Below are 118472 nucleotides of genomic sequence, written 5' to 3' on the forward strand. Positions count from 1 at the left end.
CCAGGAGTGCTTACCATTTGTGATGACAAAATCCCCTTCTTTTCCGGCAGGAGTGTCTGAGCAGGTTCCATTGGCCCTGAAATTCTCCACCTTTTCCAAGTGCCCACCTGCTATATGGCAGGTGCTTCAAATCCAGGATCCCACGTAATGTTCACGTTGTCGTACGGCGCTCAGCAGGGAGGGCTGCCTCTTTAGCCCCCGGCGCCGTCTGCACCTCCCACTGCAGTGACCTCCCAATCCCATTAGGCCCAGGAGTTGCCCCTTCCTTTCGATGCCAGGTCACAGCCCAAACCTGTGGGTCTCTGATGCCGCCATATTTCTGCACCTGCCTGAACGCGGGGACACTGGCGGACGTTGCTTCTTAGTGGCTAGGACTTATTTCTAGTATTATTCTGATCCCAGACTCTGTCCTTCTCCCCTCTGGAAATTGCTTTCTTTTCATGACATCTCAGAGAATTTGCAGCTCCATAGGAAACGGAATAGAAAACCAGTCAAAATTGCTGTTCTGTGTGTTTTACTCCTGGAGGATTTATTATTCAATTTGGATGTGTATGTGTGTGTGTCTGTGTGTGTGTGTGTGTGTGTGTGTGTGTGTGTGTGTGTGTCTGTCGGCATGGAGGGAAGGGTGGTGATTTCCCCAGCTGGGTGCAGCTCACGCAAAGCTCCCAGGATTCCAGTCACACGGCGACTCCTTTCCACTTCGGCAGCCTCTCTTCTTTCAAACCCCCTATTTTCATTCATTTCATCCCACTGAAATCTAGACCTTGCTCACAAGTGGCCAAAGTAAACTCCAGGTGACTAAAATGGTCGTTTCCATACAGTTGGTAATTGGCTCTCCCAGGGCAGGGAGAGGAGGGCCAGCCCCGGGAATACCGAGCAGGGCTTCAAAGAGCAAGACCCTCATTTCTCTGGAAATCCTTGCAGATGGCGGCTATGAAACACCTACCTCTTCACTGTGGCCCACTGCAATGCAACAAGAGCCAGCACCCCTTCCTTCCTGCCCCAGGGCGAGACTTCTCTCGGCTTCATCCACGACCCAGAAGGACATCTCACAGTAATGTCCCATTTCAGACTTTCCCCTGCAACCCAAGATACACCCTCTGCATGTCTGGCTGCTGCCACCACCCAGCTTCATCACCATCACCTCCCACAGAAGGAACCCCCACTTCCCAAAGGCCCGAAGTGCCCTGGCTCGGGGCACTTAACACTCCAGGGCTCGCTGCTGGAGCCCCACCGCCTCGTCCCATGTTGTCTTATTCTGTGGGACTTAGGGGACGTCTCACCACCTTCCTCATGTGACAGTGGCTCCTAGACCATCACTCTAGGTGTGGGTGTGTCCTGCTTTTCCTAGCGTTCCCGCTACTAACACAGGCCCTTCCGGAGAGCAGAGGCTCCGTGGAGGTCTGCGGAATAAACAAGCCAGTGGGCAGGGGGCTTATTGACGCAGATGAACCTTCTACTTTCTTAAAATACCCATGCAAATCCAACTCAACAGAGATAGTTCGTTTTATTTACAGAATGACAGACAAGACAGGGAAGCAAGAATTGGAACAACAATGACTCTTATTTTTCTATTTCTTCTCCCATCTATATCACTGCTAAGTACTTCCACATTTCCAGAGCAGTTCTGATTCCAATTCCCTGTTATCTTGTACACGGTCACAAAACGAACTGGGAGATTTCCCAACCTCTCTTACAAAACAGCAAAACTCTTGTTCTTGAACTGAATTAGTGCAAATACCTGTGGGATTAACGTCATACACAAAGTTAGACACTGAAGCTTGTTTAGTCTTCTATTCAAAGAACCAACATTTGAAAAATTCCTAAAGAAAACAGACATGGAAGTCCATGTCAACATACACAACAGGAACCCAAAATGCTGCACACCGGCTTCCCCCAACTCGCCCGGCTCTCACTGCTTAGAAGGCTGACCGCTCCCTCTTCAAACTCAGAGAGAAGGATCAGCCCCCCTTCCTGCCCCACGGGAGAAGCTGCTGGACGTGGGACTGGCTGCTGCACTGGCTCAGGCTCCCTCTTCCTCATCGCTCACACTCCCTGCAGACACGGATGGGAAGAACCTGGGATCCATGCTATTGCTCCTGAGCAGATGCTGCAGGACCTGCCACTTGCTGGTCTCCGCGTAGGCCCGGGGACCCCACAGGAACTCGTAGCGGGCAGGGTCGCTGTGGGGCACCTGCCGGTACTTCAGGTAACCCGTCTGCACCCACACTTCGGTGAGCAGCTCCCTCCCGCCACAAAACCCCAGGGTGTCTAGCATTCCCCACACCTCCTCCTCAGGGACGCGGTCACCGAACAGGGTGACCATGGTCAGGACCAGCAAAGGGAGACCGGCCTCGGGCGTGCACTGCCAGTCGCTCAGCACTGCATCCCAGGTGAGGCCCAGGGTGGGGACCAGGACGTAGGTGCGCTCGCGGGGGTCCACCTCCTCCACGTCCAAGCCAAACGCCAGCAGCAGGCACTCGCAAGCATGGCTGTAGACCACGGGGAAGTGGTCCCGATGCTCCCGGACGACCGTACTCAGCATCTCCGCCTCAGAGGTCGGCTCCCCGGTACGAAACTTGACGAGCAGGAACCCCACCAGGTCAGCCATCAGCACAACAAGTGCCTCGCGGGGCAAGGGCTCGGCATAGGCGGAGAAGGAGGGGGCGCCAGGGGAGGCGGAGGACGAGGGGGATGCGGCCTCCTCCCCCGCAGCCCCCAGCAGCGGCGCCTCCACAGGACCCTGGGCCGGGACTGGGGCCTCAAGGTCGGCCTCAGGCTGGCGGAGCTCACTCATCTCGACCGGAGGCCTGATCACTGGGGTCGGGCCGCCCACGGGAGTGTGGGCAGGGGACCTCGTACCTGGGGAAGAGAGGGGATGTGAGCGGCCTCGGCGGAGAAAGGCACCCTGGGCAGCCCTGACAAAGGCCACTTACAGGTCTCGTCTCAAGGGCTGCCCTCGGGCCTCACAGGGGCGCTCCTCCCGGGTGGCCTGTCCCCTGCCAACCTGAAGAAGGAAGTGAGGGGGCTCCTCAGGGTGCAGCCAGCACGGCCCCAGGTTCTGGGGCTGACAGGGTGGTGGGGTGACTTGGGTGTTGTGGGGTCCCCTCTGTTCTGGGAGGGGGAGCCCCTGGGTACACACTCAGGGCACGCACCTCCCCTTGGCTCCTGGCGCTGCCTGGGCCTCCTCTGCTCTGTGCCCTGAGGACACGGTCCTCAGACCTGGGCCTTCGCCTCCCGGTTCCTGGAGCCCCTGTAAGAGGAATGGAGGGCGCACCTCTTGTGTACACTGTGGCACAGCTCTGGGCCTCGGTGCTGGTAGGAGGATTGGGCCGGACTCTGTGAGGTCCCCCCAGTGCTGAGTTCTGGGGTGGGTGGTCCCCTCGGGGTCGCTCGTCGTGCTCACTGTTCCCCTTAAGGGCCTGGACCCTCCCCTTTGCAGGCCGGAGGGGAAACTCAGAACAGGACCCCGAATCTGAACAGAAAGCAGTGAGGGGGCCCCACAGGTGGCCGCACCTGCCCAGGGCCTCCCGAGGGTCCTAGGAAGGGGAGATGCTGGGTCCTCACCTCCTCCTCACATCCTGCCTGGCCTCCCAGCGCTGACCACAGGGGCAGGTTTCTGTTGAGGCCCCTGTTCCAGGGCTGGGGGTCTGCTCAGTCCTCCCTCGGGGTCCTGGGAGTCCACCCTCTGCGGACCTGAAGGCTCACCCCTCACACCAAACACCTGACCTCCTGAGGACCCCGACCCAGAGGTCAGGAAACATCTCATCTGCTGACCGCGCTCTGGCGCCTCCAAGGCCCCCGCGGAAGGGCAAAGGATACCTCCCTGTGTCGGGGTCTAACGTCCTCAGTCCTTCCTTCCTCGCGTGCAGGCTGGACTCTGGGCAGGACCTGGGATTGTCCCGTCTGCCAGTGTGAGTCCCTGCTCCTTATACCAGGTCTCCAGTCTCTCCGAGACCCTGACGTCAGGACGTCAGGACAGGCCTACCGTGCTCATCCCACCCCGGGGCCTCCCACGGCCACCTGCAAGGGCGGTGATATGGTGGGTCCCTTTTGTCCTCCCTCAGGGTCCCCTCAGTCCTGCCTAAGGGCCGTAACCTTACTCCACCAGGGACCTGACATTTTACCCTCTGCCCTCATGAGACCCCGCCCCTTATCCCAGGTCCCCAGCTTCTCTGAGACCCAGAAGTCAGGAAGTGCTGATGTGCTCATCCCATCCTATGACCTCAAGGGGCCAACTCTGTTCTGGGGTCCACGTTTTCCTCAGTCCTCCCTCAGGGCCCTCACCTTGACTCCACGCAGGACCTGGGATTCTAGCCATAGCACACCTGAGAGCGGACGCTTATACCTGTTCCGAAGCCTCTCTGAGACCCGGATACATAAGTGAGGACTCGCTGCCAAGTGCTCATTCCGCCCCAGGGCCTCCCAGGGCTGAAGGCAGGGAAGGGTATAAGGGTGAGGGTCTGACAGAGACTGTGGAGCGGGTATAAGGGGCGAGGTCTCAGGCGGGCACAGGAGAGAATCCAGGTCCTGCGTGGAGCCAAGGTGAGAGCCCTAAGGGAGGACTGAAGGGAGCCTGAACCCCAGAACAGAGTTGGCCCTGGGAGGCCATAGGGCGGGATGAACAAGTGCAGCACTTCCTGACATCCGGGTCTCAGAGACGCTGGGGAGGGGGAGCACGGGGCGGGGTCTCAGAGAGGCTGGGGAGGCAGTATAAGGGTCGGGGTGTCTCGTGGGCACGGGAGAGAATCCCAGGTCCTTCGTTGAGTCAAGGTGAGGGCCCTGAGGGAGGACTGAGGGGAGCCTGGACCCCAGAACACAGTTGGCCCAGGGAGGCCATAGGGCGGAATGAGCACATGCAGCACTTCCTGACATCCGGGTCTCAGAGACGCTGGGGAGGGGAGCACGGGGCGGGGTCTCAGAGAGGCTGGGGAGGCAGTATAAGGGTCGGGGTGTCTCGTGGGCACGGGAGAGAATCCCAGGTCCTCCGTGGAGTCAAGGTGAGGGCCCTGAGGGAGGACTGAGGGGAGCCTGGACCCCAGAACAGAGTTGGCCCTGGGAGGCCAAAGGGCGGAATGAGCACGTGCAGCACTTCCTGACATCCGGGTCTCAGAGACGCTGCGGATGGGGAGCACGGGGCGGGGGCTCAGAGAGGCTGGGAGGCAGTATAAGGGTCAGGGTGTCTCGTGGGCACGGGAGAGAATTCCAGCTCTTTCGTTGAGTCAAGGTGAGTGCCCTGAGGGAGGACTGAGGGGAGCCTGGACCCCAGAACAAAGTTGGCCCCTTGAGGTCATAGGACGGGATGAGCACATCAGCACTTCCTGACATCCGGGTCTCAGAGACGCTGGGGAGGGGAGCACGGGGCGGGGTCTCAGAGAGGCTGGGGAGGGGGTATAAGGGGCGGGGTGTCTGGTGGGCACGGGAGAGAATCCCCGGTCTTCCATGGAGTCAAGGTGAGGGCCCTGAGGGAGGACTGAGGGGAGCCTGGACCCCAGAACAGAGCTGGCCCTGGGAGGCCATAGGGCGGAATGAGCACGTGCAGCACTTCCTGACATCCGGGTCTCAGAGACGCTGGGGAGGGGAGTACAGGGCGGGGTCTCAGAGAGGCTGGGAAGGGGGTATAAGGGGCGGGATCCTAGGCGGGCACAGGAGAGAATCCCAGTTCCTATGTGGAGTCCGGGTGAGAGCACTGAGTGTGGACTGAGGGGAACCTGGATCCCAGGACCGAGTTGGCCCTTCCAGCCATAGGGCGGGATGAACAGGTGCAGCACTTCCTGACATCCGGGTCTCAGACACCCTGGAGAGGGGGAGCACGGGGCGGCGTCTCAGAGAGGCTGCAGAGGGGGTATAAGGGGCGGGGTGTCTGGTGGGCACTGCGGAGAATCCCAGGTCCTGTGTGGAGTCAAGGTGAGGGCCCTGAGGGAGCACTGAGGGCAGCCTGCAGCCCAGAACTGAGTTGGCCCTGGGAGGCCGTCACGTGCAGCACTTCCTGACATCCGGGTCTCAGAGACCCTGGGGAGGGGAGTACGGGGCAGGGTCTCAGAGAGGCTGGGGAGGGGGTATAAGGGGTGGGTCCCAGGCGGGCACAGGAGAGAATCCAGGTTCTGTGTGGAGCCAAGGTGAGAGCCCTAAGGGAGGACTGAGGGGAGCCTGGACCCCAGAACAGAGTTGGCCCTGGGAGGCCATAGGGCGGAATGAGCACGTGCAGCACTTCCTGACATCCGGGTCTCAGAGACGCTGGGGAGGGGAGTATGGGGCGGGGTCTCAGAGAGGCTAGGGAGGGGGTATAAGGGGCGGGGTGTCTGGTGAGCACCGGAGAGAATCCCAGGTCCTCCGTGGAGTCAAGGTGAGGGCCCTGAGGGAAGACTTAACAGAGCCTGGACCGCAGAACAGAGTTGGTCCTGGGAGGCCATAGGGCGGGATGAGCACGTAGAGCAGTTCCTGACATCCGGGTCTCAGAGGCGCTGGGGTGGGGGAGCACGGGGCGGGGTCTCAGAGAGGCTGGGTAGGCAGTATAAAGGTTGGGGTGTCTGATGGGTACGGGAGAGAATCCCAGGTCTGCGTGGAGTCAAGGTGAGGGCCCTGAGGGAAGACTGAGGGGAGCCTGGACCCCAGAACAGAGCTGGCCCTGGGAGGCCATAGGGCGGGATGAGCACGTGCAGTACTTCCTGACATCCGGGTCTCAGAGACGCTGGGGAGGGGAGCACGGGGCGGGGTCTCAGAGAGGCTAGGGAGGGGGTATAAGGGGCGGGTCCCAGGCGGGCACAGGAGAGAATCCAGGTCCTGTGTGGAGCCAAGGTGAGAGCCCTAAGGGAGGACTGAGGGGAGCCTGAACCCCAGAACAGAGTTGGCCCTGGGAGGCCGTCACGTGCAGCACTTCCTGACATCAGGGTGTCAGAGAAGCTGGGGACCTGGGATAAGGGGCGGGGTCTCATGAGGGCAGAGGGTAAAATGTCAGGTCCCTGGTGGACTAAGGTTAGGGCCCTTAGGCAGGACTGAGGGGACCCTGAGGGAGGACAAAAGGGACCCACCAGGTCACCGCCCTTGCAGGTGGCCGTGGGAGGCCCCGGGGTGGGATGAGCACGGTAGGCCTGTCCTGACGTCCTGACGTCAGGGTCTCGGAGAGACTGGAGACCTGGTATAAGGAGCAGGGACTCACACTGGCAGACGGGACAATCCCAGGTCCTGCCCAGAGTCCAGCCTGCACGCGAGGAAGGAAGGACTGAGGACGTTAGACCCCAACACAGGGAGGGATCCTTTGCCCTTCCGCGGGGGCCTTGGAGGCGCCAGAGCACGGTCAGCAGATGAGATGTTTCCTGACCTCTGGGTCGGGGTCCTCAGGAGGTCAGGTGTTTGGTGTGAGGGGTGAGCCTTCAGGTCCACAGAGGGTTGACTCCGAGGACCCCGAGGGAGGACTGAGCAGACCCCCAGCCCTGGAACAGGGGCCTCAACAGAAACCTGCCCCTGTGGTCAGCGCTGGGAGGCCAGGCAGGATGTGAGGAGGAGGTGAGGACCCAGCATCTCCCCATCCTAGGACCCTCGGGAGGCCCTGGGCAGGTGCGGCCACCTGTGGGGCCCCCTCACTGCTTTCTGTTCAGATTCGGGGTCCTGTTCTGAGTTTCCCCTCCGGCCTGCAAAGGGGAGGGTCCAGGCCCTTAAGGGAACAGTGAGCACGACGAGCGACCCCGAGGGGACCACCCACCCCAGAACTCAGCACTGGGGGGACCTCACAGAGTCCGGCCCAATCCTCCTACCAGCACCGAGGCCCAGAGCTGTGCCACAGTGTACACAAGAGGTGCGCCCTCCATTCCTCTTACAGGGGCTCCAGGAACCGGGAGGCGAAGGCCCAGGTCTGAGGACCGTGTCCTCAGGGCACAGAGCAGAGGAGGCCCAGGCAGCGCCAGGAGCCAAGGGGAGGTGCGTGCCCTGAGTGTGTACCCAGGGGCTCCCCCTCCCAGAACAGAGGGGACCCCACAACACCCAAGTCACCCCACCACCCTGTCAGCCCCAGAACCTGGGGCCGTGCTGGCTGCACCCTGAGGAGCCCCCTCACTTCCTTCTTCAGGTTGGCAGGGGACAGGCCACCCGGGAGGAGCGCCCCTGTGAGGCCCGAGGGCAGCCCTTGAGACGAGACCTGTAAGTGGCCTTTGTCAGGGCTGCCCAGGGTGCCTTTCTCCGCCGAGGCCGCTCACACCCCCTCTCTTCCCCAGGTATGAGGTTCACGCCTGTCACCCGTGCCCACACTCCCGTGGGCGGCCCGACCCCAGTGATCAGGCCCCTGGTCGAGATGAGTGAGCTCCGCCAGCCTGAGGCCGACCTTGAGGCCCCAGTCCCGGCCCAGGGTCCGGTGGAGGCGCCGCTGCTGGGGGCTGCGGGGGAGGAGGCCGCATCCCCCTCGTCCTCCGCCTCCCCTGGCGCCCCTTCCCTCTCCACCTATGCCGAGCCCTTGCCCCGCGAGGCACTTGTTGTGCTGATGGCTGACCTGGTGGGGTTCCTGCTCGTCAAGTTTCGTACCGGGGAGCCGACCTCCGAGGCGGAGATGCTGAGTACGGTCGTCCGGGAGCATCGGGACCACTTCCCCGTGGTCTTCCGCCTCGTTTGCGAGTGCCTGTATCTGGTGTTTGGCGTGGACGTGGAGGAGGTGGACCCCCGCGAGCGCACCTACGTCCTGGTCCCCACCCTGGGCCTCACCTGGGATGCAGTGCTGAGCGACTGGCAGTGCACGCCCGAGGCCGGTCTCCCTTTGCTGGTCCTGACCATGGTCACCCTGTTCGGTGACCGCGTCCCTGAGGAGGAGGTGTGGGGAATGCTAGACACCCTGGGGTTTTGTGGCGGGAGGGAGCTGCTCACCGAAGTGTGGGTGCAGACGGGTTACCTGAAGTACCAGCAGGTGCCCCACAGCGACCCTGCCCGCTACGAGTTCCTGTGGGGTCCCCGGGCCTACGCGGAGACCAGCAAGTGGCAGGTCCTGCAGCATCTGCTCAGGAGCAATAGCATGGATCCCAGGTTCTTCCCATCCGTGTCTGCAGGGAGTGTGAGCGATGAGGAAGAGGGAGCCTGAGCCAGTGCAGCAGCCAGTCCCACGTCCAGCAGCTTCTCCCGTGGGGCAGGAAGGGGGGCTGATCCTTCTCTCTGAGTTTGAAGAGGGAGCGGTCAGCCTTCTAAGCAGTGAGAGCCGGGCGAGTTGGGGGAAGCCGGTGTGCAGCATTTTGGGTTCCTGTTGTGTATGTTGACATGGACTTCCATGTCTGTTTTCTTTAGGAATTTTTCACATATTGTCTCATTTAAAAGAAGGCTTAATAAGCTTCAGTATCTAAGTTTGGAAATGACATTAATCACACATGTATTTGCACTAATTCAGTTCAAAGACAAGAGTTTTGCAATTGTGTAAAACAAATTGTAAGATTCCCATATTATTTTGTGGTGGTGAACAAGATAACATGGCATTGGAATAGGAGTTTACTTGGAAATGTGAAAGTAATTAGCAGTACAACTGAAGGCCACCACGTTGTTCCTCGGGACACCCCGTCGTCCGCTCAGTGGTGGGTCCCCTGCTGTGGGACTTTCCTGTTCCAGCCATAGGGCAGGGCCAGGCCCCGAGCATGTGGGCCAGAGGGGGAGTGGCTGACCTGGGGGAGCGGGCATTGCCGGCACCCACCTTCCTGGCGAGACACCACCCGCAGGGCCCTCAGGAAGGGAGGCAGTGGGGGGATGGAGGGCCGCCGGGTGGGGTGTAGCGGAGGCACCTTTTTGAGGACCCTGGGGGGGGCCGTGACCCCCGGACTCTGGTGGCTGTTACACGTTCCTCTCTGTGTTATCATGCCCTCTGTTCAATGGTTTCAGTCAATGTTTCTGTTTAATAAATTTCCCTGAACGTTTCATCTGAGTCTGGCCTCTGCTGTGGGCAATGGAGGGAAAGGGCTGCTGCGGGTGAGGGCGGGGGTCCAGAGTCCGATTCCTGCTCAGCACCCATGGGACACCTCTCCGGGGAGAGGGTAAGGTAGGCACTTTGCAGACCCAGAGATGGTGAGCGCTTTTTTCCATTTCATAGGTGAATTGTAAAGTTTTAGCAAAAACTGATAATTGCCTAAAAAGGCAGTAGAGAAGTTAAAATGTAAATGAAAACCTTGATTATCTCAGCAGGAAAAAGGGAACATAGGAGCAACAATAGATGGACAGACACTGCTATGGACTGAATATTTGTAAACCTCTCCCCCTCATTCACCTGTTAAACTCTAACCCCCAAAGGGATGGCATTTGGAGGTGGGGCCCTGGGAAGTGATTAGCCCATGAGGGGGGAGCCCTCATGAATGAGATTACCTCCCTTATAAAAGAGGCCCCAGACGGCTGCCTCATCCTCTTGTGCCATGTGAGAAGATGGCTAGTTGATACAACTAGACAAGAAATCAGTCCATGTGAAGAAGAGCTTTATTACTATTATTTATTACTCAGCCGTACAAAGGAACGAAATTGGGTCATTTGTAGAGATGTGGATGGATCTAGAGACTGTCATACAGAGTGAAGGAAGTCAGAAAGAGAGAAACAAATATCGTGTATTAATGCACATATGTGGAACCTAGATAAATGGTACAGATGAACCGGTTTGCAGGGCAGAAATAGAGACACAGACGTAGAGCACAAACATATGGGCACCAAGGTGAGAAAATGGTGGGGGCGGGCGGGGGGGGTGATGAATTGGGAGATTGGGATTGACATATGTACCCTAATATGTATAAAAGGGATAACAAATAACCTGTTGTATAAAAAAATTAAATTAAAAAAAGAGAAAGAAAAAAGAATAACTTGATGACATTATGAATCACAGTAGACACCCACCTGTAAAGACAGATTGACCAATGTGCCCCCATGGGCTCTGCATCGCCAAGTTCGCTCCCCCAACTCCGCAGCCTCGCAGGAGGCCTTCCTATTGGTGGAAGGCCAATGGGCGTGTCTTTCGCTTCCGGAGGCGCCAAGCCTTGGGACCTCAGGCCCTCAGTGCGCATGGCTACTGCTGCTTCCGTAGCAGAGCGCCTCCTCACGTGCTCTTCTGATCCAACCAGTTTCTCGGTAAAGAGACGTCTAGAACTTTCTCCCTCATCCTCCTGGGGCTTCCGGGAGCACCCGGAAGCCCACGTGGCGTTCGCACAGAGTGCCTGGGACAGTCGGCGGCACAGTTCCTGGCTGCTCTGCTGAGACGAGCTCTTCAGCCCCTCGTGAGCGGGACGCCGGAGCCATCCACAGAGTCAGAGCGAGTCAGGAGACAGGCGGGGGCTTTGCCGGGGGCTGGACTCCGCAGGTACCGGGGGCCCCGGGAAGGAATGGAGGTCGGGGGAGGGCTACGGGCTGCTCGGTTGGGAGTGGGGGAGCGGCGGCGGAGGGTAGCGGGCTGAAGGGGGGCTGAGGGAAGGGTCCCCCAGTGAGCGGGTCAGAGGGGAGGACTGCTGGCTTCCGGGGTGGCTGGTGGGGGGCGTTCTGGAGTCGGGGTGCAGAGGGTGGGGCTGATGGCTAAGCGTGGGGGGGGCCTGAGCGGAGGGCTTCCTGCTGGTCGGGTGGGGCCGGCCTTGGGGGCCAGAGGAGAGGACGACTGGCTGCGGGGGTGGGGAGGATCGGACGGGCGGGCCCCACCCCCGGGGCCGAGACGGGAGGGGAGGGCTAACGGCTGCTGCGTGTGGCGGGAGGAAGGCTGAGGCGGGGGTCGATGGGGAGGACTCCCGGGCGTGGGTGCGGTAGGCGTTAGGGGAGCTCCCGCCGGGGCAGGGCGGGGCGTGGAGTGGGGGGGAGGACGCTCGTGGCAGTTAGGGGGCTCCGGCTCCCGGGTGGGCGGGGGCAAGACGGGTGGGCTCTGCGTCTGGGGTACGAGAAGCGAGAGCCCCTGGCGCTGAGTGTGCTCGGGGGAGGACAAAACAGTATTTCCTCAGGCAAGTCTGAAAGTTCCAGACCTGGTTAGCCTCCAAAAGATTTCACTTTGAGCATGTTTGTTCACTTTGCAAATTAAGTATTGAGGTTCTATGGCCACAGGTATTTGGGCCCTTGAAGCTAATAGGTAGCCAGCCCTGACAGCTTCTAGGCCCTGGACAGGCTAGTCAAAGAACTAAAATCTTAAACGCACCACCACCATTAGCTGTCCATTCTGTGCAGTGACAGCTTTAGTGCCCTATCCCTGCATGGGTTGCAATGTCAAATCAGGGAGTCTCCTACAGGTTGTTGCAAATGTCAGTGCTCACTCCAGAAGCCTTCTGGGTGCAGTGTCTTTGTTGCCACTAACCACAGACTAGGGACGTATCTAACTAACCTGGAGAATACTAGAGGCTAATTTGAAAAGAAGTCATGGGAATTCTTGAAATTTAAAACTTCTGTTGCCTGAATTAAGAAAATATTCTGGTTCCCTAGTGGCTCAGTGGTTAATAATCTGCCTCCCAATGCAGGGGACACGGGTTCAATCCCTGGTCCAGGAAGATCCCACATGCTGCGGAGCAAGTAAGCTACCGTGTGCCATAACTACTGAGCCTGCACGCCACAACTACTTAAGCCTGCGTACTCTAGGGTCTGCACACCACAACTACTGAGGCCTGCATGCTCTAGGGCCCGCGTGCCATAACTACTGAGCCCGCGTGTTGCTACTACTGAAGCCTGAGCGCCTAGAGCCCGCGCTTCACAAGAGAAGCCACTGCAAGGAGAAGCCCGCGCACCGCAAGGAAGAGTAGCTCCGCTAGTGGCAACTAGAGGAAGTGCAGCGCAGCAATGAAGACCCAATGCAGCCAAAAATAAATAAAATAAAATAAAATATTCCAATAGAAGGAATGATACCATTGATGACTAAATTAGATAGCTGAAAGTTAACACTGAGTAACTCTCCCGGAAGACAAAGAAGTGGAAACCGTGAGGAAAAGAGCACTAACAGGATTTCCCAAAAGAGAAACAAAGGAAAAAGGAATACAACTTCTTCCCTTGGGATGTGGAGAGCTCCCTGTACTGCGTGTCTCCGCTCCTCCCGCCCCCACGCCTCTCCAGCTGCAGTGCTCCATCGGATCTTGCCTTCCTCCTTGAGTGTTCTCAATGGGAAAAAACTGTTCCAGAGCGTTATAACCTGGCTGAATCCATCGCCGCCCAGAGCAGCTCCCCAGAGCTGCCTCGGCCAGCCCACGTTAACTCTGGTTGGGACATCCGGACTGCTTGTGATCCGCCCCCATTTGGACGGTATGTGTACCGCTCACACGTGTTCCCTGCAGGAATCGAGGAGAAACACCTTCTGTTCCCCAGCATACTGTGGGGAAAGCACTTCCTGAGCCGTTCAGGCTTGTGAGGGGCTGCAGCAGGCTTAGCAGCATCCCCATCACTTCTCAGAGCCTTCCCCCCTCGGCCAGTCAAGAGGCCGCGCTGTCTGGACCACTGCCCTCTGCTGGTGGGAGGTCCTAGTGCGGTCACAGACTTGGAATCTAGCCCCCTGTCTCTGTGAGCCTGACAGTTCTCTCCTCTAGGCTTTTAAGGGTATTTGAAACAGTAAAGACAGTCCGATATACAGGTAATTTTCCTTAAATGCTTAGGAGTGTTTGATTAGTTTTGTAGCCAGTGTTTAAAGGTTTGGGGAAAGTTACTTTGTCAAATCCAGAACTAACAAGGGAATATTCATTCAGAGGAATCTTGGCCATTTGTCTTTCTAAAGTTATTATTATTATCTGGTTGCTTTAAAGTTCATAAGATTGATTTAAAGGGCATTAAACAGAGTACAAATAGCAGTGACTATTTCTATGTCTTCCCCCTTTCCCCTGAACCTTACGTACAACCATAGGCGGCCTCTGACGTGGTCTAGGGCATCCTGATCTCCAGTCAGTCTCTGTCTCCATTTTCCCAGCATCCTGCCATGCATAGCCATCCCATGTCCCCTAGATTTCTTGTGCACCACGGTGATGGCAGATTCATTACAGCTTTAAGATTCTGCCAAAGTGCCACTAATTAATTAAGAATTTATTAATATGGTCCCTCGAATCATTGGCCTCTGACCAAGCCTCTCCCCTAGAGTGCTCGCTTAAAGAATGAGGACCCTGTAACTCTATTCACTGTTGCCTGCGTTTGTCCACCTCACAAACCACTCACAGGGGCGTAAACATTGATCCAAGTCCTCAGATTCCCCTTTAATTTCTCTGTCCATTCCTCAGTCACAGGGAGATCCCCAAGGTCAAAATCTTTATGCCTTGTTCCTACCGCTGGAGCCTGGGCATCCAAGCATGTTGGCAGTTGCCTCTCCAAAGCTCCTGCCTCCTCTGTGACCATCTGACATTTAGCACTGGCACACTAGGTGTGTGTGGAAGTTGTGGCTGACACTCAAACAGTTAGACTTGGTCCCGTATGAGTTTTCTATGGCTGCTCTAACAAATTACCACAATGTGGGTGGTATAAAACAACAGAAATTTCTTCTATCACAGTTCTGGAGGCCAGAAATTCAAAATTATTATCACTGAGCTGAATCCAAGGTTGACAGGGCTGAGCTACCTCTGGAGGCTCTAGAGTAGAATTCTTCTTTGCCTCTTCCAGCTTCTGTTGGCTGCCAGCATTCCTTGGCTTGTGTCTGCATCACTTCAAGGTCAGCATCTTCCAATCTCTTTGTGCTGCTTCACATCACCTTCTCCTCTTCTGTATGTGTGTGTGTGTGTGTGTGAGAGAGAGAGACAGAGAGAGAGACAGAGAGAGAGCGACAGAGACAGAGACAGAGAGAGAGACAGAGAGAGAGACAGAGAGAGAGAGAGAGAGATCTCCTCTGCTTCTGTCTTATAAGGACAGTTGTGATTGGATTTAAGGCCCATCCTGATAACCCAGGATAAACTCCCCATCTCAAAATGCTCCCTTCCCCTGATATCTTCTGTTGGAAACTTCCTGCAGATAATTGTGTAAAAAATCCACACAGTAAAACAAAGTCTTGGCTTTCTGGTTGAAAAATTATTCTTGACCTTTATATACCCATCCCCCAACCTGGGAGCTAATAGCTCCTGGCCCCAAGTTTGAAGGGAAAGGGTGATGCTTACAGCCGTCAGCCACTGACAGTCCTCCATAGGAATAGTCTTAAACTTTTCATATGCTTCATAGTGTCACACTTGCAAGACAAACAGCCTTCTCTCTTATTAATATAGACTTTGTCTCATGACATAATCTCAATGTCATAACATGCCATTCTTGACATAAGTTATGCAGGGGTAAAGATGGAGAAGAATAGAGCACATGAAGGGGATGCAGAGTCACACTCTGTCATCTTCAGCTCCGTGTGTAATATTGTGTCCAAAGTTTGCATGTGTACACACCAAACGATAACAGCGTTTACCTTTGAGGAAGAGAGCGAGGTTCAGGAAGGGGGTCAAAGATGGACTTTTGCTTTTCACTCAATTGTATCACCTAATATTGTAAGCACTGAATAAATGTTTTGTTTGTCTAAGTAAAAAAATAAAACAAATATATGTGACTTACCAATCAAGAGGGAAAACAAGACACAAACAATACTTACAGAATGATCCCATTTAAATAAAATAAACCAAATTATATATATATATATATATTTATATATATATTTATATGTATGAATGTTAAAGGAATAGGCAGCTCTCCGGAAGGATGTTCACTGAGAGGTTGACAGTGTTCATCTCTGTGGAGGTAAAGGGGACAGAGGTGGGAGTGTGACTCTCAGTGTTTCTTCTCTATACTTCCCACTGTTTGAATTCTTTACAATGAAAATACAGTCAGGTAGTATGGTGGGCGATTTTATGTGCCAACTTGGCTGGGCTGTACTGCCCAGTTGCTTGGTTACACATGTCTCTAGATGTTGCTGTGAAGGTATTTTTAGATGTGATTGACATTTGAATCAGTGGCTATAAATAAAGCTGATTATTTTCCATAATCTGAGTGCACTGCATCCAAAGAGTTGAAGGTCTTAAGAGAAAACACTGAAGTCCCTCAAAGAGGAAGAAATTCTGCCTGCAGACTGCGTTCGGACTCAAGCTGTAACATTAACTCTTCCCTGGGTCTCCAGTCTACCTGCCTGCCCTGAAGAAGTCAGGTATCTATATATCTAAACTGTTTCAAACACGTACATTAGAGCTGAAAAGGCCTGGCTTGGAATTCCAGCTTCACCACTTCTAACTGTGTCCTTAACCAATTAAATTCAGCTTTATAGATTTCTACTCACTCATTGGTATAAACAAGGGAAATAATCATTTGCATTACTATGAAAATCAAACGATACTGTGCCTGGTACATTGAGCATTATCACAACTCAGCCAATGCCATTTATTGTGATTAAAAATGTTTTTCATTTTATGCTAAGAAAGCAGTAGGAAGAATTGAAGGGTTTTGAGCATGGAAGTAACATAATATGATTTGTTTTTTAAAAATAATTCTGGCTGCTATATGAGGAATGCATAAGAAGGAGGCAAAGTGGATACAAGATCAATTTAGGAGGCTATTGGACTAGTATAGGGGATATATGGTCATAACTTGGACTACATGGTGGTAGAAGAGATGAGAACAGGTGGTAAAATTTGAGAACCATTGAAGGTGTCTTGATTTTATTGATTTGACTTCTGCTTATGGGTACGACAGGGTAGTTTTTGGCAGACAAACGCTCCTATAGAGAACAACAGGAAAATCCCATTAAAACATGACATGTGTCCCCACCACAAAAAATAAATGAAAATTATGTGATGTGACAGACATGTTAGCTAACCCTAAGGTGGTAACACATTGCAACATATGAATGTATGAAGTCAACACATTGTACGCCTTAAACTTACACAGTTATACATCAATTATATCTCATTTTAAATGAATTTTTAAAAATAACAATAATGTAGAATAGTTGCGTGAGGGTGGACCGGGACTGACTATAAGTGAGGAGGGTCGGGGGCTCTGTACCTAAAGCTTACCTTCATGGTGGGTTTGTTACCGAGCCCAAGCCCGTACTATTCGGCACGTGACAGGCCAATAAATGGAGACACAAGGCGCTGAGGCAAGGAACAGCGACTTTATTCAGAAGGCCAGCAGACTGAGAAGATCGCACATTCATATCCCAAAGAACCATTTTACCCAGGTTAGAATTCAGGCTCCTTTTATACTAAAAGGGGACGGGGTGTGGCTGGCTGTTGCAGACCTCTCGGTGCTGGCCAGACCTCAGAGAGGACGTGATAGTCCCTTGTTCTCGCAGGTGTCCAGGTAGGTCAGGTCACAAAGTTCCTGTAAACCTTCAATAAGACAAATTTTATTTTCTGTTCTATAAGTTTTTATGTCTATATGAATGAAAGTGTTATGGCTTTAAAGGTTAAGCCTGGGAGGCGGAGCCTTGAGAAAAGACTATTGTATATTTCAGGCTATAGGCAATGTTCTTTTACTGATTGAAGAGACAAAGGTTCAGAGCCAGCATGACTAAGCACAGAGATTAGAGCTAAAGGAATAGATCGAATATGGAGTTAGGTTTGTTCTTCTCTGTTATAGATTCATGGGCGTTTGGTTTTCTACTATTCCTTGGACTGTTAATGTACACGATACATTATCTTTCTTTTGTATATATGCAATATTTAATAATAATAACATTCTAAATAGCAAAAACAATTTTTAAAAATATGACGAAAAAGATCAGTTTGAACCACTGGAGACCTCCTGAAGTGATCAGAACTTAAAGGGCCACCGTGCAGGAGAAGGAGAACCATGGGAAGGTACACTGGTATTTTGCAGCTGCTTCTCCTCTGGGGACATTTGCCAATTCTAGGGCAGTGAAGGAGGCTGAGAATTCAGGCTTCATCCAGGTAGATGGATATATCTGGGGACCAAAAAACCAGCACAGCTTTCAGTGGTCTCACGGGCCTGGAGACACAAAATTGGAGATTTAAGGAGCCAAGATTGCAATGACGAAGAAGAGATAGAGGACTGAGTCAGAAGCTAAGGAGCTAAGCAGAAAGCCTTTCTAAGACAGAGAAGAGTTTTGTCTCATGTTAAGAAAAAGAAATAAAAGGTATTCATTATTAGAAAAGAAAACTGCTGTTATCTGAAGACAACATTTTCTGTGTAGAAAAATCTCATAGAATCTACCAAGAAAAAGCTGCTAGAAGTAATAAGTGAGTTTAGCAAGGTTGCAGGATACAGGAGGGAGGGACTTCAAAAGGGTATGAGAAGGGCTTCCCGGGTGGCACAGTGGTTGAGAGTCCGCCTGCCGATGCAGGGGACACGGGTTCGTGCCCGGGTCCGGGAAGATCCCACATGCCGCGGAGCGGCTGGGCCCGTGAGCCATGGCCGCTGAGCCTGCGCGTCCGGAGCCTGTGCTCCGCAACGGGAGAGGTGGCGGCGGTGAGGGGCCCGCATACCGCAAGAAAGAAAAAAAAAAGGGTATGAGAAAGCTTTATCAAACTGTACACTTTAAATATGTGCATTTTAATTATACCTGAGTAAAGTCATTTAAATAAAGATTAAGTGAAAAAGGAGATGGCTGACAGGTAGAGACAGAGAAAGGCAATGCCTGAAGGCCCTGAAGAGGTTGGAAAATGACCACAGCGGGGATGCTTGAATCACTGATTATCAAGGTGGGGGCAGTTACAGGAGATGACAAAGCCTGGAAAGTGACAGCAGAAGTGGGTGGCTGAGGTAGAGGTCACTTTTGTGCCCACTGCGTACTCTGTTCTTTTTGCCTGAGCACAACCTCCCTCACTCTTTGCCTGGCCAACTCCTACTCATCCTTCAGGTCTCAGCATCCATGTCCCTTCACCAAGGGCACCTCAAGTGGCGCTCCTGCCTCATCTAACTTAAGTTCCTAACACACTCTTGTAGCAGTCTCGCAGTACTTGCCTTTCTCAAGCACTTAACATAATGATTACATGTGTATTTGTGCAATTCCTCCCGCAGTTCAAAGCTCCATGATGACAGGAACCATGAGTGGTTTCGCTGTCCACTGCACCTCTAGCACCTGGGGCAATGCATGACAGAGCACAGCTATATACATACTTATTGAATACATATTTATTAAATACGTAACAGGATGTTAAATGGAATGTTGCCCATCTCCTCAGGGTTTTAGCCCAAACCTGAGGACAGGAGGTGCCAAGTCCCTGCACGGTCTCCGTTCTCAACAGAAATACATCGAAATGCTTGTTATATAAATCAGCCTCAGATGGCCTCTGTGTATTGGCCCCTCACTTTTCTATTTCTTCATTGCGGGCTGAGATTCATTAGCTCAAAATCCCACTGGTGCCAAACTCCAGTTTTTACACATTAAATTATTTTTAAAATAGCCCAAGCCAGCAGATTATTAGTCAATTAGGGCCTGCCTGCCTTGCAATTCCCAGGACACCTTACCCCACATCCGCTGGTCATTGATAAGACGCCAAGCCACTGCTGCCCTTCAGAATTCTCTGGCCTGGAGACCCCCCGCCGTGCTGCTGAGTGCCGTAACAGTTACCCTACCCTCCTCTCCTTCTGGGTGGCGCTTCCTTAGCCCACCCATAAGCCTCTGGATGGTCTCACGCTACGGAGCACACGCAACGCAATAAAGCTTGTTGCGTGCGAGCAGCTCCCAAATCCCTCAAACAAACCCCCTACAGCGCTGAATTTCCTAAAATACGGCAAAGCCACTCCCGCAAGCACCACCCCATCAATGCTAGTTAAGAGAAGATAAAATATTTCGAAGGTAATTTTTAAAGGAAATTTTTAGGAGGAAAGAGTGTTTTGGCTTTTCTCCTACCTTCACCATGAAAGAAGAGGAGTACTCTCTAGCCTCAAATGAAATGTGTCAGTTCAGGTCCGCCAGGAAGCCAATATGGAGTTAGAAAGTGCAAAAGATTTATTGAGAAAGATAAAGGGGGGTAGGCAGGAAGAGCCTTCAGACCACAGTGAATGTAAGACACCTGTGGAAGGAGGGAGATGGAAGAAGGGCTGGAAGGGAGCGCCTTAGACGATGGTGCCGCTTTGAGAAAGTCTTGGCCAGCCCACTGGGAGCTCTGGTGCAAAGACGGCCCATTGAGGAGTCCCACATTGAGCAGAAATAATTCTAGTAGCCCTGCTGTGCTAAGTCGTAGACTGGGTGCTGCCTGGGAGTAGCATGACCTCTGTGCAAATGCTGCAGTGGATCCTGAAAGCATTGCATCTGGGTACTGTCAGCTGACTGCACTCCTGTCTTAAAGTGACATCTAAGTGGTGAACTTCCATAGCTGCCCCGGTCCACCCCTTGTGCCACACAGATCCACTATTCCATAGACATATGTTCAGGGAGCAGTTTCTCTGTGGTTCCCATGTGCCTGTCTTCTTGAGTGTCCACTTAGAAGAGAGAGATTGGTGGGACACAGTACAACGCCATTGATGCAGTTGGTCTTGCAGCTGTGACAGCTGCTCATTACCTCCCTCCTCCACTGCCCCTTCTAGGTCTCCCTCACCCTCTGCTCTCACCTCCGCAGTCTTGGCCACTTTCCTTCATCCCTGAGGTCTGAGCCCCTGGTATCCATGCCCTTCTCAGGGCAGAATCGCTGCACTTGGCCATTCACAGGCACAACTGGGCCAATGAGCACCAAGAGTCACCTAAGCACATCATCTGTGTTCCGCACATATTCCAGCTGTAAGAGCAGTTCTCCCTCTTCCTTGATTAAGCGTTGGTTACTGCTGAAATGGCGACTCTTCCTGCCTGCTGGTCTCTGGACACAGGGGACAAAAAAATGCCGGGCAGCAGTCATATCTATAAGCACCACAGGACTCCGGCTGTGTCTCCTGGTGAGAGTGCACTGTCTTTAGGGACCAGAATATCCTCTCCTGCAAAGTCCAGAGCTAAGGAGATGTGACACACAATGTCCACCTGAGTAGGTCACTAGGGAAGATGGAAAGGGGGGCCACTCTGGCTTCCACCCCTCGGATCCCAGTCCCACGTATTCTTCCTATTGGGGACACAGTGCCACATGGAGGCCTCAGATGCAGTGCATATACTGCGTTCTGGAGGATGGCACCCCATCACTGCAGTGCTTCAGCTGCACCTTCAGCAGGACACTGTGGCATGCTACAAAGCTAGCAGCTTCTGGGTGATGGAATGTGTGATACCAGAGGATCCATGCTCATGCGCCCGCCCAGACACATCCTTCAGTCTGAAGTATATCCCCTGACAGTATACCATCTTGCACGGGATGCCAGGCCTGCATTTTCGGTCCCAGCGGCAACAGGGCTGACCAGCAGTGCCCACCCTCCAGCTCTCTGTGCCTCCACTCTGTTTCCCACTCACTGAGCTGCCCGTTCTGCCACCACAACGAAACAGGCCCTCTCCTTTGCCAAGGACTTCCTGGCCAGAGGCATTGCCGCCACCATCTCCAAGGTGGCTGTGGCCCCGATGGAGTGGGCAAAACTGCTGTGCAGGTACAATACACCAGCAAGCAGATCGCAGCCGACGAGCAGGACAAGGGCATCGTGGACTGCACCGTGCGCAGCCCCAAGGAGCAGGGTGTGCTGTCCTTCTGGACGGACAGCCTGCGTCATATACTACTTCCCACTCAAGTCCTCAACTCCGCCTTCAGGGATAAGTACAAGCAGATCTTCCTGGGGGCCTTGGACAAGCACACGCAGCTCTGGAAGTATTTTGCTGGCAATCTGGCCTCTGGTGGGGTGGCCAGAGCCACCTCCCTCTTGCTTCGTGTACCCCCTGGATTTCACCAGAACCCACCTGGCGGCTGACTTCGGGAAATCTGACATTGAGTTCAAAGGATTAGGAGACTGGTGAAGATCACCAGGTCTGATGGCATCCGGGGCCTATGCCAGGGCTTCAGCCTCTCCGTGCGGAGCATCGTCATCTACCAGCCCACCTACTCCGGCAAAGTCATGCTCCTTGACTCCAAGAACGTGACAGTGGTGGCCAGCACGGTCTCCTGCCCCTTCAACACCAAGTGGCAGCAGATGATGATGCAGTCAGGGCACAAAGGAGCCAACATCACGTACAGGGGGCCTCTTCAAAGACGAAAGGGGCAAAGCCTTCTTCAAGGGCGCCTGTCCAACGTCCTCTGCCTCATGGGTGGTGCCTTCATGCTGGTCCCGTACGATGACCTGAAGGAGGTCATCTAGGCCCCACCCCGCTGGACACACAGACCCAAGAGAACCACATAGAATACTTAACTTTTATGGACCATTGACCTTCGAGAAATTTCACCATGTTTGTGGAGAGCTGGAGGTGGCTCTGGCGAAAGGCTCATTGTGATCACGACCATTGGCACCCTGTGTCCATGTATTGATTAGGGAGGGAGTGGAATCGTGATGTCTTCATGGGTCCACAGGTGAGGCCGCTCCTACCAGACCTAGGCTTCAGGTGGTCATAGGAGCAGCTTCTATTTAAGTATTTGTCTTAAAAACCACGCCTCCCATTTGTACTTAGCTTTGGCACGACCACATATTTGCAGTAATGTTCAATGTTGGGCATTCTGCTGCAAAACGATAAAACCAGGACACACACAAAAGAAAACCAGAAAACACCCTTTGTCCCTCCACCCTAACCCACGTAGGGGTTTAGATCTTCCCTCCCCCTTGTCTTTCAGGGACGTCCCTAGGTGTGGCTAGAGTGTAACTGCCATCCATTTTCAACTTGTATCCAAAGACCAAGCAAATCCGTCCAAAAGCCAGGCTTAGACCTTTTCCTCCTCCCTCATCTGGCTGTATGGGATCATGTGGCCATAGTGTGAGCTGAGGGAGGAGCTCTGGCATGACTGTGATGCGTAACATGAGGGCCTGTGCTCACAAACCTTCCTCACACCTCTGTCCCTGCCCAGCCTGCATTCCAGATGCACCACTGCCATCCTACAGTGAGTTGCCATCTGCTTTTGACTTGGCAGGACCCAGCTCATGATGAGAAGTTCCAGACACAGAGTCAGTTGGTGTCCCATAGTCAAGCATCTGTCTCTACCGGGGCCCAGAAACACACCAGAGGCTATTTCTAGAAAGACATAGAATCTCTGATGCTGATGGCATGACCCTCCTCCAGAACCCCAGGGGACTGAGTAGCAATTCTCTTACAGGGGCTGGCCTTGAACTTGACACTGCATCCTTGCCCATTACTGATACCTCTGACACCACGGGGTCTGTCGTATAAGATGGTCCACGCGGCTACTTGCACCACAGCCTGGACCTGCTGCAGGTTCCTCTCCCGCACCCCACCTCTGCCGCAGGCGCCTCTCCTGCACCCCAGCTCTGCTGAAGCTTCCTCTCCTGCAGCCCAGCTCTCAGCCTTCTGTGTCACCTGATATATGGACCGCAGCAATGATCCTGGGGCCTGCCAGGTGTGCTCCTTTCTTCTTTGTGCTGGAGGATCCAAGACGCAATGATTTGTCTTGTGCTTTGGAGGGGGCATCCTGGCATGCCTCGGATTACTGGACTCCTAAACACTTCACTGAAATGGCAGGTCCCTGAACCTTCATAGGGTTTAGCTCCCATGCTCTCGAGAGGCCATGTGTCTTAGAGAGGCCTCTTACTCTTCCTGTCCAATCAGTATGATGGTGTCAGTGTAACTGATCTGACTGATGTTCTATGGGCTGTCTTGATGATCCACATCTCTTTGTACTATGTTATAAGAGAGTACAGATATGACATAGGGCAGGAGAGTTAACGTGGTAGTGGACCAAATTGTAAATAAAGATGTCCACATAATTGTGAACTGCTTCTTATCCTCTTTCTTTGATTGGTTGGAATAGAAAGGAATGCACTCATCAAATCAACGGCCACGTAACATGGACCTAAGGCCTTATTCATCTGCTTGAGCGATTCTGCCACGTCCAGCAACAGCATCCACAACTGGAATTGATAGTTGGTGAAGCCTGGGGTATACAGTCACTCTATGGAATTCATCCAATTTCTGCAGTGAACAGACTGGCAAAGTAAATGGAGATATGATGGGGACCACCACCCCTACATCTTTCAGAGCAGCTCTAATCTCTGCCATGCTTCCTGTGATATTGTCTGTAATTGACTCTCTTGGTTGTGTGTGGGGGGTGGGGGGGCAGTTCCATAGACTTGCACATAATTTCCACCAACGTAACCTGACAGACAGACAGACCCCCACCCCAAAATTTACTTTGGATGTGGAGACCAATGACACCACACACACACACACACACACACACCAAGAAGTCAAGAAATGGTTCATTACTTACAGAATCAAGGGTTCTCAAGAGAGCAGTTGTAAAGTGACTTGTGCGAGCAAAGGATAGAGAGTGGCCTGGGATCTTACCATGTGAGGGGGCGGGGCCGAGGGGAGAGTTCTCACATGTGGTCAGGGGCATACATGGTTCTAATCTCCCTCTGGTGCCAAAGGAAGGAGCACCCAGGCTTTCTTACCAGCTTGCCCAGATATCGGGCACAAGGGGAAGACTGAGGGCTCGCTGAAAAGGAAAGGCCCGATTCTACCGAGAATAAGGGATGGGGGCGGTACTCTTCCCTGAACTGCTGGTGCTATGGGAAATGGGGGCTCTTAGGACTTGAAATATAAACCTCAAAATTACCTGTGCTGTGCCTGGCCTTAATTCAGGGAGAGGTTTTGCTAGAAAGAATAAAAATCAAATAAGGCTGAAAGGCAGAACCTGACTGTGGAAAGGGAGACAACGAGAGCCACAGTCATGTCACCCAGAGTGTAACAGTTGAGTTTTAGTTAAATGACACAGAGGGTCTGTCAGGCATGAATAGTAATGCTAGATGTCTACATAGAATAGCGGTGTTGGTGAACCATCATTAGCATCTGGGAAGCAGGAGGTTAGATGACAAATAGGACAGGTTAAGAGGCACCCCTCCCTCACTTTTGGACAGACTGCCAGAGCTATCAGTATGGGTCCACCAGGCTCACCAAGGCCTTAGGGGTAATAACTACCCACGAACTGGGAGCAATACGTAATGTGATGAAAGCAGCACAGGTCCCAGACTTAAGAAGCCTATAGCTCTGCAACTCGGTAACCTGGACAATCCCCTCAGTCCTCTTCTACTCACTTTCGACCACAGAACAAGGAAAGGCTCCATGAACTCTGAGCTAGGAAAAGGCTCCACTGCTCTGCAGGAGGTCCCTGCCCACCCCATTCCCCTCCTTCCCCCACCTCTTAGGAACAAGCCCCTTCCCCACGGAGCCCCAGCGCCCAGAGCAGCATCTCCGCCCGAGGTCCCTCGTGGTTGGAGGGTCGAGCCGCCCTCCCCGCGTGTCCACAGCTCCTGGCCCCGGCCAGCTCTGAAGGCCAGCGCCCAAAGACCACCGACACCAGGGCACCCCGCCAAACAGCCCCTTTGGCTCCTTGCGGGCACCCAGCTCCCTTCCTCTCTCCCGCCTCCGCCGGAACTGCGGCGAGGGTGCACACGTGGCCGGGGGGGTGGGGGCTGCTTCAGCCGCAAGGCCGGCGAGACCACCCACGTCCTCCAGGCCGACGGGGGAAGGGCAGCAGGAGGCCAGGGTGCCCGAGACGGGCGGCCCGGCCCAATTGTGATCCTCGCGCGCCATCTAGCGGCAGGATCGGGCACGACGGCGGGAGAAGCGACGCCGAGGCCTCTCGCGCCCCCGGTAGCCATTTCGCTGTGTGGACGGTCCTGTTTCCCGATAGGCACCGGACACAAGCTCGGGGCTGCAGGAAATGGCGGCGCGCGCAGGCGCACACTCGCCGAACGCAAACGCGCACCCTCCCGGGGCACGCACGCGCAGGACCACAGGGCACGGTCTCAGGGTCAGGGAGGCTTCTCCTGGATCACTAGGGCCCCCACCCCTGGCCGATGCCCTGTTCAGGTGGCACGGAGGGCCCCGGGGGTCCAGAGCCAGCCTCTGGGCAGGAAGGGGTCATCCCCGGGCCCCATCTACAGCCTCCCACTCACAGGACACCCCCCCCCCCCCCCCCCCCCCCCCCGCCTCCTGCCTGCTCCCAGGACACAGGAGTGATGCAGGGAGTGGGACAGGGAGGGGGCGCCCCTGCCCCTCGGGGGGCCGCCCCGCCCGGGACTTAAAGTGGAGGACAGCTCTCCCTGCCTTTCTGTGCCCCCACCCAGGGCCTGAGGGCTCTGCAACTCCTGCTGGGCGGCCCTCCTTCCCTCGGCCACCCCATAGCCCCAGGTCCCCAAACGTCCCTCAGCGCCTAGACCAGGGCGGGCCGCTGCGGGACGGCAGGGGCAGACGATCTCAGGCAGGTGGGCAAACAACCCCCACCCCGGAATCCTGCACTGCGTTCCTGGCAGGGGCCTCTGACCTCACGCCAGGTCCCTTCTGTGGCCGGCTGGTCCTTGGGAGGGCACACGTGACGTCTCTGAACTCTCTGGGTGCCCCGAGCCCCCACAGAGCTGCCAGAGATCCTGGAGCTTCCGGTCCTGCCTGCCGTCCCTCCCCCTCCCCCTGACACCGAACCCACTGGTTCCCGGGGACTCCCCGAGTTTCCCGGGGACCCAACCAGCCATGGCCTGTGCCCACAAGGCCCTGCCGCCCGGCTCCATCCAGCCGAGGAGACCACATGGACCCTCTTGGACCCTGCCCGGACCGTACCTCCGTGCCGACTCGGGGTGCCAGGCCACTGCTGCTGCCCCCAACCCTGACCCCACCACAGCAGCCCCTTCACTCCATTGCCCACAGCAGAGGCCAAACTCAGATGAAACGTTCAGGGAAATTTATTAAACAGAAACATTGACTGAAACCATTGAACAGAGGGCATAACAACACACAGAGGAACTTCTAACGGCCACCGGAGCTCACGGGTCCCGGCCCCACCCAGGGTCCTCAAAAAGGTGCCTCTGCTACACCCCACCCGGCGGCCCTCCATCTCCCTACAGTCTCCCTTCCTGAGGGCCCCGCGGGTGGCCTCTCGCCAGGAAGATGGGCGCCGGCAATGCCCGCTCCCCCCAGGGCAGACCCTCCATTTCTGGCCCACATGCCCGGGGCCTGGCCCTGCCCTACGGCGGGCACAGGACAGTCCCACAGCAGGGCGTGCGCCACCAAGCCGGGGACGTGGAGTCCCGAGGAACAACGGGGTGGCCCAGCAGAACACAAGCCCTGGGGGGCCTCCCGCAGACCTCCTGCAGCCCCGGTCAAGGTCTTCCTTCGAAGGTCGCAGGTGGGCTCCCAGGTCCTGGGGTGGGCGCTGGCTGTGACCTCGTCCATCCCGTCCTTCCCGCCGGCTCCTGGGACTGGGCTCGGGGTCTCCACGCCGCGCAGGGCTTGGGGGAACCGCTCAGAGGAGAACACATGCACATTTCCACAACAACAGGCAGCGCTGGGCCTGAATCTATGCCCAGAAAGCACACGTTGAGCTCACGACGCTGGCCCACAGAGACCAGAGCCTTGGCTGGCACGTGGCGCACCTCAGGGCTCTGCGGGGGGACGATGGCTAGGGTGTGTGTGTTGGGGGGAGGGGAGCGGGGGCTGGGGGGTTCCTTGACACCTGGGTCCCTCTGGGGCCTACAGGGACACATTTGGGCTTGCCAGTACAGGGAGCAACCTGCCCCAGGGGATGATGAATAGGGGACCCTCTCAGGAGGGAGGCCCAGGCACCTGGAGTGGCCCCTAACGACTCCCAGGCCAGTGTGGGTGGCAGCCATCTGCAGGTGCCCCTCACCCAGGCCGGGGCTGGCCACTCAGGGCTGCTCCCAGGTGGCAGGCTTTGGGGCTGGCCTTGGCATTGGCAGCTGTGAGCTGTGGTTCTCCAGGCCAGTCCCACGTCTCCAGTGGCCATGCACAAACCTAGGGAGAACTAAACACTCCTTCCTCCCGCCAACTCATTCTCTTGGACCCTGCCCGGACCCCCTCCCCCTCCCGCCCCTCCCCCTCCCCCTCCTCTCCAAGTCTCCCTCCTCCGTCTCCTCCTCCCTCCTCCTCCTCCCTCCTCCGACTCCTCCTCCTCCCTTGGAACAAACGCTTCCCTGCACCCCCACTCACACCAAAGCCAGTTGTGGGGTACTGGGCAACCAGGGACTCAGCGCCCTGCCTGCCAAGCTGACCTGACGCTCTCGCGTGGGATCGTCTCCTCAGTGTCTGCTGTCCTTGCCCCTACTGCCCTTTCAGGCTGCAGGGGCAGGAGACTTGCTCCTGCCCTCACCTGCGCAGAGGCTCCAGGGTGCTGCCTTCCCGGGGCTCCCCTCGAGCGCTGTAGATGATCGTGAAGTTGGACCCTGCGGTGTCCCTCCGGGGCATCTCCTCTCTGCCCCACAGCCCTTCCTCGCCAGCGCCGGCTCCTCCTGGCAGGGGCGGCCCCGGGGGAGGCGCCTCTAGGCCCCGCGTGGCCTGGGGGCCCGTCACACCCTTAGCTCAGAGCCCCCAGGGTGGGCGTTTGAGGGTGGCCAGAAGACAGGGCTGACGCCAGAGCCCCCGACTATACCTTTGTCAGCCTCTGCTGTGCTGGGGTCTGTGTCTGAGGCTCGGGTACGCGTCGTGCTGCGTATGGTGGCTTCCCGCTTGTGCCGCCGGTGCCTCCCTGAGCTGATTTCGGCTTGCTTGGTGGAGTCCCTAACAGCTGGTGGACGCTGCGGGGGCTGGGGCGGGGCCTCGGCCTGGCTGCCCTGCCCCTGTGCCCCAGTCAAGGCCCCCACTGTTTCTGTGGGCTGCCCCTTCCCCTCGTTGCAATATCTGTGTTGCCTGCTAGGGGAGGGGGTGCCTGGATACCTTGAGCCTATGCTTCCTGGGGCCTGGGGTGGCTCCAGGCCCCAGCCCGCATCTCGTTTCCCGGCTCTTCTGCTGCAGGCTGAGGCGCCTGCTTTGCCGGGGGCTGGTCCTCGGCCCTAGGACACGCGGCCTGGCTGTGGCCTTCCTCCCCAGTCTCGCAGCAGCGTGGCACCTGCCTGCGCTTCAGTGACAGGGTAGCCCCTTCCTGGACGGTCTGAGTGCTGCTGTCATGGAACTGCCCTGCCCGCACCATGACCGGACGGACCGGGACACTGGTTTCTGCCACTACCTGGGTGCCAGAGGCCCTGTGGCCCCCTCCTACCTGCCTCTGCTTCTCCCTGGTCACTGCCGCGGCGGTCTGCCACTCCTCCACGTCTCGAACGAGCTGCATCAACTCCAGGAAGGTGGGCGCACAGCCTCGCTGATCCAAGATCATGAGCTTGTCCCGGAGGCCGGTGCTCACGTGGGCCTGGGCTAGGATGTATTTCAGGCGAATCATGTCTGCGCTTCTCACTGGCAAGGGGCTGTGCCGCACAGCGTTCTGCAGCACGGGCTCTAGCCGCAGCAAGAAGGCAGAGACTTTCTCTCCGGGCTTCTGCAAGGTCTGGAGCAGCTGAAAGCGTGCGGTTCTATAGTTCTCTTTATTCCCGAAGATCTGCTTCAGGGCGTCCAGGCACTGCGCCACGGTCATGGAGCCACTGTTGGCCCGGAGCATCCGCACGATGGACGGGGCGGGGCCGCGCAAGCTCTCCAGCAAACGCCGCTGCTTCTCTACCTCAGACACCCGCCACATCTGCATCATCTGAGTCACCTGCTCCAGCCAGGCTTCAAAGTTCTCTTCGCCCGGGCCTGGGGAAGTGCTTCCCGAAAACACCTTCAGTTTTCGGTACCACATGCTTTCTCGCAGAGGCTGCGGGTCTGGCGGCCTGACTTGGGCCAAGCCTTTTGGCTGTCCCTCCTCGGGGTGAGGGCTATACCCCAGGGTTTTGACCACATCTACCATTCTCCGGCCCTCAGCTTGCAGGAAGTGGTTCAGTCTGTTGATAAGTTCATCATCTGGGCTACGGGGCTTCACCACCACTTACCCAGGCACCTCCCTTTCCTGGGATCTGACTCGGCACCGTAGCATAATTGACCTGGGCGGCCAATCCAATGAGAACTGCCTTAGAGCTGTCTTCCCTTCTGAACATTCTGCCCAGCACCCTGTAGGCACACAGGGGCTGTAAGCCCGCCTTCAGGGTCTCTTTAATTTCCTCTTCACTACACTCCACAGGGACGCCCACGATCAGCAGGGCCTTCCTGGGGTCCAGGTCCATGCCCTTGCACCAATCCTCCAACAGATTCACAGGCATTGCTCCCACTATCTATGGACTGATCTAACACTAGGGGCAGTAGTCAGCTCACAGAGTTTGAGCGGGACTCAGGGAATTCTGAGCCAACGCCGAGTATGGAGGCAGAATCGCTCCGGGTTTGCACAGCCTATAATGCAAATGGGGTGACAGCATCGTTCACGCGCACCCTCCCACCCCGACTAAAAGCCCACGCACTACCCCCACTTCTGGTCACAGAGATCCAGGCCCTGCTTTTCAGGGCTTCCCCAGTCATTTGCTGGAGAGGTGTCTTTAGGCCAAGCGCCCCTCCCTGCTGACCTCGGCTTGCCGTGCACTCCTCCTCAAAGTCCAAGGACTCCTCTGTGTGTACTGCAGGTGCCTGTGGTGAAAAGGTCAGCGTCAGGAGGAGGGGCCTGACAAAGCCCGCTAAACGGGAGAGGACAGCAGGCTGTCCCACTCCCTGCCTCAGGGCTGTTCAGGCCCAGGGCACCTGGTACCCACTTCTCTGGGGCAAAGGTTGGAGGACGGAGATGTGAGTTCCCTCCTTTCTCAGAGAATGTCTGACAAATGAGAAAGATGGTTGGAGCTCTCTCTGCACAAGGCAATGAAACTGGTGGGTGTGGAGAACGTGTGACAAGCTGCAGTGTTGCCGTGGATACTGAGAACGGCGGGGACCATGGGTTTCCATCGCAGAGGGGTGCTATGTGGTAAAGGTTAAGGAGTAACAGGGGATGTCACTGGCCTCCAACCAAAGAAGTGTCCTGTTGTCGCTGGAGGGGAGGGGACATGGGGGTGGGCGGCAAGGATCACGTGCTGAAAAACAGTAGCCTACCGTTTCAAACTGTGTGGAAGCTAGAATCAGGGACAGAAAACGGACCCAAAAAGGGTCTACAGTGCCACACTGCTGAAACAGACAACCCTCACCCTAGGTGTGACCCCACCCTGTAGACCCTGGAAACCCTGGCAGGCAACCCCACCTCTCCGGCTTTTTGCCAGGAAGTTACAGAAGCCTCTCCCGACATACGTCTACGTCACAGCCGTTCACCATGCTGACTAGGGACCCACCGGCAGTGCAGATACGGGGATTCCACCCACACGCAACACTAGGCCTGCCCTCTAGCTCTGCCCAGAGGCAGCTCCCGGTGCTGGGGAGGTGGTACTGCCTCACTGCATCTGTCCAAGGCGAGGCAGAGGTGCTTTGCTACGGTTCCACCCCACACGGCCCTGCTCAGGCTGTGCCAATTCTGAGCCTACAGAGGCACTCTGGTACAGGGATACAGGAAACTGCTCAGGGGGCGGGGGGTGGTGGTGTGATGAACTGGGCCATTGGGATTGACATGTATACGCTGATGTGTATAAAATGGATGACTAATAAGAACCTGCTGTAAAAAAATAAAATAAAATTCAAAAATTCAAAAAACAAAAGAAAAGAAACTTCTCAACTGGTATACAGTGCTAGTAGGGGAGGGATCCTACAGTATGATTATTGCCCCGCCCTCCAATCCACCCCCTCCCTCAAACTCTGCCCCCACTGACGCACGACGGAGGACTTAAGCCCCACCCCTGACGCCAAGCCTCCCCTCACGGAAGTTTGATCCCTGTCCCCCCTCCAAGTCCCACCCCCACCCAAGCGCCACCCCCACCTAAGCCCAGCCCCTGACGCCAAGCCCCACGCTTAGGGAAGTCCGATCCCTGTCCCCACCGAGCCCCACCCCTTCCCATGTCCCATCCCCCACTCAAGTCCGATCCCTAACAAAGCCCTGCCCCCACCCAAGCCAAATCCCTGCCCCCACTCAAGCCATGTCCCCCCCCTTCCCAAGCATCATCCCTGTCCCAAGCCCTGGCCTCACTCAAGTCCAACTACTGTCCCCAAGCCTCCCGCCCTCATTCCCCTGTTGTCCCCACCCACACCTAAGCCCTCCTCCCTAAGTCCCCACGACCCCTCACCCGCTACCTCAAACGTCCCTCATTCCAGAGCAGGAATACACGTGGTCAGTGGAAGTTGGTGGAGACCAGGGGAGGAAGGGCTGAAGCCACCTTCCCTCTAGGATAAGGCCCAGAGCCACTAGTCCTGACCGCAATGGCTGTGAGCAGGGTTAGGTGTGGAATAGGTTCCCCTGCAATTCCTAGGCTGGTCGCGGTGCCTGGAAATGGCACGGAATGGATGCGGTGCCAATGCCTGGTGCAGTGGGATCCCATTTTCAGGGGAAACCTGTAGCCACCAACCCCTGGGACGCCAAGGGAGATGGCAAGGGTCATTGTGCAGAACCCCACGCGGTCTGGATGGCTCTCTGTACCCGGGCCCCGACCAGTACCTGCTGGAGGTGCCTACAGGCCGAAGCGCCTGTACACCACGACCACCACGCGTCCGGAACCACGGCTCGCGTGGTGCACACTGGGCCGGAAGCCCGTGGAAAGGGGCTGTCGGGCTACAAACTCCCCGCCCCCCCGCCCCTGCTCCCCGCCCCCCCGCCCCCGCCCCCCGCTTCCCGCCCAGCAGAGCTGCACACGGCCCACTCGCGGCTGCGCCCTAGCAGCGTGGCGCCCACCATTTCCCCTCGGAAGGGGGAGACCTTTCCCCGCCCTGCGCCAGTGTGCGCAACTAGGCGGACGGAGTTCGAATTAAACTGGGGCACCTTAAACTGCAGAGCTGGACAGAATCCAGCCTTGGACTGTGAGCGGGGTTAGGTGTGGAATAGGGTCCCCTGCAATTCCTAGGCTGGTCCCTGGAAGGAGGCCGCCAGACCCACCACGTGCCACGCCAGGCCCAGCAGCCATCTTGGCTCTTGTTTAGCATGTCTGTTCCCCATTGAGCGGGAGCTGTGGCGTGACAGTCACCAGTCGCTCTCCCTATTTGAATATAACAAGAGGTCAGCGCAGGGCCGGGTGCAAAAGTAAAAGCCCGGTGGGTGCTTACTAAATGAAATCCTGATCGTTTTTTTTTTTTTAATTGTTCTGTTTTCTAGAGGCGGACAGCAGAAATACAGCTGCTTCCGGGAAAAATGCAAGGGCAGGACAATTTTTCGTATTCACCAAGAGACCGAAAACTTTCAAAGGATTACATTCTCCCATTATTCCCTTGACTTCACAGCCTAGTACTACCCACCTAGTACTGCCCACCTAGTACCCAAACTGCTTCCCGCCCTTTTCCAAAGAAAATTTCTTCCACAGAAGGAAGACTGGAATATTTTCCCTGGGGCCCGCGGGACTCTTAACTCGCTGTTCCAGAGAACGGCGTGGGGGGAGCTCAGGTTATCGCACTGGAAGTCTGCAAATCTGGTAGATCTTGGTAAAAATGAAAGTTCTGATTCAGGAGGACCGGGGTGGGACTGAGGTTCTGCGTTTCTCGAAAGCTAGGTGACTCCATGCTGTAGATCCCTGACTACGCTTGGAGTACCAAGGCTCTGAAGCCTGTGGTCACTTTTCGGACCAGAAGTTGTGGTCATCTGGTGACAGAATAGATTTCTTTTGCTTTATTCGGGACACAGAAGAAGAGGCTTTTCGATAACGTTTTAATAAAATATTAAAAGCAGACAAAAATGTTAAATTAAAGATTACCTTTAAGTCCAGATATTTCCTATATCAGAGAAGGAGAACACAGACCTGAACATGCCTTACTTAATTAGAACGTACTATTGAGAGGCTGTTAAATCATTCTCCTTCCATGCCAAGAAAAAGGGGTTGCCTGCTGGTGTCAGAAAATAATGGACTCCAAGTGGGACATTTTACTTGAGGGATCTCATAACACTAGCCCACTGTGGCTCCATGAATCCCCCACTCAGCCACGTAGCATTACAGGTATGAGAAGGTGTCATAAAGGGTGATACCATGGGAAGCGGGGTTCTGACCGTCATGCTGGAAAACAGTGGAGGTTAAGAAATATGTTTGAAAACATATAACATTATATTAGTTTCAGGTGTGTTTGTATATGTTGCAAAATGATCACCATGATAAGTCTAGCAAACATCACCACACATAGTTTTTTTTTTCTTATCAGGAGAATTTTAAACGTCTACTCTCTCAGCCAATTTCAAATGTACAGTACAGTATTATTAACTACAGTCTCCAGGCTGTGCATTACATCCCCAGGACTTATCTATTTTTTGTTTTTGTGTGTATGTATGTGTATATAATGTTTCCTACCCTGATGGTATTACCAAATTAGATTATAAAAGTCTTTCAAGGAGCTCCATTATTATTGGTTTAGAGATACTTAAGTGCTTTTATAAATTGAATCCTCAAAATTCTCAGGAATTAGTGACAGTGAATTTGTTCTCACAAAACTTTATTTTAGCAGTAATTGTTTCATATGTAGTATGTCAGTCTTAAAGATAGTTTCCAAGATCTTTTGCTCACTTAAAACCTTACACTTATACTAAATTAACTATGCAGGATGTGTTTTTGTTAAATAAAAGACTAAAGTAAAATGACTAGTTGTTCCAGAATGAAAAAGATGGAAGTGTAGGACAAAACCTGAATGGATATGGTTCTCAGAGGAGATTTTATCTCTTGTGGTCAAAGCTGGCTAAGGTTCAGTGGGTTTGTTTATAAGATTTAAAAAAATGAGCTATAATATCAAATAGTACACTGATGCAAAACTAGAATTTGATTTTCTCTGTTAAAATGGAAACATTTCCTTAGATTATTGGTCTGCTCTTCATAAGAGGTAGTAGAAGATTTTTCTTTACTTTTTGAGTAATCTGCCTAGAAAGCAAAGATTCTTTCTTTCTTCTTCTTTTTTTTTATTCAAGACCCATTTATTCTCTAGTTCTGCCCACATGGAGACAGCCTCCTTGAAAAGGCGCTAAATCCTTCCATTCACTTTAACACCTTGTGCTGAAAACACGTGTTCCAAGGTTTCAACTACGAGATCCACATTCTTAAAGCACTGATTCTTAAACCTCATCTAGATTTCTCCCCTTGGATGGGGGGAGATGACCCAAACACAGAGAAGAACAGCTCAGGACCGCGGGCTCTGCTCGCCCAGAAGACCTTGCAGCTCCCCTGACCACCCGGCTGGAGCCAGGATTAGGGCCCTGAGATGAGGGGCGCCTGCTGGGCTGCTGCCACCACAGATGGGCCACGCTGCCGTTGGGCGCCTTCTTGCCCCGCCGCCCGTCCTCTTCACTAGGCTGGCTGTCACCTCTAGTTTCCCTGGAGTCTGGGGGTTCCAGACAGTCTCTGCTCACACTTCTGCATCACGCCTGCTGCCTCAGCACTGCTGATCCACACCAAGGGGGAAAAGCACACAGAACTGCTTTCAGCACACCAACGTTCCACACAAAAGTTATTCGATAAGCCTGCAGGTTCTTTTTCATCAGAGGACACTCCCAAGGCCATGACTTCCCCCGGCTCCCCACTGCCCTTGCCAGCAGACTGGACGTGCGTGGTCGCCGTGCTGAGTCAGGCACCCCCCCTTGGCTCCACTCCGGCGCACTCTCCTGGAGAGCTGAGGACAGTGCCCTGGGCTCATCGGCAGGATCTGTCCCGAAGCCAGTCCTAGAGTGACAAGAGCCACACCTGCAGGTCTATTCCACCGACCAGCCGCACAGGACCGAGCTGGGCCCTCGGACCCGGGTCTGGATTGTGTTGGCTGCTCGTTCTTGCCTAGGTTCACAGGCCAACAGCCAGTGTCCTTTTTTTCCTGCTCATCACCGCACCAGCGGCTCACTGCTACCTGCTGCCGTCACACGCCTGGCAACCTCATGTTCCGGGGCCAGCCAAGAACTGAGACCCCAGCAGGCCCCTAGTTCCCAGCAGGCCAACTCCCCACTAAACTGCCCCTGCCTAGCCGTGTTCTCGAGGCTGCAGAGCCGGGAGAGTGCAGAGAACATCGCAAGCCCGGACGCCCCCAGCCCCGGACCCACGATGCTCCGATGCTCCGGCAGAACCGCTGGAACCTCGCCGCAGCCCCGCCCCCCAACACAGGCGACCTCTGCGCCCGCTTGTCCCGCGGCCCCGGGGCGCACCTCTGGCCAAAGAGTCTTTCTTATCAGAATAATTTTCTTTGCTTTATGTTGACTTTATCATGGCCTTCAACCAAGTCTTGTCACTTTTGAAAGAACTAAGGTTCTTTATAATTGCATTACTGCCAAAGATTTACTTTTAAAATATTTTGTCACTTTGGTTAAATAGACAAGTAGTGTTTCTTACTGACACATGATCTTATTTAACCAAGTGTTCAAACCTTCTGACAACTTTTTTATCTTACTTTCCCCACGCTCAAATCCTAAGCGATATATTCTTTTTTTTTCCTCTTCTTTATTTTTCGCTGCACCCGGTGGCTTGTGAGATCTTATTTCCCTGACCAGGGATTGAACCCTGGCCCTCGGCAGGGAGAGTGCTGAGTCCTAACCACTGGAACGGCAGCGAATTCCCCTGAGTGGTATATTCCTGATCTCAAAGCTTATTTGAGTTTTCCCAGATAGAGCCTGGAAAATCACAAAGTATCTCTTCCCTTGTAAAAACAGAGGTGCCAGAAATAATTAGGTTTATTTGATATATTGAGTTTCATGGGAGGCTTTGTCATATCATAAGAGATGCCTAACCTTCTCTAGGTTACGTTTGTGTGAGCGAAATGTCATTAATATAAATGTTTCAGAAACCGTATTAATTTCCTGGCGGTTTGTCAATGCCCTCAGTGTTCGTGATACGTCCTGGTATTGCTTTGCCTGATATTAAAGAGTGTAGTGTTATCAATCATAATTGTAGTTATCTTTTAAAATGTTGCATGCCACAGAAACAACAAAATTTCCTTGTCAATTGCATTATTTTTGCGATGAACCCTCATCAGATCTTTAACCATGAGCATTTAAAATCTTTTGTCATGCACTAAGGCTTCCCTGAAAGAGCTTGCAATCAGCTACAGGCCAGAATGCTTCACCTGCAAGAAAAAGGGATTGTCTCAGACCCCCATGGAAAGGACTACGCCACATGCTCTGAGGCACGAGCTTCTGATGCCATTACTTAAATAACTTTGAAATCCTGTCACTGGACTAAGCCAGAATTCCCAGAACTCTAGTGAAGAAGCTGATGGGTTCATGAGACTGAGCGGAACAAGAATTCATGACATAGGACTTAATGAACTCATGAAAGATGATTACGGGTTTTGTTTGGAATGTTGCCAATGCTTTCATGCTCTATATTCTGGATATAAGGAACCCTTTCTCATTTCTCTTAAGCTATCCATAACTGATAACAATTTAGTAGACTATACTTTCATAAATGGACACAAACCATTTATTTTTTCCTCCCTGCCCAATCCCTCTAGAATTTGGAAATTATTTTTGAGCGCTCTTATTTTCATGGTCATACAGTTATATGCCTATAGGTTCAATAAGAACCTGCCTTTCTTATTAACAGGACATAATTGGAAACACTGGTTATATAACCAAGGCTTTGACTGGAATGTCATATCTGTAAATGATGTTCATAGAATCACATGTGACCTGACAATTCTAAGGAACTCGGGTTGAGTTTATGAAGCCAAGTCTTAGAAAACTCCCTTGGGAACCTGGTACCTGGCTTACAGAGTTCCCAGCCTTATAGGTGAGTAAGGAAGGTCTCTCCTTGGCAAGTCCAGGAAACTCAGGTGGCTTTGGGTACCTTGAGAAGAGAGGAATTCCCCAATATGTATATATAGGAAGCACGGGTGATATCTGGTGGTGAGTTCTTGTCTGGCCTACCAGCCTCGAGAGGCTTTAACAGTCCAATCTGAAATTCTTTATAAAAACTTCAGCAAAGCGAACTTCAAAAGGCCTGTATGGCCAATGACCATCCTTGCTGCACCTGTGCAAATAATCAGGTCAAATCTAGTAAGGCCAGAGTTAGTTTGCAATCGAGAATAACCTTATTTGAGACGATCTTTGATCAAAAGGAGGGCGACCATTGAGAGAAATTTTGCATTTCATTAGAAAATACTATGAGATGTGGGCTATGACATTCTGGTCCTGTTCATTGTCTCTGAGCTATTTTGCCCCTCTTTGTAGAACGTCATGGTTTTGTTACCATGTAAGAATTTGTAAATTGGACTGAATCCTGCAATCTTGCGCACACTGTCCACACTTAAGAAATTTTCAGTTATTCCAATTTCTTTCAATATCTGCCTACAACCCTCCAAACTAACATTTCTGATTTTCCTCTCTCCCTCCTGATTTGGCCCCACAGACCTAAAAGCTGACTGCCTAGATCCTTATGAAGACTCTAAGTTGTCTTTAAGCATAGATGAATTGAAAAAAAAAAGCTTGTTAATCAAAGTTTGGTTCAGCTCCTCTCCTTCCTCCAGGCCCCTGAACTTTGGCCCACCCCCAGCCTGAGTCAGCAGACAGCGCCTCCTGAGAATAGACTGGCCTCTCTGATCTCTATGCGATCATGCCACCATTTCATCCCACTTCCCCACATCCAATTCTAACCTTGCTTACTCTTCAAAAAAGAAAAACTTTTTTCCTAACTTTTCAGATGCTCGCAGAATTTACTAGCACAGCATTCTCCCTATTGCAGAAGTCCCCCTCCCTCTGTTGCAGAAGTCCCTTTCCCCTCTTTCAACGATTCTTCTGAATAAAAGTCTCTCCTTAGTGAGTCTGTATTTGTTTTTTATTTGACAATACTTAACAGACAATAAAACACATCCATTTTAAGTGTACATATGATGAGTTTTGACAAATGTATACATTCGTATATACTCACCATCCCAATCAAGGTTTAGAATGTTTCCATCCCTCCATCGAAGGGTGCACACTGTATGATTCCATTTATGTAAAACTCTTTATATAAAACTTTTTACGTAAAATGCTTTAAAATACAAAGTAATGCACAGTAGCAGAAAGCAGATAGGTGGCTGCAGGATAGAAGGATTACAAAGAAGCAGGAGGAAAGTCTTGAGAGTGATGTATATATTCACTATTTTAATGGGGTGATGAGTCCACAGATACATACATGTGTCAAAACTAATTTTAAAAAGTGAACACTTTTTTTTTTTTTTTGTGGTACGCGGGCCTCTCACTGCTGCGGCCTCTCCCGCTGTGGAGCACAGGCTCTGGACGCGCGGGCTCAGTGGCCATGGCTCACAGGCCCAGCCGCTCCGCGGCATGTGGGATCCTCCCGGACTGGGGCACGAACCCGTGTCCCCTGCATCGGCAGGCGGACTCTCAGTCACTGTGCCACCAGGGAAGCCCAGTGAACAATTTTAATGTGTGCAGTTTCTTGTGTGTTAAATATATCTCAATAAAACTGTTAAAAATATGAGTGTGCAGACAATCTTCACTAGAATGGCCTGTAGCAATGTCTCACAGCCAGAGGACTTAAGAAAGAGACCCACACATTCCCAAGCAGAGAGTTAGACGCAGAAAGCACCCAGAGGAGGAGGTCACGCTGATTACGTTATGAAGAGTGCAGCAGACAGGAGTTCCTGGGCAGTGGGGGGTGGGATGGGGAGGGAACACGGGCAGCATTCATGAGCAGGGCTCAGTGTTCAGAGGATGTTCAAAAGGAAAGGAATCCTGCAGATGGCATTAGATAACGGGCCTGGCACACAAAGTGCTCCTTGGGCGACAGCACTGTGCAGAAGGTGTTCAGAGACAGAGTGTACAGTGAGGAAGGGCTGGAGCAGGGATTCTTCATGGGACAGATGGCATGGTGGGAAACACTCACAGGTAGAGTGCATGCTCCGGAAGCCATTCACAGGCAGGACATGCGGTACAGAAGAAGGTTGGGTGGAGACAGCATTAACAGGGAAGCCCATCAGAAAAGCAGTGCCACTCCTTCCCTAGCAGGAAGGGTTGAGAACAAGGAATCAGTGGCTTACACAAGCAGTAGAAGGCTGGAGCAGTGAAGGTCAGGGAGACTCTGCTGCTGGTACACGAGGAAAAAGCCCCCAGCAATTCCACCCGCAGGACTGTCATGGATAATTCGCAGGAGGTTTCCCAGAAGGCACCGGGAAAAAAGCCAGGTGTACCCTCTTTTTGACACCCCATATTTTTCTTACAAATGATAACAACAGTGACACCATGCTTCTGCTTAGCATGATGCAACCATACCTCATATACACGAATATGCCTTTGCCTTCTTCAAGAAGGGGGGACGTCAAAAGTCCCAGTAGATACACTCTCATTCTCTGGGGGATGTCTGTTCCTTCTCTAGTTCTGTCATAATTCCACTTTGACATACTGTAATCTACAGGTTAAATTATATGATTAAACACCACCCACACAATTTAAACGCGAGATTTGGAAACGGGAGAAAGAAAAGTAACGGGGCAGATTTAAATATATAATAGCAAAGCAGGACGAAGTATGCATAGCTTCCGTAGCTGTTATTTTTGCAACTGGCCATGAGGTCATAGTATTTGTAACTTCCTTTTCCACTAGCATTTCAGTTCCCTATGACCTCGTCTAGCTGGCTGTGGTCGTCTACCAGGCAGTAAGATACAAACCTTTATTCCTAACCAATCTGATCCCTTAGTGGTCCTGCCTGCATGAGTCATCACAGTCATCCGTTACCTTACGTTATTGGACGTGGGAACACTAAGAGACACCCCCAGAAGACTCTCCTCCGGGGTTTGCTATGTGGTCCTTGCAGCGACCCTTTTCCCCTCGATTGTCAGGAGCGCTCAGCCAGCAGGTAAATAACACCCTTCTTGTTGATTCAGTGGCAAGAGGGGCCCCAAATGGCCACGTAGTGATCCCAACTTTGAATTCAATGTAACCAGTGTTGGGTCCCCTGGTGGAAGCTTTCCTCCCTTGGGAAGTTCATGGGAAAAGGATATTGTGCAGAGAAACATCACAAGAGAAATGGAGCGTGTGGAAATTCACAGGCGGAATACATTCATAAGCAGAGTCCCCCAGAGGACCCCACGTGGGGGTGTATGGGTTGGGGGCCCTCACAGGTGTGGACCTATAAAGGGGAAGGAGGAATAGGGGAGGCTGGGTACTGGGGATCGACCGGCTTGGTGGGAACCTGGTCTGCTAAGCCATTTTTCAAAATAACTCTACCCTATTTTTTTTCTAGGTCTTTGTGTCACATGCTATCACCAACAGAGACTCCAGGTCCTGGTTAGGAGCTACTGTTATAGTTCTTGCCTTTGAAGTGGTAAAACCTCTTCTTCCTTTCCCAAATGTACTCGTAGCCAAGATGGTGGCTGAGGTTGGGGTGAGAAAGTAGCTAGAGGGACACTAGTTCAATACCTACTGAATACTGGGTCCCAACGCCCCTGCTCAGTTGTAGAGGGATTTCTCTGCCATGTCTTCTATCTTTGGACTGACTTCCTGACCACCCTTTTTGGCCCCAGGCTGGATCAAGACATCGATGACATGCAAATTATATTTTCGGAAACAAAACCTGGAAGCATGGATCACGTGATAGGCAGAATGACTGTTCCACAGGATTCTGACCGCTTGGGCACCAGCCTTAATGAGCAAGGTGAAAGTCCTGCCTGTCGGTACACATCTGGAGGAATGGGTTCGGACGTGCGGTTGGGGGCACCTCTGAGGGTTAAGAGATGCATACGCAGAATTCCTGCCAGAGTTGATGGGATCAGGGGTGTTTAAATGGGAGAAGAGTTGACAGAGGAAGAACCCAACAAGTGTATTTACCGATTTTAGGGGCTGGCATATAAAAGAGGGATTACAGATTACCAGTGGGTGATAGTTAAAGGGAACAGGTTGTAAGTCAGCTGAGGAATGCATTTCCCCAGACAGAATGGGCTTTTAAGGGACTGAGCTCTTGGTCACTGCAAGAGTTCAATAAGGACTGTCGACAATGAAAGGAAGGATGGGCCCGAAAGAATAAAATCTCCTTCATTCGATCTGACAGGCCTAGAATTGCACACTCGCTGTGCAGGCATAGTTTCTAGATAATGCTGTTGTTTTCTCTTTAGATTTGATACTTCTTAAAAGTATTTGCTTCTGTAGAGAAAACTTTGATACTCCTTAAAGTATTTATTTGCTTTTGTAAAGAGAGTGGCTTCAGGTAATAGGAGAAAATAAATCACACAGCCAAATACACCAAGTTATTACACCTATAAAAGGAAACCTTAACATTTACACATGAAATATCTTACCATTTATTATAATTGTGTACATTAATGAGTTAAGCAAGTATGATTAAAAATTCTAGGCAAATAAAAAGAAGCGAAAGAATTCTGTGCCATTTAAACATGAAAGAGACTTTTTCAGATTGGAGTCAATATCTTGCATGTTGGTTCTAAAACTCTCTTAAAGGCAGAGTGTATCTAGAAGGCAGGGAAGCCAGCCTATCTTGCACCTCTTGATCCTGCCAAGACTCAGGGGTGCTGCCTCCCACCCAAAGGCACGACCTTTCTTTCCCTTTCACTCATTCATTCAGCACCTACGTGTCAGTCCCTACCGTCTTGAGGAAAACCAGCTCATGTTTTGTGCGAGTACATGGCCAGTTTTCCGCTCCACAGCAAATCTGACGCACATCTATGGAAATAAATGGAACATTCCTCTCTGATCATTTGGCAGGAAGAAGAAGTCCACCAGCCAACGTGCACAGGGCTCAGAAACTGGAGAGAGATGGAGAGGCACTTTCTAATTAAACCAAGAGAAAACGCCCTCATTTGTCATCATAAAAACTGTCAGGTTGTCCTTTCGAGGAACTTACACAGCGATGCTGGTCCCAAAGGCAGAGGGGCCCAGTCGAACCTGAGCAGAGCATCAGCTGACTGCATGAATGGGCCTGCATCTGTCCAGCTGGCCGACAGGTATCCCTGTTCCAAGTACCTGGGGTCTCAGTAGTTGCCACTAGCATGGGACAGAGTCTGGACTGGAAAATGGGAGGTCACTGAGGGCCCTGTGCCCAGATCCGCTAGCCTACTGGAGCTTCCCCTGGGTTGACAAGCTCGTCTTTGGGAAGGTCTGTGAGTCAGATCTGTTCCCAGCTGAGAGTATTTCAGTTCAGAAGTGTTTTCATGGAAAAGGGAGGTGAGAGGGCCAGTTTGGCCCTTCTGGTATTTTATGGGGACCCAGGATGCCCAGAGGAGGGGTGCAATTCCCCACCTTCCCCTCTTTGTAAAAGTGTGCGTCCGGGTGTCACCTCCACACAGTGCTTCACATATACTCAGCATTACTGTTACTGGAGAGGGCATGGGTGCTAGGGAGCGTTACACGGGTGCGCTGTGCACAACGCAATGACCGCCTCCCCGAGCCTCAACGTCCTCACTTGCAAACTGCGGAGAAGAACACCCTCTGTACACGATTAGCATGGGGATTAATGCCACCACCTTGTGATAATGCCTGGTACGCAGTAAGGCCTCAAGAGATGTTAGCTGATTTTCTCCCTTCATAATCCTGCTGGAGTCTATAGACCCTACAACTTGCTTTAGGGGATTTCTGTGTAAAGTTTAGGGATCGGACACTGAGGGCAAAGGTATTAATCAGCAAGGTTCAGACACAGATGCCCCTTTGGTCAGTAGCCTCTTAAGAATCACATCCTATAGAATTTAAACCTAACGTGTAAACTTTCTAATACACGTCCACATGCCTGCAGCACAAAACGCAACTACACTGAAAGGTAGGTAGGTAGGAGGTCATTAAAATCTGCTATATAACTCAATCAAAAGCAACTAACTAGTTGTAAACGTATACGGAAAGTTTAAAAAATATATATGGCAAATAGACAAGCTGAACTTTAGCCTATGTCAATCCCTAGCATTCAGCGTCTGCAATTTACCCACCAGGGATCGTCAACAGTCTTTAACCCCTCAGAAGCTTCAGGAGGTCTGCTTCTTCTGTCAAGTTCCAAAGGTACACTCAGAGCTGTGAACCAGAATGTGATTTGCTCTCTGTCCCAAGAGTCAGGATGCACCGCACCCCACGCTCTTGTCCGTGACTATCGTACCAGGCCACCTAAACGCATCAGGAAGCCGACCAGTCTGAGGGAAGCCAAAATGGAATTACTGTTCAATCCTCTTTGCTTGAGCCGGAAGTAACATAATGGATGGGAAGTGCTTTCTAAGCTCTAAAAAGCCACACACACAAGCAATTATCATAACATCATTAAGATATGCTACTGGATGTAAGCAAGTTCAACTTAAGAAGAGCAAAAACGTGAAGCAATCACATGGAGGAGAGAGGAAGTGAGGGAAGAGGAGTCAGCAACTTGGGGCTCGTGGGGACAGTCAAACTTGTCCAGGAGTTATCAGCTTCTTCTTAGCCTGGAGGAGCTAAAAGGAAATAGAAGTATCCATGAGACTGGAAACACACAGCCGATCCAGTGAGCAGTCAGAAGCCCCTGGCGAGGGGGACTGCTCCAGGCACCGGGAGGGACAGGCCAGGTCAATGTCTTCTGGAGAAAAGGCGGAACAGCTTGTGGCTGGTGGAGGGCCCGGTTGGTACCGATCCCCACTGCCTTCAAGGGAGATATTCTGCTCTGTGCTTCTGGCTGAGGAGGGTCACTGGGCCCCGTGAAGCTCAGACACCGGGGTCGATCCCACGGGCTTTCAGCATGCAAACCTGACTTCAGGCAGAGTTCACAATGTGGCCCAGAGGCCGCCCAGGCGCCGGGACAGCACCATCATCTCCCACACACGCCTGCGTATCCTGGCCTTTACCTGCTGCTGCTACCCAGCTGTGCATCTGTTTCACTGAATACCTCGGCTGAGGCCTGATCTGATGCTATATGAGCAATGCTGGAGGCGACTCGAGGGAATGTGGTAGAGAGCCCCGGACCTGAATCTGAAGTCCTGGGTTGAGGTCCTGACTCTGCCATCTACAAGCCAGGCGTTTCCCCGTGTCCTTTTCCTTTCTAGGTCTTTACTTCCTTGTTCCCAAATGAGGCTAACAACACAGGCCTGGCCAGCATTTCAGGGCAGCTAGGGGGCTTAGCTGAGGTGCTGCATGGAAGGTGCTTCTTGACAGGAAGAGACAATGACTCCTGCAACTTGGAAATGTCCACGGGGAGGGTCTTTATCTGCGCCACCTAAGACTTCAAAGTATCACAAGGCATAGGGACACAAGGACTCGGGGTCCCCTGAACATAAAGGCTAAGAGAGATAGCATTGTCCCAGGTCAAGACTCAGGGAGAGACCAGAGCCCATTTCTGCCCTCTAGTAAGTTCCCAGCACCCACCTAGAAGAGCTTCTCATAGCATTTCCCACAGTGGATGGTGTCGCGGTGAATGAAGATCTGATCCAGAAGCTCACCCATCGGTTTACTGCAGATCCCACACTGGAAGAGAGAACAAGCTAGAGGTCGGCACACAAGCGAAGCAACATAAGCGAGTGGAGCGGGCAGGCTCCAAGCTGATCGCACATCCTGGACTTCGAAGCAGACGATTTAAAAATGGCTAACAGAGACAAAACCCAAACCCAAACAAAAAGAACCTAACAGGCAGAATGATCACACAGCGGTTAGGAGCCCACGTTTCAGAATTGGGCCTGGGTTTGAGCCCTAAATCCACTACTTATTAGCCAGGTGGGCTTGGGTAAGTTACGGAGGCTCCCTGAGCCTCCATTTCCTCAGCTACAGGAGGGCTTTAATTGTGACATTGAAAGTCCAAAAGAAGGTGACATGAAGGCCCACTGAAAGGTAAAGCTATTTCAGCAGTCCAGCCGCTCCGGCGTCTCTCCAGCGAACGTCTAAAGGATGAGAACAGTCAGTCATCTGCAGCAGACCCTCCTGGTACGAGGAGTCAGAGCAGGGTGGCCTGCAGACAGTCTCAACTAAGAGGAGACCAAGAGTCCCCATGTTTCTGAGACTCCAGCTGTCTCCAGGCCCAGCCTGGCTAAGGCTGCTGGCTTCCAGCTGAGAGCAGCGGAGAGCGGCCGCAAGGGTCCCCAAGTCCCTCTGCGGGTTCTCACCAAGCACCTCTCTAGTGGCTCTTTCTTCCGTTTTTCAGTTCCTGTCTCCTGGCCATTTATTTTTTGAATTTTATTTTATGTACATTTTTATACAACAGGCTCTTATTAGTCATCCGTTTTATACACTTCGGTGTATACATGTCAATCCCAATCTCCCAATTCATCACACGACCACCCCCCACTGCTTTCCCCGCTTGGGATCCATACGTTTGTGCTCTACATCTGTGTCTCTATTTCTGCCCTGCACACTGGTTCATCTGTACCATTTTTCTAGGTTCCACATATATGCGTTAATATACGATATTTGTTTTTCTCTTTCTGACTTACTTCACTCTGTATGACAGTCTCTAGATTCATCCACGTCTCTACAAATGACCCAATTTCGTTCCTTTTGACGGCTGAGTAATATTCCATTGTATCTATGTACCACTTTTTCTTTATCCATTCGTCTGTCAATGGGCATTTAGGTTGCTTCCATGACCTGGCTATTATAAATAGAGCTGCAATGAACACAGGGGTGCATGTGTCTTTTTGAATTATGGTTTTCTCTGGGTATATGCCCAGTAGTGGGATTGCTGGGTCATATGGTAATTCTATTTTTAGTTTTTTAAGGAACCTCCATACTGGTCTCCATAGTGGCTCTATCAATTTACATCGTCACCAATAGTGGAAGAGGGTTCCCTTTTCTCCACACCCTCTCCAGCATTTATTGTTTATAGATTTTTTTTTTCTCGGTACGTGGGCCTCTCACTGCTGTGGCCTCTCCCGCTGCAGAGCACAGGTTCTGGACGTGCAGGCTCAGCGGCCATGGCTCACGGGCCCAGCCGCTCCGCGGCATGTGGGATCTTCCCGGACTGGGGCACGAACCCGTGTCCCCTGCACTGGCAGGCGGACTCTCAACCACTGCGCCACCAGGGAAGCCCTGTTTATAGATTTTTTATGATGGCCATTCTGACTGGTGTGAGATGATACCTCATTGTAGTTTTGATTTGCATTTCTGTAATAATTAGTGATGTTGAGCAGCTTTTCATGGGCTTCTTGGCCATCTGTATGTCTTCTTTGGAGAAATGTCTATTTAGGTCTTCTGCCCATTTTTGGATTGGGTTGTTTGTTTTTCTCAATATTGAGCTGCATGAGCTGTTTATATATTTTGGAGATTAATCCTTCGTCCGTTGATTCGTTTGCAAATATTTTCTCCCATTCTGAGGGTTGTCTTTTCGTCTTGTTTGTAGTTTCCTTTGCTTTGCAAAAGCTTTTAAGTTTCATTAGGTCCCATTTGTTTATTTTTGTTTTTACTTCCATTTCTCTAGGAGGCGGCTCAAAAAAGATCTTGCTGTGATTTATGTCAAAGAGTGTTCTTCCTATGTTTTCCTCTAAGAGTTTTATAGTGTCTGGTCTTACATTTAGGTCTCTAATCCATTTTGAGTCTATTTTTGTGTATGGTGTTAGGGAGTGTTCTAATTTCATTCTTTTACATGTAGCTGTCCAGTTTTCCCAGCACCACTTACTTAAGAGACTGTCTTTTCTCCATTGTATATCCTTGCCTCCTTTGTCATAGATTAGCTGACCATAGGTGCATAGGTTTATCTCTGGGCCTTCTATCCTGTTCTATTAATCCGTATTTCTGTTTCTGTGCCAGTACCATACTGTCTTGATTACTGTAGCTTTGTAGCACAGTAGGAAGTCAGGGAGTCTGATTCCTCCAGCTCCGTTTTTTTCCCTCAAGACTGCTTTGGCTATTCGGGGTCTTTTGTGTCTCCATACAAATTTTAAGATTTTTTGTTCTAGTTCTGTAAAAAATGCCATTGGTAATTTGATAGGAATTGCATTGAATCTGTAGATTGCTTTGGGTAATATAGTCATCTTCACAATATTAATTCTTCCAATCCAAGGACACGGTATATTTCTCCATTTGTTTGTGTCATCTTTGGTTTCTTTCATCAGTGTCTTACAGTTTTCTGCATACAGGTCTTTTGTCTCCCTAGGAAGGTATATTCCTAGGTATTTTATTCTTTTTGTTGCAATGGTAAATGGGAGTGTTTCCTTCATTTCTCTTTCAGATTTTTCATCATTAGTGTATAGGAATGCAAGAGATTTCTGTGCATTAATTTTGTCTCCTGCAACTTTACCAAATTCATTGATTAGCTCTAGCAGTTTTCTGGTGGCATCTTTAGGATTCTCTATGTATAGTATCATGTCATCTGTGAACAGTGACAGTTTTACTTCTTCTTTTCCGATTTGGATTCGTTTTATTTCTTTTTCTTCTCTGACTGCCATGGCTAGGACTTCCAAAACTATGTTGAATAATAGTGGCGAGAGTGGACATCCTTGTCTTGTTCCTGATCTCAAGAGGAAATGCTTTCAGTTTTTCACCATTGAGAAAAATGTTTGCTGTGGGTTTGTCATATATGGCCTTTATTATGTTGAGGTAGGTTCCCCCTCTATGCTCACTTTCTGGAGAGTTTCTTATCATAAATGGGTGTTGAATTTTGTCAAAAGCTTTTTCTGCATCTATTGAGATGATCATATGGTTTTTCTTCTTCAATTTGTTGATATGGTGTATCACTTTGGTTGATTTGTGTATACTGAACAATCCTTGCATCCCTGGGATAAATCCCACTTGATCATGGTGTATGATCCTTTTAGTCTGTTGTTGGATTCTGTTTGCTAGTATTTTGTTGAGGATTTTTGCATCTATATTCATCAGTGATATTGGTCTGTAATTTTTTTTTGGAGTATCTTTGTCTTGTTTTGGTATCAGGGTGATGGTGGCCTCATAGAATGAGTTTGGGAGTTTTCTTTCACCTGCAATTTTTTGGAAGAGTTTGAGAAAGATGGGTGTCAGCTCTTCTCTAATTGTTTGATAGAATTCACCTGTGAAGCCATCTGGTCCTGGGCTTTTGTTTGTTGGAAGATTTTTAATCACAGTTTCATTACTTGTGAGTGGTCTGTTCATATTTCCTATTTCTTCCTGGTTCAGCCTTGGAAGGTTATACCTTTCTAAGAATTTGTCCATTTCTTCCAGGTTGTCCATTTTATTGGCATATAGTTGTCTGTAGTAATCTCTTATAATCCTTTGTATTTCTGCAGTGTTGGTTGTGATTTCTCCTTCTTCATTTCTAATTTTATTGATTTGAGTCCTCTCCCTCTTTTTCTTGATGAGTCTGGCTAATGGTTTAATAATTTTGTTTATCTTCTCAAAGAACCAGCTTTTACTTTTATCAATCTTTGCTAATGTTTTCTTTGTTTCTATTTCATTTATTTCTGCTCTGATCTTTATGATTTCTCTCTTTCTACCAACTTTGGGTTTTGTTTGTTCTCCTTTCCCTAGTTCCTTTAGGTGTAACATTAGATTGTTTATTTGAGATTTTTCTTGTTTCTTGAGGGAGGCTTGTATAGCTATAAACTTCCCTCTTAGAACTGCTTTTGCTGCATCCCATAGGTTTTGGACCATCGTGTTTTCATTGTCATTTGTCTCTAGGTATTTTTTGATTTCCTCTTTGACTTCTTTAGTGATCTCTTGGTTATTTAGTAATGTATTGTTTAGCCTCCATGTGTTTGTGCTTTTTACGTTGTTTTCCCTGTAACTGATTTCTAATCACATAGCGTTGTGGTCAGAAAACATGCTTGATATGATTTCAGTTTTCTTAAATTTACTGAGGCTTGATTTGTGACCCAACATGTGATCTACCCTGGAGAATGTTCCATGTGCACTTGAGAAGAAAGTGTAATCTGCGGTTTTTGGATGGAATGTCTTATAAATATCAATTAAATCTATCTGGTCTGTTGTGTCATTTAAAGCTTGTGTTTCCTTATTAATTTTCTGTTTGGATGATCTGTCCACTGATGTTAAGTGAGGTGTTAAAGCCCCCACTATTATGGTGTTACTGTCGATTTCCTCTTTTAGAGCTGTTAGCAGTTGCCTTATGTATGGAGGTGCTATGTTGGGTGCATATATATTTATAATTGTTATATCTTCTTCTTGGATTGATCCCTTGATCATTATGTCGTGTCCTTCTTTGTCTCTTGTAACATTCTTTATTTTAAAGTCTATTTTATCTGATATGAGTATTGCTACTCCAGCTTTCTTTTGATTTCCACTTGCATAGAATATCTTTTTCCATCCCCTCACTTTCAGTCTGAATGTGTCCCTAGGTCTGAAGTGGGTCTCTTGTAGACAGCATATATCTGGGTCTTGTTTTTGTATCCATTCAGCAAGCCCGTGTCTTTTGGCTGGAACATTTAATCCATTCACATTTAAGGTAGTTATCGATATGTACGTTCCTATTACCATTTTCTTAATTGTTTTGGGTTTGTTTTTGTAGGTCCTTTTCTTTCTTGTGTTTCCCACTTAGAGAAGTTCCTTTAGCATTTGTTGTAGAGCTGGTTTGGTGGTGCTGAATTCTCTTAGCTTTTGCTTGTCTGTAAAGCTTTTGATTTCTCCATCGAATCTGATGATATTGCCGGGCAGAGTAATCTTGGTTGTAGGTTCTTCCCTTTCATCACTTTAAGTATATCATGCCACTCCCTTCTGGCTTGTAGAGTTTCTGCTGAGAAATCAGCTGTTAACCTTGTGGGAGTTCCTCTGTATGCTATTTGTCGTTTTTCCCTTGCTGCTTTCAATAATTCTTCTTTGTCTTTTTCTCGGCATGTTTCTCATTGGGTTTATCCTGTATGGGACTCTCTGCATTTCCTGGACTTGGGTGGCTATTTCCTTTCCCATGTTAGGGAATTTTTTTTTTCTGCTTTAAAATACACTCTTTATTTTTTTCAATTATAAAAATAATACATTATCTAAACAGATAGCTTAGGAAGCACAAAAATCCACCCAGGTAAACGACAACAAAAGCCCCTCCATCCCACCAGCCCGAGATAAGCGCTGCTGGTGTCTGTGACGAAGGCGCACCTGAGGCCGTGCACCGTGTACAGATGATGCCTTTTAAGTCCGGGCAGAAGACAGAAGAACTCACACTAGAAGGAAGCTGCATGCAGTAAGGCTCCAAAGTTTCTGCACGTAGAATGGTGGCCTTAAAGTCTCCTCCCCTTGACCATTTTTGATGCTGCAGAGCCCCACCCACCTGGGGACACAGGAAGAGCTCGTCCCGGCTTCCTGGGGACAAGGCTGGCCTCTGCTCCTCTCAGCCAGACGCCCATGTCCATGGTGACATGAGATGCCCCAGGGCTCCACGGGGCATAGCGAGGACCTGCGGGTAGGGACCCCGAGACTGTGGGTGCGACTGTGCATTCCAGAGCGGGCACCAGGAGACAGGGCTGGAGTCCCAGTTCTGCCGCCCACTGCCCTTGGACCAGGCAGTCTCTTGGGCCTCAGTTTCCTTGTCTATAAAATGGGAATAACGCCTACCTCATGGGCTCCTGAAGGGACTAAATAAAACATGAGAAGCAGGTCACAGCACTGGTACATCTCAAGGGTCAATAAATGTCCAGTACCCATCACTCCTTCCCATTAACCTGCTTTGTGTCAACCCTGTGGCTCTCATTTTTTAAAAAACCGTCCCTCTGAGCGCTGACCAAAGCCCGGGGGGGTAAAGGCGAGGTTTATCATATCCAGAGCCAACCCAAGTCTAGATCCAGCCAGGCCTGCCAGATGACGAGAACCCGTGAGCCTGGGGCCTGGACCCTGGACCAGAGAAGAGCAGCCCGGTGAGGACTCTGCCAGGGCCACGTTCATGCTGCAGAGCAGACAGGGCCCAACAAAGGACGGGCCTATGCGGAGGGGCCCCGTGGGGGGCATCGAGGCCACCCGGCAGACCTCGGGGGAAGGAAGCCCTTTCAGCGGCCAAGCTGGAACCCTCCCTGCAAAACAATGAATCCCCCATCATTGTTTTGCCCTTAATCACATTTTTAAACACTTAACGTATGAACATCTGTTCCCTGACGTTTCATCTTTGTGCGTCTGTCATCCTCAAGATGAAAGTCTGGAACCTTCTGCACTAATTTTAAAGTCGGGCTGGATGTTTAGTAATGAACAAAGCTGCTTAAATTTCCCTCTAATTCTGTCTAAGTCTTCATGAAGTTTATCATAAGTAGGGTCATCATAAGGGAATTTCTGAATCATTCCAATCAACGATTCTAAGACCTTCATCTCTTTGCTGTCTTTCTCAGTGGCCCAGCCGTTTAGGAGACATCTCCACGCAAAAGCAAAACCTTGGTAGCACCCGATCTCAGATCCGATTTTAGCTCCATGTAACATGCCATACTGTCTTCCTTCAATCATACCCAAAATACTTCCTTCTTCATAGCCTTCCTGATAACCTTCCCCATGAAACTGGGCTTTCCATCACATCTCAGGAGACTAGCAAGGAGAAACGTCATCAGATGATCACAAAATGTACCGTGACTGTGGCTCTAACTTTGAAGGCCCAGCTGTGTAATTGGCACCATCATAACCTCTCATCCGCCATCACGATGGCGTCGAACATGTCCTGACTCCCGGCCATGGTGGCAGCCAGCCCACCCCCAACCCCCACCCCCTCAAGCTCCGGCACCACGCACTGCGGCCGCAGACCCACGAGCCTCGGGCACGGACGTCGGGAAGTTTTTGACTATAATTTCTTCAAGTATTTTCTCCGGCCCTTTCTCTCTCTCTTGTCCTTTTGGGACCCCTATAATGCGAATGTTGTTGCGTTTAGTGTTGTCCCAGAGGTCTCTTAGGCTGTCTTCATTTCTTTTCATTCTTTTTTCTTTATTTTCTTCCGTGGCAGTGAATTCCACCATTCTGTCTTCCAGGTCACTTATCCATTCTTCTGCCTCAGTTATTCTGCTATTGATTCCTTCTAGTGTAGTTTTCATTTCCGTTACTGTAATGTTCATCTCTGTTTGTTTGTCCTTTAATTCTTCTAGGTCTTTGTTAAACATTTCTTGCATCTTCTTGATCTTTGCCTCCATTCTTTTTCCGAGGTCCTGGATCATCTTCCCTATCATTATTCTGAATTCTTTTTCTGGAAGGTTGCCTATCTCCACTTCATTCAGTTGCTTTTCTGGGGTTTTATCTTGTTCCTTCATCTGGTACATAGCCCTCAGCCTTTTCATCTTGTCTGTCTTTCCGTGAATGTGGTTTCTGTCCCACAGGCTGCAGGACTGTAGTTCTTCTTGCTTCTGCTGTCTGCCCTCTGGTGGATGAGGCTATCCTCCTGGCCATTTTTTCACTGTAAATTTATCAGCCCTCTGTGATTCTAGTTACTGTAGACCAGGACTTGAACCTCAACTTAGCCAGCTAATGGTGCTGATCCATTTAGGGGGTCACCTCTGGGAACACAGGAAAAAAATCAACAATCTGGGCTTGCAACATTCCTCACACTGCGGAGAACAGGGACCCTAAAAGGTTGTTGTGATGCTGTGGCCATAAATGTCTGCTCTTTCTTCCTAAATATAACAAAACAAACTAGTATTCCATTTTATTTATTTATTTTAGTATTTATTTATTTTAATGTTCATTTATTTATTTATTTTGGCTGCACCAGGTCTTAGTTGTGGCACGCAGGATCTTTAGTTGCGGCATGCGGACTCTTAGTTGTGGCATGCGGACTCTTAGCTAAGGCATGCATGAGGGATCTAGTTCCCTGACCAGGGATTGAACTGGGGCCCCCTGCATTGGGAGCGCGGAGGCTTACCCACTGGACCAGCAGGGAAGTCCCCTACAAACTAGTATTTTAAAATGTTATGTCAATCTAACAAAGGTAAGATAAACCTACAGTTAAGGATAGTGACAGATTAGTTTATACAAATGAACTTGAGCAATGGAATGGCATATCCTGGGAGGCTGCAGGGTGTAGCTGAGACAACACTGGCTCTGATATCGGAACCGGGATTTCCACCCTCGGTTCTGAGCAGCTGTGTGATCTTACGAAAATAATATCCTCTTCACCTCTGTGCTCATGGACCCCAGGGGTGGCTCTCAGGCACCCTGCCCACATTCCAAGAATTCCCCAAGAATATCAGGCCTATTTTGCCACAACTCCAAGTTCCCCAGCCCTGTGTGAGCTCCAATCAGGCAAGTTTAAAATAAAATCCCTGCCGTTCTGTGCCTCCTCCTCCCAGGCCTGCCAGCCTCCTGCCTGCCTCTTCATCCCTATTCCCTCTGTACGCACGATGGAGACCTGTTTAGCCACCTGGAAAATACCCTTGGACGCCTCTTCACCTCTGACTCTGGACCCACCTCCCTCACAAAGCCTTCCTGGGACCCCAACCCACTCCAACTGCACCCTTAACCCAACACTTGGCTCTGTGAGACCAAATGTGCCCACAGTTGCTTAGGTCTGAGACTCCCGTAATTTTGCTCTCTGTTTAACGGGGTGCCCTGTAATTAATGTATATAACCAAAAATTGACAAAATATTCTAGATCTCTAGAACTTACTTATCTTGGGTACCTGACACGTTGTACCCTTTGACCATCACCTCCCCATTTCCCCCTCCCCAGCCCCTGGCAACCACCCTTCTACTCTCTTCTATGGGTTTGGCTGTTTTAGATTCCTCACATAAGTGGTACTAGGTAGTATTTGTCCTTCTGTGTCTGGCTTCCTTCACTTAGCACAGTGTCCTCCACGTTCATCCATGTTGTTGCAAATGGCAGGATTTCCTTCTTTCTTTAAAGGCTGAATAATATCCCCTTTTGTGTATATACCACATTTTATTTTTTTAATGTATTTTTGGCTGCGTCGGGTCTTCGTTGCTGCGCATGGGCTTTCTCTAGTTGTGCAGGTGGGGGCTGCTCTTCATTGCAGTGCATGGGCTTCTCATTGCAGTGGCTTATCTTGTCGCGGAGCACAGGCCCTAGGTGCACGGGCTTCAGTAGTTGTGGCACGTGGGCTCAGTAGTTGTGGCTCGTGGGGCTCTAGGGCACAGGCTCAGTAGTTGTGGTGCACGGGCTTAGTGGTTCCGTGGCATGTGGGACCTTCCCGGACCAGGGCTCGAACCCGTGTCCCCTGCATTGGCAGGCGGATTCTTAACCACTGTGCCACCAGGGAAGTCCCTATATACCACATTTTCTTCAGCCATTCATCAGGCAACGCACAATCAGGTTGCTTCCATGTTTTGGCTATTGTTAACAATGCTGCAATGAACAGAGAATACAGACACCTCTTTGAGATCCTGATTTCAATTCCTTTGTGTATATACACAGAAGTGGGATTGCTGGATCATCTGGTAGCTCTATTTCTAATTTTTTGCCTGGCTTTGGTGTCAGGATAATGCTAACTTCATAAAATGAGTTTGGAAGTGTTCTTTCTTCCATTTCTGGAAGGGTATAAAAAGGATTGGTATTAATTTTTCTTTAAATGTTTGGTAGACTTGCCTGTGAAGACCCAGCCTTGAGTTTTTCTTTGTTGAGAGGTGTTTGGTTACTGAGTCAATCTTCTTATTTATTATTCGTCTGTTCAAGCTTCCAATTTCTTCTTGGTTCTGTCTTGGTAGGTTGTATGTTTCTAAGGATTTATCCACCTCTTCTAGGGTGTCCAATTTATTGGTATGTAATTGTTCATAATAGTTTCTAATAAGTTTTCATGTAAGTCCAGGAATCAGGGAAACAGAATGTTCTTTGCCAAACGACATGTCACAGTCTCTCCCTGCAGCACTCCTGAGTCAATTCTGGATCCACGCAGATGGAAGAGCTTCCCACCACGTGGCCTCTTGTTCCCTTCCTCCAATGTTCTGGGCCCCTCTCTACCTCGGCCACTGCTCTGGCCAGACTCCATGTGGACAAGCAGCCTCAGCATTGCCTGGAAACTTGTTAGAGAGGCCAATTCTCAGGTCCCACCCAGACGTACTGAGTTAGATACTGGGCTGGGGCCCAGCACTCTGTGTCTTAACAAGCCCTTCAGGGGCTGGTCAAGTGTGAGATGCACACTCCAGAGTGAGAACTGCTGCTCTAGATCTCGTTACAACCCCACTGCTTGACTTCCATGTCCTCCGGCTTATTTGGCTGGCCTCTGCCACCGCTGGAGCCTCCATTACTGGACCAGCTCGCCGCCTCACTGTTACTGTTCCGTTGCACACAGACCAAACCCTGCCAACTCACCTGGCATAATCTCCGCCCCAGTAAATGCAACTGCCCCTGCTTCACCCTTGTGGCTGAGCCTGGCTAGGGAACAACACAGTACATGCTGACCGGTCTCCATAGGAACGAACGAGCCCTCCCTTCAAGCGGGCTCTGCACAGCCCATCCACCCTCCCTGTCTCTGAGACAACATTTCACAGACTCCCCTTTCTTCTCGAGTGTCCAACACCCCTTGCCCACCCTCACTCATAGATGATCATGTTTTCTAATCGACTGAGAAAACAGAAGCAAGTACTGAAGTTCTTCATTCTTCCACCAGCCAACTTGGGAACCTCTCTGTATGTGACGCAGAGATTTGGCCTTTCCTATTCCTGCCATGTGTCAACTGGTACCCATCTTTCTCTCCTACAGACGTACATCATGATCACCATCAACATCTCTTTCTCCTGTGTCATCAGTGTCTGCTCACTACTGTATCGCTCCCATCTGCACCAACCCATGCCTGGCACCTCTGCCCCACTGTCTGCTTGCACTGCTCCCTTACAAAGCCAACCCATCAGGAGAGTCTTCCAGGCTCACTCTGTCCATTTCCACATGAGCCCACTCCAGTCAACCTTCTATCCCCCTCACTCCAGCAAAACTGCTCCAACTGAGGTCACAGATGACCACCATGCTGCAAAATTCAAGGTCAGTTCTCAGGCTTCATCCCATTTGATCTCTCGGCAACCACTGACAGGGTGACCAATGCAGTCTTCGGAGAAACTGTGTCACTTGGGGCATTGCACTCTGTGTTACTTCTCACCCTCCTCTGTGGACCCCCTCCTCTTCCCAACCTCTAAATGCTAGAAAGCCACAAGGCTCAGCGTCAGCCCCCCTCTCCACCCACTCACACCTTAGGTGATTTCATCAGGTCAGGGACAGCTCAGGGAAAAAGCATGCCCTGCGGACTCCCAGCTCCAGCCTTACCCTGGAACACAAACTCACATATCCAAACGACCATGTGAGCTCCTCACATAGCTCTCACTGAGGCATCTTCAATTTCACTCATCTCTGCCTTCCCTCTGCTCAAACCTGCTCCCCTCTAGTCCTTCCCTTCTCGGTAAAAGGTGCCACCATCCTTTCAGCTAATGGCCTGGGCCCCAAACTTTGCAATCTCCTTTGACTCCTCTCATTTTCTCATAGCCACAACCTACCAGCTCTATTTTCAAACAGTATCCCCGATCCAGGCACCATCCTGACATGTCCCCTGCCAACTCCCTAATCAAGTGACTGCTTTCTCTAGCTTGATCTACTGCAGCAGTTTCCTAACTGATCTCCCTTTTCCCATTCCTGCCCCTCTACATTCGCTCCTTCACCTAGCAGTCAGAGGGATCCTTTGAAAAGCATGAGTCAGACCCTGTCTCTCCACGACCCAAACCATCCAGTAGGTTCCAACTGCGTTCAGAATAAAACCCAAAGTCTCTCTGTGTCCTGAAAGGCCTGCATGATCCAGTTCTTAGCCATCCTTTAGACTTTATCTCCTACCACTCACCCCTCACTCATGTCATTCCAGCCACGCGAGCTAAACTACTCCATGCTGCTGCCCCAGGGCCTATGTACTTGTTGGCTGTCTGCTGGGAATAGTCTTTCCCCAGAAGAATGCTTTTGTTTCCCTCAAAGTATTAAGCACATAGTACTCCTTTTGACTTGGGAGCCCATTCAGCTCCCAGTTCTGCACAGCCTTTGAGATGGAGCACATTCATACAGAGACAAAGCCTTCTCCACACTCTCTGCACCCATAAAGGCTCCCCAGCTCTGGATGACGTTCTCAGCAACACCACCTGTCTTCCTTACCTTAAAGCAATAGTCATGGCAGCAAAGGCCGAGATGTTCCAAGGTAATCTTTGGACAGTCTCCGATCTCCTGGTTGCAGTAAGTACAGACCCCTCCACTTGTTCTGGGAAATGAAAAACAAGAATCCGCGGTCAGGCTGGTACGCAGACTATTGCTGTGACGCAGCCAGGTCCTGTGGTCTGACGTAGCCAGGCTTAGGCTGCTGCCAGGATTCCCAGCCTGCCATCTTTTCCTGTGCTGTGAACTGGCCACATAGCCTTGGGCCAGACTGGACCGCAGCCCACTGTAGACCGTCACACTGTTTCCAGAAACCAGTCCTGTGTCTTCACCCTACTCTCTATCGTATGTTTGGACACCACGATCTGATTCTTATTCCAGGCAGCTTGCTTGCTTCTGTCCCTCTGCCTAGCATATCTGCTTGGGGGGCTGTTCCCACCTAGAATAGGAAGACATACGTCTTCTCCTACAGGAGACACGTCTCTGTATGCTCCACCTGGCCCCTTGTCTTGATGGCCCTTCTCTTCATGCCTGGGAGCACTGAGTCCTACCTGGAGTACCACAGAGGCAGCATGGGTCCAAGGACTATCACAAAATCAGTGCGGCTGTAGAGCCTGCTGGGATCTCATACTGAAGTCCTAGACACCGACTTGTAGATTGAGTATCTCCCCAGTTCCAGGATCCCTGACTTTGTTCCTCAAGTCACCCCCTGGTTTTCCTCCTCAGACAGAACCTGTCAAAAGTCCCTGCCTGCCTTGCTGCTGGTCCAGGGCTCGGGCTCTTGACAGTGTTGCCCTCGTCACAGCCCTGTTCCTCCCTCCTATTTTGCGACCACCAGTCCCAGCCCACAGTTAGTCAGATGGCAGAGTGGAAACACCCCTTACCTGGGAGTACTCAGGGCCCTGGGGTTTAGCCCTAGCTCTGCCACTAACTCACTGTTTTTGCCCTTTGGTCTTAGCTGGATTCAAAGGCTTTCATTGCCACAAGTGTGACAGCCTGATGAGGGAAGCAGTGCCCTATGCTGTGGTGTGACACATCCCATCTGGAAGTGGACCAGAAGTAGCAAAGCGGCAGACAAAAGCAAATGGACTTTCAGCGTGTAAATCTCCCTCACCTGCTTCTCCTTCTGGAGACCTGTGAGCTCCCTGGTAACACAGCAGACTTACCTCTCAGAGTATGGAGTACTGTCATGTGGGAGTTTCTTCTCCATGTTGTGTGAGTCCTCAATGCTGCTGACGCTGCAGGGAGTGTGATGGGAGAGAGGAGAGCAGTCATGAGTGGAGAATGCTTTTCTGATTAACACATGACTCTGCATGACCAGCCATCATCTGTTATGCCAAATGAACTTGGTGCCAACGAGGCATAATTCTCTGGGGGCAAAGAAGACCTGCTGTGGTGAGGAGATGAGAAGGGGGTGGCTAGGGTTCTGGAGAACTGTCAGTTTCACGGACCAGTGGGAAAGGACCATGGCTTTTCTCCCCACATACGGCCCTCGGTTATAATGTGACAATCGCCAGGGGCCCACTCACTGCAGGAATCAACTAAGAATGGGAACAAAAAAAACAAGGAAACATTCCAACATAATACTGTGCTGGGTTACACAGTGGAATTAGGGGTGATTTTTAATTTGTTTTTCTCCTTTTCGCATCTTCATTTTTCAATAATATGACTTTTTATAATAAAAAATAATGATCAAAAAAACTATTTCCAGGGAAGGGCAACTAGCTACAAGCTCTGGGATATGGCTTAGTGAAGCTGTCATGCTAACAGGAGCTGTGTGATGACCTTCTGAGGTTAAGTGACCTGCCTAAGGTCATGCTTGGAGTAAGGGGTGAGCCAGAATTTCAGCCCAGCTTCTGATTTCTTTTGAGATTTAAGCTTACCTCTAAGCCTCCTGGAAGGTAAAGCAAAAGGCGAAAACACGCTGGACTACACAACTCTAAGTGCCCCATTAAACAAAATACTGGTGGGACTGGAAGAAGAAAAACCAGGAGATGGACAGAGTTCATAGGGGCAAACGCTAGATGGCGCCACAGCAAGGGGACTTCCCTGGCGGTCCAGTGGTTAAGACTCCGAGCTTCCACTGCAGGGGGCACAGGTTCGATCCTTGGCTAGGGAACTAATAAGATCCCACATGCTGCGTGGCATGTCAAAAAAAAACCCCAAACAAACAAACAAAAACAAAAAACCACCTCCCTGAAAAAAGCTAGAGACAGAAAATAGTGGTGGCCAGGGGCTGTGGCTTGTGGTGCTGGGGGCGCTGCTAATGGGTCTGGGGTTCCCTTTTTGTGTGATAAAAACGTCCTGGAATTGGATGGTGGTGATGATTGCACAACATTGTAAATATACCAAAAAACCACTGGACTGTACACTTTAAAGAGTGAATTTTATGATATATTAATTATATCTCAATAAAGCTACTAGGAAAAATCACTCTAAGGAGTTACAAGTGAAGAAGCTGAGGCTCATAAAGGTTGAGTGTCTTCTCCAAAATGACCCAACAAATGGGGGCTGAGCAGACACTTGAATTTGACCCCTACGCCCATGATCATCATTCCGCAGCAGCAGTGAAAGCTGGTCTGGAGTCCCCAGAGGCCCAATCCTGAAATAAGGCCAGGATGCACCTCTCTGTTACTAAAATCCTCGCCCTAGCAGTGGGGTGATGGACGTGTCATAAAAAAAAAATCCCAGGAATACACTGTCTCAGTGTGGGTTAGTTTTCAGCTGAGGTGGCATCCGGAAGCAAGCAATGTGTGTTCAGATGAGGCAACCTGGCATGCTGGAAGGAGCGTGCGAGCTGAAGAGAGGAGCCCTGAGTTCTGGAACAGGATGGAATTAACTAGATGGTTCTTAGGGGCCTCACCAGCTCTGTCATGAGTGATGCTCTCAGGATTTCACAAAAGAAAGCCTGTAGTCTACCGAGAAACAAATACAGGCAGAAACGGCTGCTGCTGGAGGTGGAGTGTAGGATGAGTTAATGACAAAAGGGGAGCGCAAAGGCACCGAGTCAGGCAGAACGTCTGGAAACGCATAAATCTTGTCCGTGAGCAATTAAATCATCTACCTATTCAATAAATGATTACACAGAAGGTACTCTGGGTGAAGTACTTAATGAGGTACTGGGGATGCAGGAATGAGGACAACACAGGGCCTGGCAGGAGAAGGCCGTGACATGGAAAGATCTGGGACTTCTCACCTGCTGTAGAATGAAGACAGTGGCTTCCCGGAAGATACCTCACCAGCATTCACGTACTCCTTCATAAAGAGAATCCCTTTGCTGTAGAAAAAAACCACAGCAGAACTGAAAGAGGTATACTGGAAGATTCCAGGGGACTGGGCCTGACCCAAAGCAGGGGTCCAGGACAGGAAGGACCCCCATTTTGTTTGAAGGAAGTGCAGGAGCTCATGGGAATGCCTGGGCGCAGAGGCGCTGGTGCTGTAGCCCCCGGCGGGCAGCAGAAGCAGGGAACAGGAGCTGCTAGGCTGCTGAGCCCACTGTGGACTCGGGCTGAACTCAAAGCCCATGACTACAGCCTGCTGTGTGTGGATGTGAGAGCGCTAGAAAGACGCTCCCCGCAGCCAGTGGTGGGACGCTACCCTCCTGAGACCTCAGTCCAGTGGACTTTCCATTCTCCTCTCTGACCTCATTTTGTTTCCCTTCTGCCTGGGACCGAGATCACCTCTAAGCCTCATCTTACACTGTCAAAGATCCAGCAGCAGTCCAACCTCTCCCTTCCCACTCTTGGAGCTCCAGGGTGAGCTCAGGAAGTTGCCTCACCCTGGACAAGCCCCTGGCAACTTTGGGAACAAGGTCTACCTCTCGATGGGCTCACCATGACACCAAATTTGGCCCCATTTTCATGCTCTGCACTCCAGCCTGCTGGCTTGATGGCAGTAGGCGCTCCTCTGATCTCTCCTACACACACACACACACACACACACACACACACACACACAGTTCACTCAGCCTCCTTGTAATGGCTCCCTTCCTGCACTCTAAGATGGCAGGTGAGGACAGAAGCTCAGGTGAGGCAGTGGTTATGCGCCTCTTCTCACGACAGATAACGTGAGAGAGACAGACATAGGCCCTGACCTCAAAGGGATTTCTTTGGACTTCACAAGCATGTTCCCCAAGAAACATTAGCAAGGTCCAAAGGATGGCAGAGCCCTAGGAAGTGCTACCTCAGCTTCTCATTGGGAGACTGTTCAGGCCCACACACAGGAGTTTATATTAGGGGAACTTGGGCTACGCTCTGTGGCCCCTCGACCAATGGGCTGCTGAGAATTGGAGTAGGTACTAGAGCTAATATCAGGGAAGTAACGTGGGTCAAAAGCCGAGTCCTTTAGCTCCAGGGAGGAAATAGCCCACAGAACATCTCCCAGATTGTCCCTTCTTACCTGGTTGAGTTAGACTCCAATTCACTTGGGGAGCCTGGCACGTAAACCTGAGGCTGCTCAGAGGTGGCAGTGACAGTAACGGTGACCATACAGCTTGAGGGGTTCCTCGCCCTGAAAGAAGTGGAGGGAGCAGCAAGGGTGTCGACACTGAGAGCTGGTGCCTTCCAGGGTCCAGCAGGGTTATCAGGGGCTAATGCCGAGACGGCCACTTCAAAGAGTTTAAAAGAACACTGACGCTTTTCAAACAACCCTTGAAAATCACTCAGCTGTTTGTTCCTTGAGGCTCCTGAGATCAATGGGTAGAAGTACTCATTTTATAGATGAGAAAACCCAGGCTATGTGACCCAGGTTACATTGTAAGTTGGTGGCAAAACCCCAGCCTTCCAGTGTGTGCCCAGAACTATCCCTGCAGCCAAGGGCCTTGGCCCATGACTCACTTGGTTACAGCAGAGCTATGGGGCTAGCAAGGGCTTGAGAGACACAGCCTCGCTCACCTCCTCAGTGGGTGGGGCAGCCCCTTCCTGGAATGAGCTCCCTGCCCCCAACCTCCAGTGAAGTTTCTGGAGAGCACAAGGCTGAGGGAGGGTAGAGAACAATCATGACAGCACCTGCCCAGCTTCCCAGCCTCATCTTCCCAGACCACGTCACGCGGACCTGATCGCTCTCGTACCTTTGCACGTGACACTACTTTCTCCTCGGGGAAGCCATTCCCAGAGTACCTGCCCTGTCACCCCAGGCTGGGTGGGGTACCCTGCCTCAATGTGCCCAGTCACCCTGTGCCTAGTCCTATGTCACTCTAGGACACAGGAATGCACCATGCAGACTGAAGGAGGTGGACGGGCTGGGAGGGGAGGCCCAATGGGAACGTGGAGAGACAGACGGGGGATAAAGTACAGGACCAGACAGTCAGAAGACGACTGAGTACAAGGGGAAGGAAACAGCATCCACTTCTGACTGAACAGCTATAGCAAGTGTCTGGCATCCTCTGACCCATACACAGCATGATGGTCGAGGGGACAGAAGAGCTGAGTGGGCAAGGAGGCCTGAAACACAAGGAGAAGCCGGCTTATCAAAACTGGAGGGGCAGCGGATGGGCTTCCCTGGTGGCGCAGTGGTTGAGAGGCCGCCTGCCGATGCAGGGGACACGGGTTCGTGCCCCGGTCCGGGAAGATCCCACATGCCGTGGCTGGGCCCGTGAGCCATGGCCGCAGAGCCTGCGCGTCCGGAGCCTGTGCTCCGCAACGGGAGAGGCCACAACGGTGAGAGGCCCGCGTACCACAAAAAAATAAAATAAAAAGAAAAAAAAATGGAGAGGCAGCGGATATAGCACAGTGATTAGCAATACAGGCTCTGGGCTGACTGCCGGGGTTCTAATCCCTGTTAGGCCACTGCCTGGCTGGGTGGCTACTGGCCAGCTATTCAACGTCCCTCCGCCTCAGCCTCCCAACCATAGAACAGATATAGTAACAGCACCTCTCTCATAGGGTTGGTGTGAGAACTAAATGAGTGAGGACACATAAGGCATGAGAAGGAGGCCTGCACGTTCTCAGCACGCAGCAAATACTAATGGTTCCTTCCGTGGTGTTACTGCTGTGGTATTTGTCTGCTTCCTGAGGGCGTGCTTGGGGGCCTGGCCATCGTGTTCAGTGTGTGTATGGCCGCTACCTACAACTGGTTCATACGAAGTACTTGTATATCGTCTCTGGGTTATTCCCAAACTCATGACCACTTTGGGCAAAGATCTCCGTAGAGCTAAGAGAACACTGAAATGGTACCATACAAGGCACAGCTTAGAAATCCTCCAGCCCCACGAACGGCAAAGCACCCCGTATCCTTCTGCCAAGCCAGGTCTTCACGCTCCTTGTGGCTACCAGATAGCAGGTTCTCTGGGCGCCTTCTCTCCGGCAGGTTTGGTGTAACAGATTTGGTGCTGTCAGCCTCCCATGGGCTCCTAGCCCACCACACCTGCAGAAGGTAGCTGGCATGCCTGGCGTGTTAGGGTTTGCTCTGGCCTACGGGCCCTGACAAAAGTCAGGTTCAGGCAGCTAGGAGTCCAGCACAGAGTGGCCCTTACCTGCTGGCCTGGTTGTCCACTTCCAGGTGCTGGTCAGGATTCCTGGGGCTGCTCTGCTGCTCGGGGCTGCTGGGGTCTGCCGGCTTATGGGTGGGTGCAGCTGGGTCTCCCCGGTCATCTTGCTGGGCTCCAGGCCTCCCCTGCCAGGCGTCTCCCACCTGGGTGACCACATTCTCCTCCTCAAAATCAGCCGAGGTACTGAGGGAGAATAAGCCTTTGGTTACCGACTACACACCGATATCCCCTCCCGTGGCCATAGCAGGCTCCTCTCCCAGGAGGTGGGGCAGACAGGAGCCCGGCATGGCCCCCACCTCGGGGAGAGCTCGTGTCTTCCTCAGGGGGACCCCAGCGCCGCTGCTCCCCTCCCACCAACAACGGCTGTCCCCACGTGTATTACACGAAGCCTGAGCCCAGATGCATTTGTCACGCCCTCAGTCCAGCAAGCGGGGAGCGCCTTCCCTGCTGTCCTTGGCATCAGGCTCTTTGGGAGCTCTTCCTTCCTTCCTGGCCTCACATCACAGCTACCCCTGCACATCCCTGCCATCACCATCCCCACCCTGAGGTGCTTTGGAGGGCCTTGTTCTCAGTGCTGCCGCCTTCTCCACGTCCCGTGGGACGGCGCTGCTGCCTGGTGGCCTCAAGCACCCAAGATGTCATATGCCCACTGGCCGGGGCCAAGACTCAGTGAGATTATCGAGAACATGATGAGGATCTAGTTCACCATCACCTCGATCCTGGCCCAGCCCGAACTCAACCCTCCTAACAGCATCTTAGGACAAGATCACACCACCAGCCACCTCCAGCCCCGGGGCTCTATTCATGGAAGTGAATCCCCTAGTAGGCAGGCAGGCTCGCTGCCTTCAAGCTGGAATAACAAGGGGAGTGGAGCTCACACCTTTCGGAGGGTACGCTCTCCTCAGATAGTGCCAGCCCCTTACCCCAGAGTGCCCGGACACACCCACCCCACCCTGCCTGGGACATACAGGCTGGAGCTAAAGGCAAACCAAGAAGGCCTTAAGAGTTTGCTTCCCAATTCTGGAAGCCCTGAGCTAGCTTTACCATGGACTTAATCGGAGTCCTGTATCAACCCATATCCCCTACAGAATTACGGTAACAGAAGTTATCCTCACCAAGTCTGTGAATAAAGCCAAGATTCTCAGCAAAGAGCAATTTGGATGTCCACTGCGACACATGGACAAGTGGATGAATAAGGCTCCTTCACCCTAGGCCTCAGAGCAGACTCACTACAATTCTAGGCGGTATAACCCACCTAACCCATAACAAGGAAATCTTAGTAGAACAGTCACAGGAAGTCTTGCTGAGCAGTGTAGCAACCCAGAGGTCTTCCAGGCCCCTAATGAATTGCCTGGAAGTCAATTAGAGATAGGGAAGGTAATACTTGTGGCTGTGACCAGACCAAAGATCCAGAAACCTAACACAGCCACTGACAATTCTGGACACAATCACACTCTCTACGTGGAAGAACACAGCCCCTTCGACTCTTGTGCTACCTCCATCACACTCCTCCAATGGTTGACAGTTGTCCGCGGTAAACAAATGTGGTTAAAGTTCACCTGTTCCTGATGCAGAGAGAATAGAAACCTGAAAATCCCAGACTTGCAACACAGAGGAAAACAGCAGATGCTTTAGATGTAAAGTCTAATAACACAAATTTAGTGGGAAGAAGGTGAGCTAATCTATCTTATTAAATGAAGTCAGGCCAATACGGCTGGTAAAGGGGACCAGAGGCCAGCTTTCTGAGTGTCCTTAAATAGTTCTGGCGGAAAGAGACAGTCCTCTGGGACTGCTTTATTTGGCTGTAACGTCTTATAAAAGGAGAATCCAACATTTATATAGTACTTTGTGCCAGGAAATGTCCTACATGCAAACGCATTTAACCCTCACAACAACCCTGCGTGGTAGGATCCATTACGGCCACTATTCTACAAGTAAGGAAACTGAAGCACATAGATGAGCACGACACCCAAAACCACATAGCAAGTAACTGACAGAGCTTAGGTTTGAGCCCAGGCACAGGAGTCCGTGCTCACTATACTATATCACCTCTTCCTGTACCTGTACCGTGATGAAGCAAACCAAGTTAGACTAGGGTAGACTTCCTCAACTTTGGGACAGCTCCACTGCTCTGCAGGAGGTCCCTGCCCACCCCATTCCCCTCCTTCCCCCACCTCTTAGGAACAAGCCCCTTCCCCACGGAGCCCCAGCGCCCAGAGCAGCATCTCCGCCCGAGGTCCCTCGTGGTTGGAGGGTCGAGCCGCCCTCCCCGCGTGTCCACAGCTCCTGGCCCCGGCCAGCTCTGAAGGCCAGCGCCCAGAGACCACCGACACCAGGGCACCCCGCCAAACAGCCCCCTTGGCTCCTTCCGGGCACCGAGCTCCCTTCCTCTCTCCCGCCTCTGCCGGCACTGCGGCGAGGGTGCACACGTGGTCGGGGGGGGGGGGGGACTGCTTCAGCCCCAGGGCCGGTGGAACCACCCACGTCCTCCAGGCCATCGGGGGAAGGGCAGGGAGAGCCCAGGGTGCCCGAGACGGCCGGCCCGGCCCAATTGTGATCCTCGCGCGCCATCTAGCGGCAGGCGCGGGCACGACCGCGGGAGAAGCGCCGCCGAGGCCGCTCACGCCCATGGTAGCCATTTCGCTGTGTTGACGGTCCCGTTTCCCGACGCACACCGGACCAAGCTCGCGGCTGCAGGAAATGGCGGCGAGCGCAGGCGCACACTCGCTGAACGCAAACGCGCACCCTCCCGGAGCACGCACGCGCAGGCGCACACAGGACGATCTCACGCTGGTCTAGACCCAAAAGCGTGCAGGCATGCGCGAGTCGGGGACGCACGCACAGACGCACACGTTCTGTGACGGCGCGCGTGCGCAGGCGCACACTTCTGTGCCGGTGCGCGTGCACAGGCGTACAGTGTGTGCCGGCGCGCGTGGACAATCACATTGCGTGCTGGCGCGCGTGCGGTGCGTGCCGGCGCTCGTGCGCAGGCGCTCACATTGCGTGCTGGCGCGCGTGCGCAGGCGCACACGTGCGTGCCGGCGCGCGTGCTCAGGCGTACAAGTTCGTGCAGGCGCTCGTGCGCAAGCGCACACGTTCTGTGCCGCCTGCGCAGTTCCATGCAGAGCAGGTGGGGACTCTGTCCACCTTTTTTTCTTCCCATTTCAGAATCTCCTGGCCTCCCATGACATCGTGACAGCTCTAGGACAGAGTTTGTCAGCCTCACCATTATTGACATTTTGGACTCGATAACTGTGGTGGGAGCTGTCCTCTGCACTGTAGGACGCTGGGCAGCATCCCTGGTCTCCATCCACTATTTGCCAGTAGTACCCTCTTCCCAGTTGTGGCAATCAACAGTGTCTTCAGACATTGCCAAGTGACTCCTGGGGGGTTGGAGGTGGGGGAGATGCCCCTGTTGCAGAACCACTACCCTAGAACAATTGAATCTAAATCTCTCCGTGTGGGTCACAGGATACTTAAAAAAAAAACAAACCACTTCTCCGGTGATTATCAAGTGCAGCCAGAGTTGTGAAACACTGATCAAGAAAGTTTGTTTTGATTTTGTGAACTTTTAATCAGAGAAAATTAGTTCTAAGCCTGGGCTCTACAGTTAGCCAGATCTGAGCTCTATTCCTAGCTTTGCTCTTCATAGGAGCCCACCGTTTCCTCCACTGTCAAACTGCGTAATAAGAAGCCAGATCCTTCCCCAAGTTTGGGGAATGTTACACGCGATTGTGCAGATGGCATGCTGTACACATTAACCATCTGACAGTTACTGGTTCTGGGTCTTGAGAATAGGCTCCAAAGAACAGAGTTCATAAACTAGCTTTTCAAAGTTTTTCCTGGGGTTTTTCTTAGAACCTCTTCAGTTGCGACTCAGCTCTGCCATTTGGAATCCCTTGACAAGTCAGTTAACATTTCTATGCCTCAGTTTCCCCATCTTATCAATTTCACAGGGTTGCTGGCAAGAGTAAAGCACCTGGCAGAGTGCACTATAGGTGTCAGTTTTTGTTTTCACTCTGTTAATTGTCAGGGCAGTTTGAAACAAAAAAGTCACATAATAGGGCCTCATACCTTAGAGATCCATTACCCACCCCACCCCCAGCATCACGGTTTATGTAGGGGTGACAAATGTAAAAACGTAGCTGTAATGTGGTGTGAAATTGCAAACATTCACTCACTTCTTAAACACCTAAATCAGACTGTGTTCCTCTCTGGCTTAAAACTTGAAAGAAGATCCAATCTCCCTCTCATGGCTTTTACCAGGGCACGGTTCCATCTATGGTCCCCCTCACCGGGTAGGCTACTTTATGCTTTGGCATAGCCCCTGCCTACCTTGAGAAACCTCATGTTCCACGCTTAGCTACTTACAGTGCCCAGTAAACACCAGGTTATTTGGAGTCCTTTGTACATCCCGTACCCTTTGCTTGGAGAACTCCTATTCACCTGTCAAGATTCAGCTCAAAAGTCACCTCTCCCATGAGGCTGTCCTGGGGCCCCCTTCCCCTGTTCCAGTCTGGACCAGGTTTTGCCCCCATTAGCCCTGTCCGATTTGTCTGTGTACTCGTCTCCAGCACAGAGCAGGTGCCTTCCAAGTAGTTGCTGACTGACAGAGTGGTTGACTTCCTGACTATGGAGGACTTCCTGGCAGAGGCCAGAGGTTTCCAGCTGGGGCTTCAGCCCTCGCCACGTTCCTTGGGCCTCACTGGCCTCACCTTCCCAGCCAAAGGCTAATGTACACTTGAGCCGCCTCTCTCCACCGCACGAGCTCAGCACTGTTAGCTGATGCCTTACCCCTTTGGGTCTGTCTCCATGTCCTCCAGGTGTGCCGGGCTGTTGCTCTTCCTGCCAGCCAGGACAGCAGAGGGAGAAGTGGCACCAGAGCTGAAGGAGGAAGCACACAGACCTTCTGAAGCCTCAGACCAAAGGAGACTTGGAGCCCAGGTCTTCCCCTTCCCAGCTGCATTCTCACAGGAAAGGAGGACCTACATCTGGCCGTGACCAGCTTGGAATTCCTGGGGAAGTGTCCTCCTAGTTTGCGGTTCCAGTGTCCTTGCATGACCTACACCTCCCGGGGCTCTGTGGGAATCTAGAACGATCGTTCCTTACTAAATGTTGCACACACCCACAGCAAAATGGCCACTTCCCACTGGTGGATTGGTAGAGGAAATAGGGCAGAAGCCTGCAGCCCGGGAATGCACAACCTCCTCCCATTGCACCTTTGCACCTCCCCAGCCACCTCCACATGCTCCCTGGGGCTGGGCCCTCTGCTGCCGGCTGGCTGTCCGTGGGATTCTTCCCACCGACTTCTCCTAGCAGGGTCTCTTCCCAAGCTACACTTCTCAATGCCCTCTTCTCTGCCTCCTCAGCTTGGGTCCCTCTGGGTAGGTGCTGAGTTGTCTGGGTCCCCTGACTTATCACCTGTACCCACTCCTCCACTGCCCCTGGTGGGTGGGTTCGCCGCCCAGCCTCCTCTGTCCTGCAGTGATCACCTGATGTGAAGATGCCATGGAGCTGAGAGGTTCAAGGGGGACCCTGGGGTGCTGGACGTGAGGATGAAGCCTAAGGCCGTCTGGCAATGGGATTGGTCATTGAGCAGTTGCCCCACCCTTACCTGGTGGCTGCTGGTCCAGGCTTATGAGGCTGCGAGTTGGCACTGGGCACCTCCTGATCATCCAGCAGAGGGGTAAAGACAGCAGGTGAGCACAGCCTGTGGAAGGAGGCCAAGCCCGGTCTTGGTTCAGGACTTTGCGTCCTTATGTCTACACCCCCCGAGAGGGTGGCTTCTGTTCCCAACAGATGCTGGGCACTAAGGAGGTCCTCAAGTGGTTGCTTGGAGTACGGTACTCACTCACATCCTACAGCTGACTGACACCAGGACAGCGTGGCCTCGTGGTGAAGTGCACACTCCCTGGGGGGGCACATTACTCTGATTCAAATCACAGCTTTATTAAGCTTCTGGCTATGTGACCTTGGGCACATCAAGTGACCTCTCTGGGCCTCAGTTGGATCATCAGTGAAATGGGGAGACAACTGTGTCTGCCTCACACATTTTCTGAGAAGATTATCACTGGGCCCTGTGGCCATTTGTAGAAGCAGCAACCCTTTGCAGTCCGTCTGTGCCCGTCAACTTGACACAGATTCGGTGGGTGCTGTGTTATGCAGCCTTCCCAGGTATCGGCTGAGCTCCATGTCTCTCTGTGACTCACAGCATGCCGAGCAGTTACCTGTGCGAGCCTGCACCCTCCACTTGAATAGCATGCGTACTAAGAGTTCCTCGTGTTTGTTTCCACACCCACTTACACCAGTTGCACTTGCAACCATAATCACTGAGTTCAATTATTAAGGAAACTCATAAAAATGAATGGAAAAGGAGAGTGGGTATTTTTTTTCATGACAAACAACCTTTTTTTTGCAAAGACCATAAAAGCAAGTCTCTTGAAAATCATTGTCTACAGAAGAGACAATGTAAAAGACTGTTAAAAGTCATAAAAGTCTAGAAGATATTAAGATAATTTTGCAAGTTAATATGAGCTTTGGCTTCATTTTAAGGAAACAATGCAGAAAGCAAAGACTTCATTTTTGCGAGGGGGTAGAGGCAAGAAGGATGTTCTGGCCCAGTCATGTTGGACCGGAGAATGGAGTCAACCTGCAGGACCGTGCTGGCCGGCACCGTGATGCAGGCCGCGGGTGTTGGGCTCTTCCACAGTCCTCCCCACTAGCGGGAGCTCAGAGAACCGAGGCCCCGGCCCCGTGGCGTTTCCCGGCACTGGCTGAGGCACGGTGGGCAGACGCTGGGGCCTGTCATCCTCTTCCCGTGTTGGCTTGTGCTACCGATTTGGAAGTCGGGCCTTGGGGGTCCAGGCATCAGTTGCAAACTAGTAAAGTTAGTCAGGGCAAGGGGCTCCCGGTGGGCTTGGGCGAGCAGGGGCAGCTGAGAGGGCCAGTTGGGAAAGCGGAGATTCTCTCCTCGGCCAGACTGCTGTAGGGCAGGGGTGCCAGCTGGCAGCGTGCCTTGGTGGCTCTCTGTAGACACCGGCTTCACCATTCCTCCCTGGCCATCTGTTCTGAACCATAAGGGCTGTAGCACAGCTTGCAGCTGAACTATCTGTGCCAACATCTGTACACCTAACCTTTGTCCCCAGGGATAAGTCATGCTTGGTTTGGAACCACTTGGGGACAAGTGGGACCTTGCCACTCCGCATATCACCTGAGAAAATGGCCCCTGACTCTACCCAGGTCCAAGAAGTCAGAGCCCAGCTAGACATGCTTGCCTCCTACTTTGTCTCACTGGGGCCACTGCTTTTCCGCTCACTGAACTTGAGAGCAGAGCTGGCCAGAGGAGGAAGGTGGAGGAGGCTCTGGGGCTTCTGGAAGGGATGATGGACCGCCTTCCAGCTTGCCCTCACAGCTCAGCCAAGAAGCAGGAAGGCAGCGATTCATCCATCATTCCCTCCTTCCCCACATGTGCATCCTGCCCGCCCAGGCCCGCCCTCGTGCCTACCTGGGAGGAGCTTGAGAGCCAGTGGAAGAGGGTAGGAGAAGGAGCGAGACTGAAGCAGAGGTAAATCTCAGAAGTGGAAAGTCTGGGGACAAAGGAGGTGCTGGCGGCGGGAGTGCCGGAGATGGGAGAAGCAGTAGACGGGACTATGGGAAATGACCAGTGCCCCGCCCCCAGCAGCCCAAGCAGCTGTGGCGACTTGACCAGGAACAGGAGAGAATCAACAACTTGGGGCCACGGGCCTCCCCCAGGTAGCTCACCCTCCTCTCCCAGAGCTGATGTCTGCTCCAGCCAAGCCTTCAGGTGTGGAGCCCGTGGCTCCGGATCCCACGTTGCCATCACTTGATCTGCTATGGGGAGAGAAACATTTGCTGGCTGATTGGGTTTCCATTGGATGTAACTCATATGTCCTGAGAGTGGGCGCCTTCAGCGGCCACCCTGCACCGCTCCAACTGAAGCCAAGCTGATATCAGCAATATTTCTGCCTTTTTTCCGAACTTGATGGGCTGGGAGCAAAAGTGGAGCCAAGAAACAGAGCCCAGGGCTGAGACAGGCTCCCCGAACAATCCTGGGTCCCCTTCCCTCATTCCAGTGCTGGGGCTCCACAGGGCCCAGGGCTGCACACTAAGAAGACAGTGGCCGGCAGACAAGGCTGTGGGCTCTTAGCCATTACTTCCTGTTCAGGAAGTGCCCAACTGAGCGACTGGTCACCATCCCCAGGCTCCCCTGGTCTGGCTTGAAGGACAGGTCAGTGGGATGGCTGTGGGGTGGCTGGCGCACAAGCAGCCCCTCTGGACTCAGCATCCCCTGCTATCATTCTGCCTCCTATCCCTGCACCCCCTCTGCATCTCCCTTCGCCTACAGGCCACCCTGGAAGGCCCTGTTAGATGCTCTGCTGGCGTCCACGAATCCTTTGGTCACTGACTTCCTGAAACCTCCAGCTTGGCGGCCTTGCTGGCCTAGAGTTTTGTCCTCCTCTGCAGCTGGCTCCCTGAGGAATCTTGGCAGGGGCCTGCCCTTCTCCAGGCCTCATGCATTCCTTCATTCATTCTTTCAGCAGATATTCATTGAGGACCTGCACTGCCCCCGACACTGGGGACACAGTGAAGAATGGGACAGTCCTGGTCCCAGCTCCATCCACTGGCCTTGGATGGGGCGGCCACATGGGCTCCGTGTCCCTGCACTGAGTTACCTTTCAGAGTCTGCACCAAGGCCCTTGAAGGCCCTTTCACCAGTCAAGTCTCTCTTGGGCTCTCTGGGGTTGGGGGCTTCGTTGTCCTTGGAGCCTGGGGAAGACCTATGGTGGAAAGAAACATAAGTTAACTACCCATCAGCCAACCATACTTAGGTGGGGGCAGTTACCTCATCCCCAAATGCCAGCTTTCTCCAAAGAGCGCAAAGCCTGACATTGTAGGATTGGCTAATTATCAAAATCTACCAACAGCTGCTGTTGACTGAGGGTCAGACCCTACTCTCATGACTCTGAATGCATTAGCTCTCCGCATCAACCCCACAACATGGTCACTGTTCTTATCCATGCCCACTTTCCAGATGAGCAAACTGAGGCACAGAGAGCCTGGAGTGACTTGCCCCGAGTTCCGCAAGTAACAAGGGGAAAAGCTGAGATTTGAACCCAAGCAGTCTGACTTCAGAGTTCCAGACTATAATCTTCTATGGTGCAAGACTGATCCTAACTCCTGATTCAACCTCCCTCTATTCTCTCTGAGGTCATCAGGGAGCCTCATGGTGTCAAACCCAACAGAGACACTCCCATCATTCTCACCATTCAGGACCACTGACCCAGTGGGCCACTCCCGCCTTCTGTCCCCCATCCGTCCATCATGACTCTGTGTCACTGGCTTAAATGGTGTTCCTGGCGTCCCTCTCCATCTGCATGCTCTGCCACCTACCTTGGTCACCTCCTCTGCTCCCATGGCGTCAACTGTCATTCTTCAGCCAATGACGTCTGCCTGTTCCCACCTCTCCTCTGTGCTCTGACCCGTACCCTCACTGCTTCTGGGACTGGCCCTCAGGCACCTCACCCTCAACATGGCCAGAACTGACCACCCTCACCAGCTGCCCTCAGGGGAATGACCAGGCAGCTGCCACCTCCACGATACTATCTGTGCTCAGTTTGCCGGCTCCTCTCTCCTCGAGTCCCTTGACGTTGTACCCCATGTAAATATCGACGTTGAACCCCATTATTTCTGCTCTCATCCCTCTGCACAGAACATGGAAATCTCCTGAGCCCTGATCTCTCTGCCAAAGCTCCACCAGAAACCCTCAAAAGCCTCCTGGTAATTTGCATTTGGATGCCTACAAATAAACTCATCATATAGTCATTTGAAAGTACTAAGTATTTATAGCACCCCTTCCTGCCCCCTCCCCTTAGCTCCCACTACTGTAGTGACTTATGGAGCAAAAAGCGCAGGGAGGGAGTCAGGCAGTGGGGTGGGAGTCATGGATCTGCCTACTCTTGGCCGTGTGGCTTTGAGGAAGTTACTTAAGCATTCATGGTCTCAGTTTCCTCATCTGTAAAATGGGCATAGTGATTGCATCTACATCCTGCATGGGGACACGTGTTAGGCTGTTTGGGACAGGGCAGGGCTTAGTGAATTCTAGCTTTCCCTCTTTCTTCCTTTTCTCCAACATGACTTTCCTGTTGGAAAGTGGGGGAGGGGTGCTCCAGAGGATCTCCAAGGGCTGTTATAGCTTTGTCACTCCCAGACAAAATGCCAGAGGCCTTATGGGTTGTGGAGGCCTTACGGGGCACACAGCACAGACCTTCCTGAGAGACAGCCTGGCTTCCTGCTGCATCTCTCAGGGTCACTTTGCCCCTGTTTCTCAGGGACTGGTCACCTTAGGGAAACCAGTGAAGCAGCTTCCAGTGTTGCCTTATTAAAGACGTTGTCACACTGGGTGATTCTCAATCATTCCAGCAATAAATGCTCCTGCAGTCCTGTTCTGGGCCAGCCAGGCCTTGAGCTCTCCGGGAGCTTGGAGTCCTTGGGGCAGAGCCATCTGTGAGTGGACAACTGTGACTCCGTGTGGAACACTCTCTGGTGGAGGGATGAACACAGCGCTGTGTGAGCTCAGCGCGGAAAGCCCCTCACAGGCACTGCCTCAGAAAGAAACAAGCAAAGGAGGTGCTACAAGGGGAGACATCTGAGCTGAGACTGAAAAGTGCAGATGGGAAAGGGCATCCTACAGCCTGCGCAGACGAATGGCGCTGGGGGAGGCTGGTGGGGAGGGCCCAGGGAGGAAGGGTGTACGAGGGGAACCTGGGGAGCGGGTGGATGAGCCCCGCCGGGCAAGGTAGAGAGTTCAGGCTGCGGAGCCTAAAGGGGAGGGGGCATTGCAGGGTTTTTCCCCAGGGACTGGCATAGGACTACTGCTGCCCTTTAGAAATGGCACCCAGGTAGAAATATGAAGGAGATTCTGGGATGGAGCGAGTGATGAAGGAGGCCTGGCCCCAGGGGAAAGGCACTAGGGACAGAAATATCTCTAAAATAGAATGGACAGGACTCAGTGCCCGACTGTGGCGAGGGTGTAGAGAGGGAGGGGCCAGTGAAGACAGTCAACGGCCCCAGAGATCGGAGCTCCCACCGCCCCAAGGATTAGCCTGGGCTTATGCTCTGGCCTCCCTCCCCAGACGCTGGCTTCACGAGGTGGGGTCCCAGTCTGTTGGCTTCACTGCTGTGAGCTGGGTGAGTAGCTAAATGATCAGGAGTCAGAGCCCCTCCGGGAACAAGCGGCCCCTCCCTGCTCGCATCTCCCTTTGCCCCCACCCAAGCTTCCCTGGGACCCAGCTCCCAGCCCCCCGAACCCTGCCTGCATGTTACCTGACTGTCTGCCCCCTATCTTGGGGCAGGGGCTGGGCCTGCCGTGCTCCCTGCTGGTTGTGCCCCCCCGACCCCCTCCCCTGTCCCTTGAACTGTCAAGGCTGACCTAGTGACCCTGCCCTGTTCCCGGTGCCTCCCCCCGCCACAGCTGCTTCAGTGGCTTCACGGGGCTCTGCAAAGCCCACATCCCCACCCAGTACGGCTGGCTGCTCCCATCCACAGGGCCCAGAGGGTGAACCATCACTTCCAGGGGCTCCTGGCACACGCTCAGCATCTAACTTGTGTCTGCATCTGCTCCCCGCAACAGGCAGACAGTCAGCAACTTCAGCGGGTCCCCGGGGCCGGGTCTGGTCTCCCATGGACCAAGTGCTCGCTCCCCAGGACTTGTGGAGTGAAATGGGATGGGGGCAGAGAACCCAGGTGGCTCATGTCTCTCACCAACCAGCCCCCAGGCCTCATCGCTTGCACCCTGACCCTGCTGCCCCCAACTCTAGAATCGTGTGTAAGGAGCCCAGGCAGCAGCAGGGCCCCTGTACCTCATTTCTTCCAGGTCTGGGGCCACCAGGCGGAGTCCCGCCCCGGGTGTTGTGATCTGCAGGCGGACAGTCTCCTCACCTCTTGCGCTGTGACCAAAGGAGAGCGTCAGAGAGTCGGTGGTAAGAAAGGCCTCCGCTTCTCCATCTGTGCTGGGGATCCAAGGGTGTCCTCTCTGAGGAGCCTCCTGGCTAGTGCAGTGGGACACCCAGACCCATTGCCTTCCCCCCTCCCCCTTGTTTTTTCTCTCTTGTCTCCTCTTTGGGCTGAGCTCGAGCCACTGACCTCCAGGCCCCAGAGGACTTAAAAGCAGAGACCAGATTGAGTGCGGCGAAGGGAAGCCACAAGATGGGCTTGAAGTGGGGATTCGGGGTGGGTCTTGAGATGATCAGCCTGGCACGTTAGAAAGGACACTCCGGGGTCCCAAGAGGAGGAGGGGTGGGGGGTACAGGGTGGAGACAGGGACTTGAGTCGTCCGAGTAGTCCCCCTGGAGTTGACCGTGGCATCTGGCTCCAACCTAGACTAGGAGCTCGTGGAGGCCAGGTCGGTGGGATGCTCATCTCTGCCCCTCCTGGACACTGCAGATGACCAGAGGAAATGGAAGGGCTGCCAGAGACAGGGCCTCTCTGCACATGAAAGACCAGCGAGGGCCTGGTGCACGCAGGTAGCTCTGACCTGCGCCTGGCTCCATGATAGCCACGAAGACAGCGTAAAGCCCCGGGCTGCTGTCGCTACTCTGTCCCATCTAAAGCACATGGTGCCAGGGAACAAGGACACGTCCCACTTGGGGACGTCACAGGCAAGTAAAGCATACCTTCTCCCTGGCGTTTCTAGCTATGTCAGAGGGGAAATGGGGACCCCAGCTGGCGCCTGTCCCTCAGTACCCTGCTCCTGGGCGATTTCTTCTCAAAGGCCCAGCTCAAATGGTACCTCTTCCAGGGGTCCTGTTACAGGTTGCATTGTGTCCTCGCTAAAAGGGATGCTGAAGTTGTAACCCAGGTATCTGCGTGAACGTGACCCTATTTGGAAATAGGGTCTCTGCGGAGGTAATTAGTTAAGATAAGGTTGTGCTGCAGTAGGATGCATCCTAATCCAATATGACTGGCGTCCTTACAGAAAGGGGACATTTGAACACAGACACACAGAGGGAAGACAGCCACGTGATGATAGAAGCAGAGGGTGGAGGGATGCACCTACAAGCTAAGAGGCGCCAAGGGCTGACTGCACTACCAGAAGCTGAGAGAAAGGCCTGGAACAGATTCTACCCCAGAGCCTTCGGAGGAGCACACAGCCCTGCTGACACCTTCCTTCATTTAACTTCTGGCCTCTAGAGCTGCGGAAGGACAACTTTCTGTTGTTTAATCCACCCAGTTTCTGGTACCTTGTCACGGAAGCCCCAGCAAATTCGTACAGAGGCAGTAGATCCTTCTCAGGCACCCACAGCGGCATTTCCCTCTGAGACCAGCAGGTGCCGATGTTGGTCTCTCCATTTGTTGAAGGGCCCAGCAAATCAGGAAGCGCCCAACCACACCAGCACCCAGGCAATGTGCAAAGGGCTTTATGTGTACTATCCCATATGGGATTTGGGACGGCCTCTGGAGGTACGCATCACTGCTCCCTATTTCACACATGAGGGCACCGGGGCACAGAGAGGTAAAGTGACTTACTCAAGGTCACACAGTACAGTACAGGGCAATGCCAGGGTTTTGCCTTGTGCCAGAAGCTGTGCTCTTACTCACTGCTCCCCAGCCCCTCTGCCAGGCAGCATGTTGGGGCCCAGCCTCCAGGCCCCACCTTGATCAGGTGGGGCAGAGAGCCAAGAAAGCCTGAGCGGCGCTGTGATGGGGCAGCAGCCAGGCCTGGGGCTCTCACACAGGCCAGTTTCTCTGACAGAAGGTATCTGAGTGAGCTCAGTTTGGAAGGTGGGGAAATGAGCTGAACCCAAGAAACCAGCCCCATGGTGCCTGGAGGGAGGGCCATTGCCACAGGTGAGCGGTGGAGGGGGGAGGGGAGGGGGCTGATAGTGGAGACAGGAGCTCAGATTCGTACACTTGGTGCTGAGAAGCCTTTGAGGCACCCAGGCAGGTCAGGGGTCCGGAGGAAGACAGGGCATCCTTGTGCGGCACTCCTTCTGCTCCCCTCTGAAGTCCCTGAAGGGTTTGGTGCCTAGACAGGGGAGCCCCTCCTAGGTGGCTGAGAAGCTGACCTTCAGACCCAAGCCAAGGGGGATGGGGCAGGGACACGCTTGCGGAGGGGCCTGGGGACCAGGCTGTGAAACTCTCCTTTCCTACTTTGCCATAAACCAGCCTCCAGAACTGTGAGACAATACATTTCCATTGTCTGAGCCACCAGTTTGGGGGACTTCGTTATGGCAGCCTGAGCAGGACAGACAGCCATCTTGCTATGACAGCAGGTGACGGGTAGGGAACATCCAAAGGAATATTCTGGAATAAATGTTAAAATGCCTCTCAAATGAGAATATAGCACAACCTACTTCCTCCTCCTATGTTCTTTCAGAAGGCATCTGAAACCAACATTAATCGCTTTCTTTTATTCAAAAGAGAAATTAAGGAGAATTCAGAGATGTGCATTGTTTTTGCTGAATTATGTCCCCTCCAAAATTTATATATTTAAGTCCTAATCCCCAGTGCCTCAGAACGTGAGCTTATTTGGAATAAGGTCGTTGCAGATATAATAAAGATGACGTCATACTTGAGTAGGGTGGCCCCTAATCTAATACGACTAATATCCTCATAAGAAGAGGAGGTCAGAACACAGACACACAGAGGAAGACCTTGTAAGAGACGCAGGGAGAAGACAGGTGTCTACACGCCAAGGAGAGAGGTCTTAAGGAGAAACCCTGACAACACCTTGACCTTGGACTTGCAGCCTCCATAACTGGGAGACAATAACTGGGTTACCTGAGTCACCCAGTTTGTGGTACTTTGTTACAGCAGCTCTGGCAAACTAAGCCCCCATGTTCCATCAATCACCATGTCCCATCAGTGCTACCTCGAGAAGAGCTCTCAAATTTTCCTACTTGTTCAAAAGTTCTTAGGGTGTCCTGTCTCCCTCCCGGCACAGAAGAGGTGGCCCCAAGGACCGAGGTCACATACAAATGGTTGTGGGGCTTGAGTCGGGGAGGGGCGTGTGGGACATGCAGTGGCAATTCCAAGACCTGTAACAGCCCCAGAGGCAGTGGCACTGTCGGCAGGACTTAGCATGATTCAGCTCAAAGTACAAGGAGGTATTGATTGCCTTTGGCCTGCAGACAAGAGAGAGCCATTATCTGCCCGGAGACTCTGGGGCTCAGAAATCAGGGCAAATCAGAGCCCCACGTGGAGTGAGATTACCCACGCTCAGCCTGTCCCTGCCCTGTCACCCCGCTGCCAGACCCTCCCACCTGAGGGCCTCAGAGGCCAGAGCCAGTTCTTGGCACCCACCTGAGAATAGCAGGGCTAGTGCCCTGGCCACAGACCCCCTCACATCCCACAGCTGGTACTTTTCCTCGGGATGCCACTGGACTCAGTGGTGGAAGGGTTAAGTTGACACAGATAAGCACGAAACAGACAAGACCGAAGCACTGTCTCCCAGGAGACCAGGCTGTTTTGCGCCTTTCAACCCCAGGACATCCAGCCAGAGAGGCCCTTACTGATTTCTGGGCCCCATCCTGTCACTGGGCATACAGGGACACTGACCCTGAGGTCCTGTAGGGAGGTGACCTGGCAGTCACCAGCCCTGGGCGGAGATGAGCAATTGATTACCTGCTCGAGCCGGGAGGGGATCGCGCCAGAGCAGGTGGGTCCTGGCTTTTCTTGGAAGGCCCGTCCTCATCCACCACCTCAATCCTTTGGGCAAGAAGAGAAACAGATGCACCGCTATCCTCAGGGCACTCTTGGCCTGCGAAGCTGCCCCGGAGCTTGCAGACCCTGAGGGACATGCGTTCTTTCAGTGGTGTTTATGGCTTAGCAACTCCGGCTTGGGCTAAGGGCAGAACACTGGGTTGAATAGCATCCCACCAGAACTCATGTCTTTCTGGAACCTGGGAATGTGATCTTATTTGGAAATAGAGTCTTCGCAACCAATTTGTCATCAAGTTACAATGAGGTCACACTGGGGTAGGGTGAGCCCTAAATCCATGACTGTTGTCCTTATAAGAGGGAAATTTGGACACAGACACACAGAGAAAAGAAGGTCATGTGATGATGGGGGCAGAGATAGGAGTGATGTGTCTACAAGTCAAGGACTGCCGGCAACAGCAGATGCCGAGAGAGAGGCCTGAGACGGCTTCTCCCTCACAGCTCCCAGAAGGAACCAAGCCTGCCCACACATTGATCTCGGACTTGTAGCCTCCAGAACTGGGAGACAATCTGTTCCTGGACCTTGTGCCAGTTCCCGCAAAGTGCCGGTTTGTGGTACTCTGATATCACAGTCCCAGGAACCTCATGCAGCCAGGAGGAGGACAGCAATTATCTGTCACTCCCGTCATGCTGCCACCACTCTCTGCCTGGAACACCTGGTATGCCGAGTCCTCCTTGTTTTTCAGTCCTCAGCTCGTCATGGATATCTTCCCTCTCTACCCAGTAGAATACCCCTAAATTTCAACTGGCCAGAAGTTTCTTCCCTCTCCTCCCCAAATACTCCCCTTTCCCAGAAGATGTCCTGTCAACGGATGGCACCATCCCTCCCTCATTCAGCTGGAGTGTCTTGATATCCCGATCATGGCCCATTGAACCCTGTTCACCCTTTAGGGTCCATCTCCAGTGTCATGGTCACTTCCGAGGGCCTGGTCAGGCAGGCGCCCCCAATGACAAGCCTCTGGACTCCAGCCCAATGATCCGTCCCACCAAGGCACTGTCCGGCCCACCCCTGGTAGGGTGGGCAACAGGGCAAAGGGACGACTTTTCTGCAGCCCAGGGCCTTGGAAACACCTAAAGCTCCATCTTGGGTCGGGGGCCGGGTTCTCTCAGCCAAGCTCCTGCCTGCGCAGCGTTGGCTGCCACCCACGTGCTTCCTTGGCTTCCAAACAGAAGCCACCAGCCCCTCACAGCTCCCTCTACTCAGGGACAGTGACCGCATCCCACCCTGCGCCTGCTCTCCCCACACTCCACCCCTGCCAATGGAAGACCTTCCCTTTGCCGACACTTACCTCTTTGCTATGAACGGGGCCTGTGTCTCCTGGGCGAGGCTGCTGGAAGAAGGCAGAGAGGTGACAAGTTGGGCAGAACCCACAGCCAGGTGACATCACTCCCAGCACCTTGCCTACCCTGATGGCGGCAGCCAGACCTCTCAGGTTTCCAGAAAGTAGATCTGAGAGTCCCAGAAGGTCTGGTTAGGAGGGCCCTCTCAACCCGCCCGTCACCAGCCAGAGGAAGACCAGAGCCCTGAAGGGAAGGGAAGTGGCCCGGAGCAGGGAGCGGGTTGGTAGCTGAGCCACAGCTCACCTGGCACTCTTCTTGGCCGCCGACAGGACGTAGGAATGCTCCCGGGGAGCTGTCTTCCTCACCACACTGCTGGCAGCCTCTGACCTGGGGTGGCACAGGGAGGGGGCATCTGATGGCATGAGGAGGGGCTTGCTCTGCCAGCCTAGCCAGGCAGCTACTCGGGAGGCAGGGGGAGCTTTAGGGAGCTGCCCGAGACCCCACACCTAGAGGGCGGCAGAGTGGGCCGTCGATGCCCGGCAGCCTGGCTCTGGAGCTCTCGGCTCTTCCCCGGTACCTCCGAGGCCTGGGGACCCCTGCTACTGTTGACTCTGCCCTTAGGACTGCCTGTCTGCTGGGCCTTCAGCGTGGGGGGCTTTGGTGTGTTTCCTAAGTCACGGAGGGGCCAGCAGATGTTGGGAGTGAGGGCAGGCTGAGCTCGGAGCCGAGCTGCTGCCCAAGCATTCAACCCTCACTTTGGGACAAGGGGCGTGGGCACCTCTGGAGCCTGGCCCTGCCCCCAGGCACATACAGGAGGCTTCTACCAGGGCACCACGCACTGCCTATTTTGGTCCAATTTGCTCAGGAACCTTTTTAACAAACTATAGAAATTCCTCATTACCTAGGTTCTGCCCTCTTCGAAGGTTCATAAGAGGGTCCCCTGGGCTGGCCCAGCACTGAGTGGGTAGTTCTGGGGTTCCAGGAGTGCCACCTGTGCTGGCAGCGACCCTCCAGCCAACAGACCAGCACCGATGCTCCGCATGTGGTGCACCAGGCTTCAGAGACCTGAGCCCCGCCCGGCCCACGGGACGCCCAGCAGGCACCGTTACCTCCGTTTCTGCTCATCAGAAGAGAAGGGCACCTCCTCGTCTTCAGCAGCCCCTGACGCTGAGCTGCGCCTGACGTTGTAGGGTGCCCTGGGGGGGGTGACAAGGGACAAACAGTATAAAGACGTGGGGCCCTGGGAATGCGGGCCCTGGGCACACAGGAGAGGGGCTTGGACGGGGGCCACAAGGGGAGCTCCAGAGGGAATCCCAAAGATTTATATCCAAGAAGCAGGCCAGAGTTAGGCACCAAGTGCCCATAGGTGACTGGCTGCCAGGGCCAGCAGAATGCTTGGGCTCACCAGGTGCCCGCCCAGTTCGGCCCAGCCCAGGAAACAGCTAGGGCCATGACCCATGACACTTTCTCCAGACCCACTAGCTCCTTCTACAAGCTTCCTACAGCCCCTGCTTTGCTTCAGATCAGAAGTACAATGTGCACACTGTCCAATTTTCTGGAGCTTGTCAACCTCTGGTGGGTTCCAGGCCACAGTGGCAGCTGGCAGGGATGTCAGGCCGACAGGACTTGCGCTCCTGGGCTGTGCTCAGACCTGGCTGTGCCCAGAGGCAAGCAGCCAGCTGCCCTCAGCGGGCCCAGGGTTCGGGCTCGTCCTTGGAGGAGGGCACCAAGCTGAGTCTGTGATTGCATACTCACAGCTTCTTGTAATCCTCTGTGGTCATCCTGTAGCCAGAGGAGGAGGGGCGGGGAGGCCCGGCAGCGCTGCAGAGGCAAGGAATTTCTGTGAGTCCACCCGCAGGGCCCTCTTGCTTCCAGATTTGCCTACGTGGCCCAGCGGGCATGTGGCAGGTGGACAGGGGGTGCTGGCGCCCTTTCCTCTCTGCTCTCAGCCCTGCCAGATACCCAGAACAGCTGTGCAGAGCAGCCCTCTTGCCACAGACCCCTCAGCCACCTTGGTCCTGCTTTTCTGATGAAGCCCAGGTTCAGCCCGGTGCCAGCTCAGCCCGTCGGGAAGAAGGTGGCCTAAAGCACACAGCTCAGGGCAGTTACCAGCGAGTCAGGGCTCCCACCCAGCCTCCTCCCGGTGCCTCTGTCTCAGTGACCTTGTCTCAAGGACAAGGGCACTGGTAGTGGTCCAGGGCCTTGCCTTACACAGGAAGACACCTGCCACCCACCCCCCCACCCCCTCAGCGACAGGCAGAGGACTCTCTCTGGCCTGAGCGTGGCCTGGGCCCTCACACCTCTCACGGGCCAACTGGCCAGCACCCTGTGAACACACCGTTTTGGAGCTCCGTTGGCCTTGGGTAAGTGCTGCTGGGGCTGAGACGAGCTGTCTACAGGCTTGGTGAACACTCCCCTGAAAGAGAGCCCGGGAGAAGCAGCACCGTGAGACCCCTGGGAGAAGCTGGGGGCAGTGCGGGTGGGCATGGGGAGGTGGGCAGGGTCCTGTGGTCACCTACCGGATGATATAGCCGGTGGGAGCCCTCGCGCTCGGGGGCCTGCCAAGGGAGAAGAAGGATGGTGTGAAGCCAGGCTGCCCAGTGACGGCAAAGTGGGTTGGCTGCTGGGTGTCCCAGTGCAGGCAGAATGAGGGGAGCGACAGTGGCCAGCTGCTTCGCAAGAAATCCAGCCACGCCTGCACCCCTAGCTGGGCTACCTGTCCTGCTCTGCCTGTCTCCCTCATGCCCCCCAAGAAAGGTACCCCAGGCCGATTCTTCGGGGCCCTGGCTCACAGCACGTGCCCAGGAAGGGCATTTATACAGAGGCGTCCCCTCCAAAGTCCGGTTTCTCCCTGTTCTGACAGCCCTCCTCCCCTCCCCTCTCAGAGCTGACCCAGCTCAGGCTGGAGGCTCTGTGCTCAGAGGTCTGGGGCTGAGGCGACATCAGGCAGAGCCCCTAACCTGATCTGACCCCCTACTCTGCCCAGCCCCCTCCAGGAAGACTCATGAGGGCCCAAGGGGCAGAGCCAGGCAGGAGCCAGCCGCCCTTTCCTTCCCACTCCGCTTGAGCCCCCCTCCCCCAGCCCGTGCGATGCCCACGTCACAAGGCTTGATGGAAGTTTAGGACCGGAAGGCACGGCCAGGGCTTGGTCAGTGCCTGGAAAACATTAGCCTCCATGTGCTGGGCACCTTCCGCCTGGGCGGGGGCTCAGAGGACTCGGGTGAGGGGTGTGGGCAGGCAAGAGCTGGTAGTGCTGGGGAAGCAGGGCTGTGAGTTCTGGGATCAGAGGCAGGAGACAAAGACTCGGCAGATGGCTCTTCTGTCCAGGAATAGGGGAGCTTGGGGCTGGAGCAGCTGGGAGGGCAGTGCAGAGCCCCAGTGTTCTCCATCCCCATGGACCCTGTCCCTAACAGGGCATGGCCTCCTGGAGGTGACCAAGTTACAGGAACGCTTGGAGTGGAACCCGAGAAAGAAAGGTCACTTATCCCACGTGTTTTCCAAATATACTCCCAAACCAAAGCCCAGGCTGAGAACTGCACCCCCAAAGTAAACATACTCTCCAACGAATGGATTATCTTTGAACTGTGCTCAGGCTCTGGCCAACTGCCGCTATCACAGTCCGCAATTCTCTCTTTCACGCTCATCTCTCTACTCAGGACGTGCCCGTGTTCCTGGTGAGGATGTCAGTTCCCTGAGGAGAGGGTTGTGTACTCTGTGCCCAACACAGGACCTGGCAGGTAACAGGTGCTGAGTCATTGAGAGATTACGGGCAAGCGCATAGTTGCCGGAGGGAGCCCCTGTGGCTAGCAGTGAACTTGGACGCCTGCCTTCCAGCTGCTGCCACTGCCTGTACCACCACCCCAGGAAGGCACTGGCCCTGCACTCAACTGCTAACTGCTGGCTCTTTGAAGCAAGGATCAAGCCTGAATTGAGGGGTCCCCCTAACCCTAACCCCGCACTTCTCAGGAGTAGTTCCTCCCCATACGGGCAGGATGTGCCCACCCTTCAGAGCCTCCCTGGATGCCATTATGCAAAAGTCCTTGAAACAGAGAGAAGAGCTGGTTCCCCTCGGCCAGCTGTCAAGATATGTCATCTTGAACTTGGGAGAGAGTTGGGGCAAGTGTGTGAGTCTCCCCTGGCACTTGGGACGCTGTGCTGATACAACAAAAACGTGACAAGTAAGCACGTCTTAGAGCTTGCAGAATTTGCATAAAACTGAAGTTGTCCAGACCTGTGGGTATTGCCTTTTTAAAAATGTGCCTGGGCTTCCCTGGTGGCGCAGTGGTTGGGGGTCCGCCTGCCGATGCAGGGGACGCGGGTTCGTGCCCCGGTCCGGGAGGATCCCACATGCCGCGGAGCGGCTGGGCCCGTGAGCCATGGCCGCTGGGCCTGCGCGTCCGGAGCCTGTGCTCCGCAGCGGGAGGGGCCGCGGCGGTGAGGGGCCCTGTGCCTGATAATGTGCATTTGCTTTTATAATCCCATACGCTCTGGCAGAGCTTCGCATTTTGGAGCTAAGACTTTATTATTATGCTCAGTGACAGTTTTGATCCCAGTTGACAGCTGAAGCCATGGACCTGGACCCAGTGACTCCTGCACTCCTTTCCCCAGGAAGGAGCAGAGTGGAAAAGCCATCCTTCCTGTGGAGTTCAAATGACTCAGCGTCCGCCAAAGGCTGCAGCGCAGGGCCCACCCACCGGCCACCTGGGCACCACTTCTTACCTGGCCTTCGGGACCTCCCCAGCTGAAGAGAAAGATATGGCACGACTCCGGCCCGAGGGCAGCTCGCTGAGGAAAGAGGGGACACAAAAGAGGGCGGCCACTACATGTACCCCAGGAACTTGGCCCACCGTTCCCGTCTCACCTTCTCCTTCCCTGGCCTGCGTCCACACTGCAGAGGCGTGTGTGTCCACGCACGCCCTGGCAGCCGCGCCTTTCTCACCCTGTGACTTAGACTGAGTGTGGCCCATGGAGTGCCACCCCACGCCCAGCCTGTCGCTGCCGGCCCTCCTGGCCTCCTGGACTTACAGGGTGTGGCTCTCCGATTCATCCTGCTTGGTGATCCAGCTCTTGTCCCCCTTCAGCGTGGTCCGAACCTTCATCTGCTTGAGGACATTATTGCGTTCCTCCTCACCCGGTGGGAGAGGCTTCCCTGGTGGCGGCAAGGCCAGGCAGCATCAGAAGTGGAGCCCAGCCCCAGGACCCCGAGGCCTCCTTTCCAGCCCTCCCAATACGTTGCTGTCACTCGGCTGCCCAGGCAGTGCTGTGCCTTGCAGGGCAGGCCTGGAAGGAGGCAGCCACGTACCAAGCCCAGGACAAGAGGGCACCCAGGCCTCACCTTTGCTGCCTCCTCCGAGAGCTGAGATACTCATGGTGTTTGCTCTGAACGTCCCTTCTCAGTGGATTCAGCAGGGCTCCTGGGGGCAAAGGCAAGCACATGGCTTGTCACTTCATGCATTTATAATGGCTCGTGGGTCACCGTACGGTCCTTGGCAAATTGAGACCATGCAGACTGTCCTTTGGGTGGAGTCTGGGCAGAGGCCGCCGCTGGGCTGCACACTGGGAAGCATGGCATGGCCTGCCAGGGGCTCTCTGTTGGAGAGATGGCTGAGACAGGCAGACCACCAACTCTCTTAGAGACCTCTGATGGCCAGACTCCCGCCCAGCGAGTGTAGGGGAGGGGTGGAAGCAGTGGCCGACACTGGTGGACCCAGGAGGAGGGATGGGGGAAGGAAGGGTACAGGCTGGGGGACGGTCGCTTTGGGGGACCGTCTCTCTCACTCCTTAGTCGTCATCTGACAGACCTTGAACGGGTCATCTGACCTCTCCAGCCTGACCCAGTGTCTACCCTTCAGGACTGCTGGGAGGACAGAAGGCACCACTGTTCTTGCAACTGCCCAACACTCCCCAGGACAGCAAAGATCGCCGTGACTCTCAACCTATCCTCGTTGGGAGAGACCCTCGCGGGTCCTTAATCAGCACAAGCACAGCCTGGAGGTGTCAGCCCCGTGTGGTTCGGGGGTTGGGTCCATCTCCGGTGGGGAAAGCCTGGGGCCCCACTGCCAACTCCTAGTGACCCTCGGGCACGAGGTCATGTTGGGGAAGAAGGGAACGTCCTGTGCTCTGCTTTCTCTTCCTCTCTCTGTCTTTTCGCCCTGCCCTCCCCCATTGTCTCCTCTCTGCCCTTGAGCCAGGCGCTGCCCTTCTGCGGCCCGTGAAGGGGGGGCCGTCATGGTCCCCGACACCTTCCAGCTCCAGGAGGCGCTGGGGTGAGGAAGTCGGCTCTCCAGAATGGGACTGGCCCAGCACGGGTTTAGTCAAGGCAGTGACCCTTGGGCCTCAAGCGAGTGGGCGTGACAGGAAGCAGGGGCCCTGGCTCTGCCCACACAGTCCTAAGGCACAGCAACCTCCCTCTTAGGGGCCTGCCACCCTCTGGGCCCCTCCAGGGCCAGGCCCTGAGCAGCCGGGCCATGCTGCCAGCTGGCAGAGTCCCGGGAATGTTTTCACGGAGGTCACGGGCATACTAAAACGGGCAGGGCAGAGGGCCAAGAGGAAACCAAATTTGCCCCGTCAGCAAGAGCTGGATTTCCCATAAACTGCACCGAACGAGCAGCCCAGCAGGCCCGAGCCCTCTGAGTGCCAGGAACGGCACCTCATCACTGCGAACGGGAGCCCCGCGTGCCTAGCCCTGCACCAAGGCTGCCACGTCAGAGTTCTGTTGAGCAGAGCTCACTCGATAGGTGACCGTCGGACCACACTGCCCAGCTGCCCCATCCCAGCAGCCCCTGGAACGGCCCCACTGGGCCGCCTGAGATCTCGGCCCCTCCGTCTCCTGAGGCTGCTGACTGACCGCGTGGCCTTGGGGGAGTCCCTCACCTCCTCTGGACCTTAGCTCATCAGTTTCCCCTCAACAAGCCTGTTGGCCACGTTGCCTAGAAATTTTCTGTCAAATCAGAAGCAAATAAGCCACTTACTTCCAAAATCAGGGCAGATGCATGAACATGCAGAATGACAGAGGCAGAGGGGCCACTGGGGACCCCCAAGCCAAAGGGGCAGGGACGCGCCCGAGAGCCCACAGCAAGGGCTGGCTTTACAGCTTCCTGTCCCACCTCACCAGACAAAGACCAGGACCGACGCCTCATCTCAGAAGTCAAGTGTCTTTTTTCATGGAACAAGAAATCTGAGTCAGGAAGTAGAGTCTCCTCATGGGACTGAAGAAGAACGCAGCGCTTCAGGACAAGGAGACTTTAAGGTGATGAGTCCCAGCCAGATGGACATGACATTTGAACCTATGTCCCGGCTGGACAGCTGGCTTCTCCCTCCACCTCACTGCCTGCCTTCCCTCCCCACAACAGCGCTGGTTCAGGCCGCAGTGACTTCTGCCTTCCTCCTTGCTCCACTGGTTTCCATCTGTGCCTCCTTCTGGCAGCACTCATCGGCCCCTGATCCCTCCTGCTGGTCCCCCACTGTCTCCAAGACTGGGGGCAAACTCCCCAGTCCTCCGACCCAGCCACTTCTCACACCTCCATGTCAACAGCGCGCTCCAAGCGGACCACATGCCTCAGCATCCCTGGAACGTGGCCCTGCGAAGTCAGTCCCCGCGCCTTTGCTTATGCCGCTGGGCTGGAGGCTGGCGGGGGCCGTGCTCCTAACTTATCCGATAGCGCCACCGCTCCTTTGAGCCAGGTCTCCTCTCAGACCCACCATCCATTCCCCTCCTCTGACCCTTCTCAGAAAGCAGGGCAAAGTAGCCGCCCAATCCGTGGGCAACCAGAAAACCCTCACTGCAGACACGAGCAGCTTTGGAGGATGGGGGGTGGACCACTCAGGAGGGCATTTCCTGGCGGCTCTCAAACACTGCTGGCGGGCAGGTCAGTCAGGGCATCTTTCTGGAGGACAGGTCTCCACGTGTGTCAAAAGCTTTGGAGAGGGCAAGCTCATTGATCCAACAGTTCCCCTCACAGTAACCTCTCCTAAGGATTCAAGTGCATAAGTACAACACAGTATACAAGAGGGTGTCATTCCAGTGTAGAATATGATGGTGAAAATTTGGCAATAATCTGAATTCCCAACAGTTGTATTTAAACATATTATGATCTACTGTTCAAGCAGATGATATGTGCCCATCACAAATGATATTGATATATGCGATATTCTACAGATAGAACTACCATACGACCCGGCAATCCCACTACTGGGATGCTTCCATTTCCTTAAAAATACAGTTACATAAAAATGCCCAGGAAAAGAAACAACTGAAAGGACATATACAGAAATAGTTTGCAGAAGCACCCTTGGGAGCAGGCTCAAAAACACAGGAGACACAGCAGCAGAGAATGAAGGCGCTTTGCACGTGCAGAGGCTCTCTGCTCCCTCCCTCACTTGGGGAGAACTGACCAAGCATCGAGGACCCACACCACCCCCTCCAGCCTGGCTGACTGGAGCCTTGGTCCTGCCCGTCCATGGGGCCTTGGGATGTGGGGTCCCAGCATCTAGTCCAGGCACCAGGGCAACCCGCCAGCAGTAAGTATACCATCGTCCTGCTTCACTGTGAGCAAACTGGGATCGGGGAGGTTGGGCAACTGGCCCCAGGCCACACTTCCAACACTTTCAGAGGGTGGCGGGCCCAGCTAGAATCTGGGCCCCAGCTGTGGCTGCACAGTAGCCCTGCTGACCCCACACACGACATCACGGAGTGCTCCTTGGAGCAAAATCCTGGGGTCCAGGCAGCTCACCACCAGTATGATTCCTGCAAAGCACGGCACATGGTCCCAGCAGCTGGCTCACACCTGCGGCAGGGAGGAGACTCTTGGACTCAGGCCAGCCATGCACACGGTGCCTGCCTGGACTCTCAGCCTCACTACCAACTCCGAGCTCCTGACTCCAGCATCCTCTCTGAGCTGGGCAGCCCTCGCCCTGCAGCCCCGGACTCTACCCTCTCCACGTCCAACGTGCCAAGGTCTCTTATGCCCAGGGCTTGCACCTGAGACGCAGGATGCAAAATTCAAGAAGACCTGGGAAGAGAGAAACTGTTCTGCACCTCCCCACTCACCCCACGCAGAAGGTGGAGAAAGAGGCAAGATGGATGCTACATCACTGGAATGTTCCATCTCCAGCGGCCTTCAAAAGTGGGGCAGGAGGGCTTCCCTGGTGGTGCAGTGGTTGAGGGTCCGCCTGCTGATGCAGGGGACGCGGGTTCATGCCCGGGTCTGGGATGATTCCACATGCCGCGGAGTGGCTGGGCCCGTGAGCCATGGCCGCTGAGCCTGCGCGTCCGGAGCCTGTGCTCCGCAACGGGAGAGGCCACAGCAGTGAGAGGCCCGCGTACCGCAAAAAAAATAATAATAAAGTGGGGCAGGAGTCCTCCCAGCTGCCCAGGCCTTCCAGTCTTCCTCTTCGTCTGGGCACTTGGGCTTCTCCCAAACCGTCCTAGGCCCTCCTGGCGCACGAGGCCTGCCATCAGGAAGGGCCCCCCAGCCTGACAGCAAGCCCCGCCCAGCAGGCTCACGGCTCTGTTCCTCGTCCCTAAGGGGCCTCACAGGGCTGCAATGTTGTCCCACTCTCTGAGCCCCATCTGTGAAGTGGTGCGGAGCCGCCAAGCCCGTGAACCTACTCGCCGGCTCTCCTCTTGGCAGGACGCCTCCAAGCCAGAGCGTGTGCCACTGCTGGAATTTGGAGCCAGTTCTGCCCCATGCCATGGCTTGGTGTCTGGATGCTGGTGGGTGTCCTAACCTCCCAAATGGCCCATGCGAGCCCCGGTCTAGTCAGGGCAGCCGCTCTGTGCGCCGTTTCAGGACGATGGCCCCACTTCTACCTTGAGAGGGAGAAGTCTTCCGACTCTTTAGGAATTCTCACGTCGCCTTGCCCAAGGGCCCGGCCTGGGCCACCAAAGGAACGGGTGGCTTATGTGCCACCTTCTGCCGCAGCTGTCCCTCATGGCACAGCCCTGGATCCTCACTAGATGTAGCCTCACTCGGCAGGACCCCTTCCCGTGCTAACTCCCAGGGAAAGGGCTGGAAGCCCTGATTGGATAGACAGAAGCAAGGAGCCGATGAGGGGCGTGCACGGAGCCTGTGGTCCCGGCCACAGCGAGCCTGGTGGCATCAGAGGCCAACAGAGCTGATGCAGGCAGACTAGCTTGGCTGATGTGTGAGGAGACAGAGATGGAGAGAGAGACAGCGAGGAGGGGTCACCGTGTCACCCCACAAGGACGTGCTGTGCCTCCAAAATGAGAAAACTAACTCAGAGAAAGTTTTCTAGAATCGCCGGCCTGCCTGACACCCCATGTCGTGCACATCCACTTTCCCAAGCAGGCCTCTGTGCGTCTCCTCTGGCAGCTACCAACTTGACAAATGGCCCCGAGCTTCAGCCCAGGAGGCATCTCCCAGAGGCGCCCTCAAGTTCCCCTGGGGCTGCTCTCCCCACACCTTTCCCGGCTCCCCGCGGCACAGCTGGGACGGGCTGGCTTCTTCCGGACAACAGGAAGGACACCAAGGACGGGCCTGAGAACGCAGGCAGCCCCGCCCCCCGGTTCCTGCCCAGGATCCTTGTGTGAAAGGAGATGGCGGCTGAGTGACTGCTCTTGCCCCACCCTGGATGGCAGTGAGATGAGTGGGGGGCAGCGCTGGATGCCAGGCCGGGACCTCCTAGGTAAACTGCGACGGAAGAGGAACAAAACACCTTTAGCCGTGCTTTCCAGGAGCACAGGACACCGTTTCACACACAGGAGCTGCAGCCAGAGGGCGCGGCTGTTGGGGCTTGTCTGCAGGTGCGTATGCTGGGCGCTGGCCACTGTGAACAGGCAGGCGTGGGTGCGCCACTGGCAGAAGAGCGAGGGGCAGGGCTTCTTCCCCAGAGGTGAGCTGTGACGCTCTGCACCCAGGGAGCTGACAGGAAGCCCGGCTGTGTTTCCTCACATGTATCGACCTTCTGCGGGACCCCATCTCTGGCTGGCAGGGATCAGACGCGATTCTGTCTCTTGGCACCAGAGCCCACGGCTCAGCTCCGGGCAGACTCGTTAGGTGTGGTCACAGTGTGACCCACGCAGCCAAGCCCAGTGACCAAATACAGATGTGACGAGGACATCTGGAAGATGTCATTGAGGCTTCGGGCCCCCCGGGGGCTGGTTGCTGGGCCAACTTTAGGCCGTATTTCAGTAAAGCTCTGTCTGCGAGCATTTTTATGCGGCTCGGGGGCAGGGACTGCTAACAGCGGCAGGGCCCCGAATATGGCCTCCCCCGTCACTTCAGCAGAGACACAGCACTCCTATCTGGGGCGGGAGGGAAGAGGTGAAGTGGCGAAAAGTCCCTTGTTTCCCAGCAGCTTGTTCCTGAGACGGGCGGACCCAGCCAGTTCTGATGCCTTCAGCTGGGTGCTGTCGGGGGGTCTCAGAGAAGACAGCTGGCCTGGGAGGAAGGAGACTCCTTCCTTCCATGGGGCCTTGGCTCCCGATGGGGTGTCATGACTAAACCATGAAGAAACAAAACCTGCCAGGGGGACCTCAGCTGTCACACCTGTCCCCTCTGGCCCTCTACGACAAACAGCCTGGCCAGAGTCCCTCCACGCCTCCCTCCTGGCCCAATTCAACCTGGGGGCTGCCACTGGCAGCGAGAAGGGGGTGGGAGGGAGGGAGTGAGGACACCTGTGCATGACCTCCCAGGCCGTGCCCCTCCTCACCTGTCCAACAGCTCTACCCACCGGAAGACTTGCCCCGCTGACGGTGGCTACCTCCCAGAAGAGACACCTGGGCCCTCTTTGGGTGTGTTTCAAGCAAATGCCTTGAAGCTTCAACATAAGGGTCCCCCTAGCGTGTAAGTGCCCGTGAGAGGCCCCTCTCAAGGTCCTTCAGGGTAATGAGGTGTCCCAGAATTGGGGCAGTCTGCATCACCAGGGGACGGGTGACACCAAGGTAGTCAAAGCCCACCCGCTGGAGAGCCCTGGCTCTACCCAACGGGCAGCAGGTGCCTTCACCCACCCTGTCCGTCCTTAGAGAGCTTCCCTCTACAGTTGGCCTGGCAGCCCCTTGAGCCTGAAGGGGGCAGCAGAAACAAAAGCTGACGGGGCAGTGGGGACACTGCCTGCTCAGAGATGAGCTGGCCAGGCCCATCATCTGTCCCTTCACAGGAGGGGCACACATGGTGTTTCTTCCAACTCAGGTGCAAAGGAAAGAGCAAGAGACACGGAGTCCCAGTCCTGTTCTGTCAGAAAAGGTCACCGGACATGTCACTTACCCCCTCTGGCTGAAGATGAAGCCCCAGCTTCAAAGCGCTCCCTGACCCCTGCCCCTGGCCGTGGGGGTAAGGCACAGGCTTCAGTGCGGCTCATCACCAGGGCCACAGCCTCCTGTCCTTCCTCTGCAACATCCCCGGAGGTCAAAGGTCTAGCGCCGTAGGGAGGGCCCAGGTTGCGCTGGGCTAAGGAAGGCCTGGACCCAGATGAGCGACGCTGAGGCCCCAGGCAGGACGTATGAGGGGGCTGGGGACCCCTGTTTGGGTGTCCTCGTCCAGTCCTTTCTCAAGGCACACACTTGGCTGGGTGTCAAAGTCTGGACCCAGGCTGACTTACGCCAGCACTGGGTCAGCTGACCTGATTCCCCAGGCCAAAAGGGCTGGAACGATCAAACGTCCCATTTTATGAGGAGTCTCCTGAGAGCACGTCTCATGAATGAGGACATCCTGGTTCCCAGTCGCAGCAGCCGGCAAGAGGACAGCCAGCAGACGGGCTGCTTTCCTCCAGGGGTTCCTGGGATCCGGAGATGCTCAGCAGCGGTCCAGGGGGCAGGGGCCCTTCAGAGGCCTTCCAGATCCATGGCTGAGCAGCTGGGTTATGTCCAAGCCCCTCAGCTGGCTGCACAGCACACAGCTCCCGGGAGCCCTGGCTGGCCTCTCTGGCCTGTGCGAGCGACAGAGTGGAGCATCTCGCCGGCCCGTGATGCTCCAGTCCCAGGCCTCCTGCCCGGAAGCCAAGGGGTGGCAGGAAGGAGGCGTACCGCATGGAAAAAAGAGCTGGAGGAGACTTGGGTTCCAGAGAGGGAAAATGTAATATGGAAACAAAATGCATTGACCGGGCGGGAGTATTTGTAAATGTGCTTTACAGGTAAATGAAGGTCTGGAATTTCACCTCCCCTCATCCCACGCCCAACACCCAGAATCTAGACTTCTCGGCGTCAGCACCAGAGGGGCCCTGGGAGGCAGACACCTGAGGCTGGTCAGCTCCCTCCGGGCGGTGGGGAGCTGGAGCCCCAAGAGGACAAAAGGAGCCACGGCCACCCAGCCACACGCCACTCCTGTGCCCATTTGCTAGCGCTCAGCCGGCCAGATACGAGGGCCAGCAAGGGTTTCCGGCAGGACCCTCTGAGATGTCTCTGTGGAGGCCAGGGGGCTGGGCGGGGCCGACGTGCTGGGGACAGCAGGGCCCATGCATGGGCCTCACCCCACGCAGGACCCTTTGCCGGAGCCACGCACATGAGCTATTCCCGGGGCCGCGACCTCCCCTGCCGTGCCAGGAGAAGGGGCCCAGACAAAGCCCAGGAGCCGTCTTGTGGGGCCTGGGCCGGCTCTGTCCCTCCCACCACACACCCCAGTTGTCTCTGCAGCCCGGAACCAAGGTGGTCTTAAGCTCATCCCAGTGGGGCAGAGATGCTGTCCACATCTGCACACAGACAGTCAAGGGGGTTGAAAGGGACCCAGGGGTCATTGGAGCCCACTTCCACCCCACACAACTCTTCCCACCCCAGGAATACCCCTGCACCCTCTCTACTGCCACCCATTCAGCCTTTGCCAGAGCAGGCCTGGTGACAGGGAAGTCCCTTCCATCTTCCCCTGACTGACACTGGCCAAGGCTGATGCCTTCTGTCCTAGTCACAGGTGATCACGAGTGGCGCTGCCCTCTCCCTTCCCAGTCCCCTCCTCCCTCACCTTCCTGTCCAGCCCAGACCCAGAGTTCCCTGAGCTCCACCCCGACCTCTTATCGCTGTCCGCACTTCTGGGTGAGAATATGGAGACCCGGGGAGGAGAAAGTGTTTGCCCAAGGCCACATATTCATTGATTCCATAAGCCTTTAGAGAAAGTGGAAGCCAGGCTAGGTGCTGGGCAGACAGGCAGACAGGAGCCTAGAGCGGCACCGCGTTTCCCAGGAAGGTGCCCTTGGCTCGGGCCGTCTGAAGGAATGAAAGAATGAGTAGGAGCTCACTGGGCAGAAGCGATAAGGCAAGTCCTGGTTTTTTGTTTTGTTTTGTTTTGCTTCTTTCAGTCTGAAAGCGGGCGCTGCCTGAGGTAAGCATTTACACCAGGGATACCCGTTCTGCTGCTGGGAATCCTCGGGCCTGCTCTCTGCACCATCAAGCTCCGTGGGAAACTGACCTAGTCATCAGAAAGTGGCGAGCTGAGCCAGTGATCACGGGGACCAGATCAAGGCTGCTGGACCGAGCACCCGAGGTGTGCCCACAGACGTGGCCAGGGCCAGGGGCTGCCAGAGACAACCAGCAGCAGCGTGGGGCCTGCGCACCAGTGGCCCTGGAGGCCAGGCCTCCTCTTGGACCCAGGGTGTGCCACACAGCCCCACAGCCACCTCGGCTGCCACCACCAGCAGCCCCAGTGCCCGGCTCCCTCTTGAAATGGGAAGTGAGCACCCTCCCCACAGGAAAAGCCTAGGCAGTGTTTCTGAAAGTGGCCCCTGGGTCCCTCTGGCATCCAGGTCACCGGGGACGGGGGCTTAAGTTGCAAATTCCTGTTCTCCCAACCCCCATTAGACTTTGAGAATGACACCCACAGGGCCTCTCGTCCTTTCATTTTCCAGTCCCTTCTCCACGCAGCCCTGCCCCTCCTGCTTCCCTACCCCTGTCCTCCTCAGCCCTCAGTCCGCCCTGGGCCCCAGCGCCAAATACGGACATGCGTATCTGTGAGCTAAGGTAGCCTGGCTCTGTTCCTAATCCTCAAATGAGTATTGAGTTCCTCCCTGTGCCTCAGTTTCCCTTTGGAAAAATGAACTGACACCAGCCCTGCCCGCCTCCTGACCCTGCCATGACCACTGGAAGGTGACAGTCACACAAGTACTCCCACGTCAACTTCCCCCTTCCCGAAGAAAACGATCAGAAATGTTCACACTGGGGGATGCAGATAAGGGAGTTCTTGGTACCATTTTTACCACTTTTCTGTGAGCTTTTGATTAATCCAAGATAAAAGTTAAAAAGAAAAACATTGAAAATTGTCAAAGAAAGCAAATCAGATGTTAGTAGGCATCCAGAAATGACCCAAGAATTAAGTGTTCTGTAGCAAATCACTGAACTGTGGGTAGACACGATATGCATCGTCGGCATAGACTAGCAGGGATTTTAAAACAGTTTCTCCTCAGGTGGGGAGGCCACAACCCTCCCAATCCGGCCTCAACCCCACTCCTGGCGACCACGGCTCCTGCAGGAGGACAGCTCTGACAGCATACGGGTGACAACCTGGGGCCTCCAGAGCTTCCGTGACGCACTCAGGTTTGCACAACTAGACAGTGGCCGAGCTGGTGTCTTAACGCAGTCTGACCTCCGAGCCGCGTTCTTACCGCTAGGCTGTAAAGGCGCCTCTGTGTCCCATCACACACCCTACGACCAGCCATCTCCCGTCGCCACTTCACAACCCTCAGCAGCAAAGATGCCAGCCTCTCCTGAGTGTCACTTCAGGCGCATGGGTCCCTGCATGGCTGCTCTTGTCCTGGCATCGGCCAGCTCTCTGTGGGCGCAGCAGGAATGGACGCAGAAGCCCTGATGGACCCCAACCTTAGGGGCCCGAACACCCGGGTTGCTGCTCACGGTCCTGTCCAATGCCAGGGGGCCTGGCTGTCAGCAAGCAGAAAGCAAGCTGGTGTGACGCATGAGCTGGCACCTTATGAGCTGTGGCTTGAAGCAAGATCCAGACCAAAGGGATCAGTCAGCCGTGGAGGCTGAGTGGGGATGGGAGACGGCAGGCTCCCAGAGCGCACTGGGCCAGATCTGAAACTTTTTTGGGCATGCAGCTGAGGGCAGTTTGGGGACCGGGTGCCAATGTCTGTGTAGCCAGGTCCCAGGCCCGCTGCTGGGGGCCCAGAGTCTGTGTCCTGCTTGGTCTTAGAAGGCCACAGGGGCGCTAAGCAGAAACGCAAGGCAGGCTGAAGGAGGCTGAGGTGAAGCACTGGCTGCTCCTGGGGTCACTGCACTCCGTCTGGAATCTGGACTCGAGTTGGCGAGGAAAGGAGGTTGGACAGTTTCTTTACTGAGCGCCTGTCTCCTTGGGGCAAGGCTTGCCCCTGCTTTCTCTCCAGCGCCCCGCTGCCTAGCTCCGGGTGGAACATCGAGGGCTTAGGGAGTTTTTTCTGATCCTCCCCTACCCCAGACTCCCACAGCCCCTCGGGCTTATGCCTCCTCTGTCGCTGACTTGTGCGTGTCCAGAGGGTGGAGATGAACAGATCCCCACACTTGAGTACAGAGCCCCCAGCCCGGCCCCGGCTTCTCAAGGCCAGGCCAGGAAGGCACACGGGCTGGGGCTGGGAATTGATGGAAAGTGGGGGGAGGGCAGGTGAGGTGGATCCTCTCCTTCTCATCCTGGGGTGGCCCAGGGGTGATGAGGTGAACAGGCCAAGTACCGAGGCCTACCTGCAAGCTGGCCCCTGGTCTGTGCATCCACCTCCCGGCCACTCGCTTCTAAGTGCTGAGCAGGGCCTCTGAGCTGCCCCTGGTTTTATGGGTGAGGTAGTGGAGGCCCTGGGAAGGTAGGACACTCCTCCGCCGCCCCCTGCCGCCTTCCACCACAGCTCTAAGTGACCTGGTGAGGAGGGAGTGGGAACCCAGAGCCCCTCCCCACTGTCCAGGCCTATTGGCCCGTGGGGCCCTGCCCCCTGTCCCCAGCCAGGTACCATGATCAGAAGTCCAAAAGGCCATGAGGCCCAGGCACGACTGGGTCCAGGTGCCAGAGGCCTGAACCACCGCTAGGTGGGTTGTGAGGGGCTCTCTCTCAGGGTTCGCTGAGTGGTCCTGAGATGCGGCCTTCCACGATGTCAAGACTAAGTGCAAATGGCTCAGTGCGAACACAATTCCTATCGCGCCTCAGATGTCCCAAACCCCAGGCACAACCACCACCGACCTCATCTGAGACCCCAGCAGCCCCCGGTGGGAAGCGACCTAGTGTCTTACCCCCTTGGACCGTGGAGCTGCTGCCTGGGTGCCCCCGGCTCAGAAGCAGCAGAGTGGACAGAGCAGCTGAGCTTTCAGTCTCTTTCCAAGGCAGAGGTATCACTCTGCCTTTCCAAAGAGGACAAGGCTCTTGGCTCCCCTGCCCCCATGAAACAATCCAGCCACAGAGCCTGCTCACTGCAGATCCCGTCGATAACACCCAGCGGCGCTTGATTCGGCGCCTTCTGTCTGAGAAGCTACCTTCCCAGTGGCCCTTCAGGGACTGCCCTGTGCCCAGCACATGCTCATCACAAGCAACCGGTGAGCCTCCTGCTCTGGGCTCCAGGGTGAGCTGGACTCTGGGTCTCAGTTTTCTCATCTACAAAATGGACACAGGGAGAACTAGCTGATGTGAGACAGCACCCTGGGTCCAGGCCATTTACTAACCATCAAACCCTCTCTTCCAGAAAGAGTGAGGACGCCGGGACCAGGCCAGCCTTAGGTGCCTCTCTCCTTAGTCTCTTTGCTCAAAGTGAAAACCAGAAAACTAAGTACCCTGCCTCAGCCGGCGGAAGCCCGGGAGGGATGCTTAGAGAGGGTGAAGGTTATGGATGGGGAAACTGAGGTCCTGAGTTGTCCCTGTCACCCGGCTCAACACTGGCCGGGTTCCCCGCGCTGACTCCGCCGGCCGCGCCAACGGCGACTCGACAGTCCTACCTGGCACAGGTGCCCAGCTCGCGGGGCGGGCGGAGGGTCGGGCGGGCGCGGGGCGCGGGCTCCCTCAGGTGGGCAGCGCCGGCCGGGCCGGGCAGCGGACGCGGGGTGCGAGGCGCGGCGTGGAGCGCGCAGGGCGGCGAGGAGGAGCGGACTGGACTCCGCCCGCAGGAGAACAAACAGGTTTTCTCCTGCGCCCGAGCCTCGCCCCTCGCCCCTCCCCTCGGCCGGCCCCCTTCCTCTGCCCTCTCCCGGGGTAGGTAGATGCGCCTGGCACATTCCGCGCATTCTCCCGCCAGTGTCCTCGGCCCGCCCGCCCCTTCCCGGCCCCGCCCCGCGGGGCTGCTGGAGAAATCAAGGCCCGGGTTCCCCGCACCGAGCCCAAAGCGAGCTCCGGAAGGCTCTGCCGCGGTGGAAAACTTCCAGGCAAATTCCTCCGGGCTCGCGGCCCCGGGCTGGGAGGCCTCCGCCACGTGAAGAGCCCGGGCTGCCCAGTTGCGCCCCTGCCCGCGCCCGACGCGATCTGGCCCCCGCTCGGGGCGATGACTTGCACAGATGCTGCGGGTTAATTCTGTCGAGAACTACTGTTCCTAGATCCATTTTACAGATGGAGATCCCAGACAGGGGCGGGGAGGGGGGCTGGGGGCTGTCGGCTGAGATCATGCAGGAAGTCCCGGAGGCCGGGAAGGAGAAAAAAGTGGAAAAGCCTGCTCCCCGGCCGCGCCTGAGAAGTTCTCACCCTGGAAAACCATCCTGGGGGGACTTGGGGTTCCCAAGACACTGCAGTGAACACCCTGTCAGCCAGCCAGGCCACCCCCACAAGCTGGGTGGGGAGACGCAGGCAGACCCCGAGGGCCAGTGCAGTTTGATAAGTGTCATTCAGTCCTGCTTTTGGAGTACTTGTGTCATTGTCATGCTTGCGGAGTACTTGTGATGGTTAAGGCACTGGGCTGGGGGCTAGGATGGAGGGAGCGTCAGAAGAAGCCCCTAATCCTACCTGTGGGGCTTGTCCAAGAGACCGCACAGAGTTGGCCTATGGGGATGACAGGATCGAAACGATGGAGCAACGGGTTCTTCATCGATCCCTGCCAAATCGATGTCCTAGAGGGCCCTCCAATCCATCCACTTCCCTCCATGCCCACTGCCATCACCCTGGTCCAGGCCTGGGCTCCAGGATCAGCTTCCTCGGTGGTTTCCCTGCCTCCGGTCTTGCCTTGTCCCCGTCCAGTCTCCACACGGAAGTCACTTGAAGACTTTACACGTGGCTCCACTGCCTGCAGCTCTTTGATGCCCACTGCTCTCGAGATGAAACGAAACTCTCTAAGGGGCTCGAGGATTCGGCTGTGCCGACCTCTCTCTGCAGACCCAGCCACGCTCTCCCTCGGTTCAGTGCACTCCAGCCGCACTCAGCTCCTTCCGCCTTCCGAATACATCCTGTCTCCCTGAGGCAGACTCCCTAGAATGTCCTTTGTCCCCTTGTCTGGTTAGTGAACTCATAGTCATTCTTCAAAACTTTACTCAAGTGTCTGTAAATCCTCTCCTGACTCTACAGGCCACCCGGGTTTCGGGGTGGGGGGGAAGATCACTTCCTTCTGTGTGCTCCCCCAGTTCCCTCTGATTACATCAATCTAGCATAGCGGCTGTCACCTTTTATTGTTCTAGATGATGAGCTTGGGGAGGGTAGGGCCCTGTCTGAGTCATCACTGGGACGTGGAAACCAACATGGCAGGTTGGAGGGGATTGAGAGGCGATTGAAACTCAGGAAGCTGTCCTTGTTATTCTCGGGCTTTATCACGTAGGGAGGAGACTGCCCTGTGTCTGTGTGAATACGTGTGTGCGGTGTGAGGGTGGGGATCGTATATAAAGTATAACGTCACCTCAGTTCATCTGTGCCTCTTGCCAGCAAACGTTTCTCTGCTTCCAGTCTGGCGGCCAGTGTCTAACGCCTTCCAGCCCCTTGACCCCAGGCTGCTGGTGGCCATGGACTTGGCTTGCCATCCTCGCTCCGAAACGTACTCACCATATGACCTAGCGTGTGTTTCCCCCCTCTCTGGGCCCCCTTACCCTTCCAGAGCCCCTAGCTTCGAGAGGTAGAATGGAGAGGACAAGAGGTGAAGGGGTAAAGGGCAGGACGAGACAGAGGGTGGCCCTTCTCTCTAAGGCCACCAGTAGGAAATGGCAAGCTCACCCCCGAGCCCTGAGTCTGGGTTCGCCAGCTGGAGACTACAAGCAAGGGTGCTGTTCAAAGCCGCCAACGGCCAGTGAGCGAGGGCTGCCCTGGGCTGGGCTGCTCTGGGGTCTCAAGCTCTTCCCATATACCGGGTGATTCAGCCCCTGCCAGGTCAGATCTGCCATGACAGTGCCAGTCAGCCTTTCCTTAACTCTTCCCTCCCTGCCAGGCTTCCAGGCCCTGCATCTGATCTTGCCTGCAAACGGGTTTGACTCGAATGGTAAGCGCCTTGCCCTGCCCTGCCCTGCCCTGCCCTGCGCACCTGTTCACTGCCCCAACACAGCCCCCACCGCCCCTGCCAGGGCCACCCGAAGTCACGTCAGCCAGAGTCCGTCAGCCTCCTCTTTGACTCCTTGCCCTCGGGCACGTGGACCCAGACATAGCAAGTGCTCTCGTCCTAGCAGGCCCCTGCACGAGATGTCCCCTTGGTGATGACCTCCCACCCATAACACTGGCTCCGCCATGAACTTCCCCTTCTCCCAGAGCTCGAGGGCCAAGACCCTTGTGGCTGCTGGCTGCCCCCAGACTGGGCTCTACCCCTGACTGGCTTGAGCTTGGCCCTGTCCTTTTCTACTCTCAGCTCCTCTTGTGCCTCGACACCCATCTCTAGCTCCAAGGCTGGCCAGCCGCCCAGGCTCTGGTGGAGTCCTCCCGAAGGCCCCCAGCTCGAGCAGTCTCCCCACGACAGGCAGGCCCTCAGCAAGGCCCTGCTCTGAGGCTACAAGTGCTGCCTCTAAGTAGGGTGGGCTGGAGGGTAGGGTCAGGCTGGGCTGCCTGGAAGGTAGAGGCAGGACCGGGCAGGTGTTGACCCCCTATATGCTGAGGGGAGCCATGAGCCTTGAGCCGGCAATGGAGGCAGATTCTTCGGGAAGCAAGCAGATGACATGGGGACAGGTGACTGTCTGGAAAGAAGCGGCCACCAGTGCTCCTCAGCCCCAGGATGGCCCCATTCAGATCTCCAGGGCTGGGAACAGAATGTAGGCAAGCCAGTCTAGCCGAAGAGTTCCCAGGTTAGGGAGGAGGACCGTGGGTGGGGCCCTGAAGACTGTCAGGCCCCAAAGCCAACACAGGCAGAGTGTCCCCACATTGGAGGGCACCGGAGACCAACAGCTGACCCAAACCCTGCCATGGTGCACAGGGGGAAACAGGTCCAGAGAGGGACGGCATGCAGCAGCGGCCACACAGCCAGTCTGAGGCAGAGCCGGGACTAAAACCAGGGCTCCATTTGCTGCGGATGGATCCCTCACCCAGCTAGGGTGCTCAGGTTCACGTGTAGGGAGGGCCGGGCTTCTGTTTGCACCCTAATCCCCTCCTTCCTTCCCTTCTGCTAGGGCCCGCCCTGACACCTCATCCTCCTAAGCTCTTCAACCAGTCTCCACTTGCTGGGTGACTCCATTGGCTCCGAGCAGGGTGGGTCCCCTCGGGGCAGGGGTCCCCAGGCATGGTTGTAAACCACAGGGGCCCCTGCGGAGCCCCGAACCTGCAGGCCAGACCTCTGAGTCTGTAAGCAGCTCTCTGTGTTGCTGGGAGGTGGTCCAACCCTGCAGTGCGTGGCCTGAGACCCCGCCTGCCCAGTCTTGCCTTTGGGGCCCCAGCCCTACCCTCAACCTGCACCGCCCCTCCCTGGCAAACATACATACTCTCGCTCACCAAATGCCCCGTTTAGGACCTCCTGTCCCCCACCGCACTGCAAGCCCCACTGCACCCAGAGACCAGTCAGACCCAGTCCTGGCTTGGAGTAGCTCCCAGTCTGGTAGGGAAGGCAGACCAGTTCAGCTCCAAGGGGCAGAATGCACACCCGAGGATCTCTTGCTCTGTGGACAGTGGCCCCACCAGGAGCAGGAAGGCTGTACAGGCAGGCCTCCCCAGCCACATGGACATCTCCCACCCCTGCAGCCTGGACTCCCCACTCCCTTTTGAATCTACTACTTTGGAGAAGCCCAGGAAACGCTCAGCCGTCAGTCTTGGCCTGTGTGACCTGATGCCCCCGGAACGCAGACTGCCTTTTGTCTCTGGCTCTGAAGCAGCCCCAGGCCAGGCCTCCGGAGCACGAGTGCGCGAGCCGAGCCAAGGCCTCGCTGGCGGATAATCCCCACATGCCCTGAAGAATGGCTTTTTGCTGCTTTAAGAATCATCCACAGATCGGAAAAAGAATGTTCTAATTGGAAAACCTCCCCGCCATGGTTTTCCGGAGTTTTAGTACAGTTGGCCGGCAAGGAGGCTCCTGGGATGAAGAGGAAGGGAAATCATGAGGAGGAGAAAGTGGGCTGGCTGCCCAGCGCCCCCTCGTCCCCTGAGCTCAGCGGCCTGGGGAATCTGGAGGCTGTCTGGTCCTGCTGGGAGGCCCTCCCCCGAGCCGGGCCCCAGCCCTGTCCCCCAAGGACCCCACTGTGGCCCCAGAAGCCGCCCAGGCCCCCAGGCCCCTCTGGCAGGACCGATGCCCCCTGGGCATTGTGATCACGGGCCAAGAAGAGGAAAGGTGTGGAAGCAACCACCTGCTCAAGAAACAGGAAGGTGCCCCCAGACCTGACTGGGGCCCTGGGCTGGGAGACCTAGCCGAGGATGCAGGGTGCATGGGGAAACTGACTTCTGAACAGCTAGATCTGTCTGGAGAGGGAGGACTCTCTCGCTCAGGGGCCCTGCTAAGCCTGGGCTGGCTAAACCACTCGTGGGAGGAGCCGAGGCTACGGCCACCTGAAGGTCTGTCCAGCTCCAAGAGTTGCTGATTTGTTCCTTTGGGTCAAGCATTGACCTCGCACTTGGGCAATGCCCACCTGGGAAGGGGAAATGCAGTGGGTCCTTGAAACTCCTTCACACGGGAGCGCCAGGTTACTGAGACTCACCTTAGTTTTTCCAGAAACCTCCCTGTGTGCATAGACAGTATCCTGTACTTGGGGACTAGGAACTTGACCACATGGCTCTAGGCTCCCTGGCATTGTGCCCTCTACCGCTCCCCTTTCTCCCCCGCTTGCCCCCTTTGTGACCTTGAAGACTGCAGCTCCCTCCCCAGCACACCTCTGTAGAGCTCCACTGGCCACACGTGGCTATTTAAATTTAAATGAATTACAATGGAATAAAATTGAACCTTCAGTTCTTCAGTCACAATAGCCACATCTAGCCCCATGGACATCACCACTCTAGCTGCTTCACTTCTTAGAGGGAAGCTCTCAACTTCCTCCTTAACTGAAGCCGGGGTCCCTCCACCAAGTGGGGTGCCCCCGTAACCTGACCCAAAGGAGGCGTTTCCTTCTCCCACACCCCACCTACCTTGGGGTAGACTAGTCTGTCCTTGGATGAGCACCTCTCCTCCTTCGAGGCTCAGGCCAACTGGCTAACGCACTCTCCAACGTTCAGTCAAGTCTTTGCGGTGGGCTCATTCTTCTTTCCCACCCAGACGTCACTGCATGTGAGAAAGGGATTGCGAGAATGGGACAGGACAGTAGTGACATGGAGTAGTGAGTGTGAGACTTCAGCATGCCTGCCTGTGGCCATCGATCCTCAACCCTCAGGCCTCCCAGTTCTTCGAACCTGACATCTCTGAAGACGCTGTCGGGTCCACTGCAGCTGCCTCTTCCCACAGGGGCAGCCTACATCTTGTTGCCACCTCTGGACACTCTATGCGGGGCTCCCACTTTCTGACCCCTGTCTCCTCTCTTTCTACTGGGCTTGTTCAGCTACCTCCTGATGAAAGACACCACCAACTATCTTTCCAGCTTGTGGGGACCTCCTGTCCGCTGGTCTGCTTTCTTCCCACCATTAGCCCTTACTTCCCTTGCTTTCTCTCCCTATCCAGCATAGAGTCAATGGCCCATCACTTCAACACCTCTTTTGCTAACATCTGAATTTCCCTTGCTTTGCTGTCCCTCTGTCACCTCCACCTGACACTACCTCAAATCTGGACAAATCTAACCATCTGCTTTCCTCCTGCCTGCCCCAAGGTGATGAAGGTGCTGGCAAAGTTCACACAATCATGCAGAATGGTGCCAATGTAAATTCCTGGATCCCACCCCTTCTCACCTCCACAATGACTTTGTCTTTGTAATTATCCCTTTCTCTTCTGCATCATAAGAAGGTTCATTTTATTTGGAGCATTCCCTTCAAAGTTAAAAAAAGAAGAGTCTCACTTGACCCCACTCCCACCTCCAGTCAGTGTCCCATTTCTCTGCTCCTCTATGGAGCAAAACTCCATGAAAGAGTTGTCTACACTCTCTGTCCCTGCTTCTTCTCATTCTCTCATAAACCCATTCCCATCAGGATTTCAACTCTACTGCTCCCTTAAAATCGTTCTTGTCAAGGTTACCAGTGATCTCCATGTTGCCAAACCTGGTGCTCACACCTCTGTCTTCGCTTAACCTCTAAACCACAGTTGATCACTCCTTTGTTCTGGAAAAACATGCTTCTCTTGGCTTCCCTGACACTCCACTTCCTCCAAGGTATTGAAGGTTAGGAGCACAAACTCTGGAACGGGGCTGTCTGGGTGCAAATCCTGGCTGTGCCAATTAATAGCTGTGTGACCTTGGGCAAGTTACTTTCCCTCTCTAGGTTTCCATTTCTCACCTGTACAAAGGAGGTGAGAATACCAGCATCTACCTCCTGGGGTTGTTGTGAAGGTTATACTGGTAACAGATAAAAGTACTAACAATAGAGCTTGTTACATGGAGAGATGCTCAATGAAATCACCACATGGGCGTTGATGGGGTTCAAGACACACTACCCCCAAACATGGCACCTTGGCATGTTGAATATTTTAAGATGAAGGAGGTTGAAAAAATGGCAGAAGCAAGAAGGTCTCTCTGACCTTCCCCACACTCCTGCCCTTCTCCCTGGAAGCAGGTCATAAGCCCCTCACGTAAGAGGTGCCCTCCCCATGCCTGGAGAGAAGGAGTATCCTTATCTCTGAGACAGGGGTAATGCCAAGAAAAATCCACACGAACAGGCCTTGCTGAGCTCCCCCCAGTTTACTACACTTTGCTCAAACTCTTCATCAAACCTAGCATCAAAACACTCAGGACTGACCGTTCCTCCAGGTCTGCATTTCCTTATGAAGGCTCCCAAGCTTACGTGAAATAGACGTGTGTGCTTTCCTCCTGTCAATCTTTCTTTGTCGGTCTAATTTTCACACCTAGCCCGGGACCCTGAGAAAGTCGAGGAAACCTTTTTCCTTCCCTACAATGTCCAAGGGTTGACTCAAACTGAAGACATACAAATAGAGCTCTTGTGCCCTATTCCACACCCTCCAAACCTCTCTTCCCTAGGTCTTCCTCATCTCCATCAGTGGCACCTCCCAGATGTGCACGTCCAAAGGCCCAGGTGGCAAACTTGATTTTCTTTCCTTCCCTCATCTCCTACAGCCAATCAATCAGCAAGTCCTGATCACGGCTCCACCTTCAAAATATACCAGAGCTTGACCACTTTTGCCCGCTTCCACTGCCACCACCATCTTACTCCAAGCCACCGCTCTCACTCACCTCCTCCCTGGTCTTCTGGCTTCCACTCTTGTCCTGCTGCATCTACTCTCCTCCAATCAGTCAGAGCAATCTCCCCCTGTGCTCTCAGTCTGAGCGATGCGGTGACTTAATTCACCCAGTTCTCCAAGCTGGGAATTGGGGTACCATCTGACACTCCTCTTTCCCTCTCTCCCTCCAGCCTCTTCTCCCAACTCTCAAACTCCAAGGTCCCGTCACACTGGACTTCTTGCTGATCCCCACATAAGCCTTGTTCTCTGTCCCCAAACCTTAGTGTTGACTGAGGTCTCCCTGCCCTGGTTAACACCCACTATGTGCAAACCTCTAGCACGAAGTCATCCCTAACCACCAAGACCCGGCACTCATTACCCTGCAGCGTCCCTGTCTCCTGTCTCTCTCCTCCCTTCCACTTGGATGTAGGAAACATGTCTCATGCTCACCTGCTCACCCAAGCACCTGGTAGGGCTCCTGAGCGGGCACACAAGAAATATTTGCCAGATGAATGAAAGAAGGGATAAATGTTCATGTCAAATGTAGTGTATTATCAAATAATACACTGGCTTTTCAAATCAGTGAACTAAAAGTGTACCACTCAGTAGATGACGTTGGAACGACTGGCCATGTGGAAAAACAAGCTGGATTTCCTACCTCATACTCCACACCGAAATAAACTCCAGATGGCTCAGAAATTTCATGTAAAGAAAAATGAAACCATAAAAGTACTAGAAGGAATCCTGGGGTGGGGACGGCCTTTCTAAGTATGTCATGAAAACCAGAAACCATAAAAGAAAAGACAGAGAAATTAAAAACTTCTGTATGGCAAAACCCATCATAACTGTAGTTAGACAAATGACAAACAAAGAAGAGTTATTTGCGCTGCATGTGACAGTGAAAGACTTAATTTTCCTAAAATAAAAAAGGGCTCCTTTCAAAGCGAGCAATAGGAAAATGGGCCAGCATTAACCTCATGTGAAGGAAATACAAGTACAGACTCAGAGAAGTCAAAGTTAAATTAGATCTGCAAAACCCGGGGTTACCTGAGGTGTGGGGAAATGGTCACCCTCAGGCCCCAGGGGCCCTAGAGGTGGGAGGATTCATTGTTGTGACCTTTCTAGAAATACGTAACAAAAAGAACGTTGAAGACTCCCTTTGACCTAGCAATGGCAACGTTCAAAAATTCCTTCTGGGGGGCTTCCCTGGTGGCGCAGTGGTTGAGAGTCTGCCTGCCGATGCAGGGGACACGGGTTCGAGCCCTGGTCTGGGAAGATCCCACGTGCTGTGGAGCATCTGGGCCCGTGAGCCACAACTGCTGAGCCTGCGCATCTGGAGCTTGTGCTCCGCAGCAAGAGAGGCCGTGGCAGCGAGAGGCCCGCGCACCGCGATGAAGAGTGGCCCCCGCTCGCCGCAACTAGAGAAAGCCCACGCACAGAAACAAAGACCCAACACAGCCAAAAATAAATAAATTAATTAATTAATTAAAAAAAAATTCCTTCTGGGACTTCCTTGGCGGTCCAGTGGTTAAGACTCCGCGCTTCCACTGCAGTGGGCAAAGGTTCGATCCCTGGTCCGGGAACTAAGATCCCGCATCCCGCATGCCGTGCGGCACGGCCAAAAGAACAAAACAAAATAAAACTGCTTAATTGTGCTGTACATCTGAAACTAACACGACATTGTAAATCAACTATACTTCAATAAAATTAAATTAAAAAAATAAAAATTAAAAAAAATCTTTTTATTATCTGATATATATATGAAATGACATATATGTATATTATATAAAATGTGATGCATCTAAACGTCTACCCACCAGCCAGTGCCATTCCCTACACCTTCTGCCCTCTGTCCTAGTACTTGGGATGGCCTGTCCTGGCTTGGGCCCTTGAGTCCATCTCCTGCCACCTAGTCGGGGACGGCCCGCTAACATTTTTTTCCTTTTCTCCTGGATCATCAATTATTTCTTCTTGGCTGGATCATTCTGATCAACATGCAAGCATGCTGTCATTCTTCCTGCCATCAAAAAGCTTTTCCTTGTTTGCATCTTCCCCTCCAGCTACTCTCCATTTATTTCCCTTGTCCGTTTCTCCGTAGCAATCCTGGAGACAACTATCTACACTTCCTGTCTCTGACTCCTCTATCTCGTGGCCAGCACTTCACAGAACTGGCTCTTGTCAAGGCCACCGGTGCTCTCCATCTTGCGAAATCCAATGGTCAGCTTTCAGTTCTCATTTTACTAGATATGTCAGCTGCATTGGACACAGGAAACACTCCTTCTGGAAACACTTTTCACTTGACCCCTTCTCATTTTCCCCACCCTGTCCAACCTCTTCACTTCGGAGGGTCCCAGGACTCAGTCCTTGGAACTCTTCTCAATGATATTCATTTTTATGGTGTTTTCTATCCATCTCGTGTCTTTAAACACCATCTGAAGACTGGCAGCTCCCAAATTTATATCTCCAACTCAGGCCTTTCCCCTTAATTTCAGATTCCTATATCCCAAGGCCTATTCTATGCATACCTATTAGGCACTGTACTTGGTGTCCCAGATGAAACTCCTTATCGGCCCCTCCAAACCTGTTCCTTCTACAGTTGTCCCCACTGAAGTTGGGGATACAGAAATCTGGCCCCTTCTCCCCGTCTCTACTATCTGGTGGTTTTTCTGTTAAGAACAAGGCTGCTCTGGAATTCTTGTACACATCTGACCACATGGGAAAGAGATTCTTTAGCTGAGTGGTTCTCATGCTTTGGGGGCTTCAGAATCCCCTGGAGGGCTTGTTAAAACCCAGAGTGCTGGGCCTCACCCCCAGAAATGCCAATTTGGTTAGGAATGTATTTGCATTTCTAACAAGATCCCAGGCGATGTTGATGCTACTGGTGGGGAAATCACACTTGGAGATCCACAGCTCTAGGGTGTATTATGCCCAGGAGTGGAAACGCTGGGTCATAGAATACGTACATATTCAACCGCACAACGGAACACTGCTCTTCCTTTCGATCAGCAGTGCCCGAGAGCGCTCAGCGTTCCACATCCTCACCAATATTTTGTGCTGTCAGAGGTGTTACGGTTGCCAATGTAAAGGATACGAAGTGTTAGCTCATTGTGGGTTTTGAGTTACTGGCATTTATCTTCAGGTGGCAACTACATGTTCTCTCTCTCAACCCCATGGAAAATGCCTATAAAACATATTGTTGAACAAGAGGGAAAAAGCAGTTTCCATAAGATACGTGACAGCATGTATAGCGTGATTTCATTTCTGTAACATTGTCTGAGGCATTGAGAAACACCTTGGAGAATATTAACACTTGGTATCTCTAGGAGATGGATTTTGAGTTACCTTTACTTTCTTTTTTTGTTTTTGTGCGACGTTTGATTTTTTAGAAAAATGTGCGTATCTCTTTTTTGTTTAAAAAAGTGATTTTCAAAAACGACATCATTATATTTCTGGAAGGTTTCACATGAAAATGATCAGAGCGGCTGCGTCTAGGCAGTGGGTTTGTGTGGGCCGATGGGAAGGTACTTTGTCATTTCTTGAGGGCCACGAGAAGGGGCTACTTCCTCCTCACAGTAGCCCCTCTGAGCTGCTGGCCACTGCCTTGTCAACATACATGGCTCAGTCCCTTCACAGAGCACGTCACGTGGTGGTCGTGTGGTTTGCCTCTGTTTCCCCCACAGCCCGTGAGCTCTAGAAGGCAGAAACCGGCTCCCATTCATACCCCCCCTCTTCGCGACAGGCCCGGGGTCTGGCAGACGCTCAGTGCTCAGTGAGTGTTGGGTCAACGGAGTGGAATCATCTCCAGTATGGAAAGAAAATGGAGATGCCATTTTGCAAATGCTCATTTTCAAAAGTCAAGGTAGTCACAGCTGGAGGTGTCCCAGCATCACTGTCCAATCTGCAGTGGTCCAGCAGGCCCTCCCCAGGGAGTGGCTTGGAGGAGGTGACACTCTCTTGAACATATACTTTCCCTTTAATAGAACAGCCACACAGAACACAAAGTGTATGGGACTTCACAGTGCCCACCTCCCTCCCCTCCCCCACTGTGGGCGGCAGGCAGAAGCAGCCTTCAGCTGTCCTTGCATGATTACTGAGTTTGGCCACTCTTAACACTCGCGTGAGGATAATATTTGGAGGAGCCCAGTAAATACTTGGTATGTTTATTAAAACAGGTTAAATTGTGCTTTTGCAAGTTACGTCTTAAACGTCATACATACTTGCTCTAAAATATCAAAATTGCATAGGATTGTATGATGTCACCCCAGAAGGTGCTCCTGGAGCTTCCGCCCCTGCCCTCTCCCCATGACACAGGACAGAGGGAAATGACATTGGAAGGCAGGCTTCGGGTGGCCTGCACGTTTGTCTCGTACGGGAGACAAAACTGCAACAAGTCACTGAGTCCTGAGGCAAGAACTAGTGCCAGTTGGGAGCGGGCAGAGGGCTGTTGGGGGAAAAGTGAAAGAGATGGTCGTGGGAAGAGTGGACTTCAGGGGAGCCTGGCCACGGCAGAGACCCATTTGCAAAGAACTTCCAAGCTCCCTTTAGCCTCAGGCCTCAGGGAAGGAGGAGACAGAGATGGCAGGTGAAATCACGTCCTCCTGGGGTGGCAGAGAGCTCCTTCAGGTCATAGGTCTTGGCCCCTGGCTACACCACAGGGGACATGGGCCGCTCGGTCGATGTTTGCAAAAAGATGGAGAGAGGGAGAAAGGGAAGGAAGTGGGAAGTCTCCTGTCGATGAAATGCCACCAGCATCAAGGTTCTTTGCTGTTTATTCCCTACATGTAAAAGTTGGACTCACAGCAGCTTTTCCAAGGCCCCCCTCACTATGAAATCAAGACTCCATGTAAAACTAAGTAAACGTGGAGTCACATTTGTCTGTCTTCAATTAGCTCATCTTGTGGCCACTCTGGTGCAGGTTTCTTGCAGCAGCAGGATCATTCCTATGTGGCTGGGATAGACTTTCATCTCCTCTTTCCCTGGCCCCCACTCCCAGCTTCGACAAGGGAGACCGCCACCAGCCCTGTCCTCCCTAGGTTCAGAGGAGCTGAACCGTTTGGCCCATCCACAAAGAGAGAGGCAGGTGTTTGGGGGCATTAGAACAAGAAATGGGCTTGCTTCAGTTGCTTGCCCAAATCTTTTATTCGGGACTTAGAGAAGCCTCGTGAAATAACTGAGGAAGGGAGTGAGACTGAGGGGCCTGTGCAACAACCAGGTGGAGAAGACTGACACTCAGATATTACAGGGCTGGGGCTCGGAGGCACTGTCCAGGGTGGAGGCCAAGTGCGTGCGGGCAGAGGTAGCTTGCGATGGCCGCTGGGCAGTATGGGAGGGTTGAGTGTGTAGAATGATAAGGAAGGCCAGGGAGGAGCCCCGCCCAGCTAAACTGAAAGGGAGCCCCCATGAGGAAAGAGCCTTTGAAGCAGGGGTCAGAGATCAGGCATGAGCAGTCACTTTTGTCAAGACTCATCCAGTTGCCAGGAAGCCTGAGCAGAGGGGAACAGGACGCCTGCAGCTCTGACCTGCTTGCTCCCAGGGGCTATTCGCAAATGACTGATTTGTTCCCACTAAGACCCGGGCACTCTTCTAGCCCCACGCTGAAAATGAAACGTGCGGCATTAAGTGTCCTCACCGTCTAAAGGCATCCACCAACAGTGGCAGCCAGATACCTTCCACTGAGATGTTCAAAAGGCAGCAATACAGGCCTTCATTGTCACCAGCCACTGCCACAGCCCCTCCCCACCCCCATGCCTCTCCCCACCAGGGGAGATAAAAGAGCAGGGCTGGCTTGACCACAACAGGGGACTGACAGTGGAGATGCTCCCAAAGAACCCTTACAAGAACTCACAACACCTCCCCCCGCCCATGAACGTCCCAGCAGGAGGGTCTCAGGGAGGCTGCCCTGGGCGGGAGGTGGGGAGGGGAGAGTTAAACCCAGTCTGAGATTGACATTTTAGTCTCCTCTGAACTTCAGTAACCAAACAGGAGAAACTTCTGAAACCTCGCCTCTGAGGGCAATTCTGTGATTATCCCCATTTTACAGTTGAGGAGGTGGGCCCAAGCTTACACAGCTAGCGCATGGTAGAGGTGGTATTTGAGCCTGGGCTGTCTCCAGAGCCTGGACTCCTAACTTCCACATCTATCACCTCACCGGCTTCAAACAAATAACCCTGGAGGACTGCGTGTGGAGTTTCAGGAAGTTGGAAAGGATACCAAGGATATGAAGGTAATTGAAGGACGTGCGTTGACTTCAAACGCATTTCATTAGAAAGTTTAACTGTTGGTGTGCTATTTACTTCCCAAATTGAATTTCATTATTTACATCAATATGAATCGGCCCTGCGAGACCCAGTGTGCAACTGCACTGTGGTGCCAACACACTTGGTCATGATGTAACATCCTTTGACTGTGGCCACTTGGCTAATATTTCGTTGAGGGTTTGTGTGTGCGTGTGCGTGTGCGTGTGCGTGTGTGTGTGTGTGTGTGTGTGTGTGTGTATTTATGGTGAGTGGGATTGGTCTGTCATTTTTCTTTTCCATTCTGTTCCTATTAGGGAGACTTCCTTCTTTTCCTAGTCTCTGGAAAGTATTGTTTTTGTCAGACTGGAATTTTTTCCTTGGATGGTTGATAGAATTCACTACTGAAACCATCTTTGCCTGGAAGTTGTGTTTGGGCGGGGAGTGTATCAGTCAGGGTTCAACCAGAGAAACAGAGTCAGTAGGAGATATATGAAGATATGTATTGTCAGGAATTGAGGGCTGGCTAGGAAGCCTGAAACCTGTAGGGCAGGCTGTGAGGAAGGACAGGCTAGAACTCTCTGCTCTTAGAGCTTTTCAATGGATTGAATCAGGCCCACCCAGATTATCCAGGATAATCTCCCTTAAAGTCTATTGATTATGGGTTTTAATCACATCTATAAAATACCCTCACAGCAACACCTAGAAGCGTGATTGAGTAACTGGGGCCTGTAGCCTAGTCAAGTTGGCACGTAAAATTGGCCATCACGGGGTTGGGGGACTTCTAATTGCTGATTCAATTTTTAAATGGTTACAAGACTATTTGGACTTTTCTAAGTTGCATTTTTTTCTACGAATTGTATTCTATTTCAAACTTTCTGTTTTTGCTCATAATTTCCTCTTATTATCATTTAAAGTCCATAGCATTTAAAATTACAGCCTCTTTTCTATTCTTGGGCTTTCTGTCTTTTTTCTTGATTAATCTCACCAAAGTTTTGCTAATTTTATTAGTCTTTTCAAAGAGTAAGTTTTGGTTTTGTTAACCCTCTGCATTGAGGTTTTTTTCTTTTTAATTAATTTCTGTCCTTATCTTCATGCATTCATTCTACTTTTGCTAATTTCTTGAGAGGAATACTTAGCTCATTAATTTTAGCCTTCTTTCTTTTTGAACCACACACATTTGTGGCTAAAATTTCCCTCTAAGCACGACCTTGACTGTATCCCACAAATTTTGGTATGTAGTATTTTCCCTATCAAAACATTCAAAATATTTTCAACTTTCTATTATGAAATTTTGACCTACAGTTATTTAGAAGCATGTGGCTTAATTTCCAAACATGCCACAATTTTTCCAGCTATTTTTTGTTACCAATTTGTAGCTTAATTGCATTCTTGTCACAGGGTATATACTTCATATGATTTCAATCCTGTTTCCTGTAGATATTTTTCAAGTTTTTCATTCATTTCCTTAAACATAATAAATGTAGTTCTTTTATAGTATGTGTCTGATAAATAATGGTGTTTGAGGGGTACCTGCCACAGGGGAGCTTAGGATATTGCATATCTCACTACGAGCTAGAACATTTATTGGAGGTCAGTATTGCCCACTCTTTAGTCACTTGCATGCTATTTTCACCAATTTTTGCCATAAAAAGAAACATTACAATAAAAAGGAAATAATATGACAAATCGTCTAAAATATTATTATCTGATGAATGCTTTGAGGCTGAGGTAGCACAGTGCAAGGCAGTATGAAAAGGATGGATTTTCCAATAAATATTATCTGTAACATGACATTAAAAACACTTTTCTCATCATTTTGCAAAATCACCATTGCAAAAATCATCAATGGATGCTAAATATGGGGGAGGGGGGCAAGCTTCATGAAAATTATTTGCATATGGTCCTGAAGTGTCTCTTGCAGATTGCTTATTAGTTGTAAGGGGGGAAAGTGTAACTACACAGGGGAGAAATTGGCTATCACTTTGATTGGGCAATCAAAATTAATAACATCTAGATGACACACTTACAAGGACACAAGGTCACCTAGTTGTGTATTCATATGGAAAAATTGCTGATGAATCCCCACTGCAAATGGTTCAACATATGGAAAGGTGGTCAGTCTCATTAGTTCGCAGGAAATGAAAATTAAAACCACGAGATCTAAAATTAAAAAAGACAGAGAGGGCTTCCCTGGTGGCGCAGTGGTTGAGAGTCCGCCTGCCGATGCAGGGGACACGGGTTCGTGCCCCGGTCCGGGAAGATCCCGCATGCCGCGGAGCGGCTGGGCCCGTGAGCCATGGCCGCTGAGCCTGCGCGTCCGGAGCCTGTGCTCCGCAACGGGAGAGGCCACAGCAGTGAGAGACCCGCGTACCACAAAACAAAAAACAAAAACAAAAACAAAAAACAAAAAGACAGAGAATACCAAGCGTTAGCAAGGATGTGAGGGCAACTAGAACGCTCATGCATGGCTGGAGGGAGGGTAAATGGGTACAAGAACTTTAAAAGACTGTTTGACCTTGTCTACTAAAGTTTAATATGCATGTTCTCTGACCGTTATAGAAGCTGGGAGTGGGGGCCAGGGAAAGAGGAGGTAAAAGTATATCCCAAACACTCTGAAGTGTTATGGGTTGAATAGCGTTCCTCCCAAATTCCTATCTTGACGTTTTCACTCACCATACCTCAGAATGTGACTGTAGTATTTGGAGACAGGGTCTTTACAGAGGTAATTAAGTAAAAATGAGGTCACTAGGGAGGGCTCTAGTCCAATATGACTTCTTATAAGAAGAGAAAAGGAGGACCCAGACACACACAGAGGGAAGCCCATGTGAGGACACAAGGAGAAGACAGCTGTCTAAGCGCCAAGGAAAGAGGCCTCAGGAGGAACCAGCCCTGTGCACACCTTGATCTCAGACTTCTAGTCTCCAGAACTGGGAGGAAATAAATTTCTGTCATTTAAGCCACTCAGCTTGTAGTACTTTGTCATGGCAGCCTGAGCAGACTAACACAGTACACATGTAGCACAATTGCATATATATGTTCAACAAAAGGCACACACGAGGAATAGCCATAGCAGCATGATTTATAATAGTCAAAAGAACCCAATGCCCATCAGAGCATTTCCACAGAACCACAAACGTATGGACGAGGCCCTCAAACATAATGCTGAGTGAGAGAAGCCAGACATATAAGAGCACATACTGTGTGGTTTCATTTATGTAATACGTAAAAATGTGCAAAGCTAATGTCTGCTACTAGATATCAAGAGAGCGGTTCCCCTCAGGGAGGGGACCTGGCAGATGGACTTGCGGGGTGCTGGTAATATTCTGTTTCTTGATCTGCGTGCTTTCGTACAGACAGTGTCCTCTTTGTGAGCCGGCATCAAGCTGCACTCTTTTTAGTGTCTATTTTGCTTCAGTACAAAGTAAAAAAAAAAACACAAGGGCACCAAACTTGGAGTTTTTGTTTTTTTAAAAAAATAATCTGAAGGATTGGCAGAAGAATCGTGCAGGGATGGCCTTCCTTCCTTTGTTATTGGACAACGATGGTTTTGTACCACCGATGGTATCCCAGGGCACCCACTGGGACATACTGGTGAGGGCAGCCGGAAGCCTTTGCCTAGTGTTTGGTGGGGATTGGCAGGACCAGACCCGCCTGGTGCACGGAGCCCCTGGTTGTTGGGTGGGGGACAAAGGGGAGCCTGTGCGGAGTCAGGGAGACCTGGGCCAGGGCTGCTTCCCTCCCCCAGGTTAATCAGTGGTGTGCCCACTGTCTAATCTACTGGGGCCCCCAGTGCTGTGGGGACAGCCGCAGCCCTGCCCCTCCCTGCTATGCCCAGCGGGCCTTGGTCTGAGTTTCTCCCCACTGACTTAGGGCAGGCTCCTGCCTCCAGGCCTTGCAAGCAGCTACTTGCCCAGCTCAAGTACTGATCACCCACTGAGGTCCTGAACATAAAGGGTGGAGGGATTCTTCCCTTTGGTTCTACAAGGCAGGGGGTGGCCAGACCCTGAGGGTCGCAGAACAACAGAAGGCCCTCCTGTGGTGGAATACTTGAAGATACACCTGAATTTTTGTAGGCTGCTGTTTAGAACCTCCAGTAAGACCATTTCAGTGACATGGAACAGTGCAGGGCTGTGTGGTTCTTCCTCTCTCTCTCTCTCTCTCTCTCTCTCACACACACACACACACACACACACACACACACACACACACACGCTTAATCACAGAAACCATTTGGGTCACATGTGCTTGATTGACCAAGAGTGCCCACAGCTGGCGGTTTTCTGAAGCCCGTGGAGCTGAGGGGTAGAGGGGCCTCCCAGACTGCTGTTCCAGGGATGGTTGTGAAAGGCACAACATGTTACCACAAGATGAAGCTCACAGCCCAGCAGTCACCAGACTTCACTTGTGGCTAGATCTGGGCACAGAATGGAGATGATGTCATTAGAGCTTCACATTGTTTCTTCCAAATTAACCGAGAGTTAATTAGTATGTCCGGAGTGCTTCGAAGCCGAGGAGCGCTGTTTACTCATGGTTGGGGCGCAGCAGTGACTTTGGAATGGGAAGGTAAGCAAGGCTTCTGTCCCTGACTTGCTGTGAGGCTACTAGGAGATAAGTGTCAAAGCGCGTATAGGAGTGTCCTGGGCCTGCTACAATAAAGTGCCGTATGCAGGGCAGGGTGCGGGGGAGCTTTAAACAACAGCCATTTATCTTCTCAAAGTTCCGGAGGCCAGAAATCTGAAATCAAGGTATGTGCAGGGCCGTGCTCCTTCAGAAACCTCTAGGAGAAAATACTTCCTGCCTCTTCCAGCTTCTGGTGGCCCTAGGCTTTCCTTGGCTTGTGGCCGCATCACTCCCAGCTCTGCCTCCATCTCGACATGGCAATCCATGTCTCTCTTTCCTCTCCTCATTAGGACATCATCTTATCGCATGAGGGTCCCCCTGAATGCCCTCGTCTCAACTTGCTTGTCTACTAAGACCCCATTTCCATATCACGTCCCGTTCACAGGTACTGAGGGTTAGGGCTTCAACGTGTCTTTTGGAGGAACACAAGGCAACTGGTAACAGTGCCCATCTGGTTTCCAGTGGTCAGTGAGAGCTTTATTCCTGTGACTTACCCTCCCTCACTACTTTCCTCAGCACAGACTTCTAGAAGGAGCTGGACAGAAGACTCTAGGATGGGATTATCATTGTAATAGCTATTCTTTCATGAATAGGCTTTTCTTCTTAGACTAATCTCAGCCCTTCCTGAGTCTTGGCCCCTTATCTGAATGATGAAGGGGCTGACCTAGGTGCCCTCACTCAGTTCCAGACCCTAGAGTAGGAAGCTCAGCTGACTGGGTGCTGGACTCTGGCCCCTGAAGACCGCTAGGCAGAGCCTGGCTGTTCCCAGGCAGTCTTAGGCCAACTTGGACTCATGGAACTTGGGTCCTGGAGAATCCCTTCAGCCCTGGGTAATTACTGCTTTCTCATTACTGTATTGCTCTTCAATTCCATTTAGTTCAGCTCTGTGGAACGCTCATGCTGAGGTGGGGAGAGGTAGGCTCCAGGGGGCCAATGCCTGTACTGGCAATTCAAGGGTCACAGGGAGGTTCTGAGTGGGCCCTGTCTTGGAGGACTCCTTAGTCTAG

General features: G+C 53.3%; 4 protein-coding genes and 1 pseudogene across 10 annotated transcripts; 2 read left to right on the forward strand and 3 right to left on the reverse strand.

Moving 5' to 3' along the window:
- Positions 1–2023: 2023 nt before the first annotated feature.
- On the reverse strand, positions 2024–2797 carry LOC117310396 (melanoma-associated antigen 10-like). Its single transcript, XM_033849952.1, has one exon. It carries the CDS (start codon positions 2795–2797, stop codon positions 2024–2026), a length of 774 nt encoding a protein of 257 aa, XP_033705843.1.
- A 5490-nt stretch (positions 2798–8287) lies between these two features.
- On the forward strand, positions 8288–9258 carry LOC117310397 (melanoma-associated antigen 10-like). The gene has a single exon (XM_033849953.2). The coding sequence runs from the start codon at positions 8288–8290 to the stop codon at positions 9059–9061; it is 774 nt and encodes a 257-aa protein (XP_033705844.1). The 3' UTR covers positions 9062–9258.
- Positions 9259–20065: 10807 nt separating this feature from the next.
- On the forward strand, positions 20066–22056 carry LOC101317396 (ADP/ATP translocase 3-like; annotated as a pseudogene).
- A 4529-nt stretch (positions 22057–26585) lies between these two features.
- Positions 26586–30301, reverse strand: LOC117310248 (paraneoplastic antigen-like protein 5). Its single transcript, XM_073798753.1, has 3 exons — positions 30238–30301; positions 28305–30067; positions 26586–28073 (listed from the first exon to the last, which is right to left on the reverse strand). The coding sequence occupies exon 2, from the start codon at positions 29589–29591 to the stop codon at positions 28596–28598; it is 996 nt and encodes a 331-aa protein (XP_073654854.1). The 5' UTR covers positions 29592–30067; positions 30238–30301; the 3' UTR covers positions 26586–28073; positions 28305–28595.
- ZNF185 (zinc finger protein 185 with LIM domain) lies at positions 30128–99084 on the reverse strand. Of its 7 annotated transcripts, none has more exons than XM_033849362.2 (23): positions 98928–99084; positions 86418–86496; positions 86108–86231; positions 85802–85867; positions 83602–83640; positions 83421–83498; positions 82838–82903; positions 82192–82278; positions 81386–81469; positions 81091–81132; positions 79706–79789; positions 75943–76029; positions 72757–72861; positions 71825–71914; positions 69678–69773; positions 68858–68947; positions 64049–64246; positions 61975–62085; positions 60773–60853; positions 58743–58814; positions 57580–57682; positions 45003–45101; positions 30128–30298 (listed from the first exon to the last, which is right to left on the reverse strand). In XM_033849362.2, the coding sequence occupies exons 2-22, from the start codon at positions 86449–86451 to the stop codon at positions 45003–45005; spliced, it is 1836 nt and encodes a 611-aa protein (XP_033705253.1). In that variant the 5' UTR covers positions 86452–86496; positions 98928–99084; the 3' UTR covers positions 30128–30298. The 7 variants fall into 7 exon arrangements, with proteins under 7 accessions (XP_033705253.1, XP_033705255.1, XP_033705256.1 ...); XM_033849364.2 differs by lacking the exon at positions 30128–30298 and adding an exon at positions 41954–44098 and having other exon boundaries at positions 71825–71911; XM_033849365.2 differs by lacking the exon at positions 30128–30298 and adding an exon at positions 41954–44098 and having other exon boundaries at positions 76022–76087.
- Positions 99085–118472: the final 19388 nt, after the last annotated feature.

The sequence above is a fragment of the Tursiops truncatus genome, chromosome X (genome assembly GCF_011762595.2).
Source record: "Tursiops truncatus isolate mTurTru1 chromosome X, mTurTru1.mat.Y, whole genome shotgun sequence".
Taxonomy (NCBI): Eukaryota; Metazoa; Chordata; class Mammalia; order Artiodactyla; family Delphinidae; genus Tursiops; species Tursiops truncatus.

What these genes read in the sequence shown, in the direction of transcription:
- LOC117310397 (XM_033849953.2), top strand. Translation starts at nt 8,288, where the DNA reads ATGAGTGAGCTCCGCCAGCCTGAGGCCGACCTTGAGGCCCCAGTCCCG.
- LOC117310396 (XM_033849952.1), bottom strand. Translation starts at nt 2,797, where the DNA reads ATGAGTGAGCTCCGCCAGCCTGAGGCCGACCTTGAGGCCCCAGTCCCG.
- ZNF185 (XM_033849362.2), bottom strand. Translation starts at nt 86,451, where the DNA reads ATGAGTATCTCAGCTCTCGGAGGAGGCAGCAAAG. An exon ending in ACAGAGGATTACAAGAAGCT is followed by an intron (nt 82,279 to 82,837) that starts GTGAGTATGCAA and finishes CACCCCCCCCAG; the next exon opens with GGCACCCTACAACGTCAGGC. An exon ending in GCCCCGTTCATAGCAAAGAG is followed by an intron (nt 79,790 to 81,090) that starts GTAAGTGTCGGC and finishes TCTTGCCCAAAG; the next exon opens with GATTGAGGTGGTGGATGAGG.
- LOC117310248 (XM_073798753.1), bottom strand. Translation starts at nt 29,591, where the DNA reads ATGGTAGATGTGGTCAAAACCCTGGGGTATAGCCCTCACCCCGAGGAG.